The sequence below is a fragment of the Lissotriton vulgaris genome, chromosome 3_1 (genome assembly GCF_964263255.1).
Source record: "Lissotriton vulgaris chromosome 3_1, aLisVul1.2, whole genome shotgun sequence".
NCBI classification, from domain to species: domain Eukaryota; kingdom Metazoa; phylum Chordata; class Amphibia; order Caudata; family Salamandridae; genus Lissotriton; species Lissotriton vulgaris.
This window is the reverse complement of record NC_141689.1, coordinates 374,554,797-374,698,975: the sequence shown is the minus strand read 5'-3', so window position 1 is coordinate 374,698,975 and position 144,179 is coordinate 374,554,797.

Sequence of the window (144,179 nt, the reverse complement as noted above, 5' to 3'; positions counted from 1 at the left end):
TGCAGTGAGCGCATGAGAAGGCTCCATGTGTGTTGTTAGGTGAGGCTTGTATGCAGGCGTCGTGGAGTGCGAGGAGGATGGCGGGTGTGTAGCGGTGGCTGACTGGAGGACCAGGGGACCTGGTGCTGGGCGCGGTCCAGGCGCGGACAGCGCAGACGGGCTTGCCTTATGCGCGCCGGCTGCACGCAACCGTCCAGCGGTCGCTGTATGAAGGGGAGGGGGCGGGCTAGAGGAGGAGTCGGGCGGGAGACTGGTGGGGGGCGGGGCTGCGAGGAAAAGATCACCGGGGCTCGGGGGCGGGAGGCGGCAAGGCGCTACGGCGCTTAAGACAAACAATCAGGCAGATGAGGCAGAAACCTGTAAAAGAAAATAAGACACGGAGCACACAAGCACACAAAACGCACTGTCAGAGCGTGAAAACCAATTAAGCTGAAAACCTGTTGCAGAGTCAGGCGCAAGGCTCAAACTCTGCTGCTGGGCTGGATGCGGTTGAAAACTTCTGGCGGAGCTGCCGGGGAGCGTGCTGTCTGGCCGAGGTTAGAACAGCACACGCGCTCCCCCTGCAGCGGTCGCCGTTATGAGGGGGAGGGGGAGGACTAGAGGAGGAGGCGGGCGGGAGACTGGTGGGGGGCGGGAATACAAGGAAAAGATAACCGGGGCTCGGGGGCGGAAGGTGGCAAGGCGCTACGGCGCTTAAGACAAACAATCAGGCAGATGAGGCAGAAACCTGTAAAAGAATAATAGACACGGAGCACACAGCACACAACACACGCTGTCAGAGCACGAAAACCAATTAAGCTGAAAACCTGTTGCAGAGTCGGGCGCAAGGCTCGAACTCTGCTGCTGGGCTGGATGCTGCGGAAAACTTCTGGCGGAGCTGCCGGGGAGCGTGGTTTTTGTCATGTCTTGTCTCTCTTGTGTCTGCTCTCTTATTCCCTGGTTTCTAAGAAGGGATATATAGGGATTTCTGTTACAAATAGAGACAAGGAAGTACTCAATCAAGATGACTGTATGATTGTATAGAAACCTTATATGTATGTATCTTTTATTATCCTTTGGTCCCTTTTATTCTTATTTCCTGAATTGTATGTTGACAAAAATGTTATGCTCCTGTCTTTTTTCTTTTTTCTTCTTGTCTCTTCCCTTGTTTTTGTTTATGTAATTGTATATTATCAGTTATTGGCTTACCCAAAAGAAAAAAAAGAAAATATTTTTAATAATGTATTCATCTTTATATTCAATTGTGTTCAGTGTTTAGACAGATTGACTGTGTCAGGATACATTAAGATCTAACCAACATATTTTATTGATAGCTAGAGTGATTGACACAAAAGAGACTCCTTGTTTTTAGGTCTTGCCTAGGTAGCGCATGCGCTGTCTCGTTGAGACATGCAGTATACAGTATAGCTTGGAAGCTTCGTGGAAGCTCCGACCACTCCCTGCCCATTTTTTTCTTGCCTTTTGTCTTAAATACTGCCTTCCGATTGGTTTGAGGCTTGTTAGTCCCTCCTCATGAAGGCCATGTCGTCATTTGTATCCTTCCACGGCTATTGGCCCCTTTACTGCCAACACTATTTGATTCCCGTGCCTCCCCCGTCCCCTCCTGCAGTCCTTGACTTCTCGGCCCACGACCACCCCCACGCACTCCGGTTCGTGCCTTTTTGCCCGATCGTTTTCCTTTTTAAAATGTGATAGGACTTGCGAGTTCTTTTTTGTTGCAAATGATTGTTTTTAAAATAGTGCCTTATATAGTACGCATGCACACCAAAAGTGCGATGTGCAACTTGCTTTGTTTATGTTCAGCGCACTGCTTGCGCTTTTACTTTCAATGCTGCCGACACACTTGCGGCCGCTTGTTTGCATCAGATATTAAAACGGTGTATGCTGGCTGTAAAGTCCTCCGGTGAGAAATATGCTTCCCATGCATTCTTGGCAGATGATCAGCCAGTTGCGATAAACACACTCAAATGCTTTTTGTTTTGGGAATCTGATCACCCTATACAGCGTACACCACAGCATAAATATTCATCAATAATATCCGTTAGTCTGACCCTGATACGAAACACTTAATGCCTGGGGCTAGGAAACACCACAGATCGCCATGATCAGTGGCGTCGTAACTTTGAGAAAACACCTCCCTCAATTTTGTTTTGAAAAGCTAACTAGTTTGTGTCCCAAACCATTTTGGGACAAAGAGTTGAGCAAGTCACGAAGCACTATATAAAACGTGGTAGCCATGTTGAAATAAGAAGCATATCTATATGTCTGACGTACTGATTCTTTAAAGGACTTAAACTAAAAAACGAAAAAACTATTAAGAATAACCCAATGCTTCCTCGTATTTCTTATTCAAACTTGTTTTTGAATAAGTGCATTAATGTAGAATTCAAAATCTATTGTTTGTTACGAAGACTACTGAAAAAGTGCTTTATTGTCAGGATAAGTCTATCAGCATTCAGAAATGGCTGCCACCTCAAAGTATTCCACAGAGAAACCTCCAGCGGGCACTCTGGACCATTGTGGATCTCTATCATCCGTGACCTGGGCAAGGGGCAGAGTCGTTGAAGGGTGAAGATGGCCGAGGTGGTGAGTATCTTTATCTCCAGCTTCGTAGCACGTATTGGGGGGTGTATGTTATTGTTATAAATCACAGTCTGCATTTCCCCAGACGGTGTGTAATCCCACCTCCCAGAATATTCTCACCCAAACCCCTATCTCATCTTGTAGTAGAGTCGTATTGTCAAGTCCTAGGCACTAGTGAACCTCTGTTTTTGAGTTTCAGGGGACCGGATAGGTTATTCCCTGACAACTCATATATAACACTGAGTGAGTCCTGTGCAGTAATGCTCAACGCGCTCAAATATAAATGTGAAAGATTTTGGGAATTGTGAGGTGTTAAGTGGAGTGTAGGATTTCTATGTAAGTGTGAGAGATAATGTTATCTCAGTTCCGACTGTGAGAAGCGGATTCTTGGGCCCGTTAACAGTCTATATAAGAGTTATGTTATGCATTAGGAGAAAGTTAGGTGTCTGTTTAAGCATGTGAAGGTTTACTGCACATCAGGATAATGCAAGTTCCCAGTCTGATAATAACCATGATGTTTAGGGAATGAGTTATGCTTGTGTATTGGTACATGGGTAAATATCCTGTTCTGTGGACTCAGCCGGACATGTGTGTATATCTCTTTACCGCAAGGTGTTTTAGGGTCTGTGTAGGAGTGGAGGTAATGATGGTGGACTTGCTTGGACCTAGCCTATCAACAGTGTTTTGGGATTGGTATAGCATTAATCATTGCTAAAGCTTGAGCATCATCTGATTCATAGAGAGAATAAAACCAGTGACCGTGTCCAACACTTGGGGCATCACCTAGAGTTAGTGTGATTAGGATGCTACTACTAATATAAGACCATACTTTAGGGCTTGGGAATAAGTTAGTACTTTGTGGGCAATTGCTCATGAATGTGAGTGTGAGAAAATTCCCCTTTTCATGTGATCAGCCCTCTATTTGCTGACTGGTATTTCTCGTTTTGAACTGTGCACACTGGGGTACTGCTGTTTATTTCCCAGTATATGCAGCTTGAGTCATAAAACACGATAACATTTGCTAATCCCAATTACAATATCCTATTGTCCTGTATTGGCATTAGCATATGGTGCATGGCATGAAAAGTAAAATGTCATCTATGGACTGCAGCACACAGTTTTCTATCAAATCAGCTGACAAAGAAAACATTACTTCAGGCCTGCCTGTGTAAGTAGCCGTCTGCAGCTTTTAAACCTGCTTGTAAACATGTGCAAATAACCATGTTGACAGGAAAGAACTCTACTTTTAAATATTGAATAAGTTACATCTATGTAGATCATGTAGCCCACATGGTAGGGTGTAGAGTGTTTGAAAATGGAACCTGCAAGAATTTAGTGTTGGTATGTACCTACAGAAAGGAATGTAACAGCTATTTTCACTGTACACAGCTGTAGCTGCGCCTATAAGGAAAACTAAAGTTTGGTAAAATAATTCTGCTCCTTCGAGGACCCGTAGACAATAATATTTTTTTTAAATCTTGTATTTTCAGTGATATGACCACCAAAGGCCCTAATTTTATATTAAAAACAGCTTTGGAATATACGATTTCCTGCTGAAAGGCAATATTTATACTCATGTGTTCCTATACCTGGAGTGTCATGCAGTTTGGTGCTTAATTTCCCTCCATGTTAAAGAACAGTAAATGTTTCAGCACCCAGGCTAATGTGCTGCATCGCTAAATACATATAAGGTCCCAAAGGCAAGACCGATTTGCATTGCAAATGTTTGTTATTTTAAAATGACCCAGTCCCTTTTGGTTAGAAGGGCCCCTCTGCTACAGTATGGACAACTAATAGAGAGCCACTGCAGTTGGTGAAGGGAGGTATAAACTGATATAGACACCGGCACTTTGAGAATTAGATTGTTATATTCCATATAGTTACCCTACATAGGTGCAGGTAACACTGCAACCTTTCACCTATATCCTTCCCTACATTTCATACAAAACGGTTCATAGGGACTGACCATTTACCTAGATAAAACACTGCATTCAGAACGTGGGTTTCTCCCTGGTTCGATGCTCATACATTATTCATGACGCTTCTTGGAAGCACAGCAGGACTCACAGCAGGATGAACATCTCCCGTATAATATCTATTTTAAAGTTCAAGCCCAACATCATCCTTTAGGTCGACATAGTAACACAGCAAGGTAGGACCCCTGGTGAGACATGTGGGTATATATACATCATGTCTTGCTTAGACAGACAGAGGAGACCGGGACTTCCCGACTGACACACTGACCAGAGACGCTGGGGTTCCTGCATGCTGACGCTCCAGCTCCAGCAAGCAGTGGTCTAACATTCCTCGCTGGGTGTCCAACTCAAGACCAGGACATGGTCCCATATTCTCTCCTTATTCAGGTAATGGGGTTGACTAGACCTTAGAGGGATTCTTGGCATAACGCATAACACCTACACAGATGTTAGGTACAATCAGGTACATCTTGTTAGGGAGGCATCGTAGGAGTATGCACTTTCTTATAATGTGTTTTATGTACATGTATATATTCATGTTTACTGCAAAATGGTAGAACTTTACCATCCCTTTACTTTCGTAGTACAACCCAATCTTAAAGACACAAGCATTCCTGGAATAAGAACAAGAAATCCTCTACCTAATGAAATAATACCTCTAGGTCAGTATGAATATATTATTTACACTGACGGATCTGCTCAACCGGCCATAGAAAGTAAGCAACAATATAGCGCGGCATGTGCAATCGTTAAAAGTCGCATGCGGGATGGGAAGTTCCATCCAAGTTGCACTGATCTCAAGGAGACTGCACGGCACAGTTGGCAGAGGTAAAAGCACTGATGTTGGCACTTGTAAATATGGATCGAGAATTCCCCACACTAATTGTGTGAGATTCCTTTTACTGTGTGCAGTCATATATTGAATACTTGCAATACTGGGTTAAAAATGGATTCAAAGATGCTAAAGGTGGCACAATTAAGCACAAAATGCTATGGCAACAGGTAGTGGAGTTGAAATCCAAACTACCAAGGACTCACGTGATACATACACTGAGTCATCAGCGTGATGGTGTTCATGTTGAAGGGAATTCATTGGCTAATGAAGCCGCGAAGGGGGCTGTACGTACGGCCTCCACAGCTGCAATCACTCATTCTAAAACAACGGTGAGTTTATGGTGGCTTTTATTGCTTCACGCAAGAACAGCAGTGCAGTACTACAAAGATTTCCACTCAAGTACTCCTACAAGTTAGATGCCAATAACATTCCATTTGCTCAGATTCCTGGAGTGGGGGATAGAGTAATTCCAAACATGGATCAAAGGTTAGGTTTAATTCTAGAAGCACAAAAAGGGATAGGTTCTGCACATGCAGGAGTTAAGGCAACTGTTTCCTTATTGAAACAACACTATTGGTGGCCTGGTTTAACAACGCAGACTAAAGATTATGTCTTGAAATGCGACATCTGCAAGCAGAGGAAAGGTTCCATCGTAACACGTCCTACGCAGACACCATTGTTAATAGCTGACAAGCCACTAGCGTGTGTCTACCTAGACCACTGTGGCCCCTTAAAAAGATATGGGGCTAAAAGGTATATAATGGTAGCAGTATACTCTTGCTTGATATTCCTATGGGTGTGGCCCCAGCGCTCGGCTGACTCTCAAACTGTTACTAAAGATTTGCGAGTCTTCATAAGGACATAAACAATTGGCACATTACATTCTGACCAGGGCCCTCCGTTTAGCTCTAGGACTTATAAGCAGGCCATGGGAAGTTTGTATGTAGCATTGCGGTACTCATCTCAGTACCATCCAGAGGGAAATTCAGTAGTGGAGAGGAAAAACCAAGACTTAAACCAATCTCTAGAGTATTAGGCATGGGCGAAAGTTGGGTAAAACATCTTTATGGAGTCCAGCGGGCTCTCAATAACATGCCAAGAAGTTCTCTAGGGGGGTCACTCCATATGAGGTCCTATTTGGGACAAGAATGTGGGTACCTGATCTTAATCGTGAAAAGCCCAGTGGCGGATGGAAAACCTTTTGACATCCATGAACGTTTGGCTGTTTTACAAGATCTAAATGAATCCAGGACACAACAAAGTAATGTCCACCTGAAGCAGACCGCCACTGGGGAAGCCAAATCAGTCATGGCAAGACCTGTCTGGATCCCAAAAGTCAGGGATCTGTTCAGAGAGAAAATAGCGGACAAGAAAGAATTTGGACCATCCTACAGAAACCCTGTACCGGTAATAGCAATTGAATGAACAAGAACTATACTTCTTCCCGATAAAAAAGGAGAAAAGATTTGTCTCAAATGACCTAATCAAACCACGCTTTGTGGCGGATACTAAGCAGTAGGCTGCGTGGCATCCACAGTAGCAGACGCCCTCCTCTCGCTATAGCTCAAGAAGTTTAAACTGAAAGACTCATCACGTTCGAAGAGTCACCTATACGAATGAGGACTATACAACAATGCTATGGAACTCCTTGAACCTGAAATTCAACTTCAAAATAAAACTCATGACAACGCTTACGTTGCGATTCGACCAAATACAGTCGTCTACGTCAACATGCCTCAACGAGAGCAAAGTACGATTTTAACAAATCCTGATGCAATTCCAACAATTGATCGAACTGCTTCTGGCTTCTTCATAAACTTTGATACGTATTCTTTGGATCCAAGTGAACCAGAAACGCCGCCAGCCCAGAAAACATGCAGGTAGCAAGTTAAAGACTTTTTGAACTTTCTTAGAAAGACTTACCTGGTGTCACCATGGGTAGAACTATGGGTAACTTCTGGGATTCTTTTCTTCCTTTTCTGGTTAAGCTTAGTGATAGTTTTTAACATGCTTATTAGTGGACGATACTCTGCTGCCCAAATGGTAAACTTAATTTTAAAACCATATCAATCCTCTTATCCAGAACAAGGACACTTGTCATCAGTGAACATTACAGCAGTTCCTGTACCGGATGGTATAATTTAGGATAAGGTTGATTTCAATATATTTGGGCCGACAGAAATTAAAATAATTCCATATGTATTTAAAATATCATTAAGGGGGTCATTATGATTGCGGTTTTTCCGCATCCTCGGGGCCGGCGGAAGGCACCGCCGGCCCAGAGGATGCGGAAAAACCGCAGCGGACTGACCAAAGACCCACCGCCACATTAGGATGGCTGGTGGGTCCTGGTTTCCGTCCGCAGCTTTTCCGCCGCGGTCGGCTTACAACCGCGGCGGAAAAGCTCTAATATGGTGACGGTGTCTTCCAGACACCGTCCACCATATTAGGATGGCCTGTAAATTATGCTTTTCCGCGGCGGGTTTTCCGCCGTGGAAAAGCATACAGAACTTCACTGCGGGGGCCCGTTGCGGGCCCCCTAGGTGAAGGGGGGGTGGGGGGTGCACATGGGGGGTACCTATGGTACCCCCCTGCATTTGCATGCAGAAAGCGGCAGGCACCGCGCGGTGCCTGCCTCTTACTGCATGCAAATGCAATGCGTGCATTTTTAACATTGCGGCGGGTGCAGCTTGAAGCTCCACCCGCCGCAATGTTAAAAATAGAGGATGTGACCGCAATCCTTGCGGTCACATCCTAATTACACAGGAGGGAACTCCGCATTCCATGCGGAGGTTCCCTCCTGCTCTGGGGTCGCGGACGGACGCAAGTCCGTCCGCGATCCTAATGACCCCCTAAGTGATATCATTACCTCAAGCACATTTTCCAGTGATTGGGATTTTGAAACTGTAAATAGCATGTTGCCTGATTTCGAAAAATCTGCTGCATTTTCTAATATTGAAACATTGGAGAGCTCAGCAGATTATGAATCAATGTATTGCTATCAGCATTATGACCATCATTTTTTACATAAATCTGCTAATCCTAGAAATGTGTTCACATACCACGAGTGGGAACATTGTCCAACACCACCGAAAGGCAGTTCTAGAAAATTTGCACAAAAGTTTCCATATTATTCAGGGTTTAATATGTCTGACCCAGCCTCATTTTTTTATAAGGTTGCACCAACATCAGCACAGAAAAATATTTTGACGAACACCAAACAGATTTACTCTGCATCCTTTATTTCCCAGTTGTCTGTACAAGGTTTCGACTTATGGAAAGACAACATAGACTTAAAATCTATCTGGGGTACTAGAGAATGGCAAGTGCAGGAACAGAAGCTTTATTTAGAGCGTGCCTTATCCCTCAACAGATCATGTTTTTGAGCGAGACATTGCAACAGACGTCTTGCCTTTGACTAGCCAAGAACAAACACTTGAACACACCGAGGCTACCAACACCTTCACTAACCGAGGGTAATGAAACATCACAAGAGGGGGTTACATTAGATGACATCATACAATACAACAGATCAGACCCTGATTGGAAGAAATGGTTGATTTGGCCCACAGACACCAATGGTTGTCAGGAACAATTCATGAGTAGCACCGATGGGTTTAGTACCCATAGGCCAGATCCACGTTATGTACAGAAACAGCATCCAGGGGTAGTGATGTCATACAGTGTTGGGAAGCTGTGCCTTGATTGGCTAGAAACCTCAACACTCACAGAGGTGAAATAGCACTTATCCTTACTCTCTTGAGACATGGATCTTAGGGATGTTTTACTAGGTGCCAGGAAGCCACAACAAAAACGGTTCATATATGCTGCCATTTACGCTGCCTACAATGAAATTTGGAAAATATCCCAACAAGAGGCCACAGAGAGAGTACGGGAAATAGACCGTATTAACTTAGAGAAATCTCTAGCAGTGGTAGACAATGAGTTAACAACATTGACCTCCAGGATATTCCTTAGGCAACATTGTATCTTCTGCGATAGACATACTGGAACAAGATTTGGCCATATTACAACATGGGCAATCTCAGTTACGTTCTATTATGTTGTTGAGCTGGACGCTGCAATCTTTGCGTGCAGGCTATGTGCCTTGGCGTTATATCAACAGTAGATATCTGTTTTCTGAATACAATCTAACAGATAAACAGATAGAAATGGCACAAAGGGGAGCAAAATATACAATGCTACGTATCGAAAAACTGGATAGATTACCACTAACAGTGGCAGAATCACCTCATACAGAATGGCTAATCCATAGCCATATAACTCTACCGGTCACTACTTTTCAGTTTCACTATTGCCGCAAACAATAGCAGTCAGGCAAATATGAAAAAATGGGTAAGGAATACATTAAGGAATCTTGGGAATTACCATACAGATTTTGATGCCATAGTGGAGATCGAGAAGTGTTTCGAAGTGGTGCAAACTGTGAGAGCGCTCTAAGTGGATCACTCATATGTCAGGATTTTACGCTGCATGGGGCTTGTAATGGTTCTGTGGTGAACTTGTTCTGTCATCTGTGGGGTGCCCCAGCTGCAGTGATTACTCCAGCTTTCGGGCTACTTTTGAATGGGAGTTACTTGATGCTGAACCTGTCAAGGCTGCTGCGGAATGCTCTCGGGCATCGCTTATCTGGTAACTGTGAGCTCCTGGGTTACTTGTTGTATACAAGTATTGTTTCCACTGACACACACAGCAAGGGAGGCACTGTTATGGCCTTCACTGAATGATTCTTTAATACGGTTTGATACTCTAGGCAGAATGAAAGCCAAGCTTTTACAGAAGTCTGTGCCCTTAACCTCCGCTCGAAAGAGTTTTGTACTCAAGATCGCAAGGTCTTCACCTGAGATACAGGCGCTTATTTATACAAACTGCCCTTTCCATTTTGTAGAAGTGGTAAATCGTATCTTTAACATGTCTGATACGACTGGCATTGTCCACCCATTTAAGACTATAGGTTCTGGACTTCTAAGCACCTTTCAGACGATAGTTGGAGATATACCAAACTTCATACACTCTGTATTCGTAATCGGCAGCATCTTTGGAGGACTTCCACTGATCCTGTTTTTAATAGCCGGTTTCCTGATTGTCCTCTATCTGCTACGCAATGTACGTCCCAGTCACCAAGGAGATGGAAAAAGTGCTCCTGGAGCAGAAATACCGTAACCAAATGGTACAGCACCTAGGCAACCCTGGCCTGAGAGAACTAAGTGAATCTTGGTTCCTTTCATTTTGACCAGTCTGGATGGACTGCATCTTACCTGTCCTCCGATGCCTGTTTTACAGAGAAGAATGCGTGTTAGACCTTTGTTTGATACTCCCATCATGTGCGCAACAGACCTGAATGCTCTACTGGACCTGATAACAGTCCATGTTCTGCAATGTCCTCAGCGCATTCCAGTGTTGTTGGCGGCATTCCTTGAGCCATCACAGGTTGTAACTACACCTGTTGGTTTGGAAACCGACTTCCCCACTGGCACCCAGGCTTTGGACGGTGCACAGGCTGCCCCAGCACCAGCTGCGGACATCGCGGAAGATCATCTATGCTCAATTGACGCAATCTGCAAAGTGTTACAAGGGTCGTCTACTGCAGAAGCAAGCAACAACAATGTTGCGTCTACCAGTCAGGACACATAAACAATTTACTTATTTTGGCCCATCACGTGCTGGAATAAATTCGCCCTTTTTCAATAACAATCTCAATTTGGAACTCAGATACAAAATTGACATTCTCTTTCATTTATTGGGCATAAATGGCTTTCTATTGCTTATAGTCGTTCAGACTATAACAACAGACACTTTGTAGAGCTAGGGCCTGCAAAACGTTTTCTTTTTATGTTTTTAGAAATGTTTAGACATTTTTAAACATTTTAACTAAAGAAATGTTTTTAGCACTTTATTGCGTACCAATGTCTAGTTAGAATGGTAATACACTTATAGGCTACATATGTCGTAAAGTCGGAAGAGGAGTGGGTGTTATATTCCACATAGGTACCCTATATAGGCGCAGTCAACACTGCAACCTTTCACCTATATCCTTGCCTACATTTCATACATAATGGTTCACAGGGACTGAACTTTTACCTTATCACGACACTGCCTTCAGAACGCAGATTTTTCCCTGGTACGATACTCATACATTATGCATGACGCTTCTTGGAAGCACAGTTCAAGTCCAACGTCATCCTTTAGTTCGACACGGTAACACAGCAAGGTAAGACCCCCGGGGAGGCCTGTGGGTATTTATACATCATGTCTTGACAGACAGTGGAGAATGCGACTTCCCGGCTGACACACTGACCAGAGACGCATGGGAGAGGGCATGGAGGAGGGACTATTGTCCAGGAAAAAACAAAATATATCAAACAGAAACTAAGAAAGCGCAGGCACTATATTTCGAGGAAATAAATAACTCAGCAGCCAATGCACCAAGGGAAATTGCAAGAATAGCAAAACAACTATTAACTTGCCCTCAGCCAGAAAGGCCCATAGAATCAACCCCACAGCGATGTAGGGAACTGGCAGAATTTTTTAATAACAAAATTCTTATCATATATAACGCTTTCCCACAACCGCGACAGACTGAAAATTTCAATACCAAAAGGGAAAGCATGTTGGAGAAACCAAATCATTTAGCGGACATCCCAATCTTGGATATGAATACCCTCGCCAAACTCTTCGCGGAAGTCAAATCAGGATCCCCATGTGATCTCGCACCAGCCCACATGCTGAGTAAGGTAAAGGAGACTATGTTCCCAGTGCTCCTGGAAATTCTCTATCTGACTTTATCTACTGCAACAGGACCATTGAGTTGGAAACACGTCATGGTGAAAGCAATCATAAAAAAAACTTACCTGAATCCTGAAATCTAGAGCAACTATCGACCGGTATCACTACTTCACCTGGTCAGTAAAATTCTAGAAAAACACATAAATACAGTTTTTTTCTAATTACCTGGAATCCCATGAAATTCTGCACACCTCCCAAACAGGCTTCTGACCTAACCATGGTAAGGAAACTGCAATTTTAACAGTAATGGAGGAATCCAGTAAGGAAACTGCAATTTTACCTGTAATGGAGGGATCCAGGAAAGTGCTTGATCTAGGAGGCACAGTGGCAATTATCTTGCTCGCTTTAAGTGCCGCATTTGATACGGTAAATCATGGCATCTGATTGGACAGACTTAAAGAGGTGGGAGTGGTAGGTAATGCACTCTTGTGGCGTAAATCCTTCTTGACAGATAGAACTTTCCAAGTATTTGAAGGCAGACACACATCAAGAAAGATCCCACTTACCTGTAGGGTCACAAAGGGTTCGTACTGAGCCCTACCCTTTTTAATGTGTACCTTAGACCATTCGCAGAGTTAGTTCTTCCTTATGGGGCCCATATAGTTACATACGCCGATGACACCCAATTGGTGGTAGCCCTTAATCATCCAGAGAGGAGCTCTATTGACCTGGAAGCCTGCATGGGACAAGTGGCCTCCTGGATGGACCAATCAAACCTCAGGCTCAACGGGCACAAGACCAAATTAATGATCCTCAAGAAAATGCAGAGGCACAATCAAATATATGCTGGCCGAACTGCCTAGGCCTAGTCCAAACACCTAAAGACAGGATAAAAAGTCTAGGAATCTCACTCAACAGCTCTCTCAAACTTTTTAGTGCCAGAGAAAAGGGTTTTCGTGTCCGGGAAGTAGTGGCGCTGAGCCTACTAACGTTGGTGTGTGAATGATTAAAACAATTCAAGTATGGTGCAAACTGGGAAGGGTAAACCCTAGTAACCCCTTGATTTGAATAGGACGACCCTACCACATGGCATGTAATGACAATCCCGTGCACACACACAGGTATTAAAATAGACAATGCAACTGTAGATAGGAAGCAAACATAGTGCAGATTCCACCGTAGAAATCTTGTTTTTCTTTTAATCAGTAGTTTACACAAAGCAGCGAGCCTCTCTCACACTTGACCACCAAGCGGTACCAGTAGCAGCTACCTGCGTTGGTATCCTAAGGGAACGAAACGGTACCTGTAGCAGCTATCTGCTTTTGTATCCTAAGGCAACTAAGGAAGATACTTCCATTACTCCCAGAAACCGCACACAGAATCATGATACAAGCATTGAGACTCCCCCAGCTGGATTATTGTAATTCATTATACCTGGGCACGCCGAACACCACAATAAGAAAACTGCAAGTTGTGTAGAACTCCGCAGCCAGACTACTACAAAACATCCCCAGTAAGCAGTCTGCGAAACCAGCACTGAACGTTCTATACTAGCTGCCCATCTCAGACCGCATGAGGTTTAAATCCCTTTGTATCGCGCATAAAATCCAATGGGGCACAGGCCCCAAAATCAATCACTCCCTTCTCACTTTCCACCGACCTTTGCGTAACTTGAGATCTGCTAACCTTTTTTAAGTTGGGGCGCCAAAAGCTAGGAGAGTACGATCCGGTGGACGCATGTTTCCCTAAAAGGAAACAACTAAAAACATGGCTTTTCCAGAAACTACAGTAAGAACCTAAACTGCTTGTTGTTGCATTTAGCGCTGGAATGCCTAAGGGGAGCCATGCGCTTTAACAAAAATTAATGAATAATAATAATAATAATATCTTGGGTTTTTGAAAATTATTAAACAGATTCAGTATATTAAAAAAATTCTATAATGACTGCAAAGTGCAAAATTACAAAACAATACGCAGTAAACAAGGAATGAGACCGTTACCGGCTTAACACACTGCTGAGCGCCCGCGGCATAGCCAGTGAATTACAATTTATTCTAAATTTGGTCAATTTTAGCATTTTTGATTGAGTACTGTGATTTGAACGAAATCTGGACTGGGTGAAATGAGGAAGCTAGTGTTGTTCTAGATCATTGCTTCCCAAACATTTTAGACCCACAAACCAATTTTTAGAACAACAAACGTTTGTGAAACATCTAGTTTTAATGGAAATGTGATGGGATTTTTTTTAATGTAACTAATGAATCATATGATAGTGCTTTGTCATTGGCAGAGAGCACATTTGTTTTATTGAAGTGGACACTACATTTGCACAGACATAACGTTTAACTGATAAAACTATATTGCACAAAAATTATAATGTGAAGAAAGTAGGTTTCAGTGAATATTTATCATTTGTGCATAGCTATGAAAAGAGTCTTGGTTCGCTTTGATCCTAAAAAAATCTTTGATCTGTCACAAGTCGTAATAACAAAAGAATGTACTTCACTTTTCCTATCCTAACTTCTGAATGTTTACAGTTCATTTACACATATTTACACTTTCCTTTCCCACTCCCTGTATCCCAGGAAGATTGCCATATAATTTACTTTGCTTTTGTTACTCTGACAGTAAAGTTAGAGGAGTTTGTAAACACCGATCTCCATGTTATATGCAGAAATTTGTCAGAAGACATAGCCGGACGTTTGGCTTCTGTCTTTGAAGTGCAACAAATGTGACAAGATAAATATAGAATTTAAACGCATCTTAATTGCTTGATCATTCGCTAGTCCACCAAAAATCAGCTCACCACCCACAGTTTGGGAAACACTGCTTTTCGAGCATCTTTGAGGCTGCTGGAAGCAAAGATATGTGATGATAATTCCACAGGATGTGAGGATCTGTTGACTTTTTTGTTTTAAGCAGTGGTAGAACATAGGTGTGCTTCTAGCAGTCAGAAACAGTTGACTCCAGTGATTGATTAACTGGTAGTTAAGCTTCAGATTAATGATCTGCAGTACCTTCTTAAGCACCCATGGAGCCAGAGTCAGATGGCGAGTTCAAGCTACACTTAAGCAAAACATAGGCAGAGTGCTCCAGCAAAATGATAATTAAATTGGGACAGACGCAACCCATAGAGAAAGGTTGCCGGCTCCATAGTAGGCAAAGCTCCAATATTACCTGGAATAACTAAAAAATCTAGGTACATATTCTCTACCATGTCATGAAGGAATGCATACAAGCATTCACAAAGGTCTAAGCAGGGAGTAATGGCAGGATTACACTCCTGAGGATTTAGGTAAGATTTGACAATTGTGATGTTTTCCTTGGAGGCATTAGCGATTGTAGAGTCCTGAATCTCCCCAATATCAGTTAGATGTTCTTAGCCACATGTCACACCCCCTTCAGAGAAAAGGAGAACAGACAGGTGTCGCTCCCTTATGCGAGTGACACGCCCTGTGCATTGTGACAGATGCTTACCCCTACCCTGAGTTCTCCAGCTTCATGGATATCTGGACCCCTTGTACTGATCTTTGGTCATGGGTGAACACAGATCATGCATGTGCCTATTAACCTAGTGTACTGATATTAAGAATGATATATTGACCATTGGCTCCATTTGACATAATTGACTCCATTTTCTGTGCTGATTCCATCTTGTGCAACAGACTCCATTTTCGGTGCTCGCACGTAGCTGCAAAGTGGGGAGGGCATGTTTTAACTCTTCACTTGTTTTTGCTCTTCACAGATCAGAGTGAACTTGAACATGTTGTGTGGGATGCATGCTTGGTACTTTTCAGGGAATGTACGGATTGTACAGCTCTGTCTCGGAGTCAAAATACAGGAGCCTGGCCAGCTCTGTCTTAACCTTGATAATAACTACTACGGGTTTTTCCAACAGGAAAAAGGGGGCAAGGGTTCTAGAACCTTCTCCTTACGTTGAGTAAAGGTACTAAAGCGTGAAGTCTTCGGAAGGGCGGGTATGAGCTCATTCGCAGAGTAGGCGTACTGCTGCGAAACCCATGGAACTTGGGTGCCGATCGAACTTCTTCCTGGGCTGTGGAAGGCTCCTCCAGCTTGAGTTGGCAAAGATGTTGCATGATCGATTGGAAAGGTGTTCCTTACTTTATGTACATAATTTCAAAGTTTATTTGCTCATTGCCACTTGTATGTGTGCTACATTTTATTCTGGTTTTTGCACTTGAGTTACTTGATATTTGGGAGTCTGCATTAACTGATATACTTTGCCTTCCTTTCTAAAATATTGAATTAATAAACATGTGTGTGTCACTTTAAATGCACCAGAATTTGTCTTCTTGCCTCGCCTTAAGTGACTTCCGGGTTTTGTTTTATCGCCTCGTCTTTTGAGAGTTTTGTTTAATGTGTGTTGTATAAAGGTGCAGTAGTGCATTTGCCTCCTTATTGGCAGTGCAGGGTCCAGGTATGTCCTATTGTGTCAAATTTACAAGCTCTACATCTTGGCATCACAAACAGGATAAGAAAAGTAAACTAAAAGGGGAAAAAATGTTTTCCAGAAAAACAAAGGCAGATTCCCAGATACCAATTGAAATACCTGGATGGGAGGACGTCCCATATGGTATGCTCACCCACGAGTGGGCTCATTGCGCTGGACTGAGTGAGAATTGAAATGTGTGTTTAGCTGACCCTGAGCCAGCACAAGTGGTTGCATGTTTGCAAAAAGTGTCTTTTGAGAAAGGAAAAGAGCTTAGCATGTTAGGGTGAAGAGGCTGGATCCTCTTGTGTGCTTATCGTAAAATACATGGAAAATGTGTTCAGCTGCAGCACGAACTTGAAAATATAGAGAAACAGTTTGTTGAAGCCAAAAATACCTCTACGATGTTAACTTGTCAGAATAAGTTATTACAAGATAAGTTGGAAACTTACCAGACTGTGGCAGAAAAGGCTGCAGTTCGTTTCACGCAATACAAGTACAAGAAAAGGAGGGGAACGGTTAATAAGAGAAAAGTACGTTTAGCTATTGCAAAGGTAGGAATAGACTGTGACCCTGAAATGTGGGATGGAAATATTTGGGATTCTGTAGAGTTTTCAGACTCTGGAGGAGAGTGTTATCAAGCTAGCAGCCAGAGTGAGTCAGAAGAACGCAAAGTGGTTCAGGCGCAGCCCATACATCGTCGGAAGATACAGGGTGGTCCAAAGTATCCACAGAGGGTTGAAATGGATTGTATGGAGGATGTTACTCACCAGGAGATTAATTACATCTCAGACAGATTCCGACAAAGACCTGGAGAATCTCTGTTTACATGGATAATGCAGTTGTTTGATATGGGCGTCTCTGGGGTGATGGTAGATAATGGAGATGCAGTACATTTTGTACACTCAGTACCGATTCTACAGTGCAGGAGCAGTTTATGAATTACAGTGACAATAATCAATTCAGCCTGTTACAATTGGCAGTGGTTGGATATCGTTATAAATACCCAACAGAGTCAGGCTGGCCAGTGAATGAAAAACCCTGGTATATAAAGTTCTGACACCAATCAGGAGTCCGGATTGCTGCAATTAGCGTCAGAAGTAGAACGATTTCTGCCGTGGCATTAGTGGGGCAAAGCCCCAAGGCCCCAATGGACGCACCACCACTGACTGAGAGATGCAATACAGAGGCTTAAGGATGGGGTGATGAAAACTGTAATTTTCCTGGATAATGCACATAAGTTGATGGATGGGCTGTTGGCTGCGTCTGTCCGAAATAAAGTAATCTGTTTGGCTCCCCCTGCTTGCAAACAAGTGATGATGACTTTGCTAATTAATCAGACTGGTAATACTTTGGCGCAGATGATTGAGGCAGTCCGTGTTTTGGGAGAGCTGGGGGACTGGATAAAGACTGAAAGAGCTTCCAGGTCTGAGACTCGTACAGACAATAACAGGCTGTCTAGAAAATATATGTTTTTGTCTTTGTTGAAGGATGGAGTAGAGAAAGAGAAGATAGATGGAATAGAGACTAAAAGTCTGTGGGAGATGTATCGGAAAAGAGGGTTGGATAAAAAGGAAGGAAGAAGGAGAGTGAATAAACAAAATAAAGTGCGAAGAAATCCATAGATGGATGAGGAGGAAAAGGAGGGTGAGAGAGCTGCCCATTTGAGTACCAAGGAAGGGAGAGATTCAGAAAATGAATGGCTCAGTGAGAATCGGAGGGGGGAGGAGTTCCCCCAAGAATATGACAGGTTGTACTCGGATTTGACCTGGGCAAACGTTGACAGATTCAAAGCAGATTAGGAAATAGGTCAAGTTCCAGTACAGAGATGGGCTCACCAAGACAATAGACCTTATGTTGACATAGAAATTCATTGGAAACATCATAAATTTCAGAGGGCCCGAGCCCTAATAGATATTGGAGTGGAGGCCACTTTGATATATGGAAATCCCAAAAAGGACAGTATTTCACAATCACAGTCTTAGGCGGAGAAGAGACACCAGCAGTGCAGACAAAGGTCCAAATGAAAATAGGGAGAATACCAAAAAGAGAGTACACTGTATTGATTGTGCCCCTCTCTGAATATATTATTGGAATTGATGTCTTGAAGGGAATGACTCTGTATTTGGAGAATGGGTACTCTCAATTTGGATCAAAGAGGTACATTGTAGTTGGCACCGTAAGAGTGGGTCACTTGAAGATTCCTCCAGTGAAAGTGCCCCCGGCTACTAAGGTAATTCATTTGAAATAGTACAGAATTCCAGGAGGGCATGAGGAGATCAGTGCAGCCATACAGGACTTGATAGAGGCAGGGGTGGTGACTCCAATCACTACCGTCTGGAATAACCCCGTGTGGCCTGTGCGCAAAAGTGACAATAGTTGGTGCATGACAGTTGATTATCGCCAATTGAACAAACACACACCACCTTTGTCTGCCGCTGTCCCAGATACTGTTACTTTAATTGAGAAAATACAGAAGCATCCTGGGACTTGGTATGTGACTATTGATATTGCCAATGCTTTCTTTTCTGTACCAATAGCCCCTGAGTGTCAAGACCAATTCGCTTTCTCAAGGAATAGTAGGCATTTCACGTTCAAAAATTTGCCCCAAGGGTACTTGTATAGTCCCACAATCTGTCACCAGCTGGTGGCGGAGCACTTAGATGAGGTGCCAGTTATTCCTGGGGTCAGCTTTGCCATTACATTGATGACCTGATGATACAGGGAGAGACACTAGAGCAGGTGCAGATTCAGCTGGAAAGGATTGTGGAGCATTTGCAGAGCAAAGGGTGGGAGATAAATTCCACCAAAGTACAAGGACCCTCTCACAGTGTGAAGGTTTTGGTTATTCGGTGGCTTTGGGGACACAGAGAGGTGGTGCCACAGGTGAAACAAAAGATCAAATAATTTGCTGTGCCACGAAATAGGGAGGAAGCCTAGAGGTTCATTGGTTTGTGGAGACAGCACATCCCTTAGATTTTGGCACCTTTGTACAAAGTTACGCAAAAGAAAAATGCATTTGAATGGGAAGAGCAACAGCGAATTGCATTTGAATCAGCAAAATAGGCGATACAGTGCACTTTGGATTTGTGGCCAGTGCGGTAGGGTGATGTTGAGCTGAATATGACAGTGCAAGGACTGTATGCTAATTGTAGTCTGTGGCAGAAGCAAGGAAAAACAAGCATTTGCAATGCAATAGGTCTCGCAGGATGTACGTCAGTACAACGCGATCTTTTAGATCGCAGTACTTTACAACGCTGCTGTTACAACGCAAGTCGTTACAACGACTTGCGTTGGTGTGAGCTGATTGAGGATTATTATAATTTTATATTCCAACACCAGCCCACGTAACAGTAGGGAAGGTGTTGGAATATAAAATTACAATATTCCTTATCCAACAGTGCCATCCAGCGCAAGTCGTAGTAACGACTTGCGTTGTAATGGCATTGTTGTAAAGGTACTGCAGTGTAAACACTGCGTTGTAAACGATGTTTCCCGGTCTCGCATTAGGAAAGTTTGAGCTATTGGTATTGTAATTGACAATTTTTTTATTTATGTGTTGGTTTTGAAAATAGCAAAATTAATAGTTTTGTCATTTACAATGCCAAAAGGTATAACTTTCGCAAATGTCACACCTATAGCATTTGTAATGCAATATGTGTTGTATTTACGTGACTTAGATGCATTGATATTACAAATAACAATGGCTTTTAATTTTTTAAAATAATGAATACTTGAATAAAAGTTATTGTAATTTATAATGGCAATAGCTTAAACTTTTGTAAATAACTTTTGTGAAGATTATGTTCAGTGTATTTTATTCTGACGAAAATCCAAGAACAGAAGTGAAACATTAACATCTTTTTGTGACATTTGTAATAAAGTGTGAAACATTGAGAAAACATATTTGAACCAGTTGTTGTTGAATGGTTGCACAGATTGATGCTGTGGTGGCGCTGAGTGATGTTATGGTGGCGACAAGTGATGCTGTGGCATTCAGTGATGCAGTGGTAGCGCATAGTGATGTTGTGGTGCCCCTGAGTGATGCTGTGGTAGCACATAGTGATGTTGTGGTGCCCCTGAGTGATGCTGTGGTGGTGCTGAGTGATGTGATAGAGGGAGTGAGTGCGATAGATAGATAGAGTGAAGGCGATAGATAGATAGAGGGAGGGCGATAGATAGAGTGAGGGCTATAGATAGATAGATAGATAGATAGATAGATAGATAGATAGATAGATAGAGTGAGGGTGATAGATAGATAGATAGATAGATAGATAGATAGATAGATAGATAGATAGATAGATAGATAGATAGATAGATAGATAGAGTGAGGGCGATAGATAGATAGATAGATAGATAGATAGATAGATAGATAGATAGATAGATAGATAGATAGCGATAGATAGATAGACAGATAGAGTGAGGGTGATCGATAGCTAGAGTGAGGGCGATAGATAGATAGATAGATAGATAGATAGATAGATAGATAGATAGATAGATAGATAGAGTGAGGGCGATAGATAGAGTGAGGGTGATAGATAGATAGAGGGCGATAGATAGATAGAGTGAGGGCGATAGATAGAGTGAGGGCGATAGAGAGAGTGAGGGTGATAGATAGATAGAGTGAGGGAGATAGATAGATAGATAGATAGATAGATAGATAGATAGATAGATAGATAGAGTGAGGGCGATTGATAGAGTGAGGGTGATAGATAGATAGATAGAGTGAGGGCGATAGATAGATAGATTGATAGAGTGAGGAGCAATCGATAGATCGATAGAGTGAGGGCGATAGATAGAGTGAGGGTGATAGATAGATAGAGTGAGGGCGATAGATAGAGTGATGGCAATAGATAGAGTGAGGGCGATAGATAGAGTGAGGCCGATAGTTAGAGTGAGGGCGATAGATAGAGTGAGGGCAATAGAGTGATGGCGATAGATAGATAGATTGATAGAGTGAGGGACGATAGATAGATAGAGTGAGGGCGATAGATAGATAGAGTGAGGGCCATGGATAGATAGATAGAGTGAGGGCCATAGATAGATAGATAGAGTGAGCGCGATAGATAGATAGATAGATAGATAGATAGATAGATAGATAGATAGATAGATAGATATATAGTGTAATTATGTGGCGTGTAATTATGTGGCACTGAGTGGTATATGGAGTGTACGTTGCGTTGACGCAGTGTAAAGACGTAGCATATCATTGTGTGGCGTATAATTATGTGGCACTGAGTGGTATTGTTTGGAGTGTATGTTGCATTGTAATTGTGTAGCACATAATTATGTGGCACTGAGTGGTATTGTGTGGAGTGTGTGTTGTATTCAGTAGAGTGTAATTATGTGGTGTGTAGTTATATGGCACTGAGTGGTATTTGGAGTGTATGTTTCATTGAGCGCAGTGTAATTATGTAGCATATAATTATGTGGCACTGAGTGGTGTTGTGTAGGGTGTGTGTTGCATTCAGTAGAGCGTAATTATGTGGCGTGTACTTATGTGGCACTGAGTTGTTTTTGGAGTGGTGGTGGAGGTGGTGGTTGTGGACATGGTGGTGGAGGTGGTGGTGAGTGTGGTGGTGTGGGTTGTGGTGGGTGTGGTGGTCGATGTGGTGGTGTTGGTGGTGGACATGATGGATGCGGTGGACCCGGTGGTGGTGGACGTGGTGGTAGTTGACGTGGTGGATGTGATGATTGTGGTGGTGGTGGATGAGGTGGTGGTGGACGTGGTGGACATGGTGGTGGTGGATGTGGTGGTGATGGACGTGGTGGTGGACGTGGTGTTGGATGTGAAGGTGGACAAGGTGGTGGTGGATGTGGTGGTGGACATTTTGGTGGTGGACGTGGTGGTGGTGGATGTGGTGGTGGTGGATGTATTGGTGGTGGATGTGGTGGTGGTGGATGTAGTGGTGGTGGACGACCTGAAGGTGGATGTGGTGGTGGTGGACGTGGTGGTGGTGGATGTGGTGGTGGTGGACGTGGTAGTGGTGGATGTGGTGGTGGTGGTGGACATGGTGGTGGTGGATGTAGTGGTGGATGTGGTGGTGGACTTGGTAGTGGACTTGGTGGTAGCCATGGTGGTGGTGTGGTAGTGGATGTGGTGGTAGTGGGTGTGGTGGTGGTGGAGGTAGACGTGGTGGTAGTGGACATTGTTGTGGCCTCGTGGTAGATGAGGTGGTGGCCTGGGTGGTCGTGGACATGCTGGTGGTGGACGTGGTGTTGGTAGATGTAGTGGTGGTGGACGTACTGGTGGAGGATGTGATGGTTGTGGTGGTGGTGGTTGTGGATGTGGTGGTTGTGGATGTGGTGGTGGTGGTGTACGTGGTGGTGGTGGACGTAGTAGTGGTGGACGTGTTGGTGGACGTAGTAGTGGTGGACGTGTTGGTGGTGGATGTGGTGGTGGTGGATGTGGTGTTGTTGGTGGTGGACATGCTGGTGGTGGACATGGTGGTGGTGGACGTGGTGGTAGTGGTGGTGGATGTGGTGATGATGGTGGATGTGCTGGTGGTGGAAGTGGGTGTGGTGGTTTTGGTGGACATGGTGGTGGTGAATGAAGTGGTGGTGGATGTGGTGGTGGTGGACGTGGTGGTGGTGGATGTGGTGGTGGTGGATGTGGTGGTGTTGGAGGTGGACATAGTGGTGTTGGTCATGGTGGTGGTTGTGGACGCAGTGGTGGTGGACGTGGTGGTGGTGGATGCGGTGGTGGTGGACGTGGTGGTGGTGGGTGTGGTGGTGGTGGGTGTGGTGGTGGTGGATGTGGTGGTGGTGGTGGTGGTGGGTGTGGTGGTGGAGGTCGGTGTTGTGGTGGTAGATGTGGTGGTGCTGGGCATGGTGGTAGTGGACATAGTGGTGGTGGACATGGTGATGGTACACACAGTGGTGGTGGATGTGGTGGTAAGACGTGGTGGTGGATGTGGTGTTTGATGTGGTAGTGTTGGAGGGTGGTGGACGTGGTGGAGGTGGGTGTGGTGGTGGAAGCACTGATTGTACAACACACTTAAGTAGCCCTGCAAACCTGTCTCAGACCTGCCCCTTCAGGGTCTGTGTGTGTTATTTTCAACTGCCATTTCGAATTGGCATGGGCACTCACTTGCCAGTCCCAAACCTTCCCTTCTATTACATGTAAGGCAACCCTAAGGTAGGCCCATGGTAGCCCCTCGGGCATGGTGCAATTTATTCAAAGGTTAGGACATGTACTGGTGTGATTTACATGTCCTAATAGAGAAATACTGCTAATTTCTTTTTTCACTTTTGCAAGGACTATTTCTTCCAAACTGTAACATAGGGGTTGCCTTGAAATATCTTTTAAAAGACACACAGATGATGGACGGAATGCAGAGCAAATCAAACATTCACCCCCAGTCTGGGTTAAATCCATTGTTCTTCTGCTCACCATGTCACCCCAGTTTAGGCCCATGGGAACAGTCCAGACCGAACTGCCAAGCCAGGTCCTTCCTGGAATGGAAACACGCATCCTGGGACCGATTTCGGGGCATCACCCCTCATCCGCCAGGCTAGCTTTAATCCAGTGGCACAAATATCCATTAAGCATAATTTCCGATTGGTAGCATATAGAGATTTGGAGTTTGGCGGCTCTGAACTCACAATTTAAAAATACATCTTTTGGGGAATTTAGTTTTTAAATTGCATGTTTGAAAATGCCACTATTGATCTCATCACCAATCACCTCCAACCATGAGGCCTATCCAACTACTTCTCAGTTGAGAAGGCGCACCGAGTCCCCATAGGAAGGTCAAAACCAGGAGCTCCTCCGCACCCCATTCTGGCCCGCATATTCAACTTTCGAGACAGAGACGTAATACTGCAAGCCGCACGTACTGCTCCCCCGAAACGCATTGAGAATACTACAATCACCATTTTTCCGGACTACACAGCAGCAGTTTCTAAGCAGCGTCGGGGGTTTCTTGACGTGAAGAAGACCCTTCGCGAACGCGGAATCAAATACTCCATGATGTTCCCGGCAAAGTTGCGAGTGGAAGCAGAGGGAAAAACATGATTCTTTCAGGCACCAGAAGACGTGCAGGAATAGCTGGAGGGATGGCGAAAGGCCACACGTTCGGGAAGAACAGGAGGACTTGAAGCACACAGTGGAGAGCATGTGATGAGCGAAGAACGAGAGTGAGAGAACCTACTAGATTGCGCCCGGCATTGAAACAGAACTGGGATGATGCATTTCAAACGTAGGCACCTAACGGGACTCTATTGACCTCTTGCACACCGGGGCCGCCCTGGCACCAATCGGCTGCACCTAAGACATGGTCCCCTTGAACTGACAATAGAACACGGGAGGACTGTGATGCCTTACTACAGAGACTAGTGGAAATTTCTGCTGAGACCTATCCTCCTTGGAAGGAAGTTCCGAACAGTATATCTGACAGAAGAGGAAGCCGTGCTTAGTGAAGACGCTTGGGGGGTTCTAATGGACAGCGAACGCTAACTCTCAACCCCAAGTTATGGTAACAGGGATGGGTATCAAGCACTCTGCCCAGTTGGGGTGGCGGGTAGTTTTAATTCAGTCAAGCAGGGAGGCAGGGAGGGGGGTGGAGGGAGCGGGAATGTTAATATGGTTATGTCTTTTCTTGATTTCAGTTTCCACAAGGGCATTTTTACATAGGACGTTTTGAATGTTGCACTTCAGGTACGTTTCAGGCACGACTCCATGACAACACACACCCACAATATTAGTAATGATAACGAAGGGCCCGCAAGGGCCTAACCTGCAGACGCTCCCCATGTCACAAGTGACTCCCCTATCGCTGATTACATGGAATGTGCATGGCCTGGGGGATAAAATAAAGAGAGGCCTAGTTTTACAATGTTTGAAACGGTATTCACCAACGGTGGCACTACTACAAGAGACGCATCTAATGGGCACCACTTGCAAAGCACTAGATAGATGGGGGTTCAAGATGGTGATACACTCTGAGTTTTCATCTGGCTCGAGAGGAGTAGGTATACTGGTCAGAAAGCAGTCACCACTAATAATACGCCAGACAAAGTCAGACGACTACGGCTGCTTCGCAGCTCCGATTGGTCAATGGGAGGGGCGATCTATCAATATAGTATCAGTCTACAGTCCACCAGCCCTGCACGCAGTGACACTCCCAGCACTTAGTGATTTCTTACTTACTCTCCCAGAGGGGGAACTACCAATTGGGGGAGACTTTAACACCACAATTGATGGGACCCTTGACCGGCACTCCACAAAAATACACACAACTGGCGTCACCCATATGGTTTTTTTTTTAGACGCACTTGGACTCACCGATGTATGGAGGTACCGCCGCCCCTTTACACGACAATTCACTTTCCACTCCGGAGTTCACAATAGTCTTTCCAGAATAGACTATTTTCTAGCATCAGCAGACAGCCTGAGAAACGTGGCAAATATTGAAATCCGTCCTAGGAGCATCCCGGATCACACCCCAATACTGTTAACATAGGAGTGTCACCACAGGGTGAGGCAAAATGTCTATCCTATAATATACCCTGGCTACTTGCTTGTTCCCTAGATCCTGAAAGCAATCACCACAACAACACAGCACTATTTCTAAGAAATCATCACATCGGTTCGCTCTCCAACCATACTGTGGGAAGCCTATAAAACGGTTATTAGAGGGCAGGACATTGCTTCTATTAGAGGCCATAAACGAGAAAAACAGTGAGAACTAAACACTATAGAATTAGATCTACATGACGCCAATGACCAATACACACGCAACCCATCTCCAGCCACAGGCCAGTGTATGCATCTTAAACAACTAGAACACAGAGAGTACCTCAAGGAAGTGACTAGGTCACGAATACAGGCCACACAACATAAGGTGTATGAGACCGGCGATTTCTACGGACTGAACTGATTTAACCTTTAAAAAATGATGTCATTACCTGTGTATGTTGAATTTTTGTTGTTTTGATCTTGTTTTATTCAGATAAATATTGGCGATGTTTCTAGACTGTTGTGGACTAATTTTGTAGTGTTTTCACTGTGTTACTGTGTGTGTACGTTCAAATGAGGGTACCTACTTGGACAGGGTGCACACAACTGCCAACTAGAAACCCCATTCTTAACACAAGCAACAAAACTAAAAGGAGAGAAAACATTTGCCACAAAGAAGAAACTGTAACAAAAACACATTTACATGAGTGGTACCAGATATGAAGCATTTTTCTGACATGGAAGAACTGACTATTATCAACTTGCAAAATCTGTTATAAAAACCAAAATACGACGTGATGAATTACATATGAAAGGTGAAACAAAGAAGGGCAAATCCACACAGCAGAAAGTCATGAAATCAAGATGCAAAGAAATTTAAATGAATTTTCATCGAGGATAATGAAGGAAGGCAATGATGGCACTTGAGAATGAGAAATGTTCTAGAGAAAAGAGTGCATATAACTTGAATGTACCCCAGAGAGTGAGTTCCCTGTCAACTAACAGATTAACACCAATTCCTTTTGGGTGATGTAAACTTAATTTTGATTTATTTCAAGACACACAGATTGTAAGTGTATTACTTTAAAAAATAGCCTTAACATGTGTATTTTGAGCATAGAAAATGAATGGATGTGATTAAATTTGCACAACCCTGCGCCTTGTGTATTGTAAAGTTGTTTTCAATATTGGGAAGTTGAAATAATGAGTCATTCTAGTAATGAGTAATTCTTAAAAAAAGAAAAGAAAACACAACAGAGTCGCTATTTATGGAAAGGTGACACACACAAGCACACACACACACACTCTCTCACTCTCTCTCTATCTCTAATTAGATAAATGTGATGCTATATGGGGAAGTTTCTTGCAATCTTGAAATTAAGGTATAATGAAACGCAGATAATTAGGTATAAACATTGTTCCAGCAAGAAGCACTAGATATGAGAATGTTTTTAACTATTTAGAGAGGTTCATATTGTTTTGGAAAATTTTGATTATTTTGATGTAATGTTGTCCACCTTTGGATAACTTGTTTGACAGTGATTATAAAGACAAAACCAAATGGGTATATTCAAAATTGGGTCGTCCTATTATTAATCTATTTCTCACACATGTACGTACTGACAGTGCGAGATACATTTCACAGACACGGGACCCCCAACGACAAGACAATATTTACTAATCATAAGGTAGGCTAATACACAATGTGATAATAGACACCTATGTGCCTAACAATAAACATTGTACGACACTTTGCTCATTTGTGCACTAGCTTTGAACTGAAATTAAGGAGGGACCTTTCCATACTAAACAAACTGTATAAATATTTCTCTTAGATATTTACCACAATGTTTGTGAAAATACACTGAGGAAGTAACTCGCAAACAACTCCCTAGATGAAGAAACAGATAAATCCTACTTAAATAAAGACAGTGACTTACCTGGTAAGACATATTATGCATATTCTAATTAAATTGTGATGAATAGAAAATCAAGGAATGCTCTAAGGGTTAAAAAATAAGGTGTACAGACACAATAGCAGAGCTTCTTTGATTTCTCTGACGTTTTAAAAAATGCTATGGATTGCCCTTTTTAAAGGAAATGTTATGTTTACTCAAAGGTTTTCTCCTTTTCAAAGAAAAATTATGGTTACCTAAATGTTGTTCTTAACTGCTTATCCCAGTACCTGTAACAATCTTTGCTCAAATGGTGTTTTCACTGCTTATCCCAGTTTTGGTAATAATTTCTGCTCTACCCACCGTACCGTAAAAAATATGCTAACTGGTTGTGCCCCTATGGAAAGGACATATATAAAAATCTTTTAGTCCCAAATTAGAACAAACTAGAAACTATGTAGAAAAAAAGTCTTCAGTAGAGTCATTTTGATTTCGAAAAGTTAAACAAATGCAAAGTATGTAAATAGTGTATAAAAAATCTTTTTTGATTTTTAAAAAACAGTTGATAGTATAAGTAGATTGTGAAAATTGTATATATGTATAAATTGTAATTAATGTATATATATGTGTTATTTGTAGCCCTGAAGAAGTCCTTTTGGACGAAACGCGTAGGCACCGGCTACAACATTGTTTTTATGAAGATAGAATCCATGCTTTTTGAACCAAATAAAGAATTTACCACTCATCCATTGAAGATTCTTAACTTACCAGGATTGACTGAATGAAATGCTGCGACTCTATGGTGTACATCCATAAAGAATATTGTTTTTTTCTTGGTTATTTTACCACATAGGAATAGATCATTTTCACATTTCTGTAGAGTGCTGGACATTGTGATAAATTGTGTGAAAAATAGTGACTATAAATGAAGCCAAGAAAAGTCTTACTTACCGTGCATTTTAAGATCCTTAGGTGAGGTAACCAGGCATACTACCCTTGTACTCTGCGTAATCTAAAACTAATCAGGGCCACATGCATCATCCCGGCCTTTTGTGAATTCCAAATTGCGAAAAATAGGGAATCGCAATTTGGAATTCGCAAAATGGGTTTATTTTCGCAAAATATTTGCGATTCGGTAAAAATCGCAATTTTTGTCAGGGTCTGACTAGGCGCCTGCATGAAACCCTGGGTGGACTGCTTAGTAAATCCCGAAGATAGCATGGAAAACTACATTTCCCAGAAGCCTCGGCTGAGGCTACTTCAGGGAGAATGACACGCATCCTGTTGCGTGTTATTCTGGCGTTTTGGGTTCAGCGCGAGAGAGAAGTCGTCTCTCGCTCCTCCGTGTTGGTCTTCTGGGGAACCTCCGGCTTTGGATACCACGGTGAAAAGGTAGGAGCGGAATCCCGTTTCTAATTACCGGCATTGAGCGGAGAGCGGTGGTGGCCGCCACGCGTTGCCGTCTTGACATCGCGTGCAGTGAAGGAACTGCACGCATATTTGTTAACTTGATTTTCCTTCTGATGCGGAGCGTAGTGGTTTCCTGCCACACGTTGCCGTATTGTTCTGGACTTGGTTTCTTTACTGTTGCTGTTTTGATACTTCCTGTCTACGGAGGCATAGGGGGTGCACGGTGGTGGTCGCAGATACGTGACACCAGTACAAGCTGCTTGTTTCTCTATGAGTGTGTTCATTTCTTGATTCAAGTACAAACGGAGCGCTGTGGCGGTCTCAGCTACGCGTTTCCGTGAGGGATATTAAGGACTACTTGAGGTGTTGTGTCCTGATAGTATTAGCCAGTGATAATACTATTGAACAACCATCGTTTTTTCTTTTGGATTCCTTTGTTTCCTATCTGTGGAAAACAGACTGATTGTTCTTCTATTAGATCCGGCAGAGCGGAATGCTGTGGTTCTTGCTTCCCACGCATTGCCGTGTTCTGCGTTTCTATCTTCTGTGCTGCCTCTCTTTGGTTCTCCTCAGTCCTCCTCTTCAGTGTGATTAGTGGGAAACTCTCCCAGGAACCCCTTTTTGATATATTGCAGTTACTTGTAAAAGGTATGAGAGGCATAGTATACTAGGTTCAATGTCACAGTTGTGCATATGATTATTGGTCTCACTGTATTTATGTTTCATATAGGACGAGTGTACAGACAAAGAGGGATAACAGAGATACATTTCCAGAACTCCTGTTTTTATCCACAGGTATTCAGATTATAAGGAAACTATATGAGTGTTCATATCGTAGAAAGGAACAGTGTTCTTATCTCTGTGCATTTTGTCGTTTCAGATATTCCCTTTCCCCGCAGACCCCTCCCTTTCCTTCCCTGTTTATTATTTTGTATTTACCCCTCACCTAATGGCTCAAATCCTCTGTTGACATATAATCAGAGGGTTTGTGACATTTGGAGGTGGGCTGTATGATCATCATCTGGATCCTGTGGAGCGTACCTGACAATTTTTACAGAATCGCAAATATTATGCAAATTCTAATTTGCGATTTCGTAATTCCCATTGATTCCTATGGGCCAAAAGGCCCATAGGAATCAATGGGAAGGCATTCACATTTTGCGAATTTTAAATTGCGATTCGCAAAATGTGAATGCAATTTCAAGGGTGCAGGGGGGGGGGTCCAAAGAACCCCTCCCTGCACCCCTGAAATGTAAGTTTAAATGCAATTTACACACACACATGACCCAAGGACATATGTGTGTGTAAATTTAAACTTTCAAATATGCAACTAGTGCATGTTTGAAAGTTTTCGGTAAATTAGCATGAAGTTTAACTTCATGCTAATTTACCCCTTCCAAAGTGCGAATTCGCGATTTCAAAATGATCATGCATAGCATTTAAGAAATCGCAAAATTGTGATTTCTTAAATGCTATCGTAATTTAAGAAATCGCAAATTAATTGCGATTTCTTAAATTGCGAAAATAGCCAAAACCTTAATGCCTCCCAAAAAAAGGATTTGCATTCGCAAACGGCTGAAAATTGGGATTCGCACCATTTGCGAATGCAAAAACTCTTGATGCATGTGGGTATTAGTATCCTAAAAGTAATTACTCTGTAATTCAAACTGCTTTTTAAAGTAATACCAACCTGTAACAGCTGCAAATCCATTCCCAATTACATTCCTGTGTGAAGGTTTACCATTTAAAGTATATTTTACCTACCTATACCAAGTCCTCGTTGGTTCTAAAAATAAAATACAAGTATACCTTTTTTATACGTACTCAATTGGTCTGGATTCTGTTTCTGAGAGTGTGCTATCAGTCTTGATTGAGTGAATAAAATAAATGCTTAATGTACCCTCTGGATAAGCCTAACTGCTCACCCACACTACCACAAAGAGAGCTGTTAGTACTTACCTAATGTAGCCTCTGCTATACCTCTGGGGATACCCTAGACTCTGTGCACAATATACCTTACTTTGGTATAGTATATGCTGAGCCAGCTTCCTAAAACCATGCCCTGAAACAGGAGACTGTGCCAAATGTATGAGTGTAAAGTTACTTCTGCCAAAAAAGAGCAGTAGTAAGTCCAGCACCAACCATAGCTAACCACATATATTGAAGCACCATTCCATAAAAAAATAATGGAGGTAGGGATTTAAATAAAACCCCATAGGAAATAGTGTTAAATTGCATTGTTTAAAGTATTTAATAATGCAAATACATTTAAGAAACTATTAAAAAAGTATCTAACTAAAACATTATTTGTACTATTTGAACCTTTTTTAATATATTTTTTTAATTAAAACATTAATAAAATATTTCTTTTGATAAAGTATAAATATATTACCTTTATTTAATTTCATACATCACTTCATAATTATTAATACATGATAACTCGTTCTGGGGGCAGAGCTTTATGCTATTTGGCTTCTTGCTACAGGAATCAACTTCCTACTAACAATCTGTGCACATATCACCTTTTATTCAGAAAACTTCTCAAAACCGAGCTATTCCAACACTAATCCTACCTCTCTTGTTGGTCTCTGCTGCACTGAGATACCCCTCTGAGGGAGAAATATGAGAGCTATAATTTAAATGAACATTATAACATTAATATCTTTTTTTAACTTTGATGGGTTTTTTTAAAGTTTAAACTTGAGAAAAATAATGTCTTTAATTTAATATTTTTACATGAAGTACATATTTATTTCAAAATTAAGTTAATAGTGCTGTAACTTTTTAAAATAAATGCATAACATGACTTTAAGTTAATATTTAACATAAAAATGTTTGCAATATTCTTCTTCAACTGTAACAAACTTTTTACATTGTCTCTATAATTTACCATAGGGATATCCCGCTGCACCTAACCCTCTCAGGGTCCTCTCCGTACTATACAAGTCCTCTTAGAGAGTTAAATTCATGCATTACACCTTAAAGTCCCACAATTTCTTTAGACTGATTTTATTTTATTTTATTTATTTATTTTATGTGTTTTATAGAGTGCAAACTTGACCCGTTAGGGTATCAGAGCTCTTTACAGAGAAACATAGTCACGTTCGGAATAGGCATAGAATCATCCAGTTACAGATCGAATAAAAGAGGGCAGGGTGCAGGATACATAAGGGAGCTAGGCACATATTTACAGATTAAATATCCAAGTACTCAAGACTAGATAACATATTCATAGATTGTGTTAATCAATGTTCGTGACAAGGCCCCAAGTTTCTGAGGGGGTGAGGTAGATAATCCAAAAGGAGGCAATAGATGGCCGTAGATCAGGGCTGTAGTAGTGGTAGAGGCAAAGTTTAAATGATAAATTTGCCCATATGGAATGTTTTGGCAACCTTTTTGAAGCGAGACAGAGAGGGTATTCTTCTGATGTCAGGAGGGAGAGAGTTCTATATTCTTGGAGCAGCCCCTGAGAAAGCTCAGTTGTAAGATTTTTTTTTTCTCCGAAAAGCATGCAAGTTGGAGCAGGAGGTCTCTGGCAGATTGGGAGTTTCTGATTCCTCCGGAGATCATAAGTTTCTGCTTCAGATATGGAGGAGAGTTAGAATATAAGGCTTTGTGCATGATGCATGCTACTTTGAGCTGTATACTTGCCTCCAGGGGAAGCCAGTTGAGAGCTCAAGTGCGGGTAAATATGGTCGTATTTCCTCGTGCCGGTGAGTAGTCTGGCGGCTGCATTGAGGCAGGCTTTTAGTGGTGCCGGGGAGATCTTGGGTAGACCCGAGAGGGTAGAACAGTCATACTCCAGTCTAGATATGACAAGTGCTTGGACTGCCATTTTTAAGTCAGGAGCTTCGAGGAAGGGTTTCAATTTCCTACGGTAGCTCAGGTGGAATCTGGCTGATTTGGCCATTGAGTTGATGTGGTCACGCATGTTCAGGTTGCTGTTAATAGTGATTTCCAAGGATTTGCCGAATCCACGATGGTCAGTGGGCAATTCAAGGCTGTGATAGCCTTAACCCATGATTTAATCTCAAGGTTGGTATTGGGCGGGCGATCAGGAGAAATTCAGTTTTCTTTGCGTAAAGTTTGAGTTGATTGGATGCAAGCCATTGGACGGTGTGTTCTAAGGCATCAATCAGGGAGAGGATCTCTTCGAGAGATGAGGTTTGTATGTAGATATGAGTGTCATCAGCATACATATGATAGCAGATATTAGCAGGGTGTAGTACTTCGATAAGAGGTTCCAGGTAAAAGTTAAAGAGGGTGGAGGACAGTGTTGAACCTTGAGGGACTCCAACCATGACCGGGGATGGTTGCCGTTGACGAGGAATCTCTGGGACCGTTCTAGAACAGTGCCATCTAAGCCCATCTTGAGTTTGAGGGCTTCGAGTAGTTTTACATGGTTGACCGTGTCGAAGGCCGAGGATAGGTCCAGGAGGATGAGGAGACAGGTTTGGCTTGGTCGAGAGCTTGGAGAGCGTCATCAACGATGTGGAGCAAAGTGGTTTCAGTGCTGTGCCCTGGCCTGAATCCGGATTGGAAGTCATCAAGTAGGTGGAAGTTGTTGATGTGTTGACTTAGCTGTTACCGCACATATTTCTCAATCACTTTGGCTAAGAGGGGGATGTTGGAGATGGGCCTGAAGTTGTCAGGCGAGGCTGGATCCAGCAATAGCTTTTTTGGACTGGGAAGGATTTGATTGACTTTTAGAGGGTCGGGCATTGTTCCCTGTCGAAGAGAGGTGTTAATTATCGTAGTCCAGTTAGGAATAATGGATTGGGTGACGACAGCTAGGCAGTTGGAAGGGAGCGGGTCATTAAAATGAATATTGGGTTTTATGGAAGATAGGATTTTGGACACTGAGTCATTATCGTAGAGATTGAAGTCAGTCCAGTGAGCATGGTTTTTGGATGAAGCCTGTAGGGGCAATGTGGCTGGAGGGGGCGGGTTGAGAGGTGTTTGAGGGTATGTGATAGATTTGAGTTTGTTGCCAAAGGCTGAGATTTTGTTAGCAAAGAAGGAGGAGAATTCCTCTGACGATATAAGAGACTTAGGGGTTTCATTTAAAGTTTTGGCAAATTTATTAGACTGGTGTTTGACCAGATGGAATAGCTTGTGGGGTATTTTCTTGGCCTTCTCTAGTGCAGTTCTGAAGAACTCTTTTTTAGACTTGAGTATGTTCCTGTTGTAGGCATTTCAGGCCTGGTGGAGGAGTTTTAAATGTGTGGTAGAGGGGTGCTGCCTCCAGGATCTTTCAGCTTGTTGGAGGATTCTCCTCTTGTTTTTAAGGGATCCAGTGAACCAGGGGTTCCTGTCTTTGATTTGGGTTTTTCAGCTTTAGTGGCTCTAGGTCGTCCAGGATGTTTGAAATGGTTGCAGAGTAGTGCTCGTTGAGGCCGCTGACTGTTGTGATATGTGGGTGGGGGTGGTCTGATTTGCAGTGAGCCTCGAGTTCCCTACGGTCCAGATTCTTAGGGTCTCTGATCCAGCGTTTCGGAATCACTGGTTCGGTGCCCATGTCTTGTGGGTGTCAGGTAGGAGGAAGTTGATGGTGTGGTGGTCAGACCAGTCGCATGGGTCTATAGAGATAAGCTTGACTGTTGATTCTTTGGAGATAATCCAGTTAAGAGTGGCCCCTTTTGCGTGAGTTGGTAGTGAGCAGGCTTGGGTCAGGGCTTGATCGGCCAGGAGGTCCTTGATGGCATTGACATGTGAATCCTTTGGATCATTCCAGTGTGGGTTAAAGTCACAGAGGAAAATATCATTGGCATTATTGGAACACTTAACTGTGATGATTTCCATGAGGTGGTCTTTTGATTGTTGTATGTCAGGCTGCAGGGAGTTAGTTAAGGGCACCTGCTACCTCTGCCCAAAAGGAAAGGCTCTAGATATCTGAGCTTTGGGACAGGTGAAAGCCTACAATGCCAGGATGTGGGTGAAAGTATAACATCAATCACAAGTTAGGTGGCAAGCCTCTTGGGGATCAGTAACTCACTTCAGCAGTGGTCAGCAGTGCTCAGGCACGTTCAGTTGCAGGCCTAAGCAGGTCCAGTGCAGCAGATCAGCTTTGCAGTTGCAAGGAGACCTCTAAAGCGTGTTGTGTCCCTGTAGCTCTGAACAGGATTTCAGCTAACTATCCCTTGGAGTCACTCAGGTCGCCTAGAATGAAGGGAGCAGGTCCAGTCTGCCTTCTCAGACTGCAGGGCAGGCCAGAGGCAAGAGGCAGAAGGACAGTCATCTGGCAGCAGGGCAGTCCTTCTTATGTAGTGTCCACAGGTTCAGGAGTGTACTGAAGAGTGGATCTGAGGGTTCGTGTTTAAACCTGGGGCTACCTTTGAAATGGGAGACGCTTCTAGTGTTTTCCCCCAACAGAGGTGTCTGGAATTTCTTGCTTCCCTACCCTAATCTCAGTCTGTCTGCAGGGACTTATAAGTAAATTGAATATGCCAATTTGATGCAAGCTGATTTTACCATGTTTAAAGGAGTTTTACAGGAGAGAGCACTGTTTTGAAGTGGTAAAGTGCACAGAGTCCTAAATACCAACAAAAAAAGCATTTGCAATGCAATAGGTCTCACATTTGCGCAAGTTTGAGCTATTGGCATTGTAAATGATAATACCTTTTATAATAAAAGACATTGTCATTTACAATTAGGAGTGGGCGGCCATTTCCGTTCCGCCCACGGAATGTGCGATAATTTGCACTTTCCGCCTTCCGCAAAGAAGGAAGAAAAACTGTGCAAATTTCCGCACAATCCAGAGCGGAACGGAAATTGGCCGGCCGCCCGCTTCCCGCCCGCCTTATTAATTATATTTTAAAGCTGAAAATAAAGTTAATGTGTAGTTTCAAAGAAGAAGCCGGACCGGGAAGTTTGCGGCGCAATAATAAGGTACGTTTTCTTTTAACTTTATTTCCTGCTTTAAAATATAATTAATAGGCGGCCGGGAAGCCGGAGGCCGGCGGGAGGTGGGAGGGCGGGCTCTGTGAAACGGAAATATCGCACGGAGATTTGGTCAATCTCAGTGCCTCTCCGCGATAGTCCATTCCGCAAACTCCGCCCACCCCTATTTAGAATGCCAATAGCTTAAACCCGCGTATATGCGAGACCTATTGCATTGAAAATGCTTGTTTTCTTTATGCACTACGACCGCTGCCTCTGTCTCCAGTTTGTTGGTTCATCCAGTATGTGTTTTTCTGACTTTAGCACTGGTACTATGCTTCATATCTGGACACTGTGCTCCATGTGTGGCCTGCGGAGGTGCACACATGACCCTTCTACGGGGTGTATTGTACATACGAGAGATTCACTTCTTGCTGGCTCTCCCAGTCCCTCCGTATCCTACAATGCCTGAGACAGACTCGGTTCATGCAAGCGTAGTTGTAACACGTGCACTTCCGGGCCGTGGGGTCAAGAAGGCACCCCTGCTGAGACAGCGCATGCTAAACAAGGCACACAAGCAGGCAGGGGCAGTCAGGATCTTTGAAGCAAGGAAGTTATCAATACGCACAAGCTAACACAATATGACACGGGGGAGGGAGTACACTGCCTCTCATCCAAGCACAGTCCACCCCATTGGATCCTGGCAAATACAGGACGCTTACTTTCAAAGTTGCTGTAGTCTTTCACCAAAGTTAGTGCAGGTAGTGCAGTTATCTCTAGATACGTGTTTCTGGATTCAGCCCGTCATCAGTAGAGAGCAAAAAGTATTAAAGAGCAGAAAAAGTCATCAGGGGTTGCTGAAATGATGCCCAAGTCTTCACTGGTCACAGTATTTCTCCAAAGGCACACAGGTGCATCCCAGGAGAGCTCCTCAGCTCGTTGGCTCAAGGGAGCCTTTTGAACATATGTCTAGAGATAGCAACACTACCTGCACCAACTTTGGTGAATGACTACAGCAACTTTGAAAGTAAGCGCAGTGCATTTACCAGGATGCAAAGGGGTGAACTGTGCTGGGATGAGAGGCAGTGCGCTCCCTCCCCCCCCCTGTGTAACACAATATGATGTAGGTGTGGTCTCTGTGATAGGTGCTCACCTCACAGTACACCTGTATTAGGCACAGGTGCTGCCCACACATGCCCTTTACCTACCCTTAGCCCATGTAGGGCACCACTGCCCGGGACATAGTCTCCTAACTCACTGATGCCAGTTTGTGCCTTGGAGGGTAGACAGCACCATATATTGAAGCACAGCATTGTCCCCCACATAGCTTGCCACTGTAAATTACAATAGGATAGCTGCGTGGGTGCCTGTGCCTGCTGCACAGCTCTGGGAGTATGGAGATGAAGGTCCAATGATGCCGAGTGACTTGGGCGTCCTCCCTTCGTGGACATCGGTGTGGAGCGCACTGCTGAGTCTGGGAGAAGGGTGAGGTGGGGTGGGGTGGAAATGAGTGTCTCTGCAGAAGAGATCCCGTGCTATAACAAGCACTGCACACATGATGGTCATGTGGACCACATTCAACAGCGCCCACTGGAAGAAACGCTACCCCCTGCCCGGCGCTGCTGCAGGAGTCTGCCGGTGGCGGAATGGGGCCCGCCCGAGTGCAGCCAGAGGAGAGAGGTGGTGGTGGTTGGGGCGGTGGGAAACAGTTGCTGGGGCTCTGGAGAGCTCAGCGCCAGGCACGCCTCTGAACACCCAAGCCCCTGGCAGAAGTCCAGCTCTTACCCATGTGCCCCACTCACCCAGCCCACGGCCGCTGGGCACAAACAGGCAGACACACACTCTCCCTGCAAACCCCTGTGTGCCGCCCCGTGCACCGGAGGAGGAGGTAGGAGTCAGCCCTCTCAACTTGGGAAGAACAAGCGGATAAAAGGCTGCATCAGCTCTGACTGGTTACGAGTTTGTGTTATTATTACTCAGCATAATGGTACTCACTGTCCCCCCTTGAAAGGATGAGTGAGTGAGAGGAATCAACAGTATGCGCTTTATGTTTCACACAGACCTATGCAGGGCTTTAAGTGGGATAAAAAAACAGGGGGGTGTCTCAAAAGGGCGTGACCAATGTGATCAGGGGCGTGGCTTAAAACTCGTAAACCAAAAATCTGTGCTTAGCATAGTGTGCTGCCCGACTTGTATTTTGCTGTTTGTGTCATTGCATCTAAATATGATACAACAAGTAACATCATACCTACAACAAGTCAGGACTATTGGCTTTGACAATGGTTGGTAGTTGCAAAAGTTAAATAAGCAGCAACTTTGGCCTGTCGATAATGTTGAGAAAGCTTCCACTTAAAGTCCTGGTGATGCCACAACAATGTTGCTGCTCCTGAGTCTCAGAAAGAGAAGGGAAATCCAGAGAGAAAATGACTCTCTTTAAAGGATTTCCCTTCCCCTACAACGCTCACCTGGCGTGACCTCATGCCGTCACATCTCCACTAGTGAGAACTGAGCAGTGTCAGCAGCGTCAGCAGCGCACATGATGCGCCTGTAGTCTCTAAACGGGTCTCTATCTGGCTCTGTTTTGTGCCCTGGCACTTTTTCCCGGATTGCAGCAACAGCAGGCTGTCACTGCAGTCCGGGAAAAAAGACAGTCTTCCTGTGCCAGGGCTCAAAACAGAGCCCGATAGAGACCCGTTTCGAGCCTCCTTTGAAAAAACTGCCGGTGCTCAGGTGGAAGCAGTATCTAAATGCGCAGATCCTCGCTGAAAGGAGGAGTGGGGAAGGACATGACTGAGGCGCTGACGTTTCTGAAAGCATGTTTTAACTGAATGGAATTCCTAGAAGTAGAGACAAAGGCCTTGGAGGGCTGAATCCACTGGAAACCCCTAAGTTTCATGTCACGCGATTTAGACAGGACTTTAGGGTGAAACACCCACTGATGGAAGACGAAGCGGCAAAGAACACCCACCACAAATCACTGCAGCTCCAGAACACGCACACTCATGAAACAAGCTCCTGCCCTGCTCCAGCATTGCAGGAGCGAGAGAGGCTGGGCTTGAGAGCACGTGCACCAGCAGACACAGTAGGTTCACTTCTAGACTGTAAACAACAAGCATCGATCTCTTAGCTTTATGGGGCCATGTGTTTCTAATTAGAAACACATGGCCCCATAAAGATATGAAAGTGCCTTGCGACAGCAGCAAAGCAGGTGACCCAGTCAGATCAGAGGCGAAAGGGCGTCCACAAAAAACCCTCATTTCCAATGGCATGCCACCGTTTAGCATAAACGGTGACGCCAGTCAATGGAAATGAGGAGCGGGGCTTAAAGCCCTTTTCTGAAATCCCTCTCTCAAAAAAAGTCTCGCCAGCAAGCAGCACATTTGGTGCAATGCAGGCGAGACCTAAAAAGGGTTCCGAAAATCGGTGGGGTGAAGGCAAAAAATTTGCGGGTGAGCCTGTAGAGAGATAGAGAGATATACACAGGCTCAGTCACACTCTAGAAATAAGAATTACTAACATACCTGAGAAGTATTAATAATGTTAAAAAATGACTCATGTACTTACCACAATGTAAAAACTCCCATTGTAAAAGTTAGAAAAGTAAAAATTGGAATTACTAACATTACTGACAAGTATAAATAATGTACAAAAAATACTCATGTACTGACCACAATGTAACAACTTTCGTTGTAAAAGTTAGCAAAGTAAACATTAGAATTCGTTTATGAAAGTCCACATATTTTGCTAAAGATTTACACTGCTGAAAAAAAGAAACTCAATCCCCAACCCCCACCAAATAATCCTTCATAATTTTTATTCTGAAATGCCAACTTTTGATTTTTTCACTTTGAGTAAATATATGTTTTGATGCCAAAATATAATTTTTCATTTTCTCAAGTAATCACAAGACCTACTGCCAAACATGGATAGACTCTGCCTTGCATGTCTCGGATGCCCACAATACATCAGTAATTGCCACTATTATGTTAGGTCCAGCAACATAGCATTGATTTATGCCATCATGTCATCCATGCCTACCCTAGGCCTGGAAACCACCACCTTTACGGCAGGGTAAGCACTTTTGTGATGGGTGAGTAGTAGCTACCCATGGAATCCTCTAATATGCCATGAATTTACACCAATGTGCATTGCCAATATTTTGCTTAGGGGAGGTTGCTGAACACCATCGTGGCATAGAAGTCCCACTATCCCAAGTATACCCACCAATATGCTTGGACCAGCATACTGCCAGGGATAAGCATCAGCACTTCACAGATGCTGTAGTATACCAAAGATTATTACTAATATGCCATTGCCAACCCCATCACACTCAATAACACCCATAGTTGTTAAAGTGTTTTAATGATTTTCTTTTATTTACCTTCTGCTGACCCACTGTATGAGACCCGCTTCGACTGCGTCATGACCTCCGCGTGACAGACCACCACAACAAATTCAAAGGCAATGAGCCCCATCCTATGCCCTTTGCTTATCCTGCATGATAGGTGGGGTAATGGTTAAGGGTGGAGGAGCTGGGCTGGAGGCGCCACATCGACACTACAACTGATGATGGGAGCGCTACCCTCTACGCCACCCTTAGGTGGTCTGACAGGCTGACGCCTGGATCTCTCTTACTGTCAGACTGAGCGAGTGCTTTGATCAATCTCTATTTCTTTTCTTGTCAGCGAATAGTGCACTTGTACTTGATGAGGTTATGTTGCGTGGCAGGGTGCTGAAGGTTTGGACATTCATGTTTACTAGTGCCTAGATGTCCACATGGTTTTACACTTTTGAAACCAGTGAAGAAGCTGACCTGTGCATAGTAAAGAGCTTGATGTGTTCTTGAAGCTAGTCAGCAGCCAAGTCTTTGTAGGTCTGATATGTTGGCACCTGAATGTGTTTGTACGCTTGCCACCTGAATCCACAACAGTATGGACAATGTCTACCATTCCTGGGCTTTTATGTGACAAAAATGCACTCCGGGTGCTGCAGTCTTGTTGTAGAACTAAACTAATACACCTGATAAGAATGGTATGTGAAAAACCCAATCTCAGAAATGTAAACAGTGTCTGCACATGGAGTGGGGTTGCCACCCTTTATGTTGGTGTTGGCATGAAAGAGCAAGAAGGAGGTGTCAAGATGATCAGACCAGTCCAGGGGAAGTGGGGACTTGTTCTGGTTAATGGAGAGGCAGTTATGATAAATTCTAGGGTGTGAGCTGGTCATGTTCAGATTATTGGTGCTCCAGTATCTGTGGAATTTGAAGGCTCTGAAGATTTGGAGTTGAGTGTGTTGAACTGAGGCAGCGATGAAATTGGAGGTGTCATTGTTGAAGACCTGGGGCCTGATTTAGATTTCGGCAGGCGGGTTCCTCCGTCACAACGGTGATGGACATCCCGTCCACTGAAATTTAATTCCAATAATATCCTATGGGATTTATATTACTGTGGACCGGCTCTGTCCCCGCTCTGACGGAGTAACCCATATGCAGGAATCTAAATCAGGCCCTTAGTTGGCTGCGAGAGGTAGAAGGGCTCTGCAGAGGAGGGTGAAGGTGGCTCTCTGGAATGGAGTTCATTGTTGATGGATCATTGAGAGATAAGGTGTGGGGTCCATTAGACTTGTGTATGACGCCAGGTCCTCCAGCTGTCTTGTGTGACTGATACACTCACTGAGGGGGTGAGGACATCTAAGACAGGGGTCCCCAACTGGTTGATCGCGAGCTACCAGTAGCTCACAGGCTGCCACTAAATAGCTCTCACGTGCTAATGCCTGTGAGTCAGTCTCTAAAATGCAGGTGCCCCCTGCTCAGGCAACACCAGTTATTTGAGGCAAAGGAATCTGACTGTCCGGGCCGGTCGGCTCAAGGCTCTTCATTCATAGTCAAAGGCTGCCGCTGAGCCTGCTCCATGAATGACCCACCAATGTAAACTCCTTTCAGTTTCACAAGAACTTCAATTGTGCATCAGTTCTCATTCATAGGAACTGTGAGATTTTCTTTCTCCTACTTGCTCTTCCCCTTCTCATTTCTTTCTTTTTCCCGTCTCCTTATTTCTCTTTTAGCTCCCTCATCTTTGTCTCTTTCCCATGTTTCCTTTCCTTTCCTCTCCCTTTCTCTCCTTTTCCTTCAGTCCTTCTCTCTTTTTCTCATTTCCATCTCTCGTTTTTCATCTCTACTCTTTTTTTTCCTTCCCTTCTTCTCTCAGTTTTGTTCTTTCTGTCATTCTCTTTTCCTCTTGCCTTTTCTCCCCTTGTTTTCTCATTCCTTCTTTCATTTTCTTCGTCCCTTCTCTCTTACTCAAAACCTTGTACTAATTTCCAATTCAGCTTCATATTACTTCTCTCTTCCTCATCTCTATTTTCTCCTTTCCTACTTTACCTCTCTTTTTCTTCTTTCTTTCTTTTTTCTCCTGCTCTTCTCCCCCTTTTCTTCTCATGTGCTTTCTCTCCTTTTCATTATCCTTTTCTTTCTGTTCTCCTTTTTCACATTTACTGCATTTTTGTATTTTCCTTCTCTTTTCTCGCTATTCCTATACTCCTAATTCCCATCTTTCCTACATCTGATTTCTGACTCGTTTCCTTCTCATCTTGTCCCTTGTCTTCTGTTCTTCCCTTCTCTTTTCCTGTTACTACTCCTTTTCTCTCACTTTCTCCCCTTTATTTTCTGCTTTCATTCTATTATTCTTTCTATTATCTCATTCTCTCGATTTTCCCCTCTCCTTAGTTCCTATTCTATCCTTTTTTAGGCCTGGACTAAAACGGCATTGCTGCTAAACAGAGACTTATTGCTTACAATATATGTTTCATGAGATTTGGGTCTGTCCATTTCAACCATTGGCTTCCTTTGACCATCCTTTATCAGTCATTGGCTTGAGACATTGTAAATTACTTCTTAACTTAGTCCTTGTGGAGTATTTGGCTCTTTCTTAATTCTACTGGCTGTTTGGATGTATCCTGCCACCATTACTCCAATGCTTGCATTGAACTGCTTGAAGGACTACTTTACAACTATATTCTTCCTTATTCAGTCCTGCTTACTCCCTTCCCTGGTTCCAGTGTGCTATCACTACAGGCGTTGGCACATTAAACCCAGGCCTATCCTTTTTACCAATGCTTTTTCTCTGTCCTTCTCTCCATTTGTCATTTCTTTTCCTCTATATTCTTTTTTGTTTCTTTCCTTTTTTAATTCCATATTTTGTCTCTTGTTACTTTCTTTTATCTTTTATTCTTTTTCCACCCCCTACATTCTTTCCCTTTATGTTTTCTTTTTTTTTAAGTGGTGGCTTCTTAAAGCAATCTTTTCTTTAATTAATTTGTATATATAATCACTTGAATGGTATACCCACTGGTATGGGGTGACTGCAGAGATATATTCACTTGTAGAGAGCTATGGAGTCTGTACATGCCTTGTAATATTTATTTTTTGTTAATTGTCCTAGTTCAGGGTGCAATTACCTGTTACATAAATATCTTGCAGATTTGCTTTTTTGTGGACATCTGCCTATGAATTTCGGGGTAGTAAGCTAGGTAGTGGAAGCATTTCTGGTCAAGCTTTAACAATTCGAGCAGTATCATCCTGTGTAGTAGATGAGGAAGAGACCACTCGCCATGATGAGATGCCTCTCAGAGTTCAAGTTCAAGAATTTATATAGCGCACTACTCACCCAGAGGGTCTCAAGGTGATTCATAAACAAAAGCAAAGTGACAAAACTTTTCGCTGGGAAACCGAAAGGTAACATTTCCCAATGTAGCCTTTTGTCATTAATGCTGTGTGCTCCCTGCAGCAGTACTGATGTGCTCTAGGGACAGCATTCAGCTTTCTTGGCCTTTATTTACAATATGCAGTAGCTTGGCGTGGTTTTCTATTTCAGAGGTGTGTGTTGGTGCAGTTGTGAGCCAAGTCTCCGTAATAAAGAGTGCCTCAAGGTAATGTTGTGTGACGATGTCAGTGACGTCAGATGCCTGTCGGACCATGAGCAGGAGCTGGAGAGGTTGAACTGTTGGTGTTGAGGCCATGTTAAGAGAGGGATGTGAAAGAGGTTGATGGTTGTTGAGCAGTTGAGGTGAATTATTGACAACAAAAAAATAGAGCTGTAAAAATGCTTTTTACATTTTTGAAGTTGAGTGGGATAGATTGTATGATGCGCACGCATTTGTATCTGGCAATAACTATTTTGGAACTTACCTATGGTAAGTGCTACCTATCATCTTAGTAATACATTCTTTTTTGTAATCTTACATCACAGATGTGCTGTCTCTAAGCTCTATGGGTAACAGGTTTTACTGTTTGTACGTGTTGGTATTTATGCAGCACAAGTCTAAAAGGAAACAACAGAGCGCAGTACCTTCCGAGGGGGAGGGAAGTTTGGAGGCAACACTGCTGCACCTCAGACTTGCCCAGACTCACACGATGTTGTGCCCAGCCAATGCCGAGATTCAAACCTGGGTCGTATGTTTCTAAAGATGGCTGCTCTAGTTCTGCAATGAGTAGCTTTGGAGCTGCTGGTAGCTCTCCAGCTACCTGTGAGTTTTCATTTGTGTAACCTAAGCTAGTAAATGAAAAGCTTTTGTTTGGTTGAATTATGCTTGTTTTCAAATTTGAAAAGGATGCTTTTAAAAGTAACATATGTCTATTTCAGAACTGAGTAGCTCATGTTGTTCAGGAAAAATGTATTTAAGAATGATTTTTAAATGGTAAATGCGTTACTTCTGATGTTCTTTCTTAGGAGCTATTTTATTACATGTATCACTTCTATAAAATGTAGAGGCGTTCAAAATCGAAAAGCTTTTTTTTATATTATTGGTGTTGTCCTCGCCTGAGTCACTGAGGTGGTAACTGCTACTAATCGTGCATGCAGTATATCTGGCATAAAGAGAAGGAGAAATCCTGGGACATAATTGCCCCTGAGACTAACATCATAGAACTAGAGAAACTAGACCCTAGCGAAAATGACCGCCTGCCTGTCAGCCATTAAGGAAGTTGTTATTCTGGCTGGCCACCAGGGATGTGAGCTCCTGGATTGTTCCCGAGATACTAGACACACATCGCACCCCAACGAACAGCTCTGCGGAAGTAGTTGGGGTGTTTGCCTCGTACTATGAATACCTCTATGTATGTAAAGCTTCCCCAACATGTGAGCTGCAGAACCCCTTACTTACTGACATACCACTCGCGATGCTCTTCTGGATGGACCACACTACCCTTGATGATCCGATTACAGTGGAGGAGATTGAGGAAGCGATACTGAGACTGAACTCGGGGAAGACACTTGGCCCGGATGGACTTCCAATGGATTACTATCGCAAATATGCAGACCAGCTTTCGCCTCATCTTCTCAACCTATCTCCCCCTAGAGATAGATGTGGCCACCATTGTGGTCATCACTAAACTTGGCAACACCCCCCTCCCTATCTTCCCTCCAATCGATGTGCCTCTTATAGGCCCTTCACCCTGATTAACACTGGAGTTAAAACATTTGCCAAGCTTCTTGGCCAACAATTTCCACCCAATACTGCCCAAACTGTTTCACCCGGAGCAATATGGCTTTATATCGGGCCAGAGTATGCGCCATTCTATTCATCGTGTACATCTCACTATGGCCTGGATTGAATGAGAGAACTGCAAGATTCATTGGTCCTCCTTCTTCTGAATGTTGAAAAAGCCTTTAACTCGGTTGATTGGTCCTTCCTTTCCCATTGGAGAAAATGGGACTTGGGTGCCAGTCTACGTAGATAGATATATCTAGCTCTGATACTCCGACCACTAGGTGCGAACACTGATCAACCTTGGACTCCTTCCCATTCCCCCCGGAAGCAGACAAGGTTGCCCACTCTTTCCAATACGTTTTGCCCTTGCAATTAAACCCCAGGCCTGGCTGTTGCAAAGCAATGTCCAGGTATCAGGTTGGCACTGGGCCGATGGTATCAAAGACTGCATCGTCTTATATGAGGAGGACATTCTCGTTTTCCTCTTGCACCAGCATTACTCGGGCCCTTGATGTGGTGAAATCATAGACTTAAAGAGGATTTGGGCTTCCAGGTCAACCAGAGCAAATTATTGCTGGTATTGCTTTGTGAAAAGGTCTCGGCCACAACATGGCACACTCCCATACCCATTCAACTTACAAGCTTCAAATACCTATGGAGTTATATATTCAGCAACCCAAAACATACCTGGAACCTTAACATAACTCTGCGTATGAAGACCGCAAGAGCGTACCTACAACACTGGACGTCACTGCCACTACAAGTGTTTGGGAAAATCACCCTATTGAAAATGCTGACTCTATCCCGCTACCTAAATGCTCACCAAAACTTATCTCTCCTTATTCTGAACAGTTTATTTCGGGATCCATTGTCACTGATCCACTCCTTCATGTGGTCCAACAGCCCCCCTGCATTGCACAAGAGAAATGTAGAAAGTCGGTCTATGATGGGGGTGATCCAGCGCCGATACCAATGATTGATCAGGGATGAATAATCAATAATATCATAACACAAATGGCCCTAAACATTCACCCAAAATCCCTGATGCGCTGGGGTAAATTTATACTTTCCAACAAATCTCTCTCTTTTTTGATTCAAATAAGACATCTTTTAATAACTAGCCTTTAATATCAACTATCCTTCTATTTGGTTGATGAACCAATTAGTTGAATAGTTGATAGTAATGATGACTACTAACTTACCAACCATTTAGTTAATAAAATGATCACAGACTATCATTGAAGTTAATAATGAATGTTTATACAAACTTAGAGGGTGCCCCAAAAAATGGGATAAAAAATGGGGCAAGTGGAATTCATATAGGGGTGAGATTTGTAGCTCTCCCACCACAGACTTGGCAATGGACAGGCCGAGACTTATACGCCAAGACCCCAATTGATACGCACTACCGTCATTCCATTGTATATCATGTCCTTCTATGTCGTTGAGTTCTGAGTAGTGTTTATTATGCTTTGATTTTCAGGCGAGACCTTAACACCGAGTCCTCAATGAATATGATTTGTATGCTTCTGTGACTGTATTATTGTCACATTTTATGTTCTTGCGCTATTGTATTGCTGAATGTGCTCTGATTTTCTGATTTTTCTTTCAATAAAATTTTAATAAAAAAAATAATGAATGTTTTTCTCAAATTGTCAAGGGTTTATGCTCAGTTGCATTTGGTCACAGATTACAAATACTAAACCTCATGATAGAAACAATTACATATATATTCCTTCCCAAACTCATGCAAATGAAACAATTACTTTATGCAATGAAGGAGTGGATAGAGTAAGAGACAAAAGTTTCAGCAAATATTTATGCCAAACATAATATACCTAATGGAGGAGATAGGTGAAGAGACAATAGTTTCATCTAAATAAATACATATCAATAAATCATTGACGGAGTGGCTAGGTGGAGAGACAAAAGTTTCAGAGACAAAAATACATTTATATTTGAATTCTGAGAACATTTTTTGCTAAATACAAACCTATTGGTATGTAGGAAAACCAACCCTACGGCCTAGGGAATGGTGAGGGTTCCCCGAAACAGACTCGGAGAACAAAGGATATAGGGACAGGAACAGGACAGGTCAGGAACAGATAGGCCTCTCTGCAAACTGACGGACAGCAACGCATCTTCCCACTTCTCTCTTGTCAGCCCTAGCTCTGAAACCACACCCCTAAACATACCCCAGTTATACCCAAAAATTGACATGTGCATCCCACAATTGTTGCTAATTACCATCAAACTCGCACAGGGATTGGTGGGCTCGGGAGGTGGCGTTGTCACACCACCATGATTTCACCATTTTTCTAAAACTTCATTGTGAAAATGTGTTCCCAAGGTCTGAATCTCAGTTTGGTCTCATGTCCCCCTTACAAGATACAATTTTATAATGTTCTCCTTGCATACATTAACATCTTTGCAGAGTACATTTCCGGTCCCACGCTTGGGTAAGAGGTTGGCAGACGTCTGACACTCTGGCCTTCACTCTTTCATGTCATCTGCGGTGCACAGCACGTCTTGCTTGCCTCGTGACAGAACGGAATCGCTCATTGAAGCTTCCCCCATTGGACAAGTTAAGAAGATGGAGGCTCCATCCAGCACACTAAAGTAGATGAAAATTAACATTTATTAATTATATGATAATGAAAACTTCACTGTTTACCACCCATCTTGCACTATTCCCCACTAATGTTACCTAGCATAATCTTAGTGCAAAAGTGACAATAATTACTTTTAAAGCAGGATGCAACATACAAAATACTGATGCACATGCAGCTTATCCGTGCAACTTCTTCGTTCCTTTTAAAGCACAAAGTTATTGCAATGCTATGTAATTACGTGTTAGTTCAGGCATGCGCAAAGCAGTTCCCTTATGTTTATATTGGTGTACGTTAGTTTTACTACATCTACTTACTGTTAGTACATATTATGGGGGTATCCATTCGAGCAGGTTTCATTTTTGCGAAACCCTGCTCCATCAATTCTCCCCTCTCATGGCTTTTAGGAGCCATCATAAAATACCTACCATACCAAGTGCCATCTTTATTCAATTTAAAACTCTGCATTCTTCTCTTTTTTATGGCACCCTCGTCTAAATCTTTCATTAATTCATAGTACTCTCCTTTCATCTCTTTTAATTCTATCTATTCTCTTTTTTTCTTTCTTACTCTTTGTTTATTCTTTATTTCTGTCACTTCTTTTCTTTTACCCTTCCATTTACAACATTTATATTTTGTTATTATTATTAAAACTATTATTGCTATAGAGACTATTGGTATTACTATTTTTCCCAGTAGACTACTTCCAAAGTTAGAAAACCATTTACCTATAGAGTTGGAATTCTTACCAAGTCTCTCCCAAACACCGTCAACCTCCAGTTCGCTCAAATCTTTGTGTAATTTCGTAATATTCCTTATATATCCCTCAATTCCTTTACTTATATCAGGGGTATATGTGCAGCAATGTTGAACTTTCAACATACCACAAACTCCACCCTCTTTTTCTAATAAAATATCAAGGGCAAGTCGATTTTGCAAAACCATTGATCTGATTGCAACCATTTCGTTGTCAATCATCAAGAGCCCACCAGCAGTATCTGTAGATAAAAGATCAACCACTGTGGACAATTTTAGAATTTTGTGTGAATTCAAAATGACTCCAACTGAGGGTATCAGTGCACCAAAAATATCACCTACTATTTCTGAGAAGCTTTCTCTTTCCTTACGTGTTAGTCCTTGCTTTATTTAGTTCAATTTATGACTGCTTCGGTCCATGTGGTACAACTTCAGGAAGACAATAGCAAAATAGCAACTTCCATACCAATGTGCATGCAACCTATAATAGGCTTTCTTACCACACACATAATAAACTCCTGAAAAAACAGGATCAGTTTCACCCTTCAATCCCCAACTCCCAGTAATTTGGAAGGTATGTTCATACTCACTAGGACCTATAAAATAATTATTATGGTTAGTTTTCATTCTAAGCAAGCAGATGTTTCCTTTCTGTGACCAGTCCAAGGACATTGCAACGTATTTCTTGCCTTTCTCATAATTTCCTTCTCTAAAATCCCATGGTTGTACCCGTGACTTCTGTTCAGCAGCTTTCTTTTGGAAATTCTCTCTTCTATCTTCTACCATCTCTATAAAAATCTTCTCCTCGACTCGCAAACTACATGTCAAATTGTTCTTATAAGCATTCTCTATGTCTAAAGTTTTAGTAATATGGAAAAATTCTCCCATGCATCATGCATTCTTACCACTTAACACTTTGTTTAATTCTTTAATAACAGGAATTTCAGAAAATACTAAATCTATATTGGAGAAATGATATTCGAGTTTCCCCGTTACATAAAACAGCCTTGTAAGTATGCTGCAAGACACACCATCGGTTAGTGGAAGATGGTAATAGGTCACCCCTTCGGAGACAGACGAAGGTAATTGCATGCACACGTAACAATCACTCACATTCATAGTTTCGATATATTCATATAGTAATTTAGTAAAGACATTTAACTAGAAATCATTTATTAATTTATCATGATGGAGAATGCTTCCATCAAAGGGCATTATATTAGTATTTGGGGTTTCCTTTGTGATATCATTCATTCTTCCACTTATTACATCATTAGTATTGTTTCTTTTTTCAGTTACCATTAGAATAGGTACAAGGACAGTTAATAATACCCACATTAATTTTAACAGCAAGACACTACTTAAGCAAGCTTTACTACACCTACGTTTTAGACAAGATTTTGGAAGTTCAGTCACTTCTGCTTCAGCCATTTTGTTTCTATATAAAAATAAAATCTATCTATACCTCTAAATTAAAAAAAAATAAAATTAAAAGTAAAATAGTAGTGTAATCCTATACTTCAAGGCTTTCTTATTTACCCCTTCCTTTATTCTTTTTCTTCAGTTTATCTCATTTTCCTTCAATAAACAAGGTTGCACCTAATTTTGTTACAGTTCTTTTAAGGGGGTCTTAGTTTGCTTTCATCAACTTGCTCAGTGTCAGAATTGTCCTTTTCTTCACTTGGATCTGAGTTTTCAATTTCTTCCAACATTAAGTAAGTCCATTCAGGTGCTCTGCATTTTCTACTCACAATTCTTACTCTTCTTGTCTTTCATACTATTTCTTTTCCTGACTCTTCTTGATCTGTTTGACTTGAAACCTCATTACTTTGTTCTGGTCTTTTTTTTAACCTTCTCTTCACAGGAGTGTACTTTAGTCTTTTCACTCCACTCGGCCAATTATCACCTTTTCTTGGTTTCTTTGCTTTGACCACTTTTTCACCTTCTACACCTGATTCACAAGTTCTTTTGCTTGCCCTTTCTTCTGACTGTTTTTCTTCATGATTTTCAGTTTCTTTGGGTTCTTCTATTTTTAACAATAACTTTTCTTTCAACTGTGAACTCCCTTCCTTCTGGTTCAAATACAGTTTCCCCAGTTTCAGGTTCAGCTGGAAGTTCACTTTCTTCTGGATTATTAGTGGACTCACTTTTTTCTGGCTCAACGGCAGTCTCCTGAATCCTAGAATCTTGTGCCCACTCTACAAGGCTTTTTACCATCTGTTTGCTCGTCAGAATATGTCACTCTAAATTCATCAGCTTCACACAGTTCAGCCACTGGTCCTTGATTTACCAGTTGTGGCTCCTTCAATCTTTCAGGTGGATCTAGGGTTCGTTTAGTGTGGCTTGCATGGATCCAATATGCCAAGCCAGCACACTTCACTGCAGTTGTTGACACCAGGATGATTTGATAAGGTCTGTGCCACCTTATTTCTAAACACAATTTTCTTATGTGCTTCTTGATGTAAACCCATTCACCAGGACTCAGATCATGAGATTGATTCCGATATATTGTTGTGACATCTTCTCCAATGAGACACAGAACCTACCAGTTCAGCCAATCCTCTGCAATAGTCAAGCACCAGATCATCAGATATACTCATCAGTTTGTTTGCTGGTATATGTGGCTGTCTCATTGCTCTTCCCATGAGGATTTCTTGGGAACTCAATCCAGTCTTTTTGTCAGGAATGCTTCTCAGACTCATCAGCACAAGGGGTAAAGCATCAGGCCATTTCAGTAATACGGATGCACACACTTTCCCTAACCTGGATGTTATAGTGCCATTTATTTGTTCGACTACTCCAGATGCTTCAGGTCGATAGGCACAATACAGCTTCTGTTCAATTTTAATGGCTGCACAAATCAGCCGAATTATTTGATTATTAAAATGTGTTCCGCTATCTGTTTCCAAAGTGACTGGAATTCCAAATCTAGGGATCAGTTCTCTCAATAGTTGTTTTGCTACTGTAAGGCTATCATTTCTTCTTGTGGGATAGGCTTCCACCCAGCGAGAGAATAAACAAACAATGACGAGCACATATTTTAGTCCGTTGCAAGGGAGAAGCTCGATGAAGTCAAGCTGGAGTCGGGTAAATAGACCTCCTGCTCTCCCAATTCTTCCCCAACTGACAACTGTCTTTCTGCCTGGATTCTGCTACTGACATATAACGCACCTCTGGGAAAGGCTCTCTGCAATGACGCTGAACTTCGGATTATACCATGTCTGCTTGAAGAGTCTGATCATTGCATCTCTTCCAATATGTGCCTTTCCATGGTAAACACTGGCCATGTGAGAAAGCAAATAATCTGGTAAAACTGGTATTTCATCCTGATAAACCCATAATTCATCATCTTCTCTTTTTATACAGCTTGTCATTTTCTAAATGTCCTTTTCCTCATCACTTGCCTCTTCCTGCATCTGCCTAACTTCATCCCAAGTTTCAAAGGTGGTTGTGCACTTAATATGGCATTCGGTATTTCCTCTTTGAATTGATCTGTTTAAAGCCATTGTATTTCGTGCACAATAACCATTCAGTCTCTGCCTCTCTTCTTTCTCTGCACTGGCTCCAGATGGATTGCAGGATCATGTTTAAAACCCTCTGTAACACTCAGAATGCTTACTATGGTCTGGGTCCTGATGGCATTAAAGCCCTTTTTCACCACTATTTCCCCACTAGGAATCTCAGGCCAGTAAGCAAGCATCTTCTTACTGTTCCTAGGTTTAAAAGGATGAGATGGGGCGGGAGATCCTTCTCAATTCCTGCAGCCAAATTGTGGAACTCTCTCCCTGACGAAATTTCTGGACAACGTTCAACACTCTTTTCCGAAAGTGTTAAAGACCTGGTTGTTCCCTTAGATGTCTGTCCGAGTGTGCCTTCTCTGTCTATATGTTGCTCTGCTGTTAGCGCCTTGACGCTCTTGGACTAAGTTTGCGCTTCATAAATTTTATATTCATTCATTCATTCATGTACAATTCCAAATTCGTATTGCCTGTCTGTGAAAATTGTTACTTTCAGGCTTTTTGCAATTTTGCATGCTCTAATCAGAGCTATCAGCTCAGCTATTTGGGTGGAGTTTATTCCTTTTAGACAGGATGTTTCAAGAACTCCGTCTATGGTGCAAACAGCATAGGCAGTGCATAGTTCACCTTTTTCATTTCTCAAGCATGATCCATCAACAAGCATCTCACAATCTGATTCTTCCAACGGACTATCTCTATATCTGGCCTAGGTTTGGTGCATTATTCTGTCACATCCAGACAATCATGATTCGCTTCCTCTCTCACTTCCTAACAGCGAGACTTAGGTAATAAAGCTGCCGGATTTACAGTAGTGCACCTGACTACAATCACATTTTCAGCACCCACAATCACTCTTTCGTACTTATTTATTTATTATATTTGTATAGCGCATTATCACCGATTGGTCTCTAAGCGCTTTTACTTGAGAAATTGAACCTTTCAGAGAGCAGACAACCCAGTTATATCGCAGTTGACTTAGTCAACTGACTAGAAGTAATGTATTGGGTCTTGGTGCGAGTCAAAAGAATCTCAACAGAATCTGGCACATACACTTTAACTGGCTAACCCATCTCAATTGGTTCACTCTGTTCCAGACTCATGAAGCTAGCTGCTACTGCTTTCATACATCCTGACAATGCTGCAGCCACTGAATCAAGAGTAGCGGGAAAGTATGCTACTGGATGTTGTGCCATTCCATGTTTCTGAGTTAGGACTGAAAGTGCACATCCATATCTCCCACAACAGTACAACGCAAATTTCTTTGTATAGTCTGGCATTTCCAATGCAGGTGCTCGACAGAGACTACTTCTCAATTTTATAAAAGCATCCATACCTTCATCATCCTAAGCAATCAGATCTTTCACATCCTTTCGTGTCAACCTCTGCAGAAGTTTTGCAATCAGTGAGAAACCACATATCCACTAACAACAGTATCCAACTATTCCCAAAAACAATCATCCTTCCTTTTGAGTTTTTTGGGTGGATTCCTTTGTTTGATCACACTGATTCTCTCTGGAGTTACTTTTCGGAATCCCTTTTCTATTTTGTGTCCAAGATACTGTACTTCCTGTTTACAAAATAGCAATTTTGCTGGGGACACTTTGTGACCTCCTTCTGCCAAATGGTTCAATAGGGCAACTGTGTCTGTCACACAGGCCTCTCGTGCCTTTGATGCCACCAGTAGGTCATCAATATATTGAACCAAAACCGAATTACCTAGCATGACTAGGGTCTCCAGAAATTTTTTCAAGATCTGATTAAAGTTTGATGGACTCTGTGTACCTTTGAGGAACTCGGCACCATACCAAATCACGGTCTCCAAACCGGAATGCAAACAAATACTGGTGTTCCGGATGCAAAGGAATTGAAAAGAATGCTTGGCATAAATCAATTACCGTGTACCATTCAGCATCACATGGAATTTGATAAAGAATCACTGCTGGATTTGGCACTACCAGACAACAGGGTATGACAATTTTGTTAATTTTACGTAAATCCTGTACTATCCGGTACTTCCCACTGTGCTTTTTGATATCCATGATGGGCGAATTACAAGGACTGCTCATTATTTTTTCTTTTAGAATTCCTTGTTCAATCATTTGGTCAATTACTGGATTACCTTCTGCAATCACCTCTGGACTCATTTTGTACTCAGGGGTGTTTGGATACACAGCACCATCTTTCACTATTACCTGAATCGGATCTGCATTTGTCATTAGGCCTATTTCTTTTTCTGACAAAATCCCACACATCAGGATTCACTGCATTTTTCAACTCTTCGTGCAGACTCTCTTCTGTAAGAGGTGAAAACAACTCATCCACTTCTGTCCCTTGATTTACTTGCATCAACTTAAATTCTACATCCTCATCCGGGGTCTGAAATGCTATACCATCTGGTGTACAATAGATGGTGCAGTTCATTTTACACAACAAATCCCTTCCCAAGAGATTTACTGGGTTCGAGTCACACACCACAAACCTATGCATGTCTTTGCTGTTTCCAATTTGAACTTCTATTGGGGTTGTGACTGGCGTTCTAATAAGTTTATTTGAGACTCCTACAACTTGGATAGTTTCTCCAGAGAGAGGTAGGTTTGGAATTTCTGCTGCACTCACAGTAGAACGGGTAGCACTAGTGTCCACTAAGAATGTAATATCATTACCTTCCACTTTTCCGTCAACAAATGGGCCTGACTATTCGACTGCCAAGGATGCACCAAGTACGCACTCTTCCTCCCCCCTGAGGCACAGTCGTTGAGATGAGTCTGAATCACTCTCATTGCATCGTACCCAATACTTCGGAATCACACCTTGAGTCTTACCTAGTTGGTCACCCCCAAGATATCTAGTGTTCACACTGTACCTCTGCCCTTGAGCATTCACATTATTTTGCATGGGAGCTTGTGGCACCTGTAACTATTGAGTAACTATTAGCTGCTGAGGATGATGATTTACACCCACCTCATTCTGCATCTGTGGAATTAAATTTTGATTTCCCCATTCATCCTTTTATTAGATCTACACTCATTCCTCCAATGTCCAAGCTTACCTCACGCTTGACAAGGAAATTTCTTCATAGCTTCCTCTTTGTTTATTTTTCCCTTTCCTTTACCTCCACTGTAATTCTGTCCATTTTGACTTTGAACACTTGTCTGATTATTAGTTTGAAGGCAATTGTTTGCTTTTTGCCATTCTGCCACTTTCACCTGTGCCCACATAATTTTCTCCTTTAACTTTTTATGTCTAGATTCAATGTCATCACTACAATATTTTGCATACCTTAGAATTTCATCTATCGTTTTGCTTTGCTAACAAATCAAATGCTGCTGAATCATGTTATTAATTTCTGGTCCTAATCCAAACACAAAACGGTACACGAAATGTCCCATATCTTTATCTCCAATGTTTTCAAATCGACTATACTGTTTAAATACCTGCAACAACTGTTAATAGTAGGCACGAAATGACTCCTTTGCTTCCTGGGTAGTTCTGTCAATCTTAACCCAATCTGTTTCCTTTGGGGAAATTTTCCCTTTCAGAAACGTGATTACCTGATTGTACTTTTTCATCACCTCTCCAGTTGGAGCACCTGCTTTAGCATCGCTAGGATATTCATCCTTGAGCCAGCCAACAGTGATCTTACATTCTGCCCATAAGTCAGCTGGAACGACAATCTCAAACATCTCAAGATCTTTCAGCAGAACTTTCGAAACCTTCACAAACATTTCTACCTGTTTGTACCATTCAACAGGTTTCTTTCTCAGTCTGGGAAAGTCATTCGTAAAAGATAATATATCCTGTCTTGACCATGGAACATGCACGTATACACCACCTGGTACTTCTCTCATCCGACACGCCCTTTCAACCTGTTCTGTTTCTCTCATAGGAAACATAGGTGCACCTTTACTAGCTGCTTCATCCTTCTTTTTCGTCCACCTAACTTTCCAGGGATCTACATCTCCCCATTTCTTCAAATCATTAAGGAATTCCTTTATCAGCAACCTTTTCCCAGATGCATTTAAACGTTCTAAGTCTTTGTCAGTGAAAGCCAACTGTTGGAAAACAAGGCAGTATCTGTGAGGCCTGCACAAATAACATGACTACATTTGTCCTTCACTGGGTACCAAACACCCAATTGTAGCGCCTGACTCTCAGAGGGTGGCGTTGCAGAGCAGTCTGATGCTTACTCAAGGGAAGTGGTGTGGGCTAGTAATCGCCATTTGCGGGTGCGCAGAAGTAACACTCAATAATTGATTGTCCAGTCTGTATTTTGCTTTATAAAAGTAAGAGTACATTTATTAAACACACACCCTACTCAATACTATGCACCATTTTACCAAAATACATAAGCTATTGGAATTAGTTTGTGACATTGCATAACATCTCCACCCATCCCGCAGGGGGTGTGGGGTCTAGAACCACCACTCCCATGTATGCACATCATCTTGCCCCCTAATGCAGGCAGATGAACATGACCGGGAGCGAGGGCCCTGCGCACTGGCACCATCCCAGTGGCGACCCGCCCCATTACCTCAACCAGCATTTAAAACAGGTACACCTGCCCTGGTGACACACAACACTGACTGAGCATTTCCTGCGGACCATGAAGTATACACCTCTAAATCTTAAGGGCTAATAGTCTGGGTTCTCCACCTAAGCACAACAGCAAGAGTACATGTTAAAGCATCACCTTAGAATGACAGTACTCATCATGTTTGTGGATCATTAGAATGCATTGCAATTACAGCCCCTAAAGGCATCTCAGATGAAATCACAGGCTAACGCATACACAGCCAGACACCCTAGCAGGAATGTCTGCTAACATAACCCTACTTTGCTCATGACGTCACCTTACACAGGTACCTCCCATTACACATGTGACCTTCAGTCCCTTTCACAGAAATAACGTGGGCAACTGCACCTCTATAGAAATAACATTAATAATGCACTTCTCTTGCAATTGCACCTCTTCGCCTCCAGGTGATGTCCTTCTCCGGACAGCCTCAACACAGCCCATTCACTCCTTGAAGCAATCTCTGAGACACCCCCAGCTATAGAATAAAAGTTCCAGCCACGGGTATGCTGATATAGCCTGGATGAGCCCTTGAGGGGTTATTCTTTTCAGTCCCCCAGGGACTGAGAGTGGAACTTTTCATCCTCATGCTGGGGGAGACTGTGTTGCTCCTGCAGCTCCCCGACACCTCTGCACTGACTTGGTGGTAACCCCGTTCTCCTGGGGCCATCACAAATAGAGAAAAAGGCTGATTACCCCTGCAGTCCAGTCCGGGCCTGCATGGCATCATGGGGCGCTTCTAAGTTTTCATGAATTTTGTGGTAGGGGCTCCCCAGATGCATTGAGGAGAGCTGCAATCACACCGCTGTGGCTTCGCCACCTCCTCAAGCTTCTTTGGGGGGCCCAGTCTCACCCGGACCCCCATGTGAGTCCTGCAGCTCGGGGAGCCCACCCCCGGCTGCTCTTGTCTGTGCCCGAGGACCCGGTCCCACCCGGGCCCCTGGTGCCTCCTCTTTGTTTTTTTGGGTCCCGGCCCCACCAAGACCTCCACATGCATCCACATTGGAGGGTAGCCTAGGGAGCCCACCCCTGGCTGCCCCCGCCGGCTCCCTGCCCGGCCACCACTCTTGTGTGCTGCCGCGGGAGCCGGCACTTCTCTTCTGGTCCGCCCGTTCCAGCGGGTGGACAAGCAGACTGCTGCCGGCCCAGCAAGGCCGCAGGGGAGTGCAACGCCCCTTCCCTCTCTTCACAAGGAGCACGCCGGCGCTCCCCGTGTTGGGTTTTTCGACAGGGACCAGGGTGGGCTCCTGCCACCCAGCAGGGGAAAATCTTCACAGGAGCGCGACGCCACTCCCTGGCTTTGACAGGACCCACAGGTGGGATTCCGGTTCCCAGCGTCTTCTTCACGGGGGCAGCGTGATGGCTTGCCCCCCTCCTCGCCCTGTACAAAGGGCCCAGAGTTGGGATCCCTGGCCCCTGCACTTTTCCCAGGGGGGCGCAACGGTGCTCCCCTGCTCCAGTTCTTCTCGGGGCCAGGGTGGGCTCCTGGCACCCCATTTTAACAGCTTCATGGGGAGCGTTCGGCGTTCCCCGGCTTTGCTTCTTTGCGGAAGCAGCCCCCGAGAGTTGACCCACCCCGGGGGCCCTTAAAAGACCGGCAGCGGAACCCCACGTGCTTCGTCATCGGTCTTCTTGGAGGGCAAAGGTGGCCTACCTTCTGCGGGGCATCTCTGGCCCCCAGGCTGCCGATTTGCGCCATTTCCGCCTCCTCTTGCTCCTGTTGGCATTCCCCAGCCACTGGGAGCACTCTCCTTTGCCTGGCTCTCCTCCTAGGCCTCTCGTCTTCGTGCGCAGAGGCCCCTGCTTCTGAGCACTGGTCCTGGACTCTTCTCCTGGCGCTGTTCAGGATCCTGATGGCAGTCAAGGGGTTCCTCCTTCCAATTGCCCATTGCGCCAGGCTCCAGCACCTTCTGCTTCAGCAGACCACACCCCAGAGAGAGCTTTTCTTCCTGTGCAAGCACTTTTTAAAAGTTGAGTAGGGGGCTGGCAGGTAGTCTCTGTTTGTTCTATCAAACAGCGACACTTCACTTCACTGCCTCTGTTCCCTCCTTCCTGCCCAGCCTCTGGATTTGTTCAAAATGACGTCCTCCAGAGTCTCCTGCCAAATGGCCTCTAAAAAAGCACCTTCCCTCCTCGCTGCCTTCTCTCCTTGGTGCAGCCTGGTGCCTGGAACCCAGTGATAGCTGCTGATGGATGTGCCTGTAGCCCCACCCATCTTCTCTTCATGGAGAGCTTGTGAAAGAAAGGTTATCAAACCATCCTGCTGAGGTCAGCCCTCAACCAGGCCCTGGTTAAGGCTGTCTCACAGAAATGTGACATTTCTGTATGACCCAAAAGCAGTACAAATATGACTTTGGACTCTGCAGAATACTCCTTCTTACAACCGTTACAGTCGACTTTAGTGTGTGTCTGGAATCTGTAGGCCTTATGAAAGGTACTCTAGCCCATGGGCTCCACACCCCCATAGCTAAATAATGAAGTGAAAAACAGTAAAACACACTGACTTTCCCTGGCAAGTTCCTTCCCAGTGTATAAAGCCTGTTCCATGTCATCACCCAATTCTGCATGAGTCCTGCCACACCATTCACTTCGTAGCTGCTCCTGGACTGCGCACGCTAATATTCTCCCCTGCGCAGTCGTTACACGTGTACACACGCATGTACACCTGTGTCTGCATGTAACCAGCCTAGTGTTACTCCAGCTGCTGTGCAGGGGCCTGGTCAAGCCAGGGGTATACCAGTAAAACCCCAATGCAGTCTGTTTCATCCTGAGTTTACTGTGGGTGAGTCCCAACTTATGAGGCTCCCCCACAGTAAAAGCTCAACAATTAGGTGCTCGAAAAGCGAAAAATCCAGGTGGCCCATAGAATCAGAACCACGTTCTAACACACGCCGCACCCAGCTGATTCCTACAGGGAAGAAGTAGCCACTCTACATGGGGGGACTCTTCCTGTAGCAAAAAAGAAACAGAAAACCCTGCCCAAGGATATATATAGGTCCCACAAGGTGATCCTACCTTTTCAAAACGGCTGACAAGCTGAACTTGGAGTCACACAAACACAAAGACCTATATATACTTTCAAAGAATCATTTTTTTATTTTTTAAATACTTAGTCAGTTTAATATAGAGCTCTGATTTCATTAGAATAAAACACATAACATATACATATCCAAAAACTAAATAGGTTAAATAGGTCAGGGTTATGGTCCCGCACACATCATACCAATCCACATTCGAATCACATTCATTACTTTCATACTAAACCATTCTCACAACATTTAAAAAATCATTCAGTTCAAGGGGACATCAAAGCCAGTTGGTACAACTATGGTGGATCAAGCTGTTGTGACAAAAGGGAATAAGTAATAAGGGGCAGAATCAATTGGATCAAAACATCTTAATCAAATGGAAATTCGTCCCCCTCTAGAGTTACGCCGACGCGCGTTTCGGTGTTGGGCCCTACTGGGGCTGCACCTTCGTCAGGGCAAGGAAGTACCAATGTGTGGGGGACACACCACTTGTTTTAGATCCCGGAGTGAAGATTCAGATACATCCACTCGGGGTCTCAGGCACGAAGACTTCATTCGGTGATGCACCCGTATGACCGGAAGCCTCTACACTGTATTCATAGGCTTATTTCAACTTGCAAAGTGTCAGGTTTTGCTCGTAGATCAATTTCACTTCAAGCGATCCGTCAGGGAATACGTCCCTCACCTGGGTTGACTCAGTCCGGGTTTCGAGGGAAGCTTTAAGGGTAAGTATTTTCTAAGATATATACGGGCGCTGGGCTTGCGATAATAGCATAGGAAGCTCTCTCTTAATTCCAAAGCTCTTGAATTCGTTCAATTTGATAAACTTGCCACACGAAGGACGGATTTTCGGCTGAGAGTCCGCAGGGCACAGATAACAAAAGAAGCTCCCTCTTGATTCCAAACTCATGAATTTGTTCTCCTTAATAAATTGGCCGCTTGGAACGAGGATATTCAACTGTGTGTCCGCAAGGAGCCCAATGCCAGCATCATTAAATCCCCACTGGGAGCCCCCATCTATTTAGTGGGGACTCTTCCTGTAGTCAGCTATAACTAGTTATAAGGGGATGAGACCAGACCCCCCCCTTACTCACCAGTTATCCACTCAGACTACCTACTCCCCCATTCATGAAATCTCCACCCATGACAGGGATCCCAGACTACCCTAAGAACCCTCCGGGCTCTAGGTTGGATACCTCCAGGTCACTCATGGTCTACCTGGACTCAGCCTAACTAACCCACCTTTGCCCTTGGGCATGCAACACTATGCCTACCACTTCTCTGGACAAGGGAACAGTGCCTTCTCCTGGGTCACTAGCTGGTCTCCCTTCGGGAGTTTGTTCCAACCAGTACCCTCTCTCCGTTTGGTCCTTGCACCCCAAAGATGCAACCTCTCTGTACCCTCACTCTCAGCCTGCCACTGGGGTCATTCTGCTGCCACCACCCTTTCGGGATGACTGGCTTCCCTAAAGAAAGCTCAGCCACTTGTGCTTTCCCCACACAGAAAATCACCCTTTGGGCACTGGCCTGGCTCTCTGATAAGACCTCAGACCGGTCTCACCACAATACTGGCAGTGCCAGGGAGGAACACTGAGGGTACATCGTCAGACATCCTACAGCTTATTCCCTGTCAGTAGCTCCACACAGAAACAACCCCGGGAACCTAGACCCCTTCCTTGTTCTCGGCTGCGAGAACAGGGCTTGCACCCTTCCCTCCAAGAGGCACGCTCTCCTCCCGGAGTATCCTTAGAGAGCCTGTGGGCCCCGAGTTAGGTACACCCAGGCCTACCTCTCATGGCTCTCCCCGGTCTCCCTGCAGCACCATGGAAGACCGTCCAGGGACCCTCATGATCCCTGGATTGCCTGCACCACCCCTCCTGAAGAGCAGGGTCCCTTCACTTAAGATAGGCCCTACCTGCCTTCAGGGTAGTACTACCACACTCAGCCAGGGATCATAAAGATCCCGGCTAGGCCCGCACCACCCATTTGCAAAACACAGGTTCCCTTCACTTAAGATGGGTCCCACTTGTGTTCAGGGTAGTATTACCTTGCAGACGTCCACTTGGTGCCTCGAGCTAGAGGAACACCCCCATGCTCCTGGGGTTCAAGTCCCACAGGACCTACCTGACTGGTCACCAGCTAGGCATCGCCCCAGCCACCACTTCAGGTTCACACCACCTGCTCCTGGTCCTTGGGTTCAAGTCCCACAGGACCTACCTGACTGATCACCGGCTAGGCATCGCCCCAGGCACCACTTCAGGTTCCATCACTAACCCTTCACCTGGAATCTAGGGAGCACATCACCCCCACTCAGATCTCCACTGGGTCAGTTACCCAGCCCACCTAGTGTGCCTAGGGGCTACCACTACACACCATCACTCAAGAACTACCCTCCTTTGGGGCCAACCACTACCAGGGGCCACCCCAGGGTTGCTCACCTCCCCACCAGTTAACCTGGAGGGCCTGCCGGACGCTCAACTTTACCACACCCTCGTCCCACCGTGGAAAATGTTTCTTGGGGTCCCCCACCATGGGAACCCCTGGGGTGTTACTACCCAGGGTAAATAAACCTCCTGCCCCACCCTTCCAGTGATTTTGGCCTGCGCCATTAGCAAGAAACTATCAGCAGGGAAGGATATCTTGGGCCTCTCATGTGGAAACCCTCCCTGCCCTTAAAAAGCAGAGGAACCTCCCATGACCCCCCTTCTCCTGTCCCCCTTAAAGGTCAGCCAACCCCTACACTCCCACCTGTGATGTAGGTATCAGTTGCTGTCCCTATCTCTTGAGGAGACACCCTCCTCATGCAGGTGTAGAGTGTAGTGTTAGGGTTCAAAGGTGTACAATATGGCTTAGAACATTTTTATGCAATAATTTCCTGGAAAGTATCATCCCGCTAGCACATGATAATCAACATAATGTAGTCATATCAATACAGTTTACATTTAAACCATAATATCTTCACATGACACATATGTGCTCGGGGCTTTCCTTTCCCATAACTTTAGTTCACATAACCAAAACTTCCATTTGCTTATTACTGCATAGGTAATGTGTGGCAAATTTGGACTTATCAAATGCTATAAATGCCCACCAGAATGGGATACTATGTTTCCCGCCGCTAGACACCAATGTTGGAAAACGAGGCAGTATCTGTGAGGCCTGCACAAATAACATGACTACATTTGTCCTTCACTGGGAACCAAACACCCAATTTTAGCGCCTGTCTCTCAGAGGGTAACGTTGCAGAGCAGTCAGAATCATTTCTCCCAAATCAACTTTCAACTGACTTACATTTATACTCTGAGGGTGAAGTTTTGGCTTTGTCATTTCTTTTATCCAATTATTTAATTCTTCTGGTGAAGGACCTGCTGAACTCCCGGCTATTGCAGTGACATTGACAGTGAAGACATCACGGACTTCATCACCCCACACGCGCTCCCCTCCAAAGACTACATCCTTCTGGGAGACCTCAACTTCCACCTTGAAAAGATCAACGACCGCAACACCGCCACCCTCTTGGACAACCTCGCCAACCTCGGACTTAAACAACTGGTCACTTCCCCCACCCACATCGCAGGTCACACTCTCGACCCCATCTTCACCTCCAGCAACCATGTCTCCTTCAGCCACACTACGGATCTCCTCTGGACTGACCACAGCTGCGTTCACTTCACCTACAACAAGCCGAAACCCATCATCCACCTCCAACCAACTCTACAAAGAAACTGGAACAAAATCACCACGGAGCAGATCTCCACATCGCTCCTTCAAACCTCCCCAGCCCTCTCTTCTAACGCCAACGAAGCCGCCTCCAACCCCAGCCCTCTCTTCTAACGCCAACGAAGCCGCCTCCAACCTCACCCTTTGGTTATCCAAAACCGCCGACACCTTAGCACCACTGAAAAAACGTCAAAACAAACCTGGCAACAAGAAGGCCTCATGGTTCAACGACGACCTCAAGAAATCCAAGAAACTGTGCCGCTCCCTTGAAAAGGCCTGGAAAAAAGACCCATCCACCAGCAACAAGGACGCCTTCAAAAACGCCACCCGCACTCACCACCAACTGATCCGAAAAGCCAAGAAAACAGCATTCAAGGATCGACTTGACAACAACGCCCACAACAGCAAGGAACTTTTCAACATCGTCAAGGAATTTTCCAACCCCTCGGCCAACTCCAACGACATCACCCCTTCTCAAGCCCTCTGCGACTCCCTAGCCTCATTCTTCCACAACAAGATTGCAGACATCCACAACAGCTTTGACAACCAACCCGGAAGCCAGCCCACCCTACCATCAGCTGACCATTTTCCCCCCGTTAACACCCTTAACGCCTGAAACCTCATCTCCACTGAGGACACCATCCGCCTGATGAATTCCATCCACTCTGGATCCCCCACAGACCCATGCCCTCACCACATCTTCAACAAAGCAGACTCCGTCATAGCTCCGCACCTCCGAGACGTCATCAACTGCTCCTTCAACTCCGCTACCTTCCCAGAAGACTGGAAACACGCTGAACTCACCGCCCTTCTGAAAAAACCAACAGCAGACCCCACCGAACTCAAAAACTACCGCCCCATCTCGCTTCTTCCATTCCCGGCCAAAGTCATCGAGAAAGCTGTCAACAACCAGCTCGCCGCCTTCCTCGAAGCCAACAAATCACTCGACCCCTCACAATCTGGCTTCCGAGCCAAACACAGCACTGAGACCGCCCTCATCGCAGCAACAGACGACATTCGAACTCTACTGGACAATGGAGACACAGTCGCCCTCATCCTCCTCAACCTCTCTGCAGCCTTCGACACAGTCTGCCACAAAACCCTTTTACAACGCCTCAGAAACATCGGAATCCAAGAAAAGGCACTGGAATGGATCACCTCGTTCCTCACCGGAAGAACCCAGAGAGTCCGCCTCCCACCATTCAAGTCCGAGGCCTCTGAAATCATCTGCGGCGTACCACAAGGATCCTCACTCAGTCCCACCCTCTTCAACGTATACATGAGCCCCCTCGCGGCCATCGCCCGCCAACACAACCTCAACATCATCTCTTACGCGGATGACACTCAACTGATCCTATCTCTCACCAAGGACCCCAGCACCGCCAAAACTAACCTACACGAAGGAATGAAAGAAGTCGCCGAATGGATGAAACAAAGCCGTCTGAAACTGAACTCAGACAAAACAGAAGTCCTCATCTTAGGTAAATCCCCCTCTGCATGGGACGACTCCTGGTGGCCGGAAGCCCTCGGAAATGCACCCATCCTGACAGACCACGCACGGAACCTTGGCGTCATCCTGGATTCTTCACTCTCAATGAACAGACAAGTCAGCGCCGTATCCTCCTCCTGCTTTAACATTCTTCGCATGCTCAGAAAAACATTTCGCTGGATCCCCTCCGAAACAAGGAAAACAGTCACCCACGCTCTAGTCACGAGCCGACTGGACTACGGAAACACCCTCTACGCAGGTACCACCGCTAAACTCCAGAAGAAACTACAACGAATCCAAAACGCCTCAGCCAGGCTCATATTAGACATCCCACGCAACGAACACATCTCTGGTCACCTTAAAGACCTCCACTGGCTACCCGTCAATAAAAGAATCACTTTCCGACTGCTTACCCACGCACACAAATCACTCTACGACATCGGACCAGATTGCCTCAACTCTCGACTGTCCTTCTACACCCCCTCCCGCCAACTTCACTCTTCCAGCCAAGCCTACGCCACTGTACCTCGCATCAACAAGACCACCATGGGAGGCAGATCCTTCTCATACCTGGCTGCCAAAACATGGAACTCACTCCCCGCTTACCTTCGCCTCACCCAGAATCACCTAGCGTTCAGAAAGCAGCTTAAAACGTGGATATTTGACAAATAATCCTCCTCCCCTTCCTAAGCGCCTTGAAACCCTCTGGGTATGTAGTGCGCTATATAAATGTTATGACTTGACATTTGGCCCTATTCTCCTTGTGTCTAATTGTATACTTCTTTGTGGGGTCTCAGTTATCAATTCACAAAGAGAAAGATCTAACAACGTGTTATTTGCATTTGTCTATCCATCCTCATTCGTACTACTCCTGATGCTACTTCCCGGTACAGCTAATGCATGCACTTTAGACACATTCTGTCTATCTCCATACAATGGGACTACAGGACCAATTGTTACCGGCACCGTTAATGCTTCTGCATTCAAACTCAACTGATTCAATTTCTGGACCTGTTCTAATCTGGTCTTATTCAACAGTTTTGCTTCATTTTCTTCACTACTTTTGCTATATCTGAGACTTGTGGAGTCAACGGAGTTCCTATTTGTGGGACACTTGGAGTCAACACCCCTAAATTCTCTTCATATGGCGGAGGTCTTTTATTCATAATGACTTCTATAAATTCACAGAATCATTCACATCACCTCTTACACTTGGTGTCTCTATATGGTTTCTTTTCTCCTTACATTTACCTCCTGTCTGCTTATCAATTGTTAAGGCTGGGTACACTCCTTCCATTACCACAGCTCTCCTCCATCTTTTCAGTTTTTCTTCCCTGCTCTCAAAAGGATTTCTGAACATCATACTCCTGTAAGCACTGTTACCAATTCTATATTTTTCTCTCTCAAATGCCTCTACTTCCCATTCTTCCAAAGCTTCAAACTGAGACAATGTAGGGCTTGGGACTAATGAGTTCACCCGGTTTATCAAATTCTGCAATATCCTCACATTAAAGGTACCATGTTTCCAAAAAGCTAAAACACCATCACCCTTTGTATACTGCATCCAATTTTCCAACCACATACACGTGTGATATCCTCGTTCCAACATCATAAAAGAAGCAGGCGTCTTTGGAGGGGGAATCGGAATTCCCTCTCTAGTTACAATCGGTTTGTCTTTTTTGCAAAAATTATTTATTTTCTGCATCATCTTCATTTTCTGGCTTCCTCCAATAATGGGTCTTATCATGTATAAACAAAACAACTTTTCCGTAATTCCACTTATTCTATTGGTTAAACCCTTGTCCTATACTAGCGCTGCTCACACCAACCAACCAATTAGAGTACTGCTATGTAAGCTAAGTCTCAACCAATACTAGCGCTGCTCACACCAACCAACCAATCACAACCCAGTACACGCCCACTGACTGACCAATGTCAACGCAGCCTTTTCTGACGTCAGTACTAATCCTCCTACTGACCCTCCCGTTACAGAATTTTACGGCAATATGTTTCTGTGTTTTTTTATCAAACTTTTATTAGTAACATCATAAAACAATGCTACCTTGTCTGTTCCACTAAATAAAGAGATAGTCTTCACTCTTTAAAGATTTTCTCACTACGGGTCCTAATAACGACCAGTGCTATTTTACCCTTCAGACAAGCTCCAGGTGGGCCTTTTTCTCCTCTAGGGATAAAGCCAAGATTTCACGAGAGGACTTTTTGGTGTGATAAGGAGTCTTGAATTCTCCTGGGATTAAGGCTAGAGTTTCGGAAGTGGACCTTTCACTATTCAGACACTCTACTCACATACGGGAATTCCCTAATATAACACCTACAGTCCTGCATAGCTTTTAGGCATTAATAGAACAGACAAAATACTTCTGCAGCATTGCTTCTTTACCACACTCTTCTTCCGCCTACTTCAGGCTAAATTCCATTTCCCAGGATTCCTCAGGTATCTCCGTACCTGTACTTCTAGACAAAATAGAACATGACACTAGTTTTTCGTGTTAAGAACATGTAATCAGTAGTCAATAATCATTACCAAACTAATCAATAATTAAACCGTCCTCTGCTACCAAGAAACTGATCCAGCGCCGATACCAATAATTGATCAGGGATCAATCACATCATAACACAAATGGCCCATACACATTCACCGACAATCCCTGATGCGCTGGGGTCAATTTATACTTTCCAACAATTCTTTCTCTTTATTGATTCAAATGAGACATCTTTTAATAACTAGCCTTTATTATCAACTTTCCTTCTATTTGATTGATGAACCAATTAGTTGAATGGTTGATGGTAATGATGACTACTAACTTACCAACCATGAAGGGCCATATGTAGGTGGGAAAATACCGGTCGGTAACGGCCGATTTCGGCCGTTACCGACTGGAATTCGTAATTCCAGATGTAGGGGGCCTGAAAATTACCGATTCTGTATATTTACCGAATCGGTAATTTTACCGAACCGGTAAAGTACCGATTCGGTAAATGTACAGAATCGGAATTTTGGGATGTAGGTGGCACTGGAAACAGTGCCACAGGCCCTTAGAAATTCGTTATTTACCATGAAATACAATGGCATGGTAAATAACGAATTTCTGTGTACATGCACATCTGTGCATGTACACCTGTGCCATGTGGCACACATACATGCCCTAAGGGCATGTATGTGTGTCACATTGCACACAAGCCAAAATCAGGGGTGCTACAGGGTGTCAAAGTGACACCCTGTCCCCCTTGACAAATCGGTAATTGCCATTGATTCCTATGGGCCTCAAGGCCCATAGGAATCAATGGCAAATACCGATTCGGTAATTACCGCATATTACCGATTCGGTAATATTTACAGAATAATTACCTACATGGCATTTACCGAATTGTAAATACCGAATCGGTAAAATTCGGTATTTACGATTCGGTAAATGCCATTTACCTACATATACTTTAATTCTTTGAAGACTATTATGATTTTTAGTCTTTCTTTGATTTTTTAGTGCATGAGAATACAAAAGACATGAAGGAAATATTATACATTTATATACAAACAAAAACAAACTTTGGTATGTACATAATTCAAACAAACTCGCATTCAACACATTCTTGGCCATCCAAACATACAAAAACATTCATACTGGTCCCAGTGTCCTAAAACAGTTGTGTAAATACAAAAACAATATCATTTGCTGATTTTTACACGTTAATCAAACTTTTTCAAAATTTTTGGGGAAAAAGAAGGAAATGATCTTTCAGTTAATTGTCACATTCCATATAGAAAAGAATGACATGGGACCGGGTCGGGTCGACGCGTTTCGAACCCTATAGTTCTGAGGGTTCTCTTCAGGACCACAGTTTAACTATAAAGAAAGAGGAAAACAATCGTCACTAACCGAAACCTGCGAGATCAATGTCTCAACCAATGTACAGCTGCCCTCAGCCTACCTCAACATGTGGGTCAGGGCTCCACAGAAAGCAAAGGGAGACAGATGTATTCCCAGCGGAGGGGGAGCGAGAGGTGCTGCAAGAAAAAGAAGGTATACTCAATCTCACAGTGTATCTCACATCTAACTGTGCCTAGGCTAGTTGAAGTGGGTCTGCGCGCTTACCTTAGAAGCCGCGCGTGTGTGCTCAAAAGGTTGCTTCCCAGTCGGGCTGCGCTCGGTCCGGGGGATTTGGATCCGGCGTCCCTGAGGTTGGGGATGAAAAGGCGGGGATCGTAAGTTGCCGTCATGCGAGGGGAGATGCATTGTCAGTTGCTGGATATCGGCGCTTACTGGCGCCTTGGTATGCTTACCGTAGTTTAGTTTTCAAGAAGTCAAAAAGATATACAAAGTCCTCGCTCCTCACCCTGCAGTCAAAGGCAGGTTACTGAGCCATCACTGCCGTGTAGCTTAAGGGTATGGCTGCGCCCCAAGGGGTGTAGGGAGTTGTAGTGTTGTTGATAGAGTACCAAGGAGGATTCTGGGAGATGAAGTCCTCTTGACAGTTTCAAGGGTAGGTTTTATAAATTTCAGACATTTCGTTTAATCCATGGACCGCTGTATCATATTTCATGATCAGCAAAGCTTCTCTTTGATTCAGTCTTGTTTCCAAATCCCCTCCTCTTGGGTTTTTTTTCGATTTTGGACAGAACGGTCCACTTGAAATTATTTTTGTCATGTTTCTTAGTCACCCAATGGTGCACCAAGGGCGCGTTCTCAACTTCTCTGCGCAACCTGGATTTATGCTGAGTAATGCGTTGCCTGACCTCTTGGGTGGTTTTTCCAATGTATAACTTGGGACAGGGGCATAGAATTGCATATACCACATTCCTTGTTTTGCAATTTGTGAAAACTTCATGCTTCCAGTGGATGTTGTTAAATGAGAACAATGTTTCTTCTATAGTGTCATGACAACAAATGCAAGTGCCACACTTATGATGTCCTTTAGTCTGTGGAAAGCCGAATAAGCTTCGTAAAGTCGGTAGTTGTTTACTGGGTAATGCTGCCCTCACAATGTGGTTAGCCACGCTCTTTTCTTTTTTAAAAGCAAATAAAGGTGGATTCCTAAAGTCCTCATGCAAGTCTTTTACTAGATGCCAATTGAGATTTATCAACTTCTTGAGTTGATTTGCAGCAGGGCAAAAGGTTGACACACACACCACTCGATTTTGCTCCACTTTAGCTTTTTTGTACATTAGTGTCTCGCGTGGCGTCCACCATGCTCTTTTAAGAGATAATTTTAAAAGTTTCCTCGGATATCCTCTTAGGAGAAGCCTCTCCATGAGTGAATTTGCATGGTCGAAATATTCCTCTTTGCATGAACAATTCCTTCGAATCCTGAGGAATTGTCCAAATGGTAAATTTTGTCTCAGACTTCGCGGATGGTTGCTTGTGAATAGCAGCGCTTTATTTCTGTCTGTTGATTTTCTGAATAAAGTTGTTTCAAGGCTTCCATTGCGGGGTACAACTTGTACGTCCAGGAATGTGATGGATTGGTTGGAGGAAGTACAATTAAATTTTATATCGCTTGTACGTCCATTGAGCCATTCAACAAACCCATTGAGAGTTTCTAGATTCCCAGTCCAGATGAGGAAGACATCATCTATATAACGCATATAATGCGAAATCTGATGATTGAAGGGATTATCATTGTAAATGAATTTTTGCTCGTAGAGACCCATGAACATGATCGCTAATTCCGGGGCAAATGGACACCCCATAGCTACCCCCTTGACCTGAAGGAAGTATTCGGAATCAAAAGTGAAAAAATTCTTTTTCAGTGCGAAAGAGGCCAGCTGAAGGATAAATTCTGAAGGGACCTGACACGGTCTAACACATGTGTTCAAGAAAAATAACAGTGTTTCAAGAGCCTGATCTTGAGGGATCTGAGTGTACAGCGAAACAACGTCTAGCGTCACTAGAAGCTGGGTACTTTGTTCGAACGATATAGTACTGATTCTTTGGAGGAAAGCCGTGGTATCTTGAAGGTGTGCTGGAATCTCTTCAATGAAGGGTTTTAAGAAAAATTCAATATACTTCGCCACTGGTTCTAATAAGGACTCACACCCAGAAACTATAGGTCGTCCTGGTGGATTTACTTCATCCTTATGAATCTTAGGTAGTAGATAAAAAACTGGAGTTCGTGGATTCTTATTCTGTAGAAATGCCAGTTCTTTGGGTCCGACAAACCCTAGATCGAATCCTTTCTGGATCGCTAAGAATAATTCGCTTTGAATTTCAAGTGTAGGGTTTTTAGTAATGCGTCTGTAGCATGAGTTGTCATCCAGTTGGCGATAGGCTTCCGTTTTGTATTTATTAACATCCCAGATGACCACTGCTCCCCCCTTGTCTGCTTGTTTGACTACTATAGTTTTGTCACTTTTTAAAGTTGTTAAAGCCTCCTTTTCAGCTTTGGCAAGATTGAATTTGACGAAGTTTCTCTTTTTTTCTAGGGCCGATATTCCCGATAGAACCGTTTGTTCGAAAGTAATAATCTCTTTCGGAATTTTTGAGCCAGCTGGGCAAAAGGTAGATTTCTTTCTTAGTCCCGTTACTTCGGGTTGATGTTCCTCGCATGTATCCGAAAAGAATGTTTTTAATCTTATTTTGCGACAGAAATCAAGTGTTTCTAGCTTCATCTTAATAAAATCTGTGGGTCTCGACGGGACAAATCCAAGGCCCTTTGTCAAGATTGATGTTTCAGCCTCATTCAAAGTTCTGTCAGATAAGTTAAAGATAGATGGGAGATCTAACTCTTGTAGAACCGGGATCGTGTTCTCATTTCCCATGGCTGGACGGGAATTGTATATCTTTTTGACTTCTTGAAAACTAAACTACGGTAAGCATACCAAGGCGCCAGTAAGCGCCGATATCCAGCAACTGACAATGCATCTCCCCTCGCATGACGGCAACTTACGATCTCCGCCTTTTCATCCCCAACCTCAGGGACGCCGGATCCAAATCCCCCGGACCGAGCGCAGCCCGACTGGGAAGCAACCTTTTGAGCACACACGCGCGGCTTCTAAGGTAAGCGCGCAGACCCACTTCAACTAGCCTAGGCACAGTTAGATGTGAGATACACTGTGAGATTGAGTATACCTTCTTTTTCTTGCAGCACCTCTCGCTCCCCCTCCGCTGGGAATACATCTGTCTCCCTTTGCTTTCTGTGGAGCCCTGACCCACATGTTGAGGTAGGCTGAGGGCAGCTGTACATTGGTTGAGACGTTGATCTCGCAGGTTTCGGTTAGTGACGATTGTTTTCCTCTTTCTTTATAGTTAAACTGTGGTCCTGAAGAGAACCCTCAGAACTATAGGGTTCGAAACGCGTCGACCCGACCCGGTCCCATGTCATTCTTTTCTATATGGAATGTGACAATTAACTGAAAGATCACTTCCTTGTTTTTCCCAAAAAATTTTGAAAAAGTTTGATTAACGTGTAAAAATCAGCAAATGATATTGTTTTTGTATTTACACAACTGTTTTAGGACACTGGGACCAGTATGAATGTTTTTGTATGTTTGGATGGCCAAGAATGTGTTGAATGCGAGTTTGTTTGAATTATGTACATACCAAAGTTTGTTTTTGTTTGTATATAAATGTATAATATTTCCTTCATGTCTTTTGTATTCTCATGCACTAAAAAATCAAAGAAAGACTAAAAATCATAATAGTCTTCAAAGAATTAAAGTAAACGTTGCAATTCTTAAAGCAAGTGTTCATGCTATTTTTTCATGTACATTTTAACAATTGTTGTTTTCCAGAAAATAGCTGCTCAGTATAGGCAGGTTTGTTGTTTTCCTAGTTATTGTTGGCTCAGCCTTGCTGAGTTTTGAGTCAAGACCCTCTTTTGTTATTGAAATTTACCTACATATGGCCCGAAGTCAATAAAATGATCACAGACTCTCGTTGAAGTTAATAATGAATTTTTATCTCAAATTGTCAAGGGTTTATGCTCAGTTGCATTTGGTCACAGATTACCAATACTGAACTTCATGAAAGAAACAACTGCATATATATTCCTTCCCAAACTCATGCAAATTAAACAATGACTTTATGCAATGAAGGAGTGGATAGAGTAAGAGAAAAAAGTTTCAGCAAATATTTATGCCAAACATAATATACTAATGGAGGAGATAGGTGAAGAGACATTAGTTTCATCTAAATAAATACATATCAATAATTCATTGACGGAGTGGCTAGGTGGAGAGACAAAAGTTTCAGCGACAAAAATACATTTATATTTAGATTCTGAGAACGTTTTCTGCTAAATACAAACCTATTGGTATGTAGGAAAACCAACCCTACGGCCTAGGGAATGGTGAGGGTTCCCCAAAACAGAATCGGAGAACAAAGGATATAGGGACAGGAACAGCACAGGTCAGGAACAGATAGGCCTCTCTGCAAACCGACGGACAGTGACACATTTCCTCTCTTCTCTCCTTTCAGCCTAAGCTCTGAAACCACACCCCTAAAGGCACCCCAGTTATACCCAAACATTGATATGTCCATCCCACAATTGTTGCTAATTATCATCGACATCGTACAGGGATTGGTGGGCTTGGGAGGTGTCTTCTCACACCACCGTGATTTCACCTTTTATTCAACAACTTCTTTGTGAAAATGTGTTCCCATGGTCCGAATCTCAGTTTGTTCTCATGTCCCCTATACAAGGTACAATTGTATAATGTTCTCCTTTCATATATTAACATCTTTGCAGAGTACATCTCCGGTCCCACCCTTGGGTACAGTAGTTGGCAGTCATCTGACACTCTGGCCTTCACTCTTTCATGTTATCTGCGGTGCACAGCACGTCTTGCTTTCCTCGTGAAAGAACAGAATCACTCATTGACACTTCCCCCCTCCCACATTGGACAAGTTAAGAAGGGGGAGGCTCCATCCAGCACACTAAAGTAGATGAAAATGAGCATTTATCAATTACATGATAATGAAAACTTCACTGTTTACCCCCACCTTGCACTATTCCCCATTAATGTTACCTAGCATAAGTTTAGTACAAATGCGGCATTAATAATTACTTTTAAAGCAGGATGAAGCATGCAAAATACTGATGCACATGCAGCTTATCCGTGCAACTTCGTTGTTCCTTCCAAACCACAAAGTTATTACAATACTATGTAATTACGTGTTAGTTCAGGCATGCGCAAAGCAATTCCCTTATGTTTATGTTGATGTACGTTAGTTTTAGTACATCTACTTACTGTTAGCACATATTATGGGGGTATCCATTCAAGCAGGTTTCATTTTTGCGAAACCCTCCTCCATCAGGGGTATGGACCTTGCAGACCTCCAGCTCAATTACAGAGCGACACAGCTAGTTCATAATGACTGGTTGACAAGAGGAAGCGACAACCCGACTTATCGAGCTGAACTCTCACTCCTCGGCCTGGATCATCTGATGGGACTTCTATATGACAACTCACTCCCACACTGCCTCCTCGAAGTCATCAAGAAGGGGTTCAGGTGCCAGCGGGCAGCCCTCCGGGGAACAGGCTGGGGGACACCCCAAATCCACAGACCCCCTTGTGGCAGGGTCAACGACTCACACATACTGTACAGATGGCTGGCTTCCGCAATTCAGATACGATTGGCATGAGCAATTTAGGGGATGTCTTGCATGGAGATATTATTCACTCATTCCAACAGTTACAAGTATAGTTCGCCCTGTCTAAGACCCAATTTCACAAATACCTTCAACTTCACCATACCCTAAACACATACAAGTCACTGCTGATGGCAAACCCTGAGCACAAATCCCTCAAACACAAAGTACTAATGGGCAAATTGGAGACAAGGAGTGTCTCCCAAATTTATTGCACACTAGTCGTACACACACCAATGGGTTTCTGTTCCTGAAACTGAAATGGGAGAACTCTCGCGAACCTTTAGATGATGCTGACTGGACCCTGGCATGCATGGCTCCCCGGGGCATTGCAATATCCTCAAGACTCCGGCTCATACACCTAAACTACCTACATTCTCCACTGTCACTAAGCAATGCAGGGCATGTTCCTAGTTGCGAATGTCCCAGTTGCCCATACTCTGAATCAAACATTTTACCTTGGGGTCCGGCAATGCCCACCAGCTGCAGACTCTCACCCGGAGAGACCCCATAAAACATCTCACTGAAGCAGGCCTAACTTAGATAGGGACAGCTGTGGAGTTTGCTGCCTGACCTGGATGGCCACCATCATGGCCAAAAGAGACATCCCTTGCAAGTGAAGATCAACCTCCCTGCCACTCGCCCGAGTGACGTGCCGGAATGGATTTGTGTGACAAGCTTGAGGAGCTCATCTATGCACCTAGGGACTGTCCGCAGAAACATGCAAGGATTTGGGGGTAAATAGCGTGAATACTACAGACTCAGGTTGAGAGATCTACTCATTTAAGTGGAACACACCAACGGAAGATGTGATTGGTGCTAGTTCAGTATTGTTTTATTCGTATCTCCTTGTTTTATTGATTACATGTAAAACCAATAACATTGTGTATCAAAAGAAATCCTGCAAGCACTGGCCACTAATGGAATTCGTCTGAAGTGGTCACTATTGTAGCCCTGATCATTTAAATAAGCCGCTCTGGGTGATTTTTATTGAACACAAATAGCTCTTATTTAAAAGTCTGGAGACCTCTGCTCTAGCCATTAGGTCACATGGCCTCCCAACTGTAACCCAATTTTCTGACACTCAATTTCCTAAGGGTAGAAGGCTAAAATGGTCTTGCTGGATTTGAACTTGTGACTTACCTGTCGCATCAGATGACAGGTTTGACAGCAAAGAACGTTGAAGCGGCTGAGCACTTTTGACCCTGCATTATTGTGGGATCATAACAAGGCATGTATATTTGGTTTGCTTTGAGTGATTTTAATTTGTGGAAGGATGGCAAAGACTACGCGTCTAGGAGACCTTTCGGTTCAGTGAAATTGTTTTCATATAAACATAAGGGGTTTTGAACAATATTTATCTGTGAGAGACATACTGTAGTGTCGCGCTCTAGTCGTTACGTGACCACGTAATGACGTAGAGCGCTGCCGCCATTTTGTTTAGCGAGTGAGCGCAAATATCGGAGCGGCACAGACGGCTTTTCCCGGCGCTCTCCTGAAATATATATAATAAAACTTGTGAATACCTGTACGCTTCAGCATATCTTTTGGGTGATATAATAGCCTCATTACAGTGGCGACGAAGGTGGGATCTGGCAATAGGACGGCACCAGAAACCACCGGAGAGCAAGCAGGGAGACCACAAAGAACAGTGACTGGAAGCACTACATGCCGCAGGAGAGCGTGGCAGAGGACGACAGCATACAGGCATGCACACACAGGGGCAGAAGCCACAAGGAAGGGGACATATGCACCTCGAGTAAATAGTGAATGAGGACACTTATCCCCACGACGAGGGCAGGATCAGAACGCTGAAGGGGGAAGAAATACTGGAACTTCTGAGAACTAGGGAAGCGTGCCAAAATAAGGACTAACCCACAGAGAAGGAGGATACACGCGTGGGAGAGAAGAGAAGTGGCGGGAGACGACGTTGCGCCAGGTATAACGTGACCTAGCTAAAAGCACCACAGGACATCCAGGGCCCTGGTGGAACAATCGCAGCACAGTGAAGAGGGTGCTTCGGAGCCCCAACAAGATCAAACATGACACAGAAGTGCAAGTGCACCGGGTAGTCCAAGAGGAGAAGAAGCAGCACCAGAAGGGCGCGCCGAAATGTGTGCGCAGGCGTCTTCACTCATGACTCCAATCCCGTTCCTGCCTAAACCGGGTGAACCCCTGATGAAATAGGAAGACTGGAGAGAATATTTTATGAACTATTTAGAAGCCTTAGAAGATGAAAGTTGAGAAGCATACCCCAGCCAGAGGAGGAAGAGAATCTTACTTCACAACTTGGGTCCGGAAGGAATCAGGGTCTTCCAAAACCTGGTCCCCACGCAAAGACAAGCCGTTGATGATGATGTATTTCGACACGCGATAGAGGATCTAAACAACCATTATAGACCAGCAGTGTGCACGTCCATAGACAGATATAATTTTCAACAGAGGAAACAAGCAATCGGTGAGTCCATAGACCAGAGCTTTCCAAACTGTGTGTCCCGACACAGTACTGTGTTGCCTGCAAATGGTGGGTGTATCGCGGAAAGACTATGGTATTTACGTGCAATTAGCACTTAACTGCTGCAAATTACGAGGGAAGGAGGGAGGGTGGCATAGAGAGAGGGAGACAAAGGGAGACAGAGAGAGAGGGAGACATAGAGAAGGAGGCAGGCAGAGGGAGACAGGGAGGGAATTAGGGAGAGATAGAGAGAAGGAGAGGGAGACAGAAAGACAGATGGAGATAGACAGAGGGAGGGAGACAGAGAGAGAGGGAGCCAGAGAGAGAGGGAGCCAGAGAGAGGGAGACAGAGGAGACAGAGGGAGGGAGACAGAGGGAGGAAGACAGAGGGAGACAGACAGAGGGAGAGCGAGAGGGAGACAGAGGGAGAGGGAGAGGGTGGGAGACAGACACGAGGGATAATAGACGGAGGCAGACAGAAAGAGGGAGAGAGAAGGAGACAGAGGGAGACAGAGAGAGTGAGGGAGACAGAGAGAGAGAAAGAGGGAGAGAGAGATAGAGAGGGAGGTAGACAGAGAGAGAGAGAGGGGGAGACAGAGAGAGAGACAGAGAGAGGGAGACAGAGGCAGATAGAGATAGGGACAGAGACAGACAGAGACAGGGACAGACAGAGACTTATAGAGGCAGAGACAGGGACAGGGGCAAATAGATAGAGGCAGAGACAGACAGAGACAGAGAGACGAAGAGGGAGACAGAGGTAGCGACACTGGGACATAGAGGGACAGACAGAGTCAGGGACAGACAGGCAGATAGAGGCAGAGACAGGGACAGGCAGATAGAGACTAAGACAGACAGAGACAGAGAGGCAGAGAGATGGAGAGGGATACGGAGAGGGATACGGAGGGAGACAGAAGGTGACAGAGGGAGGGAGAGGGAGGGAGACAGAGAGAGAGGGAGACAGAGTGAGAGGGAGACAACGAGAGAGGGAGGCAGAGGGAGACAGAGGGAGGGAGGCAGAGGGAGACAGAGGAAGGGAGGCAAAAGGAGAGAGAAGGAGGGAGTCAGGGGGAGACAGAGCGAAGGAGAGGGAGACAGACTGAGGGAGGGAGAAAGATGGAGGGAGACAGAGGGAGACAGAGGGAGGGAGAGGGAGACAGAGGGAGAGGGAGACAGAGGGAGGGAGACAGAGGGAGAGAGACAGGGAGAGAGAGAGATGGAGAGAGACAGAGGGAGACAGACAGAGGAAAACAGATAGAGGGAGAGAGACAGAGGGAGACAGGCAGAGGGAGAGCGAGAGGGAGACATAGGGAGAAGGAGGTAGACAGAGGGACATAAACAGAGGGAGACATAGAGAGGGAGACAGAGGGAGACAGAGAGCGAGAGACAGAGGGAGACAGACAGAGGGAGGGAGACAGACAGAGGGAGACAGAGGGAGACAGACAGAGGCAGGAGGGCGACAGAGGAAGCGAGACAGATAGAGGGAGGCAGAGGGAGGTAGACAGACAGGGAGAGAGAGGAAGGGAGACAGAGGGAGAGATGGAGGGAGAGAGAGGGAGACAGAAGGAGGGAGAGAGATGGAGACAGAGGGAAGGGAAAAGAGGGAGACAGAGGGAGAGAGAGGGAGAGAGACAGAGGGAGGGAGAGGGAGGGAGACAGAGGGAGGGAGACAGAGAGAGGGAGACAAAGGGAGGGAGAGTGAGGGGGACAGAGGGAGGGATACAGAGAGAGTGAGACAGTTAAAGAGAGAGAGAGGGAGACAGACAGAGTGAGTGAGACAAAGGGAGACAGAGGGAGACGGAGAGAAGGAGAGAGGGAGAGAGAGAGAGAGGCACAGAGAGAGAGAGAGAGAAAGGGAGGGAGAGAGAGAGAGAGAAAAAGATGTGTGTATGCTGGGTCTGGTGGCTCAGTGGACGAAGGCATCTGCTGCAGGGGCCTGTGTGCAACTTCATGGTCTCAACTTTGCTTGCAAAATGCACCATTTGCCCATTTTTATTTCCCCAAAAATTTCCGGGGGGAGAACCACACTTAAGTGGTTCAGGATCGCTTGCTACGCTCGCTCGCTACTCTGCCTTATTTTGTCCCAAAATGATGCATCTCCAAAAAGCGTGTCACCAACATGGAAAGTTTGGAAAGCTGTGCCATAGACGGCGTTAAAGAAATTGGCGATTACATGCAAATTCGGAGCTCTGCATGATGAATTCATCAAAGACCAAATAGTGATGCACATGACAAACACAACTATCCAAGACAAACTGTGGGTGAATGGGGATGCCACCCTGAAGGAAGTAATTGCCATGGTAAAAAAGGCGGAACTATCAAAAAGGTGCGCGGAAGCTGCGAAGAGAGAAAACGCCACTAGGCTCATGGTCAATAGAGTCGCGGAAGCTGAACCACCAGAAAGAGGCAAAACGACGGCTACAGAAGGGAAGGTACAGACAAAATGGACCCCACAACAAGCGCATACGAAGAAACCAAATAGAGAGGGCAATAACACGTGCTACCGGTGTGGAAGCCCATCCCATGCAGCATACGACAAACGTTGTCCTGCCTTCCGAGCAAAATGCATGTATTGTGGAATCCTAGGAATCTTTGATAAAGTGTGTCGCCGCAAGTGGAAAAAACCGACAGTCAAATACATAGCACAAGATGAGGGAGCAGAAGAAGAGGGAGGTGAAGAAGAAGAACGTATTGTGTATCGAAGAATAAGTACTGGGCATAGACTGCAGACGCTCCAAGAAACCCCAATGCGACATGGTGATAGGAGGGGTACAGATCAAGATGGTGGCAGACTCTGGTTCCCCGTACACCATCATACAACAGACAGTGTGGAGTGAAAACTTTAAACCCAGACTGGGATCACACCTGGAACCCCCGGACATACGTCCTGTCACGTTTACAGGAGAACCCATCCCAATGGTCGGGTACCGAGACGTTTGTCTAGTAAAATGCGAGGTGCAGTTTTGTGGTAAATATTCAGATACATCTTCTACAATTGGAAAAATGTAAACAACTGAATGAAATACCCAGCTCTTAATTATGAGTAGTAAATTGCTACTGGCGGCTTCCAAACAAACATATGTGGGTTTATGTTCGACTTAATGGGTTGTCTCGTAGGACAATTTGTATAAGGTCCTATTTCAGCACAGTATATGATACATAAATGGTTGACTGCATCTTTACAAACATCACTCAAGTGCTCCACCAGTATAGCAGAGCGTGTTCTTGTGATTCAGACCGTTTCTAGATTCCCGTGCTTGTGCCTTCTGCCACCTGCTGGACATTTAGAGAATACTTTACAAAATCATTTCACTCTTAATTTGTGTCATTATTTTACAGTGCTCTCTCTTCCTCAGAGAACTTAGTGAGTGAGGCACGCTCCCATGTATTGTGACTGACCCATCTGGATACATCTGACATAGAGGCCATTTTTTTTTACCATTTAACGCTTAAAGTTCCCTCACCTTTGGGAGAGTACATCTATAGAATGTCAAACTATAGGGTAGTTTCTCTTTCTCTTTCAATATTATAGGCACGACTTGTGAGAGCCCTCACTTTCTACTCGAATGCCCCCTTCCTCAACTATCATTCACTCCCTGCCCATTTTGTTTCACTCTTGCAGGCTCTTTTTCATCCCTGGTTTTTAGGTCGAGCTTTCCAGACCTATTGTATCTTCTTTTGGAGGTATAATACACCCACTGATTCTCATTTGTTTGTTTTAGTGTCCTTTATAAATCCTCAGTTGCTAGCTGTCATTCATTCCTCTTGTTGCCATTTGTTTGCTTCCACACAGCACCGCCTAACTACTGTATCTTTACCACTTGCTGCTTAATCAATGTTTTGTGGGACTATTTTTATCTTCCTTTCCTGCCCGTTTTTTCTGTTGCCTTTTTTTTGGTCACTGAGGGGCATATTACCAAGGGGGGCGATAGGCCATTGTCGCCGTTTTAGCTTCGCTATCGCTATCGCTTTATTAGCTATCTGTCGCTAACAGCAGTTAGCGACAGCTTTTAGGCGATAGCAAGCGGTTTGTGGCCCGCCTTGCATGTCAGCGATATTCATCGCTAATGACATGCAAAGTGGGCGTACCCAACCTGTTAGCGACTGAAAGCAGTCGCTAATGGCGCTATCCCCTATTAGCAAGGCGGGCGTAGCGATGGAAATATTCCCGCTATCGCCAAAAACGAATGCCTGATCAGACCAGTTCTTAGCCATGCTATCCAATGGGAGGTGGATAACATGGCTAAGAGCATTTTGTCGCTAATGCGTGAATATCGCTGTATTCTCAGCGATATTCACGCTATCGCCGGAAAAATTATCGCTTTGGAGATAAATGTTGCTAATACCAAGTTATCTCAGCAATAATTTCCGGCGATGCTTAGCGATAAAAAAATCGTTGCAAAGCCTAGTTAGCGATAAATATCGCTACTCGTTGGTAATATGCCCCTATGTTTATTATTTTGTTGTAATTGCTGTTAATGGACAGACTGCCCTTTAACAATCTGCATGTATTTCTCACGCTTCTTTATTTTCCTTCGGCCGTAGAGGAAAAGACCATCTGTTGTGCTCCGATTGGAGCTGCAGTGAGGCTGGTGCTCTCACTCGCTTCCCTAGGTAGAACCTCCTTCCTATTCACTTTCAATATCTTTTTGTATCCCTTACTCAGCTTTGTTAACCTTGTCTAACTGCTCACTTCATCATAGTGGAAATAAAATGCTTTATTCGTGGACTAACGCGTTTTGTTTTGCAATTAAACGTATTCCAACTTGGCTTTCTCATCGTCATCCATTTAGTTAGACCACGCCCAAGATGTGCTGTAGCAACAACTTCGGGTGTCACATCCACAGGTCTTGCCTGCTCACTTTAAAATCGGCCCCCTGAAGGCTCTAGACATACATACTGACTCTCTCCTCTGTGATCGGGGCACAGCCAGTAAATTCAATAGAAAAGCAAAATTGTTGTCTAAATAGTACACATTAACCGTGTTTTGATAAATGTGGTATAAATTCGTATTTGTAGCAATACCATTTGCACATAAATCAGCATATATTTCCAAGCATAAACGGCTAGACCATAAAATGTAACATTTTAACTCCTTCTTTTTTTTTTTTCTTCTTCCGGGCCGCGGTGTCGACTGAGTAGGTTCCTGGCGGGGAGTCGTCAGCATTAATAGATGCGACGTGAAGTTCACCCTCCGCCGCGTTTGCCCAAGCAGAGTGATAATCGTCCTCTGAACGTATAGACCCCAGCATTTTGCTGTATGGGTCCGAATCGGCTTTAAGCCGTAAGTATTTTGGATCAACTCATCCTTTTTACTTTTTCACATATAATTCCTCACGGCAGGGTGCACCTTAGAGCGTGTATACCACCGGAGGATCACATAAATTTGGTCCTGACGAAAGCTGAGCGACTCGGGCTCACACAAAACAGAAACATGTCAACCTAATCTTTTCACATTGTGGACTAGGTGTCTTTAATTATTGAGACCCCCCTATGCTTCCACTCTAAATTGCTTTTAACCAGTGCGGGTTGGACTCTGAATAAAGTAGTTTACCGTCACAACTACGCACTTTTTAATTTCCTTTTTGCACTCACTTAGCACAATTTGGCTTTTCTGTTTGCACACTCAACACTCACAAGAACCAGCTCCGCTGTATACAGGCGTTGCAGCACACTGGAAAGACGCTAGGTCTTTCCAGTGGGAACCCAGTGATGAAGCATGTCACCACTAGGTTGGTGAGTGAGGGTTCTTATCTAAACAGTTTTTTGTTTTCCTTCTCCATTTCTTCTTAACCACATCAAAAGTAATTATTATTCTTTTGAAAGTGGTGTTTTGTTACCTTCACTCTTTTGTTGTTTATTCAATATTCATTAGGGGTAAGAGAGTGAACTGTTATACCCTTACTCTCTCTTTGTTAGATTGACATTTTAATACTTAACATGTCTTAATTTGGGTCAGTGGATTCAATATATTTAAGCTATCTCCTTTTCTCTTTTGGACTTTCTGTGGTCTGATACACTAATATTTCCGTTTGAATAAGGCCGCCAGATAAGCACTCCTCAGTTTTCGGAATGATCACAGGCCCCCATTTATTTTCATGCCATCAGTTTAAGCCATAGATCTGTGATAAAAAAACAGGGGACCTCAATAGTAGTTGGAATATCTTAGAAGGTCTCCACAATGATCACACGCCACTCAGGATCTTTCGTCAGGTACCTTTATTCTTTATTCTGTTACAGCCTCGTGCATGTGCGTCCTTCCCCTGTCCCCGCTCCCAGTGCTCTGCGTCCTACCCCCTGACCAGATGTGGTGTCCTGTGTCCTGTCCCCAGTGTCCTTGACCCGTGGGTCCTAGTGCCCAGTTGTCTGGTCACGACATCTCCCCCTTTGTTGCAAACCAACATTGTCCATGATGTGGCCTGCGGTCACTGCTAGTGAGTGCTGATAGAGAGAGATAGAGAGAGAGAGAGGGAGAGACAGAGAGAGAGAGAGAGAGAGAGAGAGAGAGAGAGAGAGAGAGAGAGAGAGAGACCTGGTCACATTACATCTCTTCAATCAGTCTCTGCGGTCTCTTGCACGTTCTTCTCGTTCTTATGTCATTTTCGTTCCCTCGTCCAATGCCTTCTTCCTTCGCTGCCGTTGTGGTTGTTGTCAGCGGTTCTTTTTCTTCGGTCTTCAATTCTCTGAAATGCAAACTGTTCCTTGTGAAGTTGTATCGCCCCGCCGGCCCGGTTATCATCGGTCCTTTCACTTCCGTCACAGTCAGCGGGTCTTTCGAGAATGTGCTGTCTGATTTCCTCTGCTGTCGTTGCCGCACTACCACTCTGTGGCCTTCCTTTATTTTTGGTTTGGCGGCGTGCCTCTGTTGATCAAAGTAGGTCTACATCTTTGCCTTTGCCTCTCCGTCTTTGACAGCTATGTCGCTTCGGTCTGCGCTCATCGTTGCTTCCATTTGTGGCAACCTGGTCTTGCTCGAACGTCCTAGAACTAGTTCGGCCGGGCATCGGCCTGTGGAACTGTGAGGGCTGTTCCTGTAGTCCCTCAGTATCTGGCACAGTGCCTGTCGTATTGATATTTGTGTTAATTTTGCTCTTCGGACTGCCTTCTTGATGGTCCCCATGAATCGTTCCGCCATTTAATTTGCTTGTGGCCACAGGGGCGTTATCTTCCGGTGTCTGATTCCAAGGTATTCCATGAACTTTCAGAATTTCTCTCCCGAAAATGGCGGGCCATTGTCAGTCTTTAGTGTTTGGGGCGAGCCCCATGCGGCGAACACATCATCCATTACTGGTAGGGTGCATTTGCTGACGTTGATGCTACTTGTCTAACTATTGGGAAACGGGAGAACTCATCAATGATGACCAGTAGATAGTTTCCTGTCTCTAGTGGTCCATAAAATCTGCCGCTAATTCGGTCCAGACTGCCTTTGGTAGTTCAGACATTTGAAGTGGCTCCGGTTTTGGTGAAGGCCCCATCACCTGGCAGATGTGGCAGCGCATGACAATTGCTTCAACCATGCTATCTAGCCCCGGGAACCACACTTTTTCTCTCAGCATTTTCTTAGTTGCCACTGTTCCTCTGTGTGACTCGTGTGCAAGTTCAATTGTTTGCTTTCTCAGCGTGCGGGGCATCACTATCCTTGTTCCTCTCATCAGGATGCCATTTTCGGTCTCTGAGAGCTTTTCATTAATCTTCGAGAATGCTAGCAGTTCCTCCTTTATCACCCCTTCATCCACAATGCCGTTGTTGTTTATGTGCCTCCACCTTTGTTGTCTGGTCACTTTCTGGATGGCTTGCATGGTGGGGTCTCGTTTTGTCTCCTTTTCCAACTCTGACATTGTTATTGAGGCGGGCGTGTTGTGCTTCAAAATGAAATTTAGATATTCCTCTGCCATTGTCGTGGCCTCAGCTTTGTGTGGCAATGGGTGTCTGGACATATAGTCAGCTGAGTTGTGTTCTTTGCCAGGCTTGTGTACTATTTTGAAGTTATAGTCCATTAGCCTTATTCCCCACCTCTCTATTCTTGGCGGTATCTTGGCGTTTGGGTTCCCATAGATTGTGATTAGAGCTTGGTGGTCCGTTACTATCGTAAAGGGTTTTCCATATATGAACATGTGATAATGTTCACAGACCAACACAACTGCCAGACTCTCTTTCTCCGGTTGAGAGTATGCTCTCTCAATGTCTGACAGGCTTTTGCTCCCATAGGCCACTACGCATCTTGGTGAGTCCTTTCCTGGTCTGTGTTGCGCCAGTATTGCCCCCAGTCCTATTGGGCTTGGATCTACTGTTAGTTTGGTGCACAACAGTGAATGAAAATCGTCTAGATGATCTACGGCAGTCACAGCCTCTCTTATTTCCTCAAAGGCCTTGCTGCAATCTTTTCTTTTGTCCATGCAAAAATCTTTCCTTGTTTTGTCAGTTCCCGCAGTGGTGCACTTACTGTCGCAAAGTCTTTGATATACCTTGCACGGTAGCTGGGAAGACCAAGGAATGACCGGAGTTCTGCGACATCGCTTGGTGGCTTCGCTTTTTCCAACGTGTCTACCTTGCTGCGATCTGGCCGCATTCCTTTTTTTGAAAAAATGTGTCCAAAGAACACCAGTTCATCTCGTCCCCGTTCACACTTGTCTTCATTTAGTGTGAGGCCAGCCTGTTCTAGCTGGGAACATACTTCTCGCAACGCCTTGTCGTGCTCTTCATCTGTCTTGCAGAATACCAGGATGTCATCGCTGTAGTTCAGACTGTTTTTCACTGGCCTTATCACCTGTCTGATGGTCTCTTGGAATATTTCTGCTGCTGACGATATCCCAAGCTCAGACGTTTATAGCGGAACAAACCTAGGTGTGTGGAGAATGTTGTTATGTATCTTGATTGCGGATCCAGCTGTAGCTGGTGATATCCCTTGCACAAGTCCTATTTTGAGAATCGTCTCGTACCTGTCAGGCAGCTGATCATGTCGTCAAGGTGCGGTCCAGGGTGTCTTTCTCTTTCAATTGCCATGTTCAGTATCCTCATGTCGACACAGATCCTGATCTTTGATGTGTTTTTCTTTGGTACGGCCACTATTGGTCCTTCTGCCGGCTCTATGATGTCCTGTTTCAGTAGTGATTCTATTTCTTCCTCTACCTGTGGTTGCAGGTGTATTGGTACTCGCCGGTGGTGCTGAGCTACCGTTTTTTTTGTTTCGTTGATATGTAGCGTAATTTGTCGCCCTTTTAGCTTCCCTAGTCCTTTCAGTAGTTTTGGATATTCTTTCAGGATGTTTCCTTTTTCTGACATGTTGTATGTCATTTTCAACAGGCCCATCACTTGTGCTGTGACATTGCTCAGCAGGCATGGTGCCGGAATGTTCCCTCTCAACACATGAATCTCCTCTATTATCGTTTGGTTTTTGTACGTTAGGTTTTCTGTGAACTTCCCTAGGTTTGTTACTGGTTTCCTTGAACCCCATGTGAATACCTCAACTCTTGATGGTTGAAGCACAGGTTTTATTTCCATCTTTTCGTATTCTGATGCACACATGATGTTGCATGTGGCGCCGCTGTCAAGCACGAACCATGCCTTGTGTGGGTCGACGTCTATTGTCACAGATTCGGTCTTTTTGATTGTTTTCTTATCCACCAGGCGAATGCTTTCCTCAGTTGTGTCTTCATCTGTGGACATCAGGTAAAGTTGCTCTACATTTTCTTCTTCTTCCTCGTCTCCTGACTCTACTGATGAGCTTCTGTTTGTTGTTTTAATGTGCCTGACTTGTCTGCTTGTCACCATCCGCGGTCTTCCTGGTCTTCCTCTTTCATTTCTGAACTGCATTCCTTGGCACACACTGGCAAAGTGTTGCTCCGGTTGCATTTTCTGCAAGTTTGACCAAACGCTGGGCATGCGCCTCTATGTGGAAATCGTCCTCTGAACGTATAGACCCCAGCATTTTGCTGTATGGGTCCGAATCGGCTTTAAGCCGTAAGTATTTTGGATCAACTCATCCTTTTTACTTTTTCACATATAATTCCTCACGGCAGGGTGCACCTTAGAGCGTGTATACCACCGGAGGATCACATAAATTTGGTCCTGACGAAAGCTGAGCGACTCGGGCTCACACAAAACAGAAACATGTCAACCTAATCTTTTCACATTGTGGACTAGGTGTCTTTAATTATTGAGACCCCCCCTATGTTTCCACTCTAAATTGCTTTTAACCAGTGCGGGTTGGACTCTGAATAAAGTAGTTTACCGTCACAACTACGCACTTTTTAATTTCCTTTTTGCACTCACTTAGCACAATTTGGCTTTTCTGTTTGCACACTCAACACTCACAAGAACCAGCTCCGCTGTATACAGGCGTTGCAGCACACTGGAAAGACGCTAGGTCTTTCCAGTGGGAACCCAGTGATGAAGCATGTCACCACTAGGTTGGTGAGTGAGGGTTCTTATCTAAACAGTTTTTTGTTTTCCTTCTCCATTTCTTCTTAACCACATCAAAAGTAATTATGATTCTTTTGAAAGTGGTGTTTTGTTACCTTCACTCTTTTGTTGTTTATTAAATATTCATTAGGGGTAAGAGAGTGAACTGTTATACCCTTACTCTCTCTTTGTTAGATTGACATTTTAATACTTAACATGTCTTAATTTGGGTCAGTGGATTCAATATATTTAAGCTATCTCCTTTTCTCTTTTGGACTTTCTGTGGTCTGATACACTAATATTTCCGTTTGAATAAGGCCGCCAGATAAGCACTCCTCAGTTTTCGGAATGATCACAGCCCCCCATTTATTTTCATGCCATCAGTTTCAGCCATAGATCTGTGATAAAAAAACAGGGGACCTCAATAGTAGTTGGAATATCTTAGAAGGTCTCCACAATGATCACACGCCACTCAGGATCTATCGTCAGGTACCTTTATTCTTTATTCTGTTACAGCCTCGTGCATGTGCGTCCTTCCCCTGTCCCCGCTCCCAGTGCTCTGCGTCCTACCCCCTGACCAGATGTGGTGTCCTGTGTCCTGTCCCCAGTGTCCTTGACCCGTGGGTCCTAGTGCCCAGTTGTCTGGTCACGACATCTCCCCCTTTGTTGCAAACCAACATTGTCCATGATGTGGCCTGCGGTCACTGCTAGTGAGTGCTGATAGAGAGAGATAGAGAGAGAGAGAGGGAGAGACAGAGAGAGAGAGAGAGAGAGAGAGAGAGAGAGAGAGAGAGAGACCTGGTCACATTACATCTCATCAATCAGTCTCTGCGGTCTCTTGCACGTTCTTCTCGTTCTTATGTCATTTTCGTTCCCTCGTCCATTGCCTTCTTCCTTCGCTGCCGTTGTGGTTGTTGTCAGCGGTTCTTTTTCTTCGGTCTTCAATTCTCTGAAATGCAAACTGTTCCTTGTGAAGTTGTATCGCCCCGCCGGCCCGGTTATCATCGGTCCTTTCACTTCCGTCACAGTCAGCGGGTCTTTCGAGAATGTGCTGTCTGATTTCCTCTGCTGTCGTTGCCGCACTACCACTCTGTGGCCTTCCTTTATTTTTGGTTTGGCGGCGTGCCTCTGTTGATCAAAGTAGGTCTACATCTTTGCCTTTGCCTCTCCGTCTTTGACAGCTATGTCGCTTCGGTCTGCGCTCATCATTGCTTCCATTTGTGGCAACCTGGTCTTGCTCGAGCGTCCTAGAACTAGTTCGGCCGGGCATCGGCCTGTGGAACTGTGAGGGCTGTTCCTGTAGTCCCTCAGTATCTGGCACAGTGCCTGTCGTATTGATATTTGTGTTAATTTTGCTCTTCGGACTGCCTTCTTGATGGTCCCCATGAATCGTTCCGCCATTTAATTTGCTTGTGGCCACAGGGGCGTTATCTTCCGGTGTCTGATTCCAAGGTATTCCATGAACTTTCAGAATTTCTCTCCCGAAAATGGCGGGCCATTGTCAGTCTTTAGTGTTTGGGGCGAGCCCCATGCGGCGAACACATCATCCATTACTGGTAGGGTGCATTTGCTGACGTTGATGCTACTTGTCTAACTATTGGGAAACGGGAGAACTCATCAATGATGACCAGTAGATAGTTTCCTGTCTCTAGTGGTCCATAATATCTGCCGCTAATTCGGTCCAGACTGCCTTTGGTAGTTCAGACATTTGAAGTGGCTCCGGTTTTGGTGAAGGCCCCATCACCTGGCAGATGTGGCAGCGCATGACAATTGCTTCAACCATGCTATCTAGCCCCGGGAACCACACTTTTTCTCTCAGCATTTTCTTAGTTGCCACTGTTCCTCTGTGTGACTCGTGTGCAAGTTCAATTGTTTGCTTTCTCAGCGTGCGGGGCATCACTATCCTTGTTCCTCTCATCAGGATGCCATTTTCGGTCTCTGAGAGCTTTTCATTAATCTTCTTGAATGCTAGCAGTTCCTCCTTTATCACCCCTTCATCCACAATGCCGTTGTTGTTTATGTGCCTCCACCTTTGTTGTCTGGTCACTTTCTGGATGGCTTGCATGGTGGGGTCTCGTTTTGTCTCCTGTTCCAACTCTGACATTGTTATTGAGGCGGGCGTGTTGTGCTTCAAAATGAAATTTAGATATTCCTCTGCCATTGTCGTGGCCTCAGCTTTGTGTGGCAATGGGTGTCTGGACATATAGTCAGCTGAGTTGTGTTCTTTGCCAGGCTTGTGTACTATTTTGAAGTTATAGTCCATTAGCCTTATTCCCCACCTCTCTATTCTTGGCGGTATCTTGGCGTTTGGGTTCCCATAGATTGTGATTAGAGCTTGGTGGTCCGTTACTATCGTAAAGGGTTTTCCATATATGAACATGTGATAATGTTCACAGACCAACACAACTGCCAGACTCTCTTTCTCCGGTTGAGAGTATGCTCTCTCAATGTCTGACAGGCTTTTGCTCCCATAGGCCACTACGCATCTTGGTGAGTCCTTTCCTGGTCTGTGTTGCGCCAGTATTGCCCCCAGTCCTATTGGGCTTGGATCTACTGTTAGTTTGGTGCACAACAGTGAATGAAAATCGTCTAGATGATCTACGGCAGTCACAGCCTCTCTTATTTCCTCAAAGGCCTTGCTGCAATCTTTTCTTTTGTCCATGCAAAAATCTTTCCTTGTTTTGTCAGTTCCCGCAGTGGTGCACTTACTGTCGCAAAGTCTTTGATATACCTTGCACGGTAGCTGGCAAGACCAAGGAATGACCGGAGTTCTGCGACATCGCTTGGTGGCTTCGCTTTTTCCAACGTGTCTACCTTGCTGCGATCTGGCCGCATTCCTTTTTTTGAAAAAATGTGTCCAAAGAACACCAGTTCATCTCGTCCCCGTTCACACTTGTCTTCATTTAGTGTGAGGCCAGCCTGTTCTAGCTGGGAACATACTTCTCGCAACGCCTTGTCGTGCTCTTCATCTGTCTTGCAGAATACCAGGATGTCATCGCTGTAGTTCAGACTGTTTTTCACTGGCCTTATCACCTGTCTGATGGTCTCTTGGAATATTTCTGCTGCTGACGATATCCCAAGCTCAGACGTTTATAGCGGAACAAACCTAGGTGTGTGGAGAATGTTGTTATGTATCTTGATTGCGGATCCAGCTGTAGCTGGTGATATCCCTTGCACAAGTCCTATTTTGAGAATCGTCTCGTACCTGTCAGGCAGCTGATCATGTCGTCAAGGTGCGGTCCAGGGTGTCTTTCTCTTTCAATTGCCATGTTCAGTATCCTCATGTCGACACAGATCCTGATCTTTGATGTGTTTTTCTTTGGTACGGCCACTATTGGTCCTTCTGCCGGCTCTATGATGTCCTGTTTCAGTAGTGATTCTATTTCTTCCTCTACCTGTGGTTGCAGGTGTATTGGTACTCGCCGGTGGTGCTGAGCTACTGTTTTTTTTGTTTCGTTGATATGTAGCGTAATTTGTCGCCCTTTTAGCTTCCCTAGTCCTTTCAGTAGTTTTGGATATTCTTTCAGGATGTTTCCTTTTTCTGACATGTTGTATGTCATTTTCAACAGGCCCATCACTTGTGCTGTGACATTGCTCAGCAGGCATGGTGCCGGAATGTTCCCTGTCAACACATGAATCTCCTCTATTATCGTTTGGTTTTTGTACGTTAGGTTTTCTGTGAACTTCCCTAGGTTTGTTACTGGTTTCCTTGAACCCCATGTGAATACCTCAACTCTTGATGGTTGAAGCACAGGTTTTATTTCCATCTTTTCGTATTCTGATGCACACATGATGTTGCATGTGGCGCCGCTGTCAAGCACGAACCATGCCTTGTGTGGGTCGACGTCTATTGTCACAGATTCGGTCTTTTTGATTGTTTTCTTATCCACCAGGCGAATGCTTTCCTCAGTTGTGTCTTCATCTGTGGACATCAGGTAAAGTTGCTCTACATTTTCTTCTTCTTCCTCGTCTCCTGACTCTACTGATGAGCTTCTGTTTGTTGTTTTAATGTGCCTGACTTGTCTGCTTGTCACCATCCGCGGTCTTCCTGGTCTTCCTCTTTCATTTCTGAACTGCATTCCTTGGCACACACTGGCAAAGTGTTGCTCCGGTTGCATTTTCTGCAAGTTTGACCAAACGCTGGGCATGCGCCTCTATGTGGAAATCGTCCTCTGAACGTATAGACCCCAGCATTTTGCTGTATGGGTCCGAATCGGCTTTAAGCCGTAAGTATTTTGGATCAACTCATCCTTTTTACTTTTTCACATATAATTCCTCACGGCAGGGTGCACCTTAGAGCGTGTATACCACCGGAGGATCACATAAATTTGGTCCTGACGAAAGCTGAGCGACTCGGGCTCACACAAAACAGAAACATGTCAACCTAATCTTTTCACATTGTGGACTAGGTGTCTTTAATTATTGAGACCCCCCCTATGTTTCCACTCTAAATTGCTTTTAACCAGTGCGGGTTGGACTCTGAATAAAGTAGTTTACCGTCACAACTACGCACTTTTTAATTTCCTTTTTGCACTCACTTAGCACAATTTGGCTTTTCTGTTTGCACACTCAACACTCACAAGAACCAGCTCCGCTGTATACAGGCGTTGCAGCACACTGGAAAGACGCTAGGTCTTTCCAGTGGGAACCCAGTGATGAAGCATGTCACCACTAGGTTGGTGAGTGAGGGTTCTTATCTAAACAGTTTTTTGTTTTCCTTCTCCATTTCTTCTTAACCACATCAAAAGTAATTATGATTCTTTTGAAAGTGGTGTTTTGTTACCTTCACTCTTTTGTTGTTTATTAAATATTCATTAGGGGTAAGAGAGTGAACTGTTATACCCTTACTCTCTCTTTGTTAGATTGACATTTTAATACTTAACATGTCTTAATTTGGGTCAGTGGATTCAATATATTTAAGCTATCTCCTTTTCTCTTTTGGACTTTCTGTGGTCTGATACACTAATATTTCCGTTTGAATAAGGCCGCCAGATAAGCACTCCTCAGTTTTCGGAATGATCACAGCCCCCCATTTATTTTCATGCCATCAGTTTCAGCCATAGATCTGTGATAAAAAAACAGGGGACCTCAATAGTAGTTGGAATATCTTAGAAGGTCTCCACAATGATCACACGCCACTCAGGATCTTTCGTCAGGTACCTTTATTCTTTATTCTGTTACAGCCTCGTGCATGTGCGTCCTTCCCCTGTCCCCGCTCCCAGTGCTCTGCGTCCTACCCCCTGACCAGATGTGGTGTCCTGTGTCCTGTCCCCAGTGTCCTTGACCCGTGGGTCCTAGTGCCCAGTTGTCTGGTCACGACATCTCCCCCTTTGTTGCAAACCAACATTGTCCATGATGTGGCCTGCGGTCACTGCTAGTGAGTGCTGATAGAGAGAGATAGAGAGAGAGAGAGGGAGAGACAGAGAGAGAGAGAGAGAGAGAGAGAGAGAGAGAGAGAGAGAGAGACCTGGTCACATTACATCTCTTCAATCAGTCTCTGCGGTCTCTTGCACGTTCTTCTCGTTCTTATGTCATTTTCGTTCCCTCGTCCATTGCCTTCTTCCTTCGCTGCCGTTGTGGTTGTTGTCAGCGGTTCTTTTTCTTCGGTCTTCAATTCTCTGAAATGCAAACTGTTCCTTGTGAAGTTGTATCGCCCCGCCGGCCCGGTTATCATCGGTCCTTTCACTTCCGTCACAGTCAGCGGGTCTTTCGAGAATGTGCTGTCTGATTTCCTCTGCTGTTGTTGCCGCACTACCACTCTGTGGCCTTCCTTTATTTTTGGTTTGGCGGCGTGCCTCTGTTGATCAAAGTAGGTCTACATCTTTGCCTTTGCCTCTCCGTCTTTGACAGCTATGTCGCTTCGGTCTGCGCTCATCATTGCTTCCATTTGTGGCAACCTGGTCTTGCTCGAGCGTCCTAGAACTAGTTCGGCCGGGCATCGGCCTGTGGAACTGTGAGGGCTGTTCCTGTAGTCCCTCAGTATCTGGCACAGTGCCTGTCGTATTGATATTTGTGTTAATTTTGCTCTTCGGACTGCCTTCTTGATGGTCCCCATGAATCGTTCCGCCATTTAATTTGCTTGTGGCCACAGGGGCGTTATCTTCCGGTGTCTGATTCCAAGGTATTCCATGAACTTTCAGAATTTCTCTCCCGAAAATGGCGGGCCATTGTCAGTCTTTAGTGTTTGGGGCGAGCCCCATGCGGCGAACACATCATCCATTACTGGTAGGGTGCATTTGCTGACGTTGATGCTACTTGTCTAACTATTGGGAAACGGGAGAACTCATCAATGATGACCAGTAGATAGTTTCCTGTCTCTAGTGGTCCATAATATCTGCCGCTAATTCGGTCCAGACTGCCTTTGGTAGTTCAGACATTTGAAGTGGCTCCGGTTTTGGTGAAGGCCCCATCACCTGGCAGATGTGGCAGCGCATGACAATTGCTTCAACCATGCTATCTAGCCCCGGGAACCACACTTTTTCTCTCAGCATTTTCTTAGTTGCCACTGTTCCTCTGTGTGACTCGTGTGCAAGTTCAATTGTTTGCTTTCTCAGCGTGCGGGGCATCACTATCCTTGTTCCTCTCATCAGGATGCCATTTTCGGTCTCTGAGAGCTTTTCATTAATCTTCTTGAATGCTAGCAGTTCCTCCTTTATCACCCCTTCATCCACAATGCCGTTGTTGTTTATGTGCCTCCACCTTTGTTGTCTGGTCACTTTCTGGATGGCTTGCATGGTGGGGTCTCGTTTTGCCTCCTGTTCCAACTCTGACATTGTTATTGAGGCGGGCGTGTTGTGCTTCAAAATGAAATTTAGATATTCCTCTGCCATTGTCGTGGCCTCAGCTTTGTGTGGCAATGGGTGTCTGGACATATAGTCAGCTGAGTTGTGTTCTTTGCCAGGCTTGTGTACTATTTTGAAGTTATAGTCCATTAGCCTTATTCCCCACCTCTCTATTCTTGGCGGTATCTTGGCGTTTGGGTTCCCATAGATTGTGATTAGAGCTTGGTGGTCCGTTACTATCGTAAAGGGTTTTCCATATATGAACATGTGATAATGTTCACAGACCAACACAACTGCCAGACTCTCTTTCTCCGGTTGAGAGTATGCTCTCTCAATGTCTGACAGGCTTTTGCTCCCATAGGCCACTACGCATCTTGGTGAGTCCTTTCCTGGTCTGTGTTGCGCCAGTATTGCCCCCAGTCCTATTGGGCTTGCATCTACTGTTAGTTTGGTGCACAACAGTGAATGAAAATAGGCTAGATGATCTACGGCAGTCACGGCCTCTCTTATTTCCTCAAAGGCCTTGCTGCAATCTTTTCTTTTGTCCATGCAAAAATCTTTCCTTGTTTTGTCAGTTCCCGCAGTGGTGCACTTACTGTCGCAAAGTCTTTGATATACCTTGCACGGTAGCTGGCAAGACCAAGGAATGACCGGAGTTCTGCGACATCGCTTGGTGGCTTCGTTTTTTCCAACGTGTCTACCTTGCTGCGATCTGGCCGCATTCCTTTTTTTGAAAAAATGTGTCCAAAGAACACCAGTTCATCTCGTCCCCGTTCACACTTGTCTTCATTTAGTGTGAGGCCAGCCTGTTCTAGCTGGGAACATACTTCTCGCAACGCCTTGTCGTGCTCTTCATCTGTCTTGCAGAATACCAGGATGTCATCGCTGTAGTTCAGACTGTTTTTCACTGGCCTTATCACCTGTCTGATGGTCTCTTGGAATATTTCTGCTGCTGACGATATCCCAAGCTCAGACGTTTATAGCGGAACAAACCTAGGTGTGTGGAGAATGTTGTTATGTATCTTGATTGCGGATCCAGCTGTAGCTGGTGATATCCCTTGCACAAGTCCTATTTTGAGAATCGTCTCGTACCTGTCAGGCAGCTGATCATGTCGTCAAGGTGCGGTCCAGGGTGTCTTTCTCTTTCAATTGCCATGTTCAGTATCCTCATGTCGACACAGATCCTGATCTTTGATGTGTTTTTCTTTGGTACGGCCACTATTGGTCCTTCTGATGTCCTGTTTCAGTAGTGATTCTATTTCTTCCTCTACCTGTGGTTGCAGGTGTATTGGTACTCGCCGGTGGTGCTGAGCTACCGTTTTTTTTGTTTCGTTGATATGTAGCGTAATTTGTCGCCCTTTTAGCTTCCCTAGTCCTTTCAGTAGTTTTGGATATTCTTTCAGGATGTTTCCTTTTTCTGACATGTTGTATGTCATTTTCAACAGGCCCATCACTTGTGCTGTGACATTGTTCAGCAGGCATGGTGCCGGAATGTTCCCTCTCAACACATGAATCTCCTCTATTATCGTTTGGTTTTTGTACGTTAGGTTTTCTGTGAACTTTCCTAGGTTTGTTACTGGTTTCCTTGAACCCCATGTGAATACCTCAACTCTTGATGGTTGAAGCGCAGGTTTTATTTCCATCTTTTCGTATTCTGATGCACACATGATGTTGCATGTGGCGCCGCTGTCAAGCACGAACCATGCCTTGTGTGGGTCGACGTCTATTGTCACAGATTCGGTCTTTTTGATTGTTTTCTTATCCACCAGGCGAATGCTTTCCTCAGTTGTGTCTTCATCTGTGGACATCAGGTAAAGTCGCTCTACATTTTCTTCTTCTTCCTCGTCTCCTGACTCTACTGATGAGCTTCTGTTTGTTGTTTTAATGTGCCTGACTTGTCTGCTTGTCACCATCCGCGGTCTTCCTGGTCTTCCTCTTTCATTTCTGAACTGCATTCCTTGGCACACACTGGCAAAGTGTTGCTCCGGTTGCATTTTCTGCAAGTTTGACCAAACGCTGGGCATGCGCCTCTATGTGGAAATTTCAAACCGCATCTGTAACACTGTGACTCTTGTTGTTTCTTTGTTGTATGTTCGTTTTGTCCCTTCTTCCAGTTGCCGGAGCGGCTGTTGTCTGTCATGCGGTGCGCCTGTTCAATTCGGTTTTCCATTTGCTTTGATTGTAGTTTTGACCTTGCTTCAGCTCTTGCTAGCGACAGGATGTTTTCTAGCGATGTAGGTTCCTTCAAGATTCGTGTGCGGAACTCGGTGTCACGACACACTTCGATGATTCATAAGCGAATTGCTTGCTCGTTGTCATACTTATCGAACTCGCAGTGTGTTACTAGCTTCCTTAGTCGCGTCGCAAAGTCATCCAGCGACTCATCTGTATGTTGGAAAGCTATGGTGAAGGTATATCTTTCGAAATCAATGTTTCTTTGAGGGTAAAATTTGTCTGTCAGGCACTTGATGAGCTTTTTGTATGTTGATGTCTCACTTGCTGGTAAAGTCACTAGTAGTTCCTCCACTTCATCACCCACTAAGTTCAGAAACAGGCCCAGTTTCTTGGCATCTACTACGTCAGTAGCCTGCATGTATCTTTCAAATCTTGCGATCCATCGCTCCCATCTTATTCCTACCTGTGGCTCTGATAAATTAAATGGGAGTGGTCTGCGATATTGGGCGCTCTGTCTTGGCTCTGCCATATCTATATTTTATGTATTTTTCTTTGTTACTTCCTTTCTTTATTTCCACTCGTGGTGCTCTTTCTGGCACTTGTTTCTTTTATGCTCTTTCAGGCCCTTTTTTTGCTCTTTTTTTCGTCTGGAGCTTTTCCTTGCTCTTTATTTTGTTCTTGGCTTTCTTTGCCACCTTTTTCTTTGCTTTTGGGGCTCTTTCTGGCCTTTTAACAACCTTGTTCGCTTTTGCCTGACTTTAAAATGGCCGTCGGCTCTTTCTGCCCTCTGATTGGCTCCTTCGCCTGACCTCAACATGGCCGCCGAGATTCCCGCGAGATTTCGCGTACAATCGGGCTTTACCTAACTTCAAAATGGCCACCCGTCTTTCTTGCACGCTGATTCGTTGATTCCGCCTGACTCCTAGATGGCCGCCGAGACTCTCGCGCCAATTTCTTTGATTTCGCGCTCTTTCATACAGCGCTTACCGGGCACAGGCGATCCTATTCTCGCAGCGGTCGGAGTGGGCTCCCGGGTTGCTGCTCTTCCTCACGGCGCCAAGTCTTCTTCACTGTGGGCACGGTGGACGCGATCCAGGGTGGGCTCCTGGTTTATTCGCAATGCGGGCATCTAGTCCAAACAACACGTGTGGCCTCTTCAAACCTTCGTCGCTAGTTGTAATATCTTAGAGGGTCTCCACAATGATCACACGCCACTCAGGATCTTTCGTCAGGTACCTTTATTCTTTATTCTGTTACAGCCTCGTGCATGTGCGTCCTTCCCCTGTCCCTGCTCCCAGTGCTCTGCGTCCTGCCCCCCTGACTGGATGTGGTGTCCGGTGTCCTGTCCCCAGTGTCCTTAACCCGTGGGTCCTAGTGCCCAGTTGTCTGGTCACGACAGTAGTCATGAGTAATTTCAGCTCTACTCTGTGCAGAGCGAAGGGCACAGGCTGAAACTGGAAATGGGGCATTGGCCGTCTTGATGTGCAACTTAAACAAAGGGTGTTGTGGTCATGTTTACTGTGTCAGCAGAGAGCTTCCTCAGGCAAGCCAGGTAACAGCGCCCTGTTTCTTCACCCTTACCTTGTATTAATTGTTTTAGCCCGGGTGGGGAAGGTCGACTTTAGAAACGGATGAGGCGCTTCAACTAGTGACAGAGCATTCTGTTTAACTCACTGAGCGTTATGGTGTGACAGCACCTCTCAGGAGTGACTCTTATTCCCAGGTCTAGAATAACTAAATCTGCTGTTAAATGACATCATTCGGGGGTGACAGACCCTCTTTTGATATTACATCCTCTACACATTATGACTGAGTCTAGTTTGCAGAATCTATTTTATAGTATTTGCATTATTTACCCATATATTTTTATCACATTGGTTAGATCCCGAGTTTACTTTAGGAACACAGGAGTAAGATCTCCATATTTACCCCATATCTGCTTGAGCTCCTAAGACTAATACCAATAACCTACAATAACAAACAAGCAACAGTAAGACTGTACAAACCATGAATATTAGGCTTCTGAGCAGCTTGCTTAAAATCATAAAGTGCTGTAAAGCCTCGTGAGTGGTATTAGTTGCTATGCGGATATAATACAATACATAAGTTGTTGCATCCTACGTGTCCTCTTAATAGTTACTATCATCCTTCGGGTGAGGAATTTTAGATCTTTCCTCTGGGTTTGGTCAGAGACAAATTTCAAGTTGAAAGTGGTCTCCTCCTGTACCATTTGTCCCCCAAAGTACAGCAAGTGAATCATTTAATGCACCGTGCCTGTAAGTTCAGTCAAAGCTTTAAAGGCCTTTTTTACCTGAAACCTCAAATTATCCATATCCAAAATGTCGCTCATCGTATCTTCACTATATAAAAGCTCCTAACCATATAATGTAGTTTATTTTAACATAACGTAGAAGTGAATGCCCCAATATGTGATTGTTCTTGTAAGCCATTAACTCACTAATTACACATTATCCCGTGTGGCCAGAGATAGCAATTTCTCATTTAATTATGTGATGTTTTAAACAGTACTTCTCTTTGTCTTTAGTTCAAGGATTGTTGCTGGATAAGGTGAGCTGCAGTTGAGTCGAGTATGTTGAGAGCTTTGTCATGGGGTGTCATATTTTCAGTACATCTGCATCCCTTATCCCAGTACTACTTGTGAATAATGCATAGAGTTTTAACCCTAATTTTTGCCTGCACCTATATCCAGTGGAATTGTTTCATGGTTAGTTTAATAGGCGTCTCTTTTCCGGGGGCAGGGTACAACAGGGCAGACTTGTGTAAATGATGTTGTAATCTAGGTGTGCAATCTCCAGGGTTCTTGTCAGATTTTTTTGTTGTGCAGTTCATAGGAGTGTGATTTTCTCTAAAGCAGTAATATTGCAGATTGAGGGCCAGTGTTAACTACAGGTATGAGTGAGTAGTTTCCATCCAAGATTACTCCCAGGTTCTTAATTTTCTGGGTTATTTCAGTTGCAGATTCCATTCTTGCGGGAGTTAATTGAGGTTTGTGTTCCTGTATAAGGATCTTAGCTTTGGATCCATTTAGGAAATGGAAACCTTATTTTAGCCGGTAATACATGTGGCCCTGGTAGCTTCTGAAGTTTGTATGATACAACCGACTGCTCTCCAATCGGTTGTCAGTTTGGGTTTCATTAGTACCCATTTGGATGTTAGCTTGGTATAAACCAACTAGTGGAATCATGTAGCTGTTAAACAACAGAAGAGCCATTGGATACTCACATGGCACGAAAGAAGATGTCTCCAGGGTAGAAAGTGTCATTGTTCCAAGGCACAAAAGGTGGATGTGTTCAGAGAGGAAACAGCGGCTCCAGTTTAAGGTGGGTAGAGAGATGACTGCCAACACTTTGCAGTCTAGAATATCCAATTTCGTAGTCCACTGTATCATAACTTCCAAAAAAAGTTAGGGGAAACTCAAAGCAATAACTAAACAGCAAACTTAGATATCAGTTTCACACAAACACTATTGTGAAAAGTGCAAAAACACAGAAAGAAGTCTCACACTTCTAATCCCAGAAGTTCTGGAGATGCAATGAGATCATTTACAATGCCAATAGTTTAAACACTTGAAAATGCGAGACCTATTGCATTGTAAATGCTTGTTACCTTTGCCACTGTTTTTCAGTTTTTCTCTTTCTGCACCTCGGAGGCGGGCCAGCCACAGAAAGCTCTGTCACCTAAACTCAAATTCTGTCCTCCAAGAATTACCGACAAGACATTAACGTTTGGTGTCAGAAAGAGATGCCATCTAGTTATGTCATTACACACTTTGAAACTGGAAAATTTGGAATCAAACTTAGATTCCCTCCTTGTGCAAATTGTGTAATTCTAGGCAAATATTTTATTTAACTGAGCTTCCTTTTTGTTCATTATCACATATAAAAGCACCTTCAAATACATGCATTCAGGATGTGTCCTGTACAAAAACCTATCTTGTGTTCAATATAATAGCTTATAATATTGCTCCACATGACATGTGACTTGCCTCTTATTTCACTAATAATGTTTTCATCGGGGCGGGACAAGAATGTTTCTTAGTTCATGCTAAAAATTAACTTTTAATAAATTCTTTTCAAATCTGATGTACTAAGGTGAAGTACTGTGTTAAGAAAACACACTTTTTTTGAATTTTAAAGTCACCTTAACAAAGAGCCAGAGCTTTCCCTGTTAAATTGTTGGCTCACCCACCTCTACCCCTCCTTTCCTCCATTTGTCTTCTTCTCTGTTTTGCTCTGAGTCAAAGTCAAATGAAGAAAAGTAAACGCTGGTCCCCAAATGCAAGTACATGCCTGTATGCCCTACCTCCAGCCACTGGCCTAAATTAAGCACTGGAGACAGCCCATGACTGAATTGCATTACAACAGGCAATGCGTGAAGAGGTATTTGTTTGCAACACCCTTTGATCAGTCTCAACGATACATCCCAAATTGCAAGTCCTCAACACAGTTGTAGGAGTAGTGCTAAGACACACTTGCACCCAGTCACTGGGCTTATAAAAGGCAGTGCAAAGTCATCGCGCTTTATCTGGGAAACAGGAGAAAGAGTCTCACTTTCACACCAAGGTTGGTATCATCAACTAAAATATTTACACGCAGAGCAGCTATTGGGTGCTAGTGGGACTGACTGGAAAGCTTTTAAACAGTGACAATGATCTGGACTACCTTTTGTACCACAAACTCTCATTTGACACAAGTACCCACAGTTTGCTTAACATGCTGATACTGGGATGGTCAAGGTTGTCCAATGTTAACCATATTGTGTTAATCCCTTACACAACTCTGGCCACATGTCCTTTGGATATGCACTATTATATAGTTTTGAAACATTGAATGTATTTACAGGATTTTTGCAGCTTCTTCTCCCTTCCCGCCTTATAGGCCCTTTCATCTTCGTCCATTGTTTACATGTCCATACACAGGTAGCCAGGAAGCGGGGGACTTTCTCTGCTGTTCACTCTGCTCTGGATTTCCAAGTGGACCTAACCCCTGCCAGACTCAGTTAGCAGTAGGGCCACTTGGTGTGTGAGCTGATGTTCACCATTACCCTTCGGGTCGAAGAGATCTTTATCCACAAAGTCTGGCCCTGGGAGGTCTTGGGCCATATAATGAGATTTAAGCATTGACACTATTTGACCTTTTTTCCCTCCCATCAATCCCTTTCTTTGAGACTTGGACGGACGCTTACACAGCCCAGAACCCCAGGGATGGGGTTGCATGCACCAAAGGTAACATGTATATCTTTCACTATGTTCCAGTGAAACAAATATCATTTTTTTCTAGACCCAATGAAATTAGATGCTTCTCGCCATCCAGTGAGATAAAACATTCTTCCTTATAGCGGATTTTCATGAAGATTCTTCCCTGCAAATCCATGCTAAACTTGCTCCAAAGGATCCCTGATCTTCCTAGTTAAACACTGCCTAAAGTCGCACTTCATTCACCTGTCCTGCTTGTACCCCAATCACCAGTCCGCCCATAGAGGCCCATTGAAGTAGAAGTACCTAGAAGGATGCTGGAGGCCTGCCCCCAAAAACAATTAAACAACAGGGGGTGGTGATGGACAGAGTTTCTAAATTAAGCAGAATACTCACACCCAGTCAAGAGATCAGGGCTTAATCCAACACCGTTTTTTAGCTCACTGCACCATCCCAGCTCAGAACCTGGCTATATGCAAATTAGTCTGTCCCTGGCCCAGTGTATCATGGGAACAGGGCAAACCAAACTACCAAGCCAATTCTTTCACTGGGAAGGAAACAAGCTACCGGGGACCGGTTTCTGGCATTTCAGCCATCTTCGGCCCGGCTTGCTTGAATCCTGATGGTGCAATGATCAAGGGACTCACGTCTGAGTATACCCTTCCATGCTTATGGCGGACAAAATAATTAAACAACAGGGGTGGTGATGGACAGAGTTTCTGAATTAAGCAGAATACTCATACCCAGTCAAGAGATCAGGGCTTAATCCAACACCGTTTTTTAGCTCACTGCACCATCCCAGCTCAGAACCTGGCTATATGCAAATTAGTCTGTCCCTGGCCCAGTGTATCATGGGAACAGGGCAAACCAAACTACCAAGCCAATTCTTTCACTGGGAAGGAAACAAGCTACCGGGGACCGGTTACTGGCATTTCAGCCGTCTTCGTCCAGGCTTGCTTGAATCCTGATGGTGCAATGAGCAAGGGACTCACATCTGAGTATACCCTTCCACGCTTATGGTGGACAAAATAATTAAACAACAGGGGGTGGTGATGGACAGAGTTTCTGAATTAAGCAGAATACTCACACCCAGTCAAGAGATCAGGGCTTAATCCAACACCGTTTTTTAGCTCACTGCACCATCCCAGCTCAGAACCTGGCTATATGCAAATTAGTCTGTCCCTGGCCCAGTGTATCATGGGAACAGGGCAAACCAAACTACCAAGCCAATTCTTTCACTGGGAAGGAAACAAGCTACCGGGGACCGGTTTCTGGCATTTCAGCCGTCTTCTGCCCGGCTTGCTTGAATCCTGATGGTGCAATGAGCAAGCAATTGTTTGCAAATTCCGCCATAAGTGCGCTGGGGATGCTCAGACGTGGGTCCCGGGGACTCCACACCACTGGAGTCAAGCTAGCCGGGCTGATGAGAGGTGTTACCTCGAAACCGGTCCGATCCTCGGATGCTTGATTCCGTTCTGGGAAGGACATGGCTTTTGTAGTTCGGACTGGACTGTTCCCATGGGGCATAGGGTCAGAGCTGATTTGCATATCGCCATTGTCTAACCCAGGGTGGTGTGGAGTGCAAAAAAACGATGGATTTGGGCCCAGATCTTTGGACTGGGGTGAATGTGTGACATTGATCCACATTCGGTCCATCACCTGTTTTGTTTGCAAATTCCGCCATAAGTGCGCTGAGGATGCTCAGACGTGGGTCCCAGGCACTCCACACCACTGGAGTCAAGCTAGCCGGGCTGATGAGAGGTGTTACCTCGAAACCGGTCCGGTCCTCGGATGCTTGATTCCGTTCTGGAAGGACATGGCTTTTGTAGTTCGGACTGGACTGTTCCCATGGGGCACAGGGTCAGAGCTGATTTGCATATCGCCATTGTCTAACCCAGGGTGGTGTGGAGTGCAAAAAAACGATGGATTTGGGCCCAGATCTTTGGACTGGGGTGAGTGTGTGACATTGATCCACATTCGGTCCATCACCTGTTTTGTTTGCAAATTCCGCCATAAGTGCGCTGGGGATGCTCAGACGTGGGTCCCAGGCACTCCACACCACTGGAGTCAAGCTAGCCGGGCTGATGAGAGGTGTTACCTCGAAACCGGTCCGGTCCTCGGATGCTTGATTCCGTTCTGGGAAGGACATGGCTTTTGTAGTTCGGACTGGACTGTTCCCATGGGGCACAGGGTCATAGCTGATTTGCATATAGCCATTGTCTAACCCAGGGTGGTGTGGAGTGCAAAAAAACGATGGATTTGGGCCCAGATCTTTGGACTGGGGTGAATGTTTGACATTGATCCACATTCGGTCCATCACCTGTTTTGTTTGCAAATGCCCCCAAAAACAGGCATCTAGGATCTCCTTCTCATCAGCACCAATTTATAGCCTCATAGAGGTGGCTTTAAAGGATCCCACATGACTCCATGAGCCAGAGAATCCACCCATCTTAAGTGCAAAAGGTGCACCAGATAGAGCTTTAAGGATGTGCTTCCTTGGGTGCTTTTCTAGAGGAGGGATCCTGTCAGATTTCATTTTAGGCAGACATCCTGTTGGATTTCATCTTAGACATCCAGTCAGATTTCATCTTAGATAGGCATCCAGTCAGATTTCATCTTAGATTGCCATCCTATCAGATTTCATCTTAGATAGATAGCCTGTCAGATTTCATCTTAGATAGATATCCTGTCGGATTTCATCTTAGTTATAGAAGGATAAATCAATAATCCTTATTATGAATCAATCCAATACTATTTGACTCAAAATTCAATATAGATACTTTGTTTCATTAAAACACAGCATACAAACAAAGACACAAGGTGTATTAGAAAAATAGTTTTATCAAAAATTCATTGAGATAAGTGACTTCATATACAGATAAGTAAACAAATAAGGTTTAGGACTGTGGGTACATGTATAAATAAATTACTACGTGACTCAACAGAGCCTAAAAAACACCTATCCCACACCACATTGAATAAAACAAAGATAGGGATAAGATGTACTGTCGACGTTTCGGTTTCCTAAGAGTCAATTGTAGAAACCATCCTCAGGACTGCTGTCAGTTATGATCTGTATAGAGGTATTGTAATCTGTGTGGAATGCTCCTGCACCTTCGTCACATGAAATACGTGTAGCGAATTACACTTGATTAAAATTGAGGTGTATCTTTGTTGATTAACTGTGAGTCGTTTGATATCTTGACTCAAAGTTCAAAATCAATCAATCTGGAATGTCCGTGAAGTCGTGTCTAATCTTCACACATGTGAAACATAGGGCGATAGTCTAGTTAAGATGGGGTGCATTCTTTGTTACAGCCAAAGTGAACGTAGAGACAGCGAATTCGTCTCATATACGAAGGATTGTTTTGAGGCAGACACTCGCCAATCCTGTATCAGTAATCTAATTTCTGATGTGTGTGTCGCAGAGTCAAGCAGCGTGTTGAGGTAATATGAATTTTTATGGTCAATTGTGTCCCCTATCGTAGACCCCACCGACTCCATGTAAGTGCCTTAAGTACATGTATGTTCCCTCCACTTCCAGCTATGAAGACGCAAATACATTTGCGTCCAACGTTAACATGTCCTCTTTCAGATCCACCATGAATGGGTCAGATATTCCGTTCCTAAGTGTGCCTTGCCAACGTCTTTACATGGTGCACTTTTCATGTTTTCTAGCCCTGGTGAGTTAGGCCCTGATTTCTGCCATCGAGCCCTTTCTGCCTTCGTTTCCTGAAAGCTGCAGTCTGCTGCTTCCTGACCTCTACCTTACTCCCTGGGCGGCGAGCGGTGCTTGGCTCGGCCTGTTCGCCTGCCAAGACTGTATTCAGCCTTCAAGTTATCTGCTCCGCTCCTCGAAAATACATTCCTGTCTAGTAGTTTAGGAAAACATCTTCCCAGCTGCAGAGCAAAGGGCCCGGCCTCACTGTCTCCATGCAAGTAATTCATAGCTCCCGTTAACATGGTAGGCCCATGGCCCCCTTGCTTTACACGTAGAAACGTAGACGCATATGCACGCACTAGCAGTCAGTATAGAATAGCCTCTGCCCGAGAGACCTTTCCTTCTAGATAATACAGTTCCTCAAACACCAGATATTAGATATGATTTGGGATTAGGTTGTTCTGACACCCCAGACTTCTGTCTCCTCATGTAGGGCTAAATGTCAAGTCCCCTTCACCCTCCAATTCTACGTCAATTACACGTCATGCTGCTGCGCGCGCATCTCTGCCACATATTTCTGCTGACACTGCAGGATTCTTCTAGGGATCCACCCACTTGTGACACCTCTATGTGACGTTTCTAGCACACACCTTCGTGTACGCCCTCATGCACGCCTTCTGTTACGCACATATGTCCTTATCTCGTTTTTCTCAGCTGTTACGCCTCCTGCATCTATCTCTACTGTAATGCATTGACTATATATATGATGTTCTGTTATTAAAGTATGGTACATGTCCATTGCAATTCCCCTCCTGAACCCTTGTGGTGATGGATCATGATACCTGGCTCGAGCCAATTCAGCCAATTCCACCAATTCCTTTTTAAGGAATAAAACCCCTTTTAAAACCTCAAATACCACGGATTCTGCCTCTTATTTTTGACTGAGTTATTCTTATTGAACTTTACCGCATAAAATTCCGCATAGGTAATTAAAACTTACCACAGTGTGGTCGATTGACCACACGCTGCTTGACTCTGCGACATGGCGATATGCAAATCAGCTCTGACCCTGTGCCCCTAATAAATTCCCTTGAAGGCACTTTTACCTTTCCATTTTAATTACCCAAGCCCTCAAGGGTATTTTCGGGTCGCTCACTTTTTGTTAAGGATTTCATCTTAGACATCCTGTCAGATTTCATCTTAGATAGGCATCCTGTCAGATTTCATCTTATATTGACATCCTGTTAGATTTCATCTTACATTGACATCCTGTCAGATTTAATCTTAGATTGACATCCCGTCAGATTTAATTTTAGATAGATATCCTGTCAGATTTCATCTAAGATAGACATCCCGTCAGATTTCATCTTAGATAGACATCCTATCAGATTTCATCTTAGACTGACATCCTGTCAAATTTAATCTTAGATAGATATCCTGTCAGATTTAATCTCGGGCAACCAGTCAGATTTCATCATAGATATTCATCCTGACAGATTTCATCTTAGATTTACATCCTGTCAGACTTCATCTTAGATAGACATCCAATCAGATTTCATCTTAAACATCTGTCAGATTGCATCTTAGATTGACATTGATGCAGCGGGTCTAACATCAAACCCTTTCCTTGTGTCACTAACCCAGGAAAACTCTTACTATTTACTCATCGGAGGGGCCCATAACACCGCAAACACACATATTCTAACAGTTTTCTGGATCAGTGATAAGTAGACGAGCTGCAAGACATACGGGGTACCTTATTAACCTAAACAATAACTATATATAATATATACATTAAAATTTGGTATCTGTCATTTCCAAAAACATCAAGATACCCCGCTATTTGGTCGATGGACCAACTAGTACGAATCAGTTGATGGCGATTAAGTCCAGCTCAATCACAATTTAAACCTTCAACATTTATTTATTATGATTTTGATTCTAATAACCACAGACTCAAGTTTATATTTTCATAAGATTTTATCTAAATTAATTTAACGAGAAATCGAAATCAAGTACGTTTTATTAGGCAAATACATTTAAGCATTATTTCAATACATTTAACCCCTTCGATGCGGCCGCTTTTTTTCCCGTGTGCGGCCGCCGGCCGAACACGGGCGGGCCATGACGAACCCCAGCCGTCATCAGCACACGAGCACCGTAGTGCATGACGGCTGGGGTTCGTCACCAGCATGGAAGGGGTTAAGCAAAGGAAAATTAGAAAATGGAAAATACTCATTACCCCTTGGCCATAGGGCGGTGATGAGAATGTTTCACCAGAACATGAAATGCAGATCACAGGATAGGTTCCCAAGCTGCCTGTCTGTCCCTCTAACCTCCTCGGATTTATCCCTTGTGAGATAGAATTCCTGCGACTGGCTCGTTCCTTTTCCCCATCAGAGTTCAAAGTCCAAAATTTCCAAAGTCTCTTGCACCATAAAAAGAAAATCGTCTCATCTGACAGCATGTTGTGCTGAGCAAAGGTGCAAAAAGTTAAAAAACACACTTTGTCATAAGCACAAGCTTTTTTTATACCCTTTCAATAACTTTCTATACCCAAAATTGAAACTTTTAGGGGCTACATCCACTTCTGATTGGTCTATTGAAGGGGTGGTGATGGGCACCTCATTGTCCCCCTAACTCAAACTAGTTCGTAAAGTCCTGACTCATTCCACGGTTCATATGACTTCATAAAATATTCACATTTATACTTTGTTAAACTATTTGTAATATTCTTCCACAGTCATGAATTTTTTCATCCTCTGGAACTCGGTTCTTTCATCCGTTCCCATGCTTTTAGGATAGTCTCTTTGGCACAACTCCTGTTGCAGTCTGGCACTGACATCTCTCACTCCGGGCATAGGCCATACACTTGTGACTGAAACTTCTATTCCGTACATGCACAGGGGCCATCTTAATTTTCTTTTGCGCCGTCGCATTTCACAGCAGCCATTTTTTCAGGCAAGGCCTAGCAGACCCAAATCGGAACTTATACGAAAGTAAACACAACAGAAATTAGATATAGGAAATAAACCCTTCTGTTTACCACCCACCCTTCTAATGACCTGTGTTAGGTATTACCTAGCAAAAGCGACATTTAAAGCCATTTTACTTACTATCTGCATTCTATGCCATGATATAACTCTACTACAGACAAAAATACATGCAATTTACTCTTCTTTTCAATGCAACCACAAACCTATGTTAATTTAATTCACATTTTATTATTAAATTAGAATTTTGCAAATAGCAGTTAGGTTCCCTCGTGTAGTGTCTATATAAAAGGTGCATTTGTTGATTAGTTTCCATGCTTCACACGGTTAATATTATTAAAGTTATGAGGTCATTAACTTCGAAGGGGGTACAAAAATGTTTTGTATTTCCCCTGCTCCATCAACTCCCCCCTTTGGTGATTTTTAAACATCACCACAAAACCATCTCTACCAATTTATCAGAAACATGTTTCTTGTCCTTTTTTATTATGTTTAGCTCTAACAATAGTATCTTTCACATTCTGTCTCATAGATTTGTTGCACATTTTTTCTTTAAACTCTTCTAGTTCAATTTCTCTAATTTCTTGTTCTCTAGATTTGTTTTTCTCCATTTGCATTTTTGTTTTATTTTCTGCTTTTCTTTTTCTAATACATATACAGGCTAATCTTAGCATCAATATCATTAATATTACTATTGTTACTGGTATTAGTATCTTTGCCACTAATGAACAACCTATTTCTTCAAACCATTTCTTTACCGCGGAAAAACTCTTACCAAGTTTCTCCAGGACACCATCAACCTCCAGTAGCTTACTGTTTGGTCCTTCAACATGTCTTTGATTTTTCCAGCTTTATTTTTTGTCAAATTGTCCTTATTCTGTTTTCTCCATTATTTTCAGTATCAGCACAGTTCACTTTTAGTCCTCCTGCTCACAGTTTTTAGCCTTGTTCTGTTGACTGCTTTCCACTTCCTCAATATCAGGCAGTGCAATATAAGTCCATTCAGATGATTTGTATTTTTGTCTTTTTATTCTTTTCGGTCTTTGCAAATGTCCTTTATTCCCTTTTATTTGACTGTCTTGACTTGTTATTTCATTCTCTTGTTCCTCCTTATTTTTATTCACATTTATTATTTTAAATGTCAGTCCTTTAATTTCATTGGGCCGATTATCTCCTTTTCTTGGCCTTTTTACTTCGGTCTCTGTTATCTCTCGTTCCACTTTAAAATCTCTCTTTCTTGGACCTCTCCTTTGTTCTATTTCTCCTTCACTCTCCTCTGAATCTGTTTCAGACCTTATTTCACTTCCTTTCACTTTGAAATTTATGATCTCAGATTCTCCATTTGAATTTTGATCCTCTTTTGTTATCTCAGTTCTTTCAGGAGGAATTTCATCAAAGCTTGTACTTGGTTGCTCATTATCACTGTGAGTTATTTCTGTTTCACCATTTTCAATATCAATAGTTTGCCTTTCAATATTTTCTGTTTGGTTTGCAGATTCCTCAAATTGTCCTACACCAGTTTCCAACTGTTCTTTTTCAGATGCAGAACTGGTGTTCGATTTTTCCAGATGTCGTCTTACAGGTCGATCTTTAAGATCTGGAACTCTGGTAATTTCAGTCTCTGCTTCAGATGCTGAACTGGTGTCTGATATTTTGAGATGTTGACTTACAGGCCGAGCTTCCGAATCTGGAATTCTGTTTGTTTCATTTTTTGTATCAGATTCTGAACTGGTGTCTGTTATCTCCAGATGTCGACTCACGTGTCGATCTTCAGGTTCTGGAACTTTGATTGTATGGCCGGCATGGATCCACATTTTCACACCTGCACACTTTACTGCTGTGGTGGTGACCAGGATCACTTGGCATGGTTTATCCCAGCGAGGAACCAGGCAATTCCGTCTTCTGTGTACTTTTATGTGAACCCAATCTCAGATCATGAGCTGGGTGTCTTTCAAGAGTGTTTGCATCTGTTCCAACCTGATGAAACACAGAATGCACTACATCAGCCAATCCTTTGCAATAGTCCAGAATAAGATCATCAGTTATAGTCAGCAGTTTGTTGACAAGTACGAATGCTTGTCTCATTACTCGTCCCATTATTATTTCATGAGGACTCAAAACTGTTTTTCTATCAGGTACATTCCTTAGGCTCATGAGTACAAGTGGCAAGGCATCTGGCCATTTGAGGCCTGTGGCTAGACACATTTTTCCCAGTCTGTTTTTGATTGTGCCATTCACTTGTTCAACCACCCCAGAAGCCTCTGGTCTGTAGGCACAATGCAACTTCTGTTGAATGTCCAATGCCTCACATATCAGTTGAATATTTAATTTTGGAAGTGACTTCCTCTATCTGTTTCTATCGTTACTGGGAAACCATACCAAGGAATGAATTCTCTCAGCAGGAGTTTGGCTACTGTAACTCCATCATTCCATCTTGTCGGATATGCTTCCACCCAACGTGAGAACAAACAGACAATCACTGAAACATACCTCAATCTGTTACCCGGTGGCATTTCAATGAAATCAAGTTGCATTCTGGTAAAAGGACCTCCTTCTCATACTAATGTTCCTAGACTCACAACTGTCTTCCTTCCTGGATTCAACTATTAACATATAAGACATTTTTGACAAAGACTTTCTGCTATGATTCTAAACTTTGGGTTATTCCAAGTCTGTTTGAAAAGTCTGATCATTGCATCTATACCAATGGGGGCCTGTCCATGGTACATCCGTGCCATGCTAGAGATTATGCTATCAGGCATAAGTGGTTTTTCATCCCTGTAAACCCAAACTTTATGCTCCGCTCTTTGTCTGCAACCTGATTTTATCCTTCTATCTTTTTCCTCATCACTCGCTTTTTCTTGCAATTGTCTCACTTCTCCCCAAGTTTCAACTACGTTAGTAAGCATTAAAGGACATGAAACATGTTCTTTTTCCCTTCTCCGATTCATTGAGCTCATATGTATAGCACAATATTGAGCTATCTCATCCGCAAATTTATTTTCTTCTGTGATCTCCAATCTTGTGGGCTACACCCTTCACAACCACAATCATTTTAGGCAGCTGTATCGCCTCAAGCAACATATTCACAAACTCACCATTCCTGATTGGAGATCCTAAAGAGGTCATGAATCCCCTCTGGAACCAGATTTGTCCGAAATCATGTACCACTCCAAAGCCATACTGGCTATCCGTGATCACAGTGATTCCGAAATTTCTTCCTAGTTTGAATGCTCGAATCAGAGCAATCAGCTCAGCAACTTGGGCTGAACGTATTCCTCTCAAACAAGACGCTTCCATTATGGTTGCCACTGTACATACAGCATACGGTGCACTCAAAACTCCTTTGTTTGTCCTCAAACATGATCCATCCACAAACATCACATAATCTGATTCTTCTAGAGGTTCATCTCTAATGTCAGGTCGGGGCTTTGTACAGAATTCAAGTACATCTAAACAATTGTGATCAACGTCATCTTTGACTTCTGCATTCACTGCATCAGGCAATAAGGTGGAAGGATTCACATTTATGCATCTTACAATTGTTACATTGTCGGCACCCAGAAACACTTTCTCATATCTAGTCAATCGACTGTGGGTCATAAATTGGGTCTTGGTTCTGGTTAGAAGGATTTCAACTGAATGGGGGACATATACCTTTATCGGGTATCACATCACAATGCCTTCGCTCTGTTCCAGATTCCCACAGGTAGCTGCTACAGCTTTCAGACATCCAGGCAATGCTTTTGCCACTGGGTCCAAAACAGCTGGAAAATAAGCTATTGGTCGTCTCATTCTTCCATGCCTTTGTACTAATACTGAAAGTGCGCATCTATCTCTTTCACTGCAGTATAGTTCAAATTCTTTCTCATAATCAGGCATGCCTAATGCTGGAGGTTCACACAAACTGTTTTCAATTGCTCAAAAGCTTCCATCTCTTTTTCATTTAACACAATTGGGTCCTTTACATCACCTTTGTTAATCGCTGCAAAGGTTTTGCAATCAATGAAAATCCACTTATCAACTGTTGGCAATAACCAACCATTTCAAGGAACATTATCACCTCTGTCTGTGTCGTTTGGGGTCTCATTCCTTTGATAATCCTGATTCTTTCTGTTGTCACCTTTCTAATCCCTTTTTCAATCTTATGACCTAGATAATGTACTACTTGTTGACAGAACTGTAGTTTTGATGGGGACACCTTATGTCCTCCTTTTGCCAAGTGGTTCAATAATGCAATTGTGTCAGAAATGCAAGCTTCTTTGGTTCTTGATGCCACCAATAGGTCAACAATGTATTGAACCAACATAGATTTCCCAGGCATTTTCAAGCTTTCTAAGGATTTCTTGAGTATCTTATTATAAATGGAAGGACTTTCAGTATACCCCATAGGAACTCAGCACCATGCCAAAATACGCTCGTTAAACCTGAAGGCAAATATTGGTTGGCTATCAGGGTGTAATGGAATTGAAAAGAATACATTGCACAAATCAATGACTGTGTACCATTCTGCACTGTGCAGAATTTGATATAAAATGACAGCAGGATTTGGTACGATTGGACAACAAGGGACAACAATTTTATTCACCTTTCTCAAGTCTTGTACTATTCGAAAGGTTCCATTAGGCTTTTTCAGTCCCATTATCGGTGAAATACATGGACTACTCATTATTTCTTTTAGAATTCCTAGCTCAATCATTTTATCAATTTCTGGTGTTATTCCTTCAATGATTTCTGGTGTCAATTTGTATTGTGGGTTATTTGGGTAAACTGCCTCTTCTTTTATAGTAATTTTTACAGGATTTACTCCTTTCATTAAACCTATATCTTTGCCTGTAAAATCCCACATCTTAACTGTTCCTTTCAATTCAATAGGAATTTTCTCTTCACCAAACACAGGGAACGTGGCACTTTTTCCTGATTCAATTACTGACATGGTCATTTTATTTAAAACATCTTCATCGGATGTCTGGAAAGCAATGCCATCTGGAGTACAGTAAATGGTACAATTCGTTTTGCATAATTGTTAGAAATGGGATCCCTGGTTGGCCAGGGCTCGCGCCAAAGTCAGTCAGAGACCACCATTCCTAAGTCAGGGCAAGGGAGTTACACGCCAAGATAACACCTGCTCACCCTCTAGGTAACGTGACGCGAGCAGCAAGGCTAAACTTGGAGGCTTTGTAGGTTAAGTGTTTGCGCGAGCACCCAGCAACAACACCCAAGGCCACTACAAAGGAAACTCCACGCAAGGTTATATATAAAAATAGCCTTTGTATTATACCAAAACACATTAGATAAGAACACACACTTTACAATGTGCCAACAGGCACGGGCAGAATTTAATGGGGATAAGTACAAGACAGGGCCAAATGGACCACTGTCAGGAATAGTCACTTTTAGAACTAGCACTTAGAACATAGAATATAAACTCACTGTAGCACAAATTAGAAAATAGCACACGACCAGTAACTACTGGTAACAGGTAAGTACCACCTATGCAACCCTAACCACCTCAGGAAAATGTTACGCAGGGAACCAGGACCTGACTAGCAACACCTGTACTAGCAAGAACAACCACCTAAGTATCACAATACATGTAGGGGCATAGGCACATTACACATGATGCATCACAACACATTCAGATGTGTAGGGAAGGAAAACACATGATGCATAACATACATTCAGCGGTGTAAGAACAAGGCACATGACGCATCAAAACACATTCAGAGGTGCAGGGAAGAAAAACACAATTGCGCAAAATTCACATTAGTCACCACCTGTGACTGTACCCCGGCCAACTGGTCTTGTTGGGGCTAGGATGCCCAGTGTCCCAAAGTCAAGGTCCTAAACGGAGCAGCTGCCCACTATGTGCTGGGCAGCTGTGGAAATAATGATGGGGCCAACGCTGGAGCCTCGCAGGCTCTGCACAATGCAATGCCCCTGAGCCTCTCTGGGGTCTAAACACAATGTGGGCTGTGAGCCTCTCTGGGCTCTAAAACAACAATGGGACCCTGGAGCCTCGGGCTCCTAATCAAATAAAATGTCCCCCTGAGCCTCTCAGGCTCTGCACAACAATGTGGGGCAAGGTGGGAGCGGCCTGCTGCCTTCTGGGGCCGCTCTCCCACGCAAGACGAATGCCCTCTTGAGCCTCTCTGGGATCTCTGCAAGAATGCGCCCCTGCGAGCCTCGTGGGCTCGTAACAAAATGTGCCCGGAAGCCTTTGTTGGAGTCTCCCTCTTCGGGAACTCAAAAGGCTGATGCCGCCGAAAGCCTCTCTGACTTCTAGAAGAAAGGAGGCCAGCCGTTGGAGCCCCCCTCTCCCCCTCCGGGGGACCCGAGAAAGAACTTTGCCTTCTTTAGGCACTCAGGCTCACGCCCAGAACTCCTCCCAGCCCAAGTCACTCACCGGGCTGTTCTCTCCGGGGACTTGGCTTCTCTCCCGGCTCCTCTTCAAGGCAGAGGTGGGGTTCCCTCTCTGGCGACGAGGCTGTGGAGGCGGGTCTGGTCTACGGCTCTGCGGCAGCTCTTCTCGCTTCTGCCGGTGCCGCGGGCGGGGCTCCTCCCTCAGGGGAACCTCGCTAGGTCCCCGACTCCTCTCGCAGCAGTTCAAAGTGCGGGGTAGGCTCCCGTCTGGGCTTCCCGATGTCCCTTTGCCCCGCCCTCGGCCTGCCTGACTTCCGGCCGGGCGGCGGGGGCGATTTCGCTCGCAGACACAGGGCAATGCCGGGTGGGCACCGGCTTTTAGCAGATGAAGCGCTCCCTGCGCTTAGAGGCAACAAAAAGCGCTCCCAGCGCCAGAGGAATATATAAAGCGCTTCCAGGCGCTAGAGGTACAAATAAAGTGCTCTTAAGTGCTAGGGCCCAAAATAAAGTGCTCCCAGGTGCTATTAGGCCAAAAAGTCAGCAGCAAAGTCCTTCAGGTAGGCCGGGAGGCAAGGCTGGGCCCAGAGCCAGCTCACTGGGCCCTCCAGGCAGGAAGGCAATCCCTAGTGGCAGTTCTCCTGGCACCCAGCCACAGCAGCAGCCCCCCTCTAGATAGGATCAAGAAGAGAACAGTTTGTAAGGGGACACAGCCCCTTTTTATACACAGTATTCCTTGGTCTTTGCTCAGGGTGAGGGGAAAAACCAGTCGCAGCTGGTTTGTGAGCATCCTTGATGTGCTCAGCCCCTCACTCTATTCACTGGCAGGGCTAGGGTCATTAGACGCACCACAGGGGGCGGAGCCAGCATTGTGTGGGGAAAGCCCAGCCCTATTCAGGACCCGGGTGCACTCCTCCCCAGCCATCAGCATGCTAATCTCCACACTCACCACCGGGCATACCCATCATGACTCATGGAGCTGTGGTAAATAAAATTACCGGGACTATTTTTCTATACATTAAATGACAATAAGGATAGCTCAATGAAATGAGAGGCAGAGTCTGTGATATCTGAGTCATACGGGCTTTAATTAAGTGGCTCGAGACACTGGACATCGGGTTCCATCACCACTAAGGTTCAGGAAGGGATATTCAACATTTTATTAACATCACACATTATATATAGTAAAACAGTATAATTGAAATGAATACAGTAGGCGTAACAAGTGAAAAAGAGAGTGATAAGAACACATGGGCGTAAAAGAGGGCGTGTACAGGGGCGTACACGAAGGTGTGTACTGGAAATGTCACAGAAGTGTCATAGGTGGGTGGATGCATAGAGGGATTCTGCAGGGTCAGCAGAAACCTTTAACATGGGTGCGTGCGCAACTGAGCAAGACGTGGTATTGACGTGTAACTGGGGAGAGCTGGGGGGCTTGACTTTTAGCACTAGTAGAGGAGTCTTGGTGTCTGGGATGTCAGAACGACCTGCACCTATAGCATATCTGGTATCTTGTGTTTGGAGGATGTGTTGTCTGAAGTAAAAGGTCTCTCGGGCAGAGGCCGTTCAATACTGAATGCTAGTGGATGCATACGTGTCTTGGTGCAATGCGCGGGGGGCCATGGCCCTACCATGGTAACGGGTTCGGTAAATCACTTGCAAGGAGACAGGAAGACCGGGCCCTTTGCTCTGCAGGCTGGAATATGTTTACCTATTTCACTAGACTGGAATGTGTTTTTGCGGAGGCTGAGCAGATAACTGTAGGCAAAATACTATCTTGGCAGGCAGGCCAGGCCGAGCCGGGCACCGCTCCGCTGGGCAGGAAGTAAGGTAGAGGTCAGGGATGCATACCTAAACTGCAGCTTTCAGAGACAGAAGAGGCTCCGAGCCTCAATTAAGGGCCTGGCTCGACTGAGCCAGAAAAACGTGGAAAACGTGTGCTTCGCGATATTTAATAGTGCACCATGTAAATGCATTGGAAACGTGGGCCCTAATGCGGAATTGGTACTTTATACATGAAGGGCTCACTAACTGACATGCTAACATTAGACGGAAATGCAGAGGTATTATCATGGCGGGCACAGGAAAAGGAATTACATGACATACATGGGACACGGGTGCATGGATAGGGTGCGAGTGGGGGCACACTGACTACCTAAAAATTTCTATTTCCTCATTCCCTCCTTTGCCCCTACTGCGCCCTTCAGGATATATCTATGTTCATGAGACCATCTATCTGTTCGTATAACATCATTTGCTCATCTTTTTTCATTCGGGAGCGGGAACGTGAACGTGGATGAGGATGAGGAATACAGGCTGTGGCGCACAAGCCGCAAATCGCTGGCCCACATTGCAGACAGAGACAACAACTGAATACTATAAGCAGTATTATTCCTAGGAATGACAGTACTTTCCATCCCCAGGCGGATATCACACTCCAGAGCCAACCGGACCAAGTCCAGGTGCCAGGATTCTGGTGCATCTGGTGAGCTATGTTATGAAGCCTTGTTATTGCTTTATATACTGATGGTGCGTTATTAGGAATAAACACACAACAACTAGATCCGATCACTCTACAAGCTCCGCCCCTATCGGCCAGGATGACGTCAAGTACAAGACGGTTTTGAAGAACAACAAGTCTCATAGCGGACTGCTCTTCGGTCAGGTTACCTAAGGCAGAAGTAGTCTCATTCACTACTGCTTCAAGAGTTCTAGTTAATTTGCGTATCAGTTTACTGTTTTGGACAGGACCTACAAAGAAAAAGAATCCTTTATTGAAATCTGTATATTGCTCCCACGCTGTCTCAGTCTGATCAACAATTGGGGACTCGATCTCCCTTCTATGTCTTATATGTACAAGGTGTGAATTTCGATGATAATCGGATGGGACTAGAAAAACAGGTGGTAATAGGAACGCGATGTAACACGTTCCATCCCAATCTAATGGCAGACGTACATAAGCTGTCTGACCACATATAAAATAGGAATGGCGGGAAGCTTTGAAAGCAAACTTTCCTTTATCGCTAAATTCGACCACAGTATTACAATCACTGTGTCCTAGATGTACTGAACCATTCTTTCTGATGCATAATTCACCTTTCACTGGTAAAACTGTTATAAACAGCAAGTCCGAATTAGTCTCGGACTGAACGTTCAGGATCATGAGGCTAAGGGTAAAATTTCCTAGTCCATACACTTCATTTTCTAGATCGGTCCCTGTCCTTTGGGGAAGACCGTCCTTGTCTGGGAAACATGCCTGATTCATAACTGTATTCAGGTTCCCCCATATTCAATTGCCTTGGGAAACTTTGGACTTACTGTCTAAGGAGGACATTAAAGTAAACCATGCTCCGCACGAACCATTATGTGTAAACGGATAAGGAAAGAGGGGCAGAGCTCCCTTGTATTTCTGGTAAGGTGGGAGTCGGCCACATACCCAGCAATTCGTGACATTGCTGGTCTGGTGAGAATGGTGTAACATACGGATAAAAGTGTTGTTGCGCAGTGCTAGTCGATATGATAGTTCGTGAGGGGGCAGGTCACTGAAAGTGTGCTCTATGGTGTCATTGAAAGAAGAATGTACATGTGAACCAAGAGGAGGAAAGAAAACATGTAACGTCCAACTTATACATATGATCGTAATACTCAGAAAAAACATAAAAAGCAGTGTAATGATGCATCTACTGCGTAGATTTTTACAGTATTTCATTTTCTTGACTTTCTGTCTATCTCTCTCACTATTTGGGTCTATCTCATACATGTCAGAAACCTGTCTAACCGCTTCACCCGAGGGGGACTTAAACAATTAAACGCTGTCTGACTTACTAGACCTCAGCTTTGCTTTATACTCCTGTTGCGGAGTTTTCTCTAACAGAGGGAGTTTAGTGTCGGTATCAGTATCGGGGCAGTCCTTGGGAAATGTCTCTGGACACAGTCCATGAAAACGCTTGATGTGGCTGGAATGGAGCCACCCTTTTCTTCCCTCAACCTTCACTGCGGTCCTCGTGGTCATCAACACCAGTTTCGGTTCCCTCCACCTGGGTTCCGGAGGGCTTGAGCGATCGAAGTTTCTTATGCATACTAGGTCACCCGGAACGATTTCATGCGGTTTCACTTGGGTGTTGTCCGGGAAGGCAGTCGCGACCTGTGAACGACAAGAGAGTAGTGCAGACATCAAGGAAGCCAGGTAATTGTCAGCATATTACTATCAACATCAGTAATTTTACGCGGCATAGGCGTACCCCACATATTTAGTGGTCTGCCGAAGACTACCTCATAAGGAGATAGTCCGGTTCTGAAATGAGCTACCATACGCATGTAAAAGAGGGCAACCGGTAGGGCTACCATCCAATCTACACCTTTTTCTGCACAGACCTTCGCTAACCGTGTTTTCAGAGTCTGATTATGTCTCTCGACGAGACCAGCTGCTTCGGGGTGTCGTACGCAGTGGAATTTCCACTGGTATCCTAACAGGAGTGATACCTGTTTCATGAGTTCGGACGAGAATGGCTGTCCATTATCTGAGTACACGACACGGGGCAAGCCGTATCGCTGGAAAAATTCACGGACCAACAGTTTGGCAGTGGTTAGAGCAGTGTAATCTGGGACTGGGTACGCTTCTGTCCATCTGGAAAGGGCACATACAACTACGAGGACATACTTGAATCCTCGGCATCTATCCATCTGGATATAATCCATCTGGAGGACTTCAAAAGGATGGTCAGGAGGATGAAATCCACCTTGTTCCACGGGAATGCCTTTGCCTGGATTGAACTGACAACAGATCATACAGGTACGTACTTTCTGTTTTGCTGCTGCGCGTAAATGCTTGTTGAACCAGATGTTCTGTAAACTGTCTAACATGGCCTTTTCTCCTAAGTGTGCTGGACTATGTGCTGTATTAATGATAACTTGAACCATAGAGTCGGGGAGAAACCATGTGGCTTTTCCCTTCGTCATCCATCCCTGATCTGTCTGGACCCCTCCTTGTTCTGTCCATTTCTTTATTTCGTCTGGAGTGGCATGTGTCTGTATGTCGAGTACATCTTGTGTGGGATCCCTGACTGTCATGCAATGCGTCAGTGGAGTTACTTCAGTCTTTGTCGTGTCAGTCGGTATGTCTGTTTGAGTGTGAGCTGTAAGCTTGGCTGTTCGATCTGCCAGGTCGTTACCCTGGGAAATAGTGTCGGTGACTTTCGTATGTGCTTTGCACTTCATGATGGCAATGGCTGTAGGCAAGTGTATTGCTTCTAACAGAGCTTGAATGAGGGGACCATGTTGTATCTTGGCTCCATGCGAGGTCAAAAAACCTCTCTCTTGCCAGAGAACACTGAAGTCGTGAACGACTCCGAATGCGTACTGTGAATCTGTGTATATGTTTACTTTCATGTTCTTGGCTCGTATGCAGGCTTGGGTCAGAGCGATGAGCTCTGCTGCTTGAGCAGACAGTGTGTCAATACGATGTGTTTCTATGACTTCAGTTTCAGTAGTCACTGCATATGCGGCTACTAACTCTCCTGTACTTGTTCTCATACACGAACCATCCACATAAAGTGTCAGGTCTGGGTCAGGTAATGCAATGTCTATCAAGTCTTGTCTTGGCTTTGTTACGGTATTAATGACGTCCACACAGTCATGTGGCGCAGGGTCTGCTGTGATTGAGGGTAACAGTGTAGCAGGGTTTAGTATATTGCAACGTCTGATCTCTATGTGTGGTTGAAACAGTGTCAGTTCATATCCTGTCAGTCGTGCTATGGTCAAGTGCTGAGTCTGTGTTCTGTTTAGAAGAACTTCCACGGAGTGTGGAACCTGTACTGTCAGGGGATGTCCTAACACTATGGAGTTGCTTTGTCTGATAGCTAGAGCTGTTGCTGCAACTGATTTCAGGCACGCAGGCAGAGCCTGGGCTACTGGATCCAATGTACTAGAAAAATAAGCACAAGGCTTGTGTTTTCCTGCTTGATCTTGTGTGAGAACAGATAATGCTGTGCCATCGCGTTCAGTGACAAAAAGTGTAAAAGGTTTGCTGTAACATGGTGTCGCTAAAACAGGTGCTTGACATAGAGCTTTCTTCAGTTCATCAAAAGCAAGTGTATGCTCCTGAGTCCAAGGGAGGACAGTCGAAGTCGCTGCCTCCTGTGTTGTCAACTGTATGAGTGGTTTGGCTAGATATGCATACTGAGGAATCCATTGTCTGCAGTAAGAAGTGAGGCCAATGAAGGCCCGTACTTCCTTTTGTGTCTTGGGTTGTGGAAGATGTGCAATTAACTGAATGCGGTCAGGTGTCAACTGTCTACCCCTCTTGGACAGCAAGTGTCCAAGGTAAACCACTTGCTGGGCACAGAATTGTAGCTTTGAAGGGGGACACTTTATGCCCCTTTTCGGCCAGAAAATACAAGACTGTCAGTGATGCATGTTCGCAATCTCGTTCAGTTCGTGCTGTGATCAATCGATCATCAACATACTGGAGCAGGGCAGTGTCAGTAGGCATGTGAATACAGTCTAGTTGTCGTTTCAGTGTTTGGCTGTAAATGCTAGGGCTTTCTGTGAACCCTTGAGGAGCACGTGCAAATTTAAAGCTTCTGCCATTTAAACAGAATCCGAAGAGATACTGGCTTTCTGGGTGAATGGGGACACTAAAGAAGGCGTTCTTGAGATCGATTACAGTGAAGAACGCAGCTTCGGAATCAATGGCAGTCAATAAGGAAGAAATGTCTGGGACCACTGGGTACTGGGGTATTATGCATTTGTTTAATTCTCGAAGGTCAATCACCAGTCTGTAGACCGGTGGCGCATTCGGATCAGTTCGTTTAAGAATCGGGATGATTGGAGAATTACACACATTGGAGTCAGTTTCCACAAACACTCCTTGAGCAATGAGCTTGTCAATAATTTTCAGTAAGGCCACTACAGCCTCAGGTGGTAACTTGTATTGTCGGATTCGGGGCAGTACAACTCCTTGTTTGAGAGTAACACGATATGGTGTAATATGCATACAACCTACATCAGTTGGACCTTGTGCCCATAAATGCTGCGGTACATTCTGCAATCTTGGATCAAAATCTCTCAACACATAATGTCCTTTAAAATCACGTAAAAACAATCTCTCTCATTCCGGAGAACAACAAATCACTGCTCCTAGCGCTTTCAATGTTTTTATACCAAGCAAGTTTTCTGGACATGATTCCGTAAGTAACAAGTCAGTAGTACGGGACAATGGACCAACTTCTAGGGAAACTGGCTTTGACACTTCGTTAACAATAGGCTTTCCTGAAAATCCCAGGGAAACATTCTGTGAGCCTGAGAGGGGTGCCCCTGGAACCTCGTCATGACTGATGGTAGTTCTGCTCGCCCCTGTGTCAATCAAAAATTTTCTGTCTTTCCCTAATACCTGACTATGTACATAGGGACCCTCTTGATCTACAGGAACCTCGATAAGGGGCAAGCCAACCACCCTCTCCAGGCTGTTTCATGAGCACTGCTGATAATCTGGGTAATCTGACTGAGCGTACTGGTACATTTGCTGTGTAACGTGTTGTGTGGCAGCGATGGGTTGGGGTTGGGGTACAGCTACTGTCTGTTGCGTGTTCTGAGGAGGTTGCGTGTTCTGCGGAATATTTTGTGGAACATGTTCCTGTCTAGGTGGACGCGGTCTTTCTTTCGTTTTGCCGGTAGCGATATTGTGTCTCAGAACGGCACATTCGTTTATATAGTGACCTGGCTGTTTACAATAATTGCAGTTCCCTTTAACAGGAGCTGCAGGATGACTGGTCGGTGTCGTACCCCTCTTCTGACCATCAGCTGGGACAGACTGAGCAACTAGTACTTTCATTTTCGTATCTTTCATGCGTCTCTGTTCGTGTTCGTGTTCTTCTCTAATTCGGTTTTGATGGTACTGTAACATTTGCATCATTTGGGAAGGGGTATTAGCTTGCCAGGTACTCTCAACTTTCAGTACTCTATTTTTAACCTGTGGTAATGAATTCTCTACTAATTTGGTCACAAAAAGATGTGGATACGATTCACTACTTGTTTTCAGGCCGCTATTAATAATGAAACATTTCTCGAATCTGGAAAAAATCACTAGTGTCTTCGTCTTGTTTCTGTTTGCAGGCTGAGATAGCATCCCAGTCTTCCTTTTTAGTTGTCAATAACCTCGGCAAGACCTGTACTAATAATTCTGGTAATGCTTTAGCTTTTTCCCCAAGACCAGTACCAGGGACTCGCGTATTTTCTTCGTGTTCTAATTCTGCCCAATCAATCTTTTTCTCTCCCACTTCCCATTCTTTTTCTTTAAGTTTTTCGTAAATGCCGGCTGGCAACAGTACCTTTAACATTTTAATGATATCGGGATACGTATACTCCCCCATGCGGAGCATGTCCTTTAATTCACGGTGGAACCCTGCTGGATCTTTATCATGACAGGGCACTAATTTTTTCATTTCCAATAATTCCATTTTCGTCAAGGGTGTGTATACGAATACTCGTTCAAGCTCACCCCCTGTTGTCCGGACGGGATGAACTTCTCGTAAGGGATTCTGTCTGTCTATGTAAAATGTTTTCCTTACTGAGGGTGGAACAGGAACGAAATGTGGAGTCAGGAAAGTCCTGTATTTGTGTCGCTGTTCTAGAATGACATTAATTAAATCGGTACCTAGGCCTCTCCATCTACCTAGGAGTAACTCTTCCAATATATTATATAAGGGACCTGGATCAGAATGCTGACTCTCATACAATGTAATGAGATGTTGAATCATGTACATACCAGCTAGTTGCTGTTCGTCTGGGGAAAGATTCAAAAATGTTTGCGCTACTATGTCATCTTTATATACGCTAGTATTGCCAGCCCATTGGACTGCTGACCGAGCTAGTTCCTTTTCATGCATGGTACTAAGTTCACTGTAACCTATTCGTTGTTTCAGTACTTTATCAGTGGCTTGGAATAGATGTTCAAGAGAACATTGTTCTTGTATGGGAGAAAGAAAACGTTTCTTGCATTCTAGGCGTATGGGTTTGTCAAAGGGTCTCGCCCTACCTACGTACGCTATTCTACCTGCACTCACAGTTTCTATATCATCGTCTTCTGAGACTTCATCATCCGCTTTATCGGCTTCTCTCGCTGCTCTTTCCCTTTCGTGTATGTCTAGAATTTCTTTACGAATCTTTCTATACATGGATTCTATACAACCTTGTTTACTATGTTTACCATCAGCTATGTTGTCACTCCATTTTGTCAGGACTTTCATCTCTTCTTTGCTTTTACCTGGCTGATCTTGTTCCCTTATCAAACAATTTATCAAAAACTGTAAGATCATATTTTGAGTCTCCACCTTCCTGTGTGCCATGGCCTCGTGAATACTTTCTGGTCTCTCTCCTGTTCTAATAAAATGATATATGTTGTCTAAATGTTCCCTCATGTCTGGTAAAATAGTCAAATAGTTTGTAACACGTCGTAGACGTATTGAATATAATATCATCTGGTCTTCGCCTGGTACTGGATCATATCTGCAATCAGTAAGGTACTGTTTAAGGGCTGCGTATGTAGCTACTTTTGGTGTGCGCTGTAATGCTGCTTCTCTTAGTGTTGTTCGTTTTACTTGAGGCGGGGTTGTTGGACCTGGGCCTCTTGGCAGGGTCATCCCTAAACTTTTTGCCTTCCTCCAATACTCTCTCTGACCTATTTTGTTTGGTTTAATGACTCTGGGCACTTTACCACTGCTGACCAGTGCTAAAGTGCATATGCTCTCCCTACTGTAAATTGTACATGTGATTGATGTCCATGATTGGTTCATTGGATTTACTGTTAGTCCCTAGTAAAGTGCACCAGGAGTGCCAGGGCTTGTGAATGCCAATACTGCTAGTGGGCCTGCAGCGCTGGTTGCGCCACCCACAGAAGCAGCCTTAAGATGTGTCTAGGGTCTGCCATTGCAGAACCTGCGTGCAGTCTCGTACTGTCATGCTGGCTGGGCAAGTGCACCCACTTGCCAGCCCCTGAACCTTCCCTTGACTTCATATTAGTCACCCCTATGGTAGGCCCGAGGGCAGGGTGCATTGTAAGTGTAAGGTAGGACAAGCCCTGATGCGTGTGGCATGTCCTAGTAGTGAATTACAACTAAATTCGTATTTCACTATTGTAAGGCTACCTGCTTCCTTTAGGCCAGAATGGGCTGCTGGAATTATTACACTCTATAATCCCAGCAGGCTCAGGGAGCATGGTAGAGAGTCATGTTTAGTATGCCTGAACTCAGAATAATAAAATATTTCTTTTAGTAAAGTTTATTTTAATATCCTGTGTTTGCAAATGCTACTTTTAGAAAGTTAGCATTTGCTTGCCTAACCATTTCAGCCCGCCTCTGCTGGTATGTGTATCTGACTGTCTGGGATGTGTGAGTGACAGGGCTGGGGGATGACAGGTGGTGAATGCGCAGATTACACCTTAGTGGGAGGTAGGAGTAGCTCTTGACTCTGAATCTTGCTGTGCTCTGCCACCACAATGCTGGCTCCACCCTCCTGGGGAGCGACTGAGGACTCAGCCGACACCTGGCCCAGGAAGGGCGAAGCCCCATCAACAAGATACTCTGGCTGCCCCTGTCCGCACAATGCTGGCTCCACCTCCTGTGGGGCGTCTGATGCGCCGGCCCCTCACACTGAAAGCAGAAGCCGGATTACGCCACCAGAGTACTCAAGGACTGAAAGTGGCTATGCAAAGGCCCCCCTGGCCTGCGAGAACAAAAGAAATGCAGTATAAAAGTAGGAGCCCTGCTCCTTGAAAATTAGATCCTGTTTGGGCTACAGAAGGAACTCTACCCGACGAGAAGGACCGGGAAGGACAAGGAAGAGCGCTGTCTCTTGCCTGTGTCTGGTGCCTTGCTGCAGAAGGAGAGGAAAAGGAAAGACTACAAGAAGACTTTTGCTTTGTGAAACTTTGTGCCAAACTCTGCTGAAAGATATCCAAGGGCTTGCTGTTGAACTTGCCCCCTGACCAGCGCCCCAGGACCAGTGGGCGCTACACCCTGAAGAAAGCGACTGTGTGTGCTGCTTATCGCTGCAGTACTGACCGAGGGGTCTGGGAGCGCTGGGCAAGCCTGCCACGCTCCCCGTAATCCAAGGCATCGACATCCCCCCAAGCACCGTGACCGGGGCCCAAAGCAACAGCGAGAGCAACGTGAGGTCCAGCCGCCGCTGGCCCGAACACCGTGACCGCATCTGCACCGGGAACCCGAGAGCAACGTGAAGGAGGACCCGTCCGGTCCAAGCTCCCGAATTGACTGCGCTTCGAGCCGTCAATCCACCTGCGAAGACGGACAGCCGGCCTGTGATAACCCCCCTCTGGTCGGCATCCTGCCCGACAGCCCAGCTGTGAGCGCACAGCTGCAACCGGCCCTTGGCTGGGTACGTCCTGCACTTGGGGACCGTACTGCCACTGGCCGCCACCACACAGCCGCCGCCTCCAGGGTCGGAGCGAACGACGAGGAAAGGACCCTGCCGCCACAGAGCACCGCCGCCCCGGATGACCCGTGACCTGAGAACCGCAGCGAACAGCGACCCCGGAAAAGCAACGCGACGTGGGACAGCTCCCCTGGAAGCCGCCCGCTCCACAAGAATTCGAAAGGTACTGTGTTGTATCCTCACGGTGCGAGCGTCCTGCAACCCAACGCGAGCCGCCTCTGAAACCGAGGCTCGCACCGCTCCTGGTCCTCGAGGCCCGTGCTCCCCTCGGAAACGAGCAGAGACAGCGGAAAGCGCATTGAGGCGCTACAAGACACTGAACCTTGCTGAACCTGGGCAGAAGGCCCAAAAGATTGCTTATTGCTAAGAACGAACTGTGGCACCCTGAACTTAAGTAAACTGGAACCGCTATTGAAAGTTTGACAACTGTATTTACAAACCTGCTTGAAATCTATATAAAGATATATATTTTTACAAATACAGTTTGGTGTCATTGTCTGGTAGGTTGGTTGTGATGGTGTAATATTGCAAATGTTTAACCCTATGTGCCCCAAAGATTAGCCTAAGACTGCTTAAGCCACACTACCTAGAGGGTAAGCAGAGGTTGTCTGGAAGGTAACCCTCAGCCCTGACGAGGAAGAGAGAGTTCCTGCTTGTCGCTAGTGCTACACTGCGCCAACTAGAGCCTCCCCCTTACTACAGGGGTGATAGGGGTACCTCCTACGGCTCCTCCTGAAGTGTGATCGTCAACTATTACTGGCTGTGCTGTCGCTGGTGGTAGTGTAGCTGGTAAAGTAGGTGTAGGTAATGTAGGTTGGCCCTGGGTTACAGGTGGATTAAAAGGATTGCCAGGACCAATGGCAGGAGAGACAGTGGGGGGAATCGTGTCATGAACAGGGTTGTGAGGATGAATATTTGGAGGAGGATTTGTATTTGCATATTCTGGGACAGTGTCATCTAAGTAAGAAGAAAGGAAAATATCCGCTGCGGTCTGTTTATGACGGTGTTTAGTTGGAACCAGTGGTGGCGGCAAATTACTAGGTACTTCCGGGGTGGCCTTAGGTAGGCCCTCGGCGAGAAGGGGGTACATGCCTTTCATAAGGGCATTTCTTTGTCGGTCTAATTGTTCTGCTCTAACTCGTTCACCTTCTTCTAGTAGTTCTTTTTCTTGGGCTTTTTCTGTTGATTCTCTACTTTTCTCTGTTTTCCTAATTTCTTTCTCTGTTCTTCTATGCGCTTCTTTACGCCACAATTCTATGGCATCTTTCTGGGATTGTCTGGCTTTCTTTTTCCACAATGCTTCCTCTACTCTCATGATGCAATCAGCATCCCATGTCCCTGAGACAGGCCATTTATATTTCTCTTTCAGATCTTTGGTATAGTCAACCCATAAGTCTAAGTACAGTATGGCATCTAAGCCATGTTTGTGGTACATGAAATGTCCGGGAGTGTCCCTAGACGGGACGGGAACTGCTTCTTCAAGTATCCCTTTCCTGGTTCCTATCTGACGTAATTTCGAAAACAGCAGCATATTTGAACTTTCTTGAGCGTGAACACAATAAACACAGTAATGTATAGCAAACAATCATTCATACCACGACATTAAACACATTAAAAACATTTCGGACAGATACTACCTGGTACATAGAAAAACATAAATTCTGAAAATCTCGAAAAACAATACAAGAATACTGAATCACTGGATGCACTGCTAAAACAGTACAGACATACCGGTCCCATAAAGAGACACGTCATACCGTATCCACCTAAGTGAACACGTTCGGACCGGGTCTGTGTACCCAGACCCGTCTTGACCGGGCACAATTAATGAACCCGTCTAGATGCGTTCCCAACAACGGTACTCACCGGGAAGCAAAACTGAAGGCCTCGGAAACTCGACACTGGACTGGACTGGACTGCTACGGCGTCTGGCTGCTACTACGCATGCGCTTCGGAACAGGTGGGCCTCCGGATACCTCGGACCTTGCTCTCTCTGCATGGGCTCTGGTCGGGACTTTCCGCATTCCTCACCGCGTCGTCTGGATGCCGGACCGCAGTCTCCGTCTCCTCCGTGGGCCTGAGGGAGTTATCATAAGGTTTTGGTGCTGGGTGACCTGAACCTTCACCTAGAGGACCCTGTACAGAAGGAGGCAGAGGATGTTCGCCTTGTATTACAAGAACTACAGCTAACCTTGCTAAGCATAGCAGCGACACATCAGAGGGGTCACTGTTTAGACCCTATCTTTGCGAGCTGGGATAAAATAAAAGTACTTACCCCTCGTCAGCTCCCTTGGACTGACCACTTTTTGGTCCCTTTTCAATGTTTTTATCAGACCGCTAGGATGATAGATAATGGGGTAGGATACATTATGAAACGCAAATGGAGACAATTCTCCAAAGAAAACTTTTTAGGTGCCATCCAGGAAGCTCAACTAATAAGCGCCCCAGATAGTGATCAGGCGAACAAGGAATTTAACCTACTTGTAACTGCCACTCTGGATGAGCTAGCCCCCATGTGTAAAGGTAAAGTCAGAGAAGGCAGACAACACACTGCCCCTTGGTTCACTACTGAACTCCAGCAAATTAAATCTCAATGCAAAAAGCTAGAAAGGACCTGGAGAAGGAACCCGAGTGAGCAAGCAAAAAACAGCTATAGCTCAGCACACCGGAGCTATCAATATGCGGTGCGTAGAGCAAAAGCCAAATATTTTCAGAATCGTATTGAGGATGCCGAGAACTCCTCGCGAGAACTGTTTAAAATATATAAAGAAATATCTCTGGTCTCTAGCTCCAATACCCCCTTAAAAACCTCTAAGGAGGGATGTAATAAAGTCGCTGACTTTTTCACTAGTAAAGTTAAAAAGATTTATGCCTCCTTTTCTCAAATACCAGATAAGGGCACAGATTTCAGAGCAGACAGCTCAATGGCAGCCCCGGATTCCTCACTACGAACTTTCGAGGTTCCCGCAGCTGACAAGCTAATAAAGATCTGTCGGAGTGTGAAGTCCGGCTCCCCTAATGATCCAGCCCCTGCCTGGGTCTTATCAGAGGGCCTGACAGCCTTGGAACCCCACATTAGACACGTCCTACAAACCTCCTTTTCCACTCAGCAAGTCCCCAGGGAGTGGAAGAAGGCCATTGTACTGCCAATAAGGAAAAAACCCACTGTCAGCTTGGAGGTACTAGAAAATCTTAGACCCATTTCCTTATTGCCGTACGTGGCGAAGGTGGCCGAGAAGGTGGTTAATGCTCAGCTCACGGAGCACCTGGATAAATGGAACTTATTCCATCCCTCTCAATCAGGATTTAGGGCGGGCTACTCTACGGAGACGGCCCTCCTAAGAGCCACTGAGACTCTAAGAGCAGGGGCAGATGCTGGTCATACAATGGCCCTGATCATGCTCGAACTAAGCGCGGCTTTTGACACCGTAGCGCACTCCATCTTGCTACGGTGTCTGAACGAAGCTGGGGTCGTGGGTCCGGCGCTGGGCTGGTTGCAATCATTCCTTACGGAGAGATGTTTCCAGGTTCAGCAGGGGACCTGCCGCTCAGGGGAGATGTCACTAGACCAGGGAGTGCCGCAGGGCTCTGCCCTGAGCCCCACTCTTTTTAACTTATACATGGCCTCCCTGGCGAAAGTTGTACACTCCTTTGGGGTGGAATTAGTGTCGTACGCTGACGACACTCAGCTGCTGATCTCCCTATCGCAGAGCACCTCCAACACCCCTAATAATTTTAAATCCTGTATGCAGGCATTAGCAGAGTGGATGGATGCCCATTGCTTAAAACTCAATGGCTCTAAAACAGAGGTGCTGGTGGTAGGGGGAAAAAGCGAAAAATGGTCGGATGAGTGGTGGCCTTCATGTCTGGGCCCTACCCCCATACCATGTCAGGAGGCCAAGAATTTAGGAATTTGGATGAATCCTTCTCTCTCATATGAAGGCCACATAAGGTGCCTTGTGGGCAAATGTTTTGGAGTTCTAAAGACCCTAAACAAAACCTTAGACCTCCTCCCTATATCGGCCAGAAGAACACTAACGCAGGCACTGGTGACCTCGCGGTTAGATTATGGCAACATTCTGTTCCTTGGGGCAACCGAGGGCAGCATAGGTCGCCTACAAGTTATACAGAACTCCGCCGCCAGACTGGTGTTAAGAAGACCCAGGAGAGCAAGCTCGAAACTGGCACTAGATGCGCTTCACTGGCTGCGTGTGCTATTTAAGTGCCTCCTTTTTTGCCACCGTATTGTCTGGGACAAGTCACCGACATATCTGAAGGATCTAGTTAGCCGCTATGAACCTACTAGGACCCTCCGTTCAGAGGGTACCGGATTGCTGACAGTCCCCAGGATCAGGAGGGCGAGAATGGGCGGACGTTCTTTCGCGCTCCAAGCAGCTCAAAACTGGAACAAACTCCCTCCTGTGTTGAGACTGGAGGGTAATGAACTGCGGTTTAGGGCTCTGCTTAAAACATACCTATATACTGCATAGAGTCTGGGTGTTCTATACTGGTTCACTGGTAGCTTAGCGCGGGGACACGCCGTGATGGCGTTACTGAGCGCTCTATAAGCTCTTTATTATTATTATTATTATCAGGAAAACCCGCAGGTGTGCACAGGAGTCCGTCACGGCTGTAGAAGGGGTCAGGGGCCTGCGTTACATCGCCGGCGCGTGGGGAAGGGGAGGGGTCCCTGTTCGGGTGCCAGATTATGTGGTAAATAAAATTACCGGGACTATTTTTCTATACATTAAATGACAATAAGGATAGCTCAATGAAATGAGAGGCAGAGTCCGTGATATCTGAGTCATACGGGCTTTAATTAAGTGGCTCGAGACACTGGACATCGAGTTCCATCACCACTAAGGTTCAGGAAGGGATATTCAACATTTTATTAACATCACACATTATATATAGTAAAACAGTATAATTGAAATGAATACAGTAGGCGTAACAAGTGAAAAAGAGAGTGATAAGAACACATGGGCGTAAAAAAGGGCGTGTACAGGGGCGTACACGAAGGTGTGTACTGGAAACGTCACAGAAGTGTCATAGGTGGGTGGATGCATAGAGGGATTCTGCAGGGTCAGCAGAAACCTTTAACATGGGTGCGTGCGCAACTGAGCAAGACATGGTATTGACGTGTAACTGGGGAGAGCTGGGGGGCTTGACTTTTAGCACTAGTAGAGGAGTCTTGGTGTCTGGGATGTCAGAACGACCTGCACCTATAGCATATCTGGTATCTTGTGTTTGGAGGATGTGTTGTCTGAAGTAAAAGGTCTCTCGGGCAGAGGCCGTTCAATACTGAATGCTAGTGGATGCATACGTGTCTTGGTGCAATGCGCGGGGGGCCATGGCCCTACCATGGTAACGGGTTCGGTAAATCACTTGCAAGGAGACAGGAAGACCGGGCCCTTTGCTCTGCAGGCTGGAATATGTTTACCTATTTCACTAGACTGGAATGTGTTTTTGCGGAGGCTGAGCAGATAACTGTAGGCAAAATACTATCTTGGCAGGCAGGCCAGGCCGAGCCGGGCACCGCTCCGCTGGGCAGGAAGTAAGGTAGAGGTCAGGGATGCATACCTAAACGGCAGCTTTCAGAGACAGAAGAGGCTCGGAGCCTCAATTAAGGGCCTGGCTCGACTGAGCCAGAAAAACGTGGAAAACGTGTGCTTCGCGATATTTAATAGTGCACCATGTAAATGCATTGGAAACGTGGGCCCTAATGCGGAATTGGTACTTTATACATGAAGGGCTCACTAACTGACATGCTAACATTAGACGGAAATGCAGAGGTATTATCATGGCGGGCACGGGAAAAGGAATTACATAACATACATGGGACACGGTGCATGGATAGGGTGCGAGTGGGGGTCACACTGACTACCTAAAAATTTCTATTTCCTCAGAGCCTGGCACCCCAGCCAGCTCCAGCCAATCACACGCCAGCACATTCACTGCACAGACAGGCACACTTCTAGAAGTGGCACTTCCATATTAAACACAAACATGCTGCATACATCATTGCGCAGCCTTCAATCACACAAATTCGTACATACCAAACTCGAGCCTGCACACCTCACGCATCAGGAACTACCAGGGACACATACATTCCCCATGCATTCCTATAGGAGGGCAGGCCAACCTTACTCCACGCACTCAAAGTGCGCACGCACTTTCCAATGGGACACAGTGAAAGTGCGCAGAAACCAAAAATCACTACCACCAATTCACATATAAAAAGCAAAAAGTTTAGGAGTGAACCTGCCAGAAGGGGCAAGTCCAACACAACCCCTTCCAGCCAAAACGCAGGGGAGACCAATCACCACTGTGATGGACTTCCCTGCTTGGGCCGATAGAGCACGGACGCGGGCCCACAACTGCAGGGACACCCTCCTGTTCCATGCCACGGTGAACCCATGGGATTCTTTCTCAAAACATTGTCCGGACCAACTGGGCTACCCCACTGGTAGTCCCAAGCTGTCCGCGGCCAGGACCAGGCCCTGGGCCTCCCAGGTGCCTCTGGTCCTTGCCTATTCGCAGAGTGGGGGGTAGGAGCCACTGGCACATAGTAGCCATTTTCCACTCTTCCTGTCTGCAGGACAGGACCAGACTGCCACTGGTTCTCCAGCCTAGGGCCTACAACCTCAGGAGGACCAGGAGTCTCAGGGAAGGCTCCTCTCCCCCTATCTCTTCTCCTAGGGTTCCTCCTCCTCCGGCGAGGGGTACACCTAGAACGCCATTCCAACCCAGGGTTTAACGCCTCAGGTTGCACCGGGGTCAGAGGTGGGCTCTCTCACCCTCTGCACCCCCTTCCAGAGTCCTGCTCCCTACCAACTAGGGCGGTACCTCTGGAAGAAGAACCGGTCAGGACACTGGTTACAGTCGTCCTACCCTTCAGGTCAGGCTGATCCTGAACCTGGCCTTCCAACCTCTGGTCTAGAACCTTTGGTGGAATAATTGCCTGGCACTCCAGGACTTCTGGGGACTTACACACCATCCCCCTGAGGCTAACAAATGACACATATGTTGTGTGACTGTCTGTCTGGCGCAGATCTCCCGTCCCCTGTCCACCTGACAGTGCACGAATATCCCCCAGAACTGAAGTGGTGTCACCATGGTCACTACACTGGATCCTACCTCAACTGGGTAGTCCCTGACCCACTGGTTCGTCCACTGGGGAACTCATCCCCCAATCACTCCTCACGCTGGACTCCTGTACCCTCCCTACCGGAGCGGTACTGCCAGACTCTAGATCCACAGGAGCTCTGTTTATAGATGCTCCAGGTCCTCTACTCACTAGGACATCTCCCACAAATGGAGTAACAGGACAGCCTAGGTCCCCAACCTGGTGTTCCCTAAAGAAACCATCCAAGTCCTGAGGCAGGGTTTTGTGCGTCTGGGGACCCTCGGTCTCCCACTTACTCCTTCTCCACTGAGCCAGGCAGTAAGCCCCTACACCCTCCTCGCTATCCTGGGACCTTGCTGGGCTACACTGAGCCTCTTCCAACACGCTGGGCTGGAAGGTACCTGAACCACTACTTTTGGAATCACTCACCAATGACTCCTCAGCACCTCTAGCACTTTCCCAGCGCTCTGCTTCCACCGCAAGCGCCCAAGGACAAGAGTATTCAAATTTCAACAGGTGCTGGCCCAACTCTGGACAAAAACCATTGAGCATCTGCTCTTTGACAATTATATCATAAAATTCATCAAAATTCGGCTCTGTGTCAAGCTTTATCCATTCGTTCAGTGATCCCATACAGTCACCCACAAATTCCTCCCAATCCTGGTGGAACAGTTTCTCACTGCCCCGGAATTTCAACCGTAACTCCTCCTCTTGGGAAACAGGTACCATACTCTGGGAACCGGGAGTGGGACTGCTCGCACTGGGCTCTATATAGCTGCCACCACTGGACTCAACCCGCCCTGGGGAGTCCAGAAAATTAAAACTGTGCGCAGGGGATAGTCTACCCTCCAGAGCTACTTTGCCTCCGGTGGAGGCCCTCTCAGCCTCCTCTATCCCCTCCTGCGCCAAGACCCTCTCAGTCTCTAGCTGTTGCTTCTTAACCTCCAGTTGCGCCATAGCCTGGGCATGCTCTAACCTGAGCTTTTCTAAGGCCAGCTGGTGCTCCCTTTCTTTCCTCCTATCTTCCCACTCCTCTGGGGACAGGGAAAGGGATGAGGCGTTGCCTCCTACGCTGGACCCAGCAAGGGACTCCCTATCTATGGGGTCTTCACTCTCTGCTGGCGTCCCTGTACTATCATTTTCTTCCTCCTCTTCTGAATCTTCAGGGCTCCCCACAGACCCACCACCCTCATGGCGTGAGGCCCGGGCCCTTTCCTCACTGCGCTCAAGATCCCTTTGATTCTTATACCATTGGATCAGGTGGCCCCTAAGTTCGTACGGAGTGTCTGACTCACCCACCCCTATGTCTCTCTCTCTACAGAACCTTTCCAACTCCTGCATATTGTACCACGCTAGATCACTGAGATCAAAAGCAGGCTCCATCTTGGCGGACGTTCTGAGAAAAGATTACACAGGGAACCTAGGGGTCTGAGCTTAACACAGGAGTACACAATTCAGAAGGTATTCAGAAAGTTCCCTTTCCCAGAGAACTCACTCTCACTTGTCCAGTGCAACACACTATTCATCCACACACAACCCCCCCCCTCGGACTGGTGAAGCGGTTTCTACCACCCCTGATTCCTCAACCTGACCGCACGTGACACAGGTACCAACTCTGGGCGCGGGCGGGGAACAAATGTACTGGACACAATTACACAATGATACCTTTAGGAGAAGAAATATGGAACTTCAGAAAAACAATAACCCCCAAAATGTGGTCATCTAAAATGCAGAGTTTTGTAGTGCGGCCAGTTGCCACTGCGGTACAACGCAAACACAAATCCGGATCCTCACCGCCTGCCACCAATGTTAGAAATGGGATCCCTGGCTGGCCAGGGCTCGCGCCAAAGTCAGTCAGAGACCACCATTCCTAAGTCAGGGCAAGGGAGTTACACGCCAAGATAACCCCTGCTCACTCTCTAGGTAACGTGACGCGAGCAGCAAGGCTAAACTTGGAGGCTATGTAGGTTAAGTGTTTGCGCGCGCACCCAGCAACAACACCCAAGGGCCACCACAAAGGAAACTCCACACAAGGTTATATATAAAAATAGCCTTTGTATTATACCAAAACACATTAGATAAGAACACACACTTTACAATGTGCCAACAGGCACGGGCAGAATTTACAGGGGATATGTACAAGACGGGCCACATGGACCACTGTCAGGAATAGTCACTTTTAGAACTAGCACTTAGAACATAGAATATAAACTCACTGTAGCACAAATTAGAAAATAGCACATGACCAGTAACTACTGGTAACAGGTAAGTACCACCTACGCAACCCTAACCACCTTAGGAAAATGTTACACAGGGAACCAGGACCTCACTAGCAACACCTGTACTAGCAAGAACAACCACCTAAGTATCACAATACATGTAGGGGCATAGGCACATTACACATGATGCATCACAACACATTCAGAGGTGTAAGGAAGGAAAACACATGATGCATAACATACATTCAGCGGTGTAAGAACAAGGCACATGACACATCAAAACACATTCAGAGGTGCAAGGAAGAAAAACACAATTGCGCAAAATTCACATTAGTCACCACCTGTGACTGTACCCCGGCCAACTGGCCTTGTTGGGGCTAGGACGCCCTGTGTCCCAAAGTCAGGGTCCTAAACAGACTAAGTGCTGGGCAGCTGTGGAAATAATGATGGGGCCTACGCTGGAGCCTCGCAGGCTCTGCACAATGCAATGCCCCTGAGCCTCTCTGGACTCTTAACATAATGTGGGCTGTGAGCCTCTCTGGGCTCTAAAACAACAATGTAGCCCTGGAGCCTCAGGGCTCCTAATCAAATAAAATGTCCCCCTGAGCCTCTCAGGCTCTGCACAACAATGTGGGGCAAGGTGGGAGCGGCCCGATGCCTTCTGGGGCCGCTCTACCACGCAAGACGAATGCCCCCTTGAGCCTCTCTGGGCTCTCTGCAAGAATGCGCCCCTACGAGCCTCGTGGGCTCATAACGAAATGTGCCCGGAAGCCTTTGTTGATATGATATGATATGATATGGTATGATATGATATGATATGATATGAAGCCTTTGTTGGAGTCTCCCTCCCCGGGGACTCAAAATGCTGATGCTGCCGAAAGCCTCTCTGGCTTCTAGAAGAAAGGAGGCCAGCCATTGGAGCCCCACCCTCTGGGCGACTCGAGAAAGAACTGTGCCTTCTTTAGGCACTTAGGCTCATGCCCAGAACTCCCCCCAGCCCGGGTCACTCACCGGGCTTTTCTCTCCGGGCACTTCGCTTCTCTCCTGGCTCCTCTTCAAGGCGGAGGCGGGCCTCCCTCTATCTCCGGTGACGAGGCTGTGGAGGCGGGTCTCATCTCCGGCTCTGCGGCGGCTCTTCTCGCTTCCCCTGGTGCCGCGGGCGGGGCTCCTTCCTCAGGGGAGCCTCGGTAGGTCCCGGACTCCTCTCGCAGCACTTCCTAGTGCGGGGTAGGCTCCCGCCTGGGCTTCCGAATGTCCCTTTGCCCCGCCCTCGGCCTGCCTGACTTCCGGCCGGGCGGCGGGGGTGATTTCGCTCGCAGACACGGGGCAATGCCGGGTGGGCACCGGCTTTTAGCAGATGAAGCGCTCCCTGCGCTTAGAGGCAACAAAAAGCGCTCCCAGCGCCAGAGGAATATATAAAGCGCTTCCAGGCGCTAGAGGTACAAATAAAGCACTCTCAAGCGCTAGGGGCCAAAATAAAGCGCTCCCAGGCGCTATTAGGCCAAAAAGTCAGCAGCAAAGTCCTTCAGGTAGGCAGGGGGGCAAGGCTGGGCCCAGAGCCAGCTCACTGGGCCCTACAGGCAGGAAGGCAATCCCTAGTGGCGGTCCTCCTGGCACCCAGCCACAGCAGCAGCCCCCCTCTAGATAGGATCAAGAAGAGAACAGTTTGTAAGGGCACACAGCCCCTTTTAATACACAGTATTCCTTTGTCTTTGCTCAGGGTGAGGGGAAAAACCAGTCGCAGCTGATTTGTGAGCACCCTTGATGTGCTCAGCCCCTCACTCTATTCACTGGCAGGGCTAGGGTCATTAGACGCACCACAGGGAGCGGAACCAGCATTGTGTGGGGAAAGCCCAGCCCTATTCAGGACCCAGGTGCACTCCTCCCCAGCCACCAGCATGCTAATCTCCACACTCACCACCGGGCAGACCCATCATGACTCATGGAGCCTGGCACCCCAGCCAGCTCCAGCCAATCACACGGCAGCACATTCACTGCACAGACAGGCACACTTCTAGAAGTGGCACTTCCATATTAGACACAAACATGCTGCATACATCATTGCGCAGCATTCAATCACACAAGTTCGTACATACCAAACTCGAGCCTGCACACCTCACGCATCAGGAACTACCAGGGACACATACATTCCCCATGCATTCCAATGGGAGGCAGGCCAACCTTACTCCACGCACTCAAAGTGCGCACACACTTTCCACTGGGACACAGTGAAAGTGCGCAGAAACCAAAAATCACTACCACCAATTCACATATAAAAAGCAAAAAGTTTAGGGGTGAACCTGCCATAAGGGCCAAGTCCAACAATAATATATCACGTCCAAGCAGAATTACAGGACTGCTATCGCACGCCACAAAACTGAGCATTTCTTTAAAGGGACCAATTTCCACTTCTACTGGTTGTGTGAGAGGGGCTTTAATTTGTCTGTTTGCCACATCTACGACTTGGATATATTCTCCTGAGAGAGGTAGGTTTGGAATTTCCACTGATCTCAGTAGAACGGAGTGGTAGCATGAACCAGCAGTCGTCAGGCTAAGACTTCAGTAGGCGAGTTAAGCAAGTTGTTTTACCAATTGTAATCCCTTGAGTACCAAATGAAAGGACACCACACAAGGTATATATCAAATATATATATATTTATTTTAAACACAACCCCTCTGCACTCTTTATGAGGTCAGGGGTAAAAATACAACACAAGTCACTGAGTTAATGTACGGTAAGTTGCACAGTATACGTTATGCCCTAGGGGCCTCACAAACCATATACTAAAATAGTGGTATAAGAACCACGAGAGAATTAGAAAGCAGGCCTAGGGCCTGTGGAATCACTTGGGCTACTCTAAACAACCAAAGGTTAGGAAGTAGGAGGCCCACGGGAGACGCGTGCAGTGTCTAAACACAGGCGCGGGTTACCATTGACTTTCTATGGAAAACGTAGAAGTTACAAATATACAATTTAAGGACACTTCCGGAAGGACTACGATGGAACCCTTTTAAACTAGGACACTTCGAGAGTCAAGACCCACAGGAGCACAGGAGTACTCATGTTACCTCACCCAGGGAAGCCGGGTGCATAGGTGTCTTTTCGTGTCGGGTTTCATCGTTGTTTTGAATGGAGTGCTGCAAAGAAGTGCTGCAGGCGACCAGAGGAAAAGTGTCCGGGTGGATCCAAGGGAGAATTGAAGATCTGAAGCACCTGAAAGCAGAAGGGACAGAGTCTGGGTCACTTGCCAGTGACCAGGATGGAACCAGGAAGGTACCAGGCGATGTCGGGTGATTTCAAGTGAAGATGTGAAGTTTGTCTCTTCAGGCAGGAGGACCAGGAGGCATCGACGACATTCAGGAGCTGGATTCAAGCTGTTCCACAAAGGATCTAGTTGATTGCAGTGTTGGTATCCGGACTGGACCCAACAAGCCTTGGCAAAAGCAACCTATTAAGGATGTCAAGATTGGCTTTGGTGCAGACCAGCAAGGTGTGTGGCACTTCTCCTTTGTAGGGAAGCTGGAGCAAACCTGGAGCAATCGGGAAAGCAAGTTAAATTTAAAATGGAGTCTTCAGGGGGCTCACTAGCCAATGGACTAGGAACCGGAAAGACGTGTCAAGCTGAAATGTAAGAGCGGGCTCCACGGGACACTCGTGGAGTGTGGGGCCTGAGCTTCAGTGCAAATGGTGCTCAGGGCTGGGGCTTCTCATACCTCAATGCACAATTGCGAGATACCTCAGAAGTCGATGCAGTTAGCAAAATGCAGGATGTCCAGGAGTTCCGGTCCCACGTCTCTCGTGTCCGCCACAGGTCTCAGCTTTGCTGTGGGTGTTGGTCGGGGTCAGAGATGTCGGGAAGTCTGTGTCCTGTGTCACAGAGTCTTCGGGATCTGGCGGGAGCCTCGACAATGCAGACCGACAAAGTTGCTGTTGGTGCCTGTTTTAGCAGGGTGGTCACTCCTTGACCACAAGTCTTCCATCTTCCAGTCGAAATGGAATGTCAAAGGTCCAGGATTTGTGTTTCAAAGTTTCATCCAGGGTAATCTAAAGTCCTAGGGACACAGCTGCTATACTTATACTAATTTAGGGGTTGGACTACCTGTAAGGTTCCTCCTATGGGTGGACCTGGGAAGGGGGTTGGTACACCCCTTTCCCTTTGTCCAGTTTCACGCCAGAGCTGGGGCAGAGTGCCCCGGGAACTGGTTTGAACTGGGAAATGCATGGAGCACCTTGTGTGCCCCAGGCAGTGTCTGGAAAGCATTCACTGAATGCAGCGCTCCCTGCCCCAATACACAAAAGGCTGTCTGGGGAGGTGCTGGCACCTACCTGGACAGGAAACCTGTTGTCCAGGCCTCCCCTGCCAGAGTTTCGTCCAGCAACAGTAGGTCAGACTCGTGTCTGTGGCAGCAGCATCCATTTTGTGATGCTGGGGCTCTGTTTAACTTTAACCAGGTAAACCAGTGACTACATGTCTTTTCCCTCTAGAAGGGTGGAATGCTACCCCCGCCACCAGGACTGGCGGGGTGTAGTATTCCAAAGTGTTTGACACCTTACACGACATGTTTTGAAAAAGCCAAACCAAAGTTAGCATTAACCGCAAGGATTATAATTAGGGCTCCCGGTTTTCCGTTTAAACAGATTTTTACATATAAATACAGACGGAAAACTATTTTTCCTTTGTCTGTATTTATATGTAAAAATGGGAAAATACTAGAAAATTGCTGCAGTGCTCGAATCCAGAGCCCCTTCTAAAGAGCATCCAATTTCCTTAAAATAGCACACCAGGGACCACGAGCAGCTGACTGTAAACCGCCTAGAGGCTATCACTCAGTATGAGGTTCTACATCGGTTTTTTCACAAGAAACATAGGAAGCCAGTTAATCTACACAGTATTAAACAAGAATAGGCGCGCCAAACTTTTATCCAATATTTTATGCTTTAAGTAAGCTGCTTATTAAAAGCATAAAATATTGGGAAATGTTAGTTTGGCGAACCGCACCTTTCCTTGGAGTGGGGCTAGGGGGGGCTTGCATAATGCCCAACAAGAGTTTGCCGAGTGGCGCCGAATAAAAAAAAAGGCGTGGTTATGCTTTCAGTAAGAAGCACAGCGTGCTTCTTACTGCATAGGCTTAGACAGCGCCTTTACTTGGTCTGGCGCAATGTTGACAAAGGCAAGCTTTTGCTTCCCAAAAAAACCCAATTGTGTTGCGAGAGAGGTATGCTGCGGCTATGAGTGTACCCGGGAAGCTGTCTCATCCCGGGCTGCCCCCCGCCACCCCCCCACTGCCCCCCTCCCACGCCCACTCCTCGTCGTGTGTGGCAGTCCGGGATGAGACAGCTTCCCGTGCACACTCACAGCCGCACCCGAGCACTTCACAGGTCTTTAACCCCTTCACTGCGCCGGCATGCTGGTGACGGAACCGCTCCGTCACTAGCGTCGGTTGACCTGTGCTTGTGACGGAGCGGTTCCGTCATGGCCCGCCCCGCTCAATAGAACATCAGCGCAGGCGCGAAATTCCCGCTGCGCAGACTCGCCGAGCGGGCCATGACGGAACCGCTCCGTCATCAGCACAGCTCACCCGTAGCTGATGACGGAGCGGTTCCGTCATCAGCACTTAAGGGGTTAAAGACCATTTTCATGTTAATGAGGCTTTGTTGCTGTTTCACATAGAACAGACACAGTGACACTCCGGCTCCAGCAGAGATGTGCTGCCTTTGCCCTATATTTCCAAGCTCCTTCAGGGCAGGCATTCATGAACTGGAATCTCCATTCTTGCCGTTTCCATCAATATGAGCATTAAAAGCGGAGGCTTTGGGGTTAATCATTGCCCGGAGCACGAACGCACTTGGCACAGTAGGGTGAACACCTGGAACTCCAAGGTCCTGCATGCACCATGACACACTCTCACTGCCTACAGCTGCAACGCAACAGAGTAGCCTGAAACTGCCTCGCTCGGACTGCCCATGGCTGCACCGATGCAGTGTACTTTGAAATCCATCTGCGTCAGCCCCCACCACTCCAGGGCAGGGCCTGGATGCCCCGCACCAGGTGGACGCAGACTGCACATGATGCAGCAAATCTAATAAAACCATTTTACAAAGCTGCCTGCAAGCTCCTCTTGGCTCTGTAAAGGTGGGCATTGCAGCTTAGATCACGGAGCCTTTCATACTGTTTTAAAACAAAAGAGAAGGGTGGCCTACGAATCAAACACATTACCCTGCAGGATTGCTTTTTGTAAACAAGCCTTTTGGCCTATTTAGGTCATTTACTACCCAAAGCTTTGCGGGCTGGCAAGCTTCAAATTGCAGCCGCCACCGAGTACTTAACAGGTCTTTAAAAGACCATTTACTTGTAAAGGAGGCTTTTGTTGCGTGTTTACCCCTTCTTACAGCCACTCTGATCTTGGTGGAAGAATTAGCCCCCCCCGAAATATTTTCCAGCCCCCCCCCCGAAAATTGGCTCTAGTTGCCCGCCTGTCTGTGCACCCATTCTTTAAGAAAAAGGCATGCCTGTGCACGATTAATTCAGTGGGCAAAGTTACACGATACAGTTTTATTCATTCATATTACTCTTTTTAAAGAATGTACTCCTCCACGCGATTCAGACTGTAATTCCACAATACAAGTTTATTCATCCATTAATTCATGATTTCACTCTTTATTAGAGCACATGCATGTAGGTGAGTCGGTTTGCAGAGTTACACAATACATAATTCATTCATTTTTCATTTTCAAAGAATGTATGCCTCTGGGGGTGATGCAGTTTGCAAAGTTAAGTAATCCTTTATTCATTCATTCATTTCACTATTCCATTAATTTGCCTGCGGCTCTTGTACATCAGTTCCGCAAATTTCCTTTTTATCAGGTCAGTGTTTGATTTGACAGCCAGCATGGGGCAAGCTGGCAAAAAATGTACTGCGTGACAAAACGTATAAAGTCCCAAAGGCGAGATCTATTGGCTATGCCAATGCTTGTTACTAAGCTTTCTAGTCTTGTATTTAGAGTGTGAAAGGCAACAGAAATCACCAGCTTTCAGGACAAGAGCAGACTGGTGGCGACACACACAGACGCACACATACTCACACACACCTCTGCTACACACCTCTGCTGAAGATCTGATGGTGCAAATAATAAATAATTACATAGCGCATGGATTCCACCCATATGCCCTATAGCGTTACTCGGGAACCAACCAGATTTTCCGCTAACTCCTTCGACCTGGACATTAGAACAATAAAAGGAAGTTAAAACCGCAAACTACAGTTTTTGTGTAGTGCTTGCTGCCACATTCTTACAGATTCATAGCACTGCAAATGGGATAATGTGCCGAGCTTTGGAAGGGTTAAAAACCGAGACCGCACAGAGATTGAACGTGGGACCTGCATGTTGCACAATGGTTAATACCTTGCGAGCAAAGCCCACTGGGCTCAAAGGGCTTCAGCTGCTCAGAAGCCAGTACTGTCTTGTTCTATTCTCTATATGAAGAGAACAATATTTGGGCTCTGGAAAGCATAGAAAAAAATACAGCGATTCTTCACAACATTTACATGTACACTCCCATATTTCAATGCACAATCCAGAATCTTTACATACACACCGCATGGCTAATTCCAGTCTTTGCAACTGATAGCACAAGGCTGGTGGCAGAGAAGCAGAGGAGTATGCTAAAATGAGAAATAAAATAAATGAGCAGAAACATTGTTACTGTAAATAACTCCCCATGTTAAATGCCGCAAAGTCATGGTCATACCTTTAGCGCGCCTCCATGAAGTACACGTATCATACTGTACATATGTACACATAGGGCCTTCTCATACAATCTTGGCCAACGTTCCTGTTTTTTAAACCTGAAGAATTGCCTAACGTGTACACATTGATTGGAAAATAAAGGCATCCCATTCCATTTAGGAGAACCATATTTCCAGTAAGTACGACGTTATTGAACAAAGAGAGCTTTAGTTCTCCACATATTCTGAAACACATTTAGAATCTGTGTACAGGTAGGCGCATTTGTTGCTGCCCCAGCCCTTCAGAGAATTCACCATCTCCAAGGCTCTGCCTCTCAAGTGACCTCTGAGCCAGCCCTCCACCATTTCAACTCAAAAGGTATGTGTATTTCCCCTATGTAAAAAGTAAATATCTGAGACTCCAAAAGAACCAGGGCACACCACCACCCACTCATCGGGCCCGGTACTTACTCTCCAGTACTGCCCTATTACGGTAACTAGTCTGCAAAAATTCACACTCCTACATCGGTGCTGTCCGGGCTCTCACCTGCCCCTTCTCCACCTAGGGGCACCAACATCATGCTGTAGCCTCCCC